At 39.2% G+C, this 144179-nt stretch overlaps 3 protein-coding genes across 3 annotated transcripts in view; 1 reads left to right on the forward strand and 2 right to left on the reverse strand.

Annotated features, from left to right (window-relative positions):
• Positions 1 to 15405: 15405 nt before the first annotated feature.
• Positions 15406 to 93050, reverse strand: LOC149260646 (uncharacterized). The gene is made up of 2 exons (XM_089460798.1): positions 92043 to 93050; positions 15406 to 15501 (listed from the first exon to the last, which is right to left on the reverse strand). Exons 1-2 carry the CDS (start codon positions 93048 to 93050, stop codon positions 15406 to 15408), a joined length of 1104 nt encoding a protein of 367 aa, XP_089316924.1.
• A 1079-nt stretch (positions 93051 to 94129) lies between these two features.
• LOC149260647 (uncharacterized) lies at positions 94130 to 95026 on the reverse strand. The gene has a single exon (XM_089460810.1). It carries the CDS (start codon positions 95024 to 95026, stop codon positions 94130 to 94132), a length of 897 nt encoding a protein of 298 aa, XP_089316936.1.
• A 46482-nt stretch (positions 95027 to 141508) lies between these two features.
• LOC149260648 (disease resistance protein Roq1-like) overlaps positions 141509 to 144179 on the forward strand; it is a 5287-nt gene continuing 2616 nt past the window's right edge. The window contains exons 1-2 of the mRNA XM_089420928.1: positions 141509 to 143194; positions 143288 to 144179. The exon at positions 143288 to 144179 is cut by the window's right edge and continues 198 nt beyond it. Of these exons, the coding sequence (XP_089277054.1) occupies positions 142593 to 143194; positions 143288 to 144179 (1494 nt within the window). The 5' untranslated portion in view covers positions 141509 to 142592. The remainder of the gene's footprint in view (positions 143195 to 143287) is intronic.

Raw genomic sequence — 144179 nt, forward strand, 5'->3', positions numbered from 1 at the left:
TTCATACCTTATTTCTCCAATTATATGCACTATCTATTTGGCATAAAATGCCAAATTTGAACATGTTGCCAACTCATTCAACCATAAGCCCGAAGTCCTTAACAAACCACCAAACATTAAATATGTTATTTGTTGGGCCCTTTGTGTTATAGCCCTGAGGACTTAACCAACCTTTACAAATTTCTACGTCTATGGTCACAACATATGCTTTGAACTATGTCTTGGTACTTAATATTTATCCCTCTACTTTATTTTCGGCATGCCTTTGCAAACACCTCTAGGGTATATGATCATGGGATTATGTGTCCCATACGTACCACTCTCTAGGTGCACTCTATCTATTGGTTCTCTATTTTCCTTGAGTATGTCCTCATGTCCCAGTGCCTCATCAACTCGAGGCTTCCTCTTTTACACCTTTTAAATTTCTTATAGGGGCAACTCCTCTGGGATGACATGTTCCTATGTGTGCCACCTTTGACATGCGAACCAATCTTATGCTTTTCCACATTGTCTATCACCTTGTCTTGGAGCCTTGTTAGCCTAGAGCTATCTGCATACACTCTCTTTTATTCTTCTGGGGTTGGGCCTTCAGGGTGATGTGGTTTTCTGGGGAACTTTGCGCTATAACATGCACCAATCACCACTCTCTTTGCCTGCAACATCACTTGCTCCACGTCCTCTTGGCATTATGTCATCCCAAGAATTCAAACTTGTGTGCACTTCTCTATCTTCCGGGGAACCTTTGTCAGGGTTATGTGGACTCCATGGAGACCATTATTATCCCTCTTGACCTTTTTATTGGTCCATGTCCTATATATACACCACCTCATCCTGCTAGTTGTGTAGTAACTATGCTTAGGGACCAAAAATTTGACTTTCATCTCCAAAAAATTAAACATAAATAACTTTTGATCCAGGAGGCCTTTTTTGAACTTGAATATACCATTAGAAATATATTTTTGAGCTTTGTCCATTTGATCTATTTCCAAGAGTTTTTAAGATGATTTTATATATCAGAAATGGCTCCAAATTCTCTACACCTTGAGCACTCTTCTTACACTGACCTATCTATCTCTGCCTTTTCCATAAATGACAATATTTTCCAACATTCTTCCCTTTGGAATTGATGGAAACACTTATAATCTAATAAATAAATAAAACCATAAAAGAAAAAGCAAAGTGTACTCCTTGCTTCTCCTTTTTCTTCCCCTATGGATGCTACTCTCCCTATGATGCACTTCACCTCCTTTGGTGTATTTTTTCCTTTAGTGTATTTTTGCTTTGTTGTGCTTCTCCAATTGTTCTTTTGTTTGAGGTACTTCTCCCCCTTTGACATAGATGGAAAAGAAACTAATGTGCTCCCCCCGCAAACAATATCCCCCTATCTTGTAGATCTCGTGGACCTGGAAATATTTAATTTGATATGTTGAGTGTTTTTTGGTTGCATTTCTTCCTCTTGAGGAAGATCTTAGTGGAGGGAGGTAAGAGGAACTACTCCCAATCTTTTCCTTAAATACTTAAATTGATCTCTTGGGATAGGTTTGGTGAATATATCCGCTACTTCCTCTTTTGTAGGTACATACTCCAGCTTGAGAATCTTATTTTCCACTTTCTCTTGGAGGAAATGGTACTTGATTGTAATACGCTTTGTCTTTAAATAAAAAACATGGTTCATGGACATGTTTAGTGCATGTGCAGTATCACAAATAATACATCCTATAAAGTCTACTTCATCCATAAGAGTTGTGTGTGACAAGAATTTGTTACTATATATTCTCCCTCAATGGTTGAGAGAGATATTGAGGCTTGCTTCTTGCTCAACCATGAAATTAGACATTCACCAATAAAGAAATCACTAACACTAGTTATCTTTTGATCATCTACATCACCTTCCCAATCAACACCAGTAAAAATAATTAGTGAAAAATATTTACCTCTGGGGTACCAAAGTCCATAGTTCATTATGGCTCTAAAATATCTAAGAATCCTCTAGGCTGCTAGAAGATAACTCTATCTAGGGGTTTCTTGAAATCTTCCAACAATATGTCCAACATTCTGCATGATGTTTGGCCTTGAGGCTATCAAATATAAGAGGATGCCAATAATACATCTGTATAAAGGTTGATCTGCCTTAGGTGACTCATCATTGTTGTTAAGCTTTCATCTAGTAACCATTGGATTCCTTACCAGAGAAGATTCCTCCATGCCAAATTTATTCAAAACTTCCATGAGATACTTGCTTTGTGAGATAAAAACTCCATTGGAGGAATATGTAATTTGTAAACCAAGGAAATAAGAAATTTCTCCAAGCATAGACATCTCAAATTCGACCTTCATTTAAGATGCAAACAAGCAAGTTAGTTGATCTAAATCACTAGAAAAAATAATATAATCAACATAGACAACCACTACTAACAATTTTCCATAATTATATTTCATGTACAAATTACTATAAGTCGTGCCTCTTTTAAAACCACACTTGAGAAAATAACTATCCAACTTGGAATACCAAGCCCTTGGAGCTTGCTTAAGACCATACAAGCCCGTCTACTTGCAAACATAATTAGGTTGATTTGATAGTTGAAGACCATCTGGCTACTCATTGTAAACTTATTCTTGCAACTCTTTATTCAAGAAGGAATAGTTGACATCCATCTAATATATTTTGAATTCCTTGAAACTAGAAAAGGTCGAAAACATTCAGATTGTCTCTAATAAAGAAATAGGAGAAAAGGTTTCATCAAAGTCCAAACCTTCAATTTGTGTATATCCTTTGCAAACTAATCTAGCCTTGTTTCTCACCACTTCACCATGCTCATTCAATTTGTTCCTAAACATCCACTTCATGCCAATAACATGCTTGTTTGTTGGTCTAGGAACAAGTTCCTAAGTATTATTTTTCTCGATCTAATCAAACTCTTCATGCATGGCTTTTAATTAGTTGTCATCTTGGTTGGCCTGAGAAAAATCCTTTGGTTCCATCATAGATAGCATAGCTACATGCACTTGAGTAGGGGGATTAAAAAAAAATCTTCTTTTCTATACACTTGTATTTAAATCACCAATAATTTTGTCAGTTGGGTTGTGGTTTTTCAGATACCTTGAAGGATCTTTGGATTGAGGGTTGAGAATTTCTTCATTATCTTCATCTAAAAGTGGCTCATCAACCTTCTCATCATTGTTGCCTAGATTATTGGATCTAATATTTACTGGTTGATAGACTTCACATTCAATGTGCTCATCCACTTTGACGTCAATGTTGTCAACTATCATTTTTGTATTCTTATTGTAGCATCTATAGCCCTTGCTTTATGAGAGTGTCAAACTTACCAAGCTTTTCATAATTCCTTTTGATGTAGCACTTATTTATGAACACTCTGAAATGATTAACTATCACAAGTCTTCCATACCAAATCTCATGTGGAGTCTTATCACTATTTGGTATGAAGGGTGGTTTGTGGAAGTCCCAAACCTAGTTGGATTTTGCATTCATTAATAAGAGTTCCTTCTTCTTGGTATTTAATGTGTAAATGTGTTGGTTTATATGTAGATTATATGGTTGTTGTATCCTTATTATTTCTGTTGTTTATATGTTGGTTATGATTTTATGACAATCATGATGTATGACTCTCCTCATGTTTTTATTTTTATATGAATGAACAATGAATATATGACCTAATAGATGATAATGCATCTAATTTGATAAGGAATAAATGCTTCCTAGCGATTCTCAAATAATTATGAGACCCCTATGCTCAGATTTTTTGTTATGACCCGTAGAATGCATATTTGAGACTCGTTTGATGAAATGTTTGTCATGGCTAGTAGGGGTCAAGTCAAGTATTTGTTCAAGTATTTGAAATTGTATCATTTTTTTTATGTTACTTTTCATTTCTGGAGGTTACATGGAGTTCTGGGCAGTGGCCTGAGTCTTGGCCTTGAAAAAGTGGCACAAAATCTGGGATCGCGAGCTTAGAACTAGCTGAAAAAGACCCTAGTCGCTTGCATTGCATTGCTATGAAAGAGACTGGAGGGTCCTAGTCACATGCATGTCCATTTCGTGGGAGAAACTAAGGCTCTAGGTTAGTAAAATGATAGTTTGTCTCAGGGTTTGATCACCTAGAAGGGTTGGTTGGCTCCTGAGGGTTCTGTAGCATGTGTAGAAGGTCAGATTGGTTGTGATGTGTCGGTTCCACTTCCTTAACTATACATGGGGAGTTGAATCAAATCATAGTAGCTTCTTGTCACATGTTTGCCCCAATGGACCGATTAACATGGGTAAATGTGGGATGAGGGTGTTACAGAGTGTTATCAGAGCATGGTTCACCCCTTATGCTAGATGGGCAGTGTGTTTTGGTCATGCATTCATGTTGGTTGCATATGTGTACCTTATACTTGTGGTCTATGTGTTTGTTTCATATGCATGGTGTTGTTCATGGTTGCAGTGATGTCATCATGTGAAAGTTGATGGTGTTGTTGTGGAATGTGTCATCATGAGAGTCTGATTGGTTATGCATTGTTTAGGCACATCGGTGTTTACATGTTGCTAAGCACACATTAATATGGTTGTAGTTTTCATGCATGAGCTCATGATGTGTAGTTGATATGGTCATGCATTGATGACTGGACTATGGTTCGGATGATATCTATATGTTATTATGATTATGTGTAGACATGTATTACACTGATTTGGTTGATCTTACAGATGAGATATCCTCCCCGAATTATACTGAGGTGCATTGGTTTGTTTATGATTTGGTTTGGATGACATAATATGCCTTGCAGGAAAGAGATCAAGAAGACTAACAAGATGGTAGACTACAGTTCACGAGATTCTCCTTATGGATCGAATGAGAAGCGTGTTGTTGGGAATTGTTCTGACTTAGCAGACACATTAAGAAGCTTGAAGGAAAAAATAAGAAGTTGTAAAGCAGACAATTACAAAATTGTGCAAGCACAAGAGAAATAAACACAGTTTAATGCAGTAATCCTTCAGAGTTTGTCATAATTGCATAGACGGGGACCACTTCAGATCGGTCATCGGTAGGAGGATAGGACTAATGGGGTATATGGAAATAGGTCTCATGGTGGTCACAGGTTGGATAGGGATGACATGTTAGAGATGGAAGGCTCTTAGATACTCTGGATATGAGAGGTGATGGACACATGTACTATTCTAGTTCTAGTTTTGACAGGCACTATGTTCATCATCGTTATCATCCTTATAGGAGGAGTGATAGGGGATACTTTCCATATGATTTTAAGAAAGATAACCAACCTACTTTTGATGAAGACCTGAAGAAGCCAGAAGATACAGAGGCTTGGTTTCTTGGGATGAATAAGTTCTTTGAGCTGCATGAGTACACAGAAAATATGAAGGCCAGAATAGATATCTTTAGACTCAAAGGGAAAGCAGACATCTGGTGGGAAAATGTGAAGTGGGTAAGAGACATCAAGATAGAGGATTTGAGTTGGCATGAATTCAAGAGGATTTTCAGGAAGAAGTACTTGTCAGAGAGGTACTATGATAATAAGTCTAAGAAATTTTATGAGCTAAAGATGGCATCGATAACAGATGACGAGTATACGACTAAGTTCCTAGAGATATTGAGGTATGTACCGTATCTTAAATATGAGAAGGCTAAAGTTCAGAGATTTGTTAGTGAATTCCATTATCATTTCGAGATAGGATTCAATATCATGAGCCTTGGTCACTTGAGGAAGTTATTGGGAAGCTAAAGCATTGCTATGAGCAGTTAAAGTGTAAGAATGAATCTCAATGAGCATGGAAAGGGAAATATAAAGGTAAAGGTAAATGATAGTTGAAAAGAAAAAGGCATTAGATTGTAGAAGAGAAAGAGAATGTTGCACCATACAAGAAGTTCAACGTAGCTACAGAGGGAAATGGGTCACAACAACAGAATAGAGGTGATGGTACAGGACGGTTGGAGTGTTGGACATGTGGTAAATAACATCTCAAGAGATATTGTCCACAGAATCAGGGTGGCAGGCGTCGGATCTATAGTGCACAAGAGGTGCAGACTGTTGGGGATGTTTGCTAGAGCATTCTTTGTATCTATGCAGTGTTGGATAACAAGTAGGAAGATCACTAGGCATCTATCATTGAGATGGACAGTAAGATTTGTGATCAAGTTGTCTCTATTTTGATTGTCCCTGGATCTAATTATAGTTATGTTAGTCCTGACCTGGGGGATGAGTGTGGTTTGAATAAAGAAGTGCATGCAGAATATTGGTTAGTGCAGTTGGTTACAGGTACAAAGAAAAGAATTCATCATTGGGTAAGATCTTGTGCATTTGATTTGAATGGCATGCCTACATGAGCACATTTGAACGTATTGTCGTTGGGATCGTATAGTATGATCTTGGGTATGGGATGGTTGTATCTTCACATGACTAAGGTGGATTTTTAGGAAAAATCCATTGAGTACTTGGATGAAAATGGAGAGAAGAGAATTTTGTAGGGTAAGAAGAATGAAACATCAGTTAGGATCATGACATATATGCAGGTAAAACGTAGTCACAGAAAAGGGTGTGTGCTATTTTCAGTGCATATTTCTAATGACAAAGGTAAGGAGGATGAGGATACATAGGTATTGAGTAGGTACCTGATCTTGCAGTAGTTTCAGGATGTTTCCAACAAATATTTCATAGTTTCCACCTCATAGAGAAGTGGACTTTTCTATTGAGTTGGTACCAGGGGTAGCGCTAACAACAAAGGCATATTACAAGATGATCACATTGGAGTTAGTAGAGTTAAAGTTGCAGTGGAAGGAAATGCTTGACAAGGGATACATTAGGCCAAGTGTATCACCTTGGCGTGCACCATTATCATTTGTGAAGAAGAAGGATGGTACTCTCAAGTTATGAATTTATTACAGGCAGTTGAACAAGGTGAACATCGAGAACAGGTATCCATTACTGAGAACTGATGACTTTTTCGATCAGTTGAAGGGAGTAGCAGTGTTCTTGAAGATTGATATGAGATCCAGATATCAGCAAGTATGCATTAAAGAAGAGGAAATTTACAAGACAACTTTCCAAACTAGATATGGGCATTATGAGTTTGTTGTAGTTCCATTTGATTTGACTAATGCTCCAACTACCTTTATGTGCTTGATGAATAGTGTGTTGCATCTATATCTGGAAAAGTTACTTATTGTATTCATTTATGACATATTGATATATTCTTAAAATGAGGAAGAGAATTTCGAACATTTAGCAGTAGTATTGAGATTGCTAAGAGTGCATTAGTTGTATGTTAAGTTCAGTAAATGTAGTTTCTTTCAGACAAAGTTGCATTACTTGGGGCATGTGGTCTCCAAGGAGGGCATAACAATGGATCCAAAGAAGATAAGAGCTATCATCGAGTGAGCAACTCCTAAAAATGTGGAAGAGGTAACATCATTTGTGGGGTTAGCGGGTTACTATAGGAGGTTCATTAGGAACTTCTCTCAGATTTCATATCCTATTATGTCACTGTAGAGACAATGTAATAAATTTGAATGGACAGAGGAATGTGTAGCAAGTTTTGAGCAGTTAAAGCAGTTGTTGACAAATGATCCAGTGTTAAAGATTGCAGATCCAAACAAGGATTTTGTGGTGTGTATAGATGCTTGCAAGAGAGGACTTGGTGGAGACCTAATGAAGGAAGGAAAGGTAGTGTGCTATGAGTCACAGAAACTAATGAGCATGTGAAGAATTATCCAACATGTGATCTTGAGCTAGTAGCGATCATCCATGCTTTGGAGATGTGGAGGAACTATCTTCTTGGTAGACAATTTGTACTGATGAGAGATCATAGTGAGTTGAGGTACCTATTTGACCACCTGAATCTGAATGCTAGGCAAGCTAGATGGTTGTCCATGATCAAGGAGTTTGACTTTAAGATTAGGTACATCAAAGGAAAAGAAAATAGGGTTGCAGATGCTCTTAGCAGGAGAGTCATATAGCAGTTATGAGTTATTATGGGACAGAATTATAGGATCGTATCTTACAAGTAGGTCAGCATGATGACAGGTACAGGGAGCTTATGCGCAGGTTATAGTAGGGTACAGGCAATTAGGATGTGGACTATTGTCTTACAATAGATGGTTTGGTCAAGTTTAGAGAAAGGATATATGTGCCAGACAATAGTGAGCTCAATAAGTTTATCTTGAGGTAGTTTCATGTGAATCCATAGTCAGGTCACCTAGGCTATCAGAAGACATTGACCGCAGAAAAGTAGTTCTATTATTAGATTAATTTGAATAAATAAGTGGCAAATTTTGTGGCTAGGTGCTTGGATTGTTAGCAGGTGAAGGCATGTAATCATTCAAGTCGATTACTATAGCCGATTCTGATTCCAAAGTGGAAATGGGAGGTCATTTCCATGGATTTCATCACAGGCTTTCCTAGGAAATCTAGACATCATGATTCCATCATGGTTGTGGTGGACAGGTTGACAAAGGTTGCACACTTCATTCTAGTGAAGTCCACTTATTTAGCTAGTGATGCAGAACAAGTCTTGATCATAGATGTAGTGAGGTTGCATGGTGTTCCAAAAAATATTGTGTCAAACAGGGATGCTAAGTTCACTTCCAAGTTTTGGAAGGAGTTGTTTGTAGGATTGGGGATAGAGTTGGCCTTCATCACAACTTATCATCCATAGACAGATGGAAAATTTGAAAGGGTCAACCAGATATTGGAGGACATGTTGAGGATGTATGTGATGCATTAGCATAGGATATGTGAGGAGTGCCTTCCATTGGTTGAGTTTGATTATAATAATGGGTACTAGGAGACTTTGAGGATGAGTTTGTTTGAGGCACTCTATGGGTGGAGTTGTAATACTCCCATCAGTTGGAGTGATCTGGTGAACAGGGTATTGATTGGACTGGGCATGTTGGTAGACATGGAGCAAGAAATGTAGCTAATAAAGAAGAATCTAAAGGTAGCACATGATAGGTAGAAAATATATATAGGTTTGGGAATAGGTGTACTTGCACATCAAAACAAAGAAGACCACCTTGCGGATTGGATCGTGTGCCAGCTAGCACCACAGTTTTGTGGACCTTTCAAGATTCTTGAAAGGTTTGGACTAGTAGCCTATTGAATTGCACTACCTCTGATAGTGAAAGTCCATGATGTTTTCCATGTGTCATTGCTTAAGAAGTATGTTAAGGATGTTGATCATGTGATTGATTGGTCTATATTGCATGTGGAGCCTGAAGGAGAATTCTAGTCGGAAATGCAGTGTATTTTGCGGAGAAAGATTCTCATGCTCTGAAACCAAGCAATTGAGCAAGTTAAAGTGCAGTGGAAGCACTTTGGGCCCAATGAAGCTACATGGGAAATGGCGGATCAGATGCGGGCTATGTATCTTCTTTATTCACTGGTTGATGAAATGTCCTTGATATATTTTGTTGTGATGTTTGGTATATGTATATATGTATATGGATGTAAATACTACCATGAGTTATATTATAAATCTACAATAAGCAGTATGGGTGTCATATCATTATAGTTATCATGTTGTTATTTTTGTCATGATTGTTTGATTCTCAGTAAGTTGATCATTGTAAATAATGCAAAGAGCTAAGTTATAAAGATCCATGGGAAGTATGTTGTGCTTACAACAGTCTTGTTGGTTATAGGTGTCATTGAACACCGAGGATAGTGTTCCCTCAAGGGGGAGGGTTCTGTAACATCCCTGGTAAAAATTCCATGTAATAAAAGTTAATAAAGGAAAAATAATAACCACGTTTATTGGACACTTATTCCAAGTTGAAAGTTGGGCAAGACATCCTAGTGTGACTGTTCATTTGGTTTATTATGGCTATGGAAATTGGCAAAGGCAATGAAAAAGGCTTTGGAAAGACAAAATGGAATTTTTGACAATTTATTTATGAAAATAATGGAAATTAGGAGAAGAGGAAGGTGAAAGGTCAAAAGTTGCATGTGAGGAGGAAAGTGAAGGAAAATAATGGAAAATTGAACAAAATAGAGGCCTCATTAATAAAAAGGCTTCTAAGGATCAATTGTTACCTTTTTGTCAGTTCAACTTTCAAGTTCTCTCTCTATTCTCTCTCTCACACACTCTTGGACACTTAGAGTTTTCTTGTAGCACTTTAGCATTGGATCAAGAAAAACAAAGAAGGCAAGAGGAAGTTAAGATCAAGTAAGGCAGATCAGGATCAAGCAGCTATGGGGGGATTCTTTGTAGGTATCAATTTGCATGTATGATTTCCTTGCTAGTTTTGGCATGCATGGGTATGCATGTGTGTTCTTGGTTCTCTTATTTTCATCGGCATAGGTTTTTCTAGGTGTGATAGTGTTTTTCATCCTTGCCTTTCCATTTCTGGATAGCCATGGTGTGTTGGGGTTTTCATGGTTTGGTTGAGTTGGATTGACGGATGGATTCAAAACTGAGTGAGTTGGTCTCTGAAAGGAAGAACACATGGCCTAGTGATCCCTGAATCAGATTGTGGATTGCAGTAAATCCTTGGCCAAGTGACCCTTGAACTAGACCGTGGGTTGCGGTAAAGCCAAATTTTTGTGTTACCTCGATGGGCCTAGGAATCCTTGACTGGTGAATGGCGAGATATATGGTAAATCCTATAGGTTTCTGCTTTCGATCAGACCTAGGAATCCTTGGTCGGTGAATGTCGGGATATACAATAAAGCCTAGAGGGTGGAGCCTTGATTAGGCCTAGGGATCCTTAACCGTTGTATGGTGTATGTTAAATCCTAGAGACTATGAGACAGGAAAATTCCTCATGGTGTAGGTGGAGAATTATGGTGGCATCTATGCTTGTTTAGGGCCTAGTGATCCAGTGTGGATTGTTATAAATCATGGTTCTATTGATGAGGGTGAGGTGTTTTAGCCTCAAGAAGCCCTGGTTGATTTGGGTTATGAGTCCCACATTCATGCTTGGAATATGGCATGGTGGTGATTGACTGAAAGAAATATTTGGTTCATCCAATATATGGTTGGGTGGTTCGTGGAAGTCCGAAACCTGGTTGGATTTTGCATTCATTAATAAGAGTTCCTTCTCTTTGGAATTTCATGTGTAAATGTATTGGTTTATATGTGGATTCTATGGTTGTTGTATCCTTATTATTTTTGTTGTTTATATGTTGGTTATGAGTATGTTTTATGACAGTGATGATGTATGGCTCTCATCATGTTTTAATTTGTAAATGAATTAACAATGAATATATGACCTAATAGATGATAATGCAGCTAATGTGATAAGGTATCAATGCTTCCTAATGATTATTAGATAAGTATGAGACCATTCAAGTATTTTTTCGAGTATTTTCAATTGTATCATTGTTTCGATGTTACTTTTTATTTTTGGAAGTTTCATGGAGTTTTGGGTAGTGGCATGAGCCCTCGCCCTGAAAAAGTGGCATATAATTCGGGGTCATAGGCTCCGAAATAGTTTAAAAAGACCCCAAATTCTTGCATGCTCTTGCTGCGAGAGAGATTGGAGGGTCTCGGTTGCATGCATGCCCATGTCACAGGAGTGACTGAGGCTCTACGGTAGTAAAATGCTAGGTTGTCTTCGGGGTTAATCACCTGGAAGGGTTGGTTGGCTCCTGAGGGTTTTGTAGCATGTGTAGAAGGCTAGATTGGTTGTGTTGTGTCGGTTCCACTTCCTTAACTGTACATGGATAGTTGAATAAGATCATAGTAGCCATTTTTCACATGTTTACCCCAGCAGACTGATTAACTTGGGTAGATGTGAGAGGAGGGTGTTACATCAAGCCTTTTGATTTCTAAGTCTACAATGTTATGCAACCAGCTCACAAAATAGAAGAAGAGATAGATCAATGACTTCAAAATAAGCCTCTTCGAGGGCGCAACCTCCTTTACATTACACAAATGAACAATTATTTGATGATACAAATGACAAGACCTCCTTTATATATATAGGAGTCTAAGGGGTCACAATATAATTAGAGCCAACATAACAATAATATTTTAAGGGCACAATAATAACAATAGTGGGCTTCTATGGAGCACAATAATAACAATATGGGGAATAAATGGGCACAACAATACAGTAAGGGGGTTGCACTAATAACAACAAGGGGCTACACTAGTAGTATAGGGACCTAATATGCCCCTCTCCTTCAAAAAGTGTTATCCTCAATGCTTGAGTAGTTTTGGATGCTTCTACATAAACTCTCATCCTCCCATATGAAATATTCAGCAAGTAAGTTCTTCCACTCAATGAGATACTCTGAAATTGATCGATTTTGTAGTTGTCTGGTTCTTGTTTCCGTGACTGCTTCAGGTTCCACTATTCTTTTTCCTTCCTCATCAAGTTCCGGCAATATTGTTCGAACTAGGAGCTTGTCACTTATAACCTTATTTAAGCATGAAACATGGAAAACTGGGTGCACTCGAAAAGATGCAGGAAGCTCCAATTTGTATGCCATATTACAAATCTTTTGCAACACCGTGTAAGGACCATAGAACTCACGGTGATAATTTATTATCCTTCTTAACTTGCTTGAAGGACATTTGTTTGTATGGTTGTAGCCGTAAAAATACCTAGTCGCCTACATCAAAACTTCTTTCGCTGTGATGTTGATATACTTGTTGTTTCATTTGATTCTGCGCCAAAGTGAGGTTATCCTTTAAGAGTTGGAGAACTTGTTGTTGATGCTTGATGTGATCTTCTATTGCTTGAACCTTGGAATTTTCTCTTAAATATGATGTGATGCATGGTCTATGATATCCATAAAGTGCCATAAATGGGGTCATTTTTCCTGAATCATTATACCACCATTCAACTAGAGGTAAGCACTTGACCAATTGTGTTTATTTATCAAATACAAAGCAACGAAGATACCCTTCCAAACAGTTGTTCACTATCTCCGTTTTTACATCTATATTTAGAGTTTGAGGAGTGGTAATTCCTGCCAATGCACTACAAGATATGATTAGATTATTTTCTTCTTTCTTTGGGGTTGGTTCTTGATGTATATCCTCTTCTTTTGATGTTTCTTGATCCTTTTCTTCCTCCTCTTCACAATCTATGTAAACTAATTTATTCTCAGCACACTTATGACCTTTAGAGTATTTTCTATCGCAACTGTAACAAATCCCTTTTGCTCCTTTTTCCTCCAACTATTGTAGTGTCAACCTTGTAGGTTGTGGAAGGCTAGGAGCAACAACACTTCCATATTTATAGTTTTGAGTGGTAGGATTCCTTGTTGCCATAATTTTCCTTTCATTTTTTCTTGCCAACCTGAATGCCTTCTCTGATGAATCAGGTTCCCAAAGATGAACCTCATGTTGAATTTTATCCTTTTAAGTCCCTATGAAGACATCACTCCTCTACTTCTCTAGAATATCATTTACCCTTATATTCAATTTTTGGAAGTCCTCAATGTGATTTGTCATTGAACCCTTTGTATCCTCATAATGTGCTATCATTTCCTCCGTGAAAATTGGCCAGGTGACAAGTGGTTTATGAGAACAAATCCCTCTATGGCATACAAACTGATTTGATTCTAAATATAAATATGCAATATGTACTTTTTGTAACAGTTTCACATCATGTAGATCAAAATATTGCTCCATCTGTAGTATCCAAATTACCAGATCCTTGCCATCAAACTTCCTCATATCTACCTTTGAAATATGGTGGTCTTCAAACCAAAATTAGATTCTATGAAATCATGATTAACATTTCTTTTGTTCTCATCATGAGTTTCCTCTACTACCTTTTTCGCTATTAGGAGGCCTTTCTTGTAGTAGCTTTGTCCCACCTTCCTTCAAACCTTCCATGTCTTTCTTAAAATATTCCATGCCTTTATTCAAATATGCTTCCATACCATTGATATTAGCTTCCATGGCATAGAAAAAACTATTTATCTTATCTTTAATCGCATTCTTCAAGACATCCATCCAATTTTGCTTACTAGGTGTTTCTATTTTCTTGATTCGAGTCATTCTTTTTCTTACTTTTAGGAGCTTGATATTGAAATGATTGTAACTTTGTAACTTCAGATCTCCAAGCTCTGAAATTTAGTCCTGTGGTAGCCCTCTAACTGTGAAAATTAGTAATCCTCAAGGAACCCCTATTGTAGCAAATTTGAATCTACTTCACCTACTTGATTTTAATTACATTCATCAAGTTATTCTTCTGAATACTAAAGAAAATTGCTTCTATAGCCTACACTACTTAAATTTGATTTGCATGAAACAGAAAACTGAGCAAAGAACAAGATATATTGGACACATTTATTTTTGGAAAAAATAGTCCCCAGAAAAACCCAGTGTGGGAAAATTGGTGCAACAGCTCTGAGGGTTTATTATTATGTAGGAGAAAATTCTGAATACAAATCTAGGATGCTCAACTAGCAATCCTTTACAGAGAAAATACTAGACAAAATACTAGTGAAACAATCTCACCCTGTCACTAGAGAATCAATGACCGTACCAAAGAAAGACATCATCCATAAATACTATACAACCCAATGGAATGAATGTCCTATTATAGGAGGCTCTGTGTCACCTTCTGATGGCCTTTGCTTGGGCAGCTTCTGTATCACCCCTCTTGGGTATTATGTTGCCTCTCTACTCTGGATCTTCTGTTGGATGAGAAATCGACTGTCCTGCCTCTAGTCTCACACCCTGGCTTCCGGCACCTGAAATTCGAATTCCCTCTGCAGAATCTCGACTTCCCCTCACTAAATACATTACCTCTATGTCAACACTGCGTAGGCCAGCGTCAGCCCTCCTCTGGACATCTTTTTTTCCTTTCTCTGCCTTGTATTCTCCAGAAAGTCCTTCTCCCAGAATTTCACTGCCCCTCTACTACAAGATCTCCCCAATCAATTTTCCTCCTAAGAACTTCTCACCTCAGAAAATTGATTTCCTCAATCTCTCTGTGTGTTTCTAAATGAACCCCAAACCTCCTTCTTATACTTTTCCTGTTGAGACTTCAACGACCGAGATCAAGTTTCTAATCAATGGCTAAGATTAAAACATGACTTGATCTGTCTTCTAGATCATTCTCACCCATATTTTGATCAATACCCATTAATATTTTAATTTCCCTAAGTTTAGACTTAGGAACCCCATTAAAATTATTAATTATTTTAATAAAATACAATCCAAGTGGAATTTCACCAAACGTTTTTTGGGTTCTTTAGAACTCATGTGCCTTATCCTCTCCACTAATTTTCAAAGCTAGATCACTTCTGATGCTACCAAACACTAACACTCCCTCTTAGCGAGGAAAGTGCTCTAGCAATAATGTCCACCTCCATGCTTCTCTGTCTCTAAAGCACCTCCTTTCTGCATTGTTGCTGCCATCAACATTGTGTTGTTGCTGCTACTGTACTTCTACTCATGACACTGCCACTTCCACTGCTGCATCTGTACTACAACTCCCTCTCAACTGTTGCATCTGCTATGCTTCTCTCACTACCACTTCTAACACTGCATTCATACTTCAACTCAGTTACTGAGAGAACCAACTGAAAAACATCCAAAATTAACTGAACTTAACTGTGTTTAGCATAATACCATGAATGTTGGAATCTAACTACTACTAGTCTCTGACCCTATGAATCTTATGTGTTGTTGTTGACTTATGAATTGTGCCATCTGCACTACTGCCAACCTTGCTCTACATTGATCAATCTCTGGTCTCCAGCTACTGCATCTATCCTCCAAACAATCCACTACATCATCTGACACTAAGTCCATCTCGCTACTGTTGAATCTTGAGCTCCCGTAGCATGGACTTGAACCAAGAGGTGGACTCATCAAGGATCCTACCCACGTGTAGTCCTCCTCAATACAGCTCAATATCACCCCATCTCCCTCCTAGAGATGGATGGGCACTCATGGAAAACTCATCTTTGTCAATATTTTCTAGAGTAGCCTTAGGATCATGTTTCTCATCCTTATCCTTTTGCTTCAAAGGATACTGGGATGCATAGTGGCCCTTGTTGCCACAACTGAAACATTTCACCTTCGAAATGTCCTTCTTCTACTTCTGCTTATGCTGTCCCTTTGATGCTAGAGTTGAGTTCTCCTCCTCCTCCTTGGTCTTCATGCCACTCCCACTGCTACCATTGAGGTTGACCTTGACTAGGTCCCTCCCTAATTCCTCCTATTGAAGAGTTGCCCACTTCTCCTCCCATGAAGGTAGTCTTTCCCTGCCCAATATGCTTTTGCCGAAAACTTGCCATTCATCTAAGACTCCATTCAGGGTTGTCCTTACCATCACAGTGGACTAAGGAGTGGATCCCACTGCAGCAAGTTGGTCTCTGGTATCCTGAAGACGTTGAAGATAGGAGTTAACCCCTTCTCCCTTTTGCATCAATGTCTATTGCAACTTTTGTTCTAGGTACATCTTCCATTGTTCGGAAGAACCTTCATACAGTGAAGACAAAGGTTCCCACAACTCTTGGGTTGTATCTTTTCCCTGCAAGTGTGAGACCACATGATATTGAACTCCATCGAGTATGTACCTCTTCGCCTTCCCTTGCTTGGGATTTTACTTCTTCTTTTGATCATTCTCAGCAAGAACAACAATAACACTCTTGATGTAAGCTTCAAGATCGTACTCCTCTAGAACAACTAAGGTTCTAATCTTCCATATGACATAGTTGGAAGCTCATTCCAACCTGTCTTGATCTCTGAGCCCATGTGATGCAATCTCACCCAACTGTCGAACTGACTCCTCTAGTTACTACTTAGCAAGTGAGAAATTTGAACCTTTTGGTAAAATGTTCTATGAGGAGAAAATTCTCCTTCTATGGGTCTTCGCTCTTTCTCTGACGGATTTATGCCCCGATAGAAAATATGCCCTTCAAGCACTAAGTTGAGGCTCTGTGTCACTCCCTCTACCGTTGCAAGCCCACGATTCAAAAATTGTACCTCTCTTTCAACTCTCTGAGAGAGATATTTCCTCGGAATCTCTGCTTCCCAACAAGGACTGCGCAATCCCTTCAAGAGGATTCGAATTGTTACCAAATGCAGCTATTGGCCTCTATGCTCAGCGCTAGATCTTCTCTTCCTATCTCAAAATCAATTCTTTGATACCATGTGGAAATTCCTAATCCTCAAGGAACCCCTAATGCAGCAAATTTGAATCTACTTCACCTACTTAATCTTAATTACATTCATCAAGTTATTCTTTTGAGTACTAAAACAAACTAATTCTGTAGCCTACACTACTTACATTTTATTGGCATGAAACGTAAAACTGAGCAAAGAATAAGATACATAGGACACAGTTATTTTTGGACAAAATAGTCCCCAGAAAAACCCAATGCGGGAAAACCGGCACAGCAACTCTAGGGGTTTATTATTATTTAGGAGAAAATTCTGAATACAAATCTAGGATGCTTAAATAGAAATCCTTTATAGAGAAAATATTGGAAAAAATACTGGTGAAACAATCTCACCCTGTCACTAGAGAATCAATGATTGATCCTCAGATTTGGGAGGCTCTATGTCACCTTCTGATGGTCTCTACGTCAAACTGCGTCACCCTGGGTAGCTTCTATGTCACGCCTCCTGGGTATTATGCTGCCTCCCTGCTTTGGATTTTTTGTTGGCTAAGAAATAAACTTCCCTTCCTCCAATATCACACCCTGGATTTTGACACCTAAACTTTGAATTCCCTCTGCAGAAACTCGACTTCCCCTCACTAATTGTGTTGCCTATGCATCAACACTGCGTAGGTCTGCGTCAGCCTTCCTCTGGATGTCTTTTTGTCCTCTCTCTACCTTGTATTCTTTGGATAGTCCTCCCAGAATCTCACTTCCCTTCTACTGCGAGATATCCCCAACCGATTTTCCTCCTAAGAACTTCTCACCTCAGAAAATCGATTTCCTCAATCTCTCTGTGTGTTTCTAAATGAACCCCAAGCCTCCTTCTTATACTTTTCCTGTTGAGACTTCAATGGTTGTGATTAAGTCTCTAATCAACGACTAAGAATAAAAGATGACTTGATCCACCTTCTAGATCATTCTCACCCATATTTTGATTAATACCCATTAATATTTTAATTTCCATAAGTTTAGACTTAGGAACCCCATTAAAAATATTAATTATTTTAATAAAATACAATTCGGGTGGAATTTCACCAAACGGTTTCTAGGTTCTTTAGAAATCATGTGCCTTAGCCTCTCCACCAATTTTCAATGCTAGATAACTTCCAATGCTACCAAAAACCAGCATTGATTCCTCTTTCCAATCCAACAGGTCTGATCGAGATTGGATTCTTCAAGAAATAGTTATGCCCAATCTCCCATGATGACTTGATTATAGACTGGTGCAGTAGAGTGAACTTGTAAGAAGTTACACATGCCACTTTTTTGACCTTCGGCCCTAAAAACAATATCCAAAAAACTAAAGTTTGTTCTCTTTATATCAATTTTTACGAAATTTGAATCTGATTCTCAGAGAGAACATTATGACGATTTTCCCAAGGTCACCCGTTTGAGATTGAATTCGGGAGCCTGCAAAAACCCTAACTTACATGGATCCTATCTCCGAAAATATTGTGAACCGAGATATGAAATTTGTACACCAATTTCAACATGATTTCATCTCAAATGGGTTTAAATTTCAGCTTCTGAATTTTCGTTGAAAAAACGTTATAGCGAAAATGTCACGATGACCTGTTTGAGATGGAATTATGGAGCTTGCAAAAACCCTAACTTGCTCAGCTCATATCTCCGACAATATAGAGAGATAAGATCTGAAACTCAGGCATGAGGTTCATCAAGATTGCAGATAAAATGGGTTTTAATTTTAGATTCTGAAAATTAGTAGAAAAATATATATATTGAAAATGCCATGATGACATGTTCGAAGTAGCGAAACCCTAGAATCCAAAGCTTTGATACCAAATTTCATTCAACCAACTCACAAAATAGAAGAAGAGATAGATCAACGACTTCAAAATCAGCCTCTTTGAGGGGTAAACCTCCTTTAAATTACACAAATGAATAATTATTTGATGATACAAATGATAAGAGTTCCTTTCTATATATAGGAGTCTAAGGGGTCATAATATAATTAGAGCCGACATAACAATAATATTGTAAGGGCGCAATAATAACAATAGTGGGCTTCTATGGGGCACAATAATAACAATATGGGGACTACAAAGGTACAACAATACAATAAGGGGTTGCACTAATAACAGTAAGGAGCTACACTAGTAGTATAGGGACCTAACATACAAATTGTTGCTTTATGCCCAAAATTTTGATAGGATTAACATTGAATCAAATTGTTCAGAGTAAATGGATTGTTGTACTTGAGTCTACTCATCCGTTTCCTAATATATTGATTAATTGGCTAATAATTTCTTCTTAGTGGCATGAGTTTTCTATAAGACAATTTCACCCTAGAATTTGTTACCTTGCACTTATAATTTGTGCATGTGAAACAATGTCCTGGAAATATATCCTCATACCTGGGATAAAATTGATATCTGAAATCCTACTTGGGTGCCCTTTAGTAAATTTGATTTTCCTCTCCAACATTTATCTTCCCTTGTTGTGCATAATTTGACCTGTTGTTCAAATTTCCCTTCTCATTTTGTTGCTTTTAATTTGTATTTTGCTGCAAATTGGGTTGTGTACTTGCTATTTCACTCAATTGTTGCATTGACTCGCGCTATCTCCAGTTTTTGCTACTTACACAAATTTAATCACTCTCTTTCCCTTTAAATTATATGTTGAGCTTGAATTGGGCTGAAATCCAAGACCCGCTCTGTTATTGGAGACTCTTTGTGCTTCAAGAAGCTCATTTAAAATTTTAGCCCCCTTTCCAAAATTCTGATTAAAGCTGATCAGTTGGGTTTTTACCTTTTCCAACTCTTTCCTTAGCAAAACAATTTCTCCTTCAAGCCTTTCACATGCTTGATTTTTTTCGATGAGCTTCTTATTCAAAGTTTCTTGAATATTCTTACCTTCTTCAATTTGCGAGAGCATAGCTTCAATAGCTTCAACTTTGTGTTTAATCAACAATTCTTTCTAATCTTTATTTTTCTTTCTCATCCTTTGTATCTCATCAAGAGAACTAACCAACTCTCTTTATAAATCCACTTCAACCTCTTCTTCATCATAATTGATAGCTTCTATTTCCATATTGTCTATAGCCATGAGCATAAATTCTTTTGAGCTTTCATTTTCTCTATACTCATCTGAAGATCAGTTGCCTTCACTTTCATAGGAAGTGGCATATTGAGTGTATAATCTCTTCTTCTTAGCCTTATTTCTATCCTTTTGCACTTTCCTAAACTTCTCTCTAGGACCATATTATTTCTTTTTATTTACAGGACACTTGGAGGCATAATGACCAACTTCACCATAGTTAAAGCACTTAAAATGTAACTTACCTTTGTACTTACCTAAGACTCTCTTAAGCATCCTCACAAACTTAGCTTCCTCTTCATTTTATTCGTAACATGAATCATCATTCTCTTCCTTGGGCTTATTATCTACTTTGAAAGTTGACTCCTTTGTTGTAGGCTTGCCATTATAAATTCTTATCTCATAAGCAGTAAGAGTGTCAAGTATTTGATCCAAAGTGAGATTAAATATCCCTAATGGCTGAAAAATTAGGATTAAATATCTCAGGGAGAGATCTTAACACTTTTTGAATGACAATTGGTTCTTCTAATTTTTCATCAAGACCTCTTATAGTATTCACAACCGCATCAAGTCTCAGAAAATATTTAGCAATATCTTCATCATCGTGCATCTTCAAAGACCCAAATTGCATTCTAAAATATTTAATTTTAGCTTTCTTTACCTTTCTATCACCTTCATAGCAACTACTCATCTTCTACCAAATAGCCTTTGCAGTAGAGCAGTCCATTTCCTTGACTAGTTTTGATTCAAGTAGGCTAGCAAGCAGGGAATTCATAGTTTTAGTGTTACATGTATTCCATCTTCTGATATCTAGTAATCAAGGTTGGAGGATTTTGATGTTTTTGAGTCTATTTCATCCCATACATCAGCTCCAAGTGATTGAAGATAGGTCTTCATCCTTACTTTCCAAAACACATAGTTTGTTCCATTACATCGGTGCCGTATTGGTGTATCCTCCTCCTTGGTTTGTCATGGTCCTTGATCTTACTTCATACTATTAAAATGATCGTAATGTAACCAATGTTCTGATACCAATTGTTAGAAACAAGGACAATACTAGGATGGGGGGATGAATTAGTATTGTAGAAATTTTAAAAAATTCTTTCATTAGTAAAGATAATTAGGAAACAAATAAATACTTTAGCAATTAATTCATATCAACACCATAAGAGTAAATCATTAGAGGCACAAATAAACACATAATTTCTTCAAACGCTCCTTAAATTTACTTCACAAAGGAAGGTTTATACTTGTTGTTACAAAGTTATCTAGCTACAACCAGAAGGAAGCTATTACTTCATGATTTATCAGCTACAACTGAAAGGAGTTACAACCCATATTTTATAAGCTACCACTAAAAGGATCTCTGGTTCCTTACTATTTACTAGCTACTAGTGAAAGAGTAACTGAAAGGAGCTACAACCCCTTATCTTCAAGCTACCACTTTCCTGAACTCAATGATTCATCTTTCATGCAATTTTCAAACTTGAATCATGAAGGCCAATACCTTTCATATAAAAAATAAATTCTTCACCTCAATCACTCGCCACACACACCATAAAATCACCTTCAATAGTCTCTTATAACTAATCAAAAACCACCATCCACACCAGCAACATCAATCCATGAATTCATTATCAACACCAATCTTTCACAATTGGTTATGCTTATAAAGAATCTTGACTATTAATTTTAGTTCTTTAAGCTTTATTCATCTTGCACTTGAATTTCACTTATCAGAGGTTTTGATCTCATTAACTTCTTGTTTTCTATTTTTGGAATGTCCTCTTGATGTGCACAATAAGTCTTCAAACTATACTTACATATCTCTATAAGAAAAACTGACTTAAACTACTCAATTTTCCTATTCTAGAATTTTGACAAGATTTAACAGTGTTCCTTCTAAATTTGGCTAACTCCAAATTTAGCCAATACTACTAAATTTTCCTCTAAACGGTCCACGCCGCAATCAAAGCTACCAACTCATTCATATCTTATTTTTTGAATTATATGCGTTGTTTGTTTGGCATAAAATTCCAAATTTTAACATGTCAACTCATTCATCCATAAGCCCAAAGTGCTTAACAAACCACCAAACTACTAAATATGTTCTCAGTTGGGCCCTTTGTGCTATAACCTTGAGGGCTTAACCAACCTTTACAAATTGTTATGCTTGTGGTCACACACACATTCATAACGACACCCTGGTCCTTAATATTTAGCCCCCGACTTTATTTCCATATGTGCCTTTGCAAACACTTCTAGGGTATAAGTCTCAGGATTAGGTGCCTTGGAGGGATCACTCTCCATGTGCACTCTATATATTGGTCCTATGTTTCCATTGTGTATGTCGTCATTTCCTAGTGCCTCATCATCCCGGAGCTTCCTCGTTTTCACCTTTTAAATTTCTTTCGGGGTGATCCCTCCAGGATGACATGTTCCTATGTGTGCCACCTCTGACATGCGAACCAATCATATGCTTGCTACAGTGAGATGTCATTCCACATTGTCTACCATCTTGTCCTAGAGCCTTGTCAACTCGAAGCTATATGCATGCACAAACTTTTATTATTTTAGCATTAAGAACCTAGGGTGATGTGGTTGTGGGTACCTCCATGCTACAATGCACCAATCACCACTCCTTCCACATGCTACGTCACTTGTTCCATGTCCTCCCAAGGTTACATCATCCTGAGAGTTCAAACTTGTTCATTCTTCTCTATCTTTTGAGGAACCTCCGCTGGGGTTACATGGATTCCATGGGGACCACTACTATCCCTCATGAGATTTTTATTGGTTCACTTCCTATACCTGCACCACCTCATCCTTCCAATTGTGTGTTGATTGTGCTTAGGGACTCAAACTTTGACTTTCACCTCCAAAAATTTGATTGTCAATCACTTTTGATCCAAGAGGCATTTTTCAAACTTCATTATACATTCGAAATATATTCCTGAGCTTTATCCATATGATTAGTTACCAAGTGCTTCTGATATTATCTTTTATACAAAAAATGGCTCTAAATTATCTACACCTTGATCATTTTTCTTGCACCCACTTATCTATCTTTGTCTTTTCCATCATCATTCTTTGACTTTTCAATCAATGACAACATTTTATAACAAAGAATCATAGAATATATTAAAAGTTATTCAATCAGTGAGAGCCATAATGGTTAGGCCTTATAGGAGTACTAATTATGATAAATTCGTTCCTCTCTGCTCTCCCAATCTTTCAATGTTTTTCCATGATAGCTTTTGTGGGAATAATACAAAAAATTGGGTATGAAATAAGGAGGTCTTGTGGTAGGGAGAAAAATCCAACTCAATGAAATTTCACCTAATAATTTCAAAGGTTTTTAGAGCTCCTAAAGATATAGGAGGCACAGGGGTCAAAGATCCATACTTTATGAAGATTTCAATGGGAGCTAAGTTTTTCTGGAGATTAACCATATACATAATAGACTAGTGGAAAAAAAATATGGTAAAGAGATACGTCAGGGGAAATAGAAAAATATGCATAAAATACATAGAGAATAACATAAGACAATTCCACATCTAGAAAATATATAAATCTATTGTTCCATCAATTTACTCCAAGCTTACTTGGATTCCAAGAAATGGAAAGGAAATATCCATTAGGAAAATTTTGAGGTAAAAAATGTGCCTCAAAGAAAAAAAATGTAATATCAAAATAAACATGAAAAGAATCAATAGGATTCAAGACGATGATGTCAACAATAAGGGTAAATATTTGGGAGGGAAAGGAAGAATACTTTTTTAAATTTTATTTTCAACTTATATCCCTATACATTTTCTCAATGTTCTGTTCATGCATTTTAAAGTTATATCATTGTGGGTTTGTCAAAAGTATGCATAGTGGGCACTCATTGAATGTGAAATTCAATTACGCGTCCAAGGAGTGCCTACTCTTGAAATCTCAGTAAATGTATAAGGATACAAGATGAAAATACAATTTGAAAAGGTAGTTTTCTTCCTTTTCATCCAAATAAATCCATCCTTATGTGTTACAGGTCATTTTGTCACATCCAATCAAATGGCCTTGATGTCAGATAAATCATCATCCTTTCCCTCTTTTCAATCATCCTCTACAAATCCAAACACGTCTCCTTTCTAGAAGTTCCAAGAATCCTAGATTAAATTGGCTAAAAACCTTATTTTCGGACCAATTCACTTTCCTAATTCAGTAAGTGTGATGGCATAGGTTGCATCAAAAGAAAAATCAGTGGTCTTGAAAGATTGCTTTCACTATAAGTGTGAAGATCCTTGAAATAAGGAAAAAATTAAATATAATTTTTAAGTTTCGCTTCTATAGGCTCTATCATGGAGGTTTCCATTCTTTGTTAAAGATGTCCTTGAATTCCTACAAATGAGGTATTATCACTTACCCCATGGAGCTTATCCCATTTTATTGTGAATCTTACCCTATTTTAATGGATCTAGAAACCTCCTCATTTCTAATATAAATTAATTACCTACTATTAGGATTGGGTTGGATTTTGGAGACTCTTAGTTATGCCCTCACACTGTTGGTTTGTTCCTAGAGGTCCATAATCCATCCATGTGCTTGAGGTGTGATTGAAGGATCACTATTGTGGCAAAGGAAGGACAATATAGATGGGAGAGGTCTACAAGGTCAAGGCCTACACTTTTTTTAATCTTCTCCTACTTTTATCAATACAAAAATGCCTTGTTTTTCTATACATTATGTCTCATTTATGCATATGTAGAACAATGAATCCTTGGCTTCTTATTTGGAGTTATTTGTATATTTTATTTGTATGTTTTGGTTCTTTTAATTGTTTTTGATGTTTTTCAGGTTCCAATTTTAGCAATTGGAGTTGGAGTTTAAACTTTCATTAGATTCTAAGTACGTATTCTTCCCAAATTTCAAACTTCTCTAAGGAAAGCGTAGTTGTTTTATTTTGGTTGTTTCTAGATCAAGCCACTAGGTCTAGGGAGATTACTTTTGTCTACAGAAGGAATTTATCCACACAAAAAATTGGCAACTGTAATGGGGAATAGGATGTTCTTTAGTGGTTTCCTTTTTCTAGCCTTTTAGGACCCCTGAAATCGACTCATTTTGACTTGTTCAGACAGCTCTTGGACCTAGGAAAGCATAATTTTGAGCTTGGATAGGGTTTGATTTATGTGTTTACAGAAAAAATAGCCCCATCACACTTTTTTTTTTAGATTGGGTGTCCCAATGCACTTGTCCCTCTTTGTAAGTGTGATGACTCACATTGGTTGCTATACATCACCTGCAATGATCTTGTAAGTGAAAAAAAAAATCAATTTTCTTGCCTTTCTCTAAGTCTATTTTGTTTGCAGTGTCTTCCTAAATCTCTAGTTTGTTTAAGGTCTTTGTAAAGCCAACATTTTGTTTGGATTTGAGTTTGATTTCCTTTTTATGAGAGTTTGTTTCTTCTTTTAAATCAGGTTTAGTTATTGATTTGTTAAAATACTTTCATGTTACAGTTTTGATCTGTGTGAATGTTTTTTATTCAATAATCTAGTCATTTTTAATTTTTTTATTACACTAAAAATTGAAAAGGAAAAAGGAAAAATTTGTTTCTTCATGCATTAGGGCTTTGAATCTTTGCATTGGAATAGTGAAAGTTGAAGATCTTGTTTGGAAGTTCTTATTTTCTGCATTATTATTTGGAAAATTTTCCCTTCTTTAAATAGATATTCATCGAATGAAAAAGGGTTCTTTCTCATGCTAGTTGCATTTTAGGAGTTCAAAAGAATTTGTTTCGAGTTGTGAAACTGAAACTTTAATCAAGATCAACATTAAAATTTATCAGTCAACCTAAAGAGAATTTGGAACATTACCTACACATTTAGTGGTCTAGGCTAGAACATGCGTTCCAACGTCGTTAAACGTAGGAGCTGTAATTACTTTTCAGCGTTACATTCCAGGGATTGTTGTTATATTTCCACATACACTGGAGTATATCAGAACGTTCTTCCATGTACCTTTTGGTATATATGTTATGAAACCAGCTTACAAAGAGATAGAAAAGGTAGATCAACGACTTAGAAATAACCCTCTTCGAGGGGGCAACCTCCTTTACATTACACAAATGAACAATTCTTAGATGATTCAAATGACACAACCTCCTTTCTATATATAGGAGTCTAAGGGGTCACAATATAATCAGAGCCAACATAACAATAACAATGTAAGGGAACCGCAATAACAATAGTGGGCTTCTATGGGGCACAACAATAACAGTAAGGGGGCTACACTAATAATGATGTGGGAATACACTTGTATTATAGGGACCTAACATGCCCCTCTCCTTAAAAAAAAGTGTTGTCCTCAATGCTTGAGTAGTTCTGGATGCGTTTGTATAAAATTCTCATCCTCCCATGTGGAATCTTCCGTGGGTAAGTTCTTCCACTTGATGAGATACTCTGAAATTGATCGATTTTGATAATTGTCGAGTTCTTGTTTCCATGACTTATTCAGGTTCCAATATGATTTTTCCTTCCTCATCAAGTTCTGGCAATATTGTTTGAACTGGAAGCTTGTCACCTATAACCTTCTTTAAGCATGAAACATGCAAAACTAGGTGCACTCTGGTAGATGTAGGAAGCTCCAATTTGTATGCCATAGTACCAATTTTTTGCAACACCTTGTAAGGACCATAATACTTTGGTGCTAATTTATTATCTTTATTAGCTTGTTTGAGGGACATTTGTTTGTATGGTTGTAACCGTAAAAATACCCAGTTGCCTACATCAAAATTTTTTTCACTGTGATGTTGATTCACTTGTTGTTTCATTCTATTATGTGCCAAAGTGAGGTTATCCTTTAAGAGTTGGAGAACTTGTTGTTGATACTCTATGTGATCTTCCACTGCTTGAACCTTAGAATTTTCTCTTAAAGATGACGTGATGGATGGTGGATGATATCCATAAAGTGCTATAAATGGGGTCATTTTTGCTGCAGTATGGAAGGAAGTGTTATACCACCATTCAGTCAGAGGTAGCGATTTGACTCATTGTGTTTGTTTCTCACATACAAAGAAATGCATATATCCTTCCAAACATTTGTTTACTATCTTAGTTTTCCCATCTGATTGAGAATGATAAGATGAGCTATGAGCTAATTAAGTACTCAGACAAGAAAATAATTCCATCCAAAAATTTCCAGTGAAAATAGGATCTTTGTCGCTTACAATAATCTTTGGGTTTCCATTTAGTGTTTGAATTGTTTCCATAAATGCAATAGCAACTGTACTGGCTTTGAATGGAAGAGATAATGCACAAAAATGTGCATACTTAGTAAGTCTATCAACTACCACCATGATGACACTCTTTCCTTCAGACTTGGGTAAAGCTATGATAAAATCGATTGAAACCTCCTCCCAACATTGACTTGGAATGGATAAAGTTTGTAACAGACCCGGGGTCTTAATTGTCTCAACTTTATTTTTTTGGCAAACCAAGCATTCCGCCACAAACTTTTGAACATTAGCTTTAAGGCCATCCCAAAAAAATTCCTTCTTAATCTTGTGGTAAGTTTTTAAAAATCCTGAGTGCCCTCCTAAGGAAGAGGTGTGCAATTCCAGAAGAATCTTTTGTTTGAGTTGGGAATTGTTACAAAGGTATAAGCGATCTTTGTACCATAATGCATCATTTTTCCAGCTAAATATATCAGATGTACTAGGATCTTGTTGTAACTTTTGAATGATTGCCCACACTTAGTCATCCTTCCATTCATCCCTCGCTTCGGCTATCCAATCTAGTTGGATAATAGAAATGGCACAAAGCAATGCTTCCAAATCCTCATCCTTTCTTGAGAGTGCATCTGCAACAACATTTTGCTTCCCTTTTTTGTAGATGATTTCAAAGTCATAAACCAACATCTTTGTGATCCATTTTTTTTGTTCCTCTGAAGATAATCTTTTTTCTAAAAATTATTTAAGACTATCATGACATGTTTTTACCTTGAAGTGCCTTCCCATTAGGTAAGTTTGCCATTTCTTAACTGCATGTAGTATTTCCAACATTTCATTCTCATAAATAGCTTTGTATAAATAATTTCCTTTGATTGGACGACTTTCAAAAGCAATGGGTCTTCCTTCTTGCATTAAAACAACACCAATTCCATTTCCCTAGGCATCACATTCCACAATAAAGGTTTTTTTTTTAACTCTGGCGTAGCTAAGACCGTTGCTTGGCACATTGCCTCTTTAAGATGCTCAAAGGCCTTAGTTTCTTCTGGAGTCCAAGAAAATGCATCTTTCTTCAGTAATGTTGTTAGAGGTGCTGCTATTCTCCCATAATTCTTAACAAACTTGCGATAATATCCTATCAACCCAAGAAATCCTCATAGATGCTTTATGGATGTGGGAATTTTCCATTCCTTAATGGCTTTAATTTTGTTAGGGTCTACCTTAACACCCTCATGAGATACAATATGACCCATATATTCCACCTCTTGTACTCCAAAGAAACATTTGGAGGTTTTTCATATAATTGTTTCACCTCTAATAGCTTGAGCACCTTGTCAACATGGTCAACATGATCCTTCCAAGACTTGTTGTATATTAGTATATCATCAAAAAATACTAACAAAATTTTTCTAAGGGTGGGTTTGAAAATGGAATTCATCAAAACTTGAAATGTAGAAGGTGCATTGGTAAGGCCAAAAGGCATGACCAAAAATTCATAATGACCTTCATGAGTTCTAAATGCTATTTTCGGAACGTCTTCAGTCTTTATTCTTATTTGATGATATCTTGAACGAAGATCCAACTTGGTGAAGTAAATTGCTCCATGTAATTAATCCAATAATTCATCAATGACAGGAATGAGAAATTTATCTTTAATAGTGAGCTTGTTGAGCTCCCTATAATCTGGACACATGCGCCATGATCCATCCTTCTTGTGCACCAGTACTACTGGAGTAGAGAAAGAACTTTGACTAGGTTGAATTATACCCGCCTCTAGCATTTCCCCAACCATATGTTCAAATTCACTCTTTTGGGCATAGGGATATCTGTAAGGCCTGATGTTTGGAGGAATACTTCCTAGAACCAAATGAATGGCATGATCATGATCACGAATAGGTGGGAGGCCTTTGGGAGTCTCAAATACCTTGGAATGATTGTCCAAGACTTTTTGGAGGTCTGGAGAAATAGATGATTTCGATGTTTGAACCTCTAGAGAACATAATTGTGTAATTACGCCCTGTTATTCTTTCTTTAGAAGCTTTTTCATGCTATTAGAGCTGATTATATTTCCTGGTTTCCTTGTGATACTGATCCAGGTGGATATTGGTGGCCACCCGCCAAGTCCACTTGGACCCCCACCATTGTTTCTTTTAGCTTTTTAGTTTCATTAATTGTAGCATAGTTTACTATTTTTAGCAGTTTTTCGGGTCCTAAACTTCCAGAGACATTTTGAGGCCCTAAACGACATTTTTTCTCTTCCCAAAGTAGTAGTTCTCAGATAGATCTTTCTAACTAGATATTGCGTGTGTCAAACGGAGATCATATGCCAAAGTTATGACCCCAGGAAGTTGATGTACCAATTTACCCAAATGGGGCCCACAATTTGGTGTTTCATCTTCTAGGGTTGTTTTTGGATGTTTAGGGTTTTCCATTGTTTTTCAACAATAAATAGGCCTTGAAGCCTCATTGTAACACAGTTCAGAGGCATGTAGCTGCCACATCTCTTCTCAGAGATAAGCTACCATTGTCCTAGCTGGTTTATTTCCATTTCTATTTGTATGCATATTTCAGTATTTCACATTAATGAAATGAAGTATTATTTCTTCTGCATCTTTGTGTTTATGGTTATCTCTGTAATTTGTTGCGTTCCTGTTTAAATCTAGATCAGTGGTATCAGAGCGGTCTGATTTTTATCTATTTTTCTTTGCATGTCCCCAATGAGGTCGGGATATAAGGAGTTAGGGCTTGAACTGGTCGAACCTTTGCAAGACCAACCTCACAAATCTCGATGGCCTCCCATGGCGGATGAAAAGAAAGATGAGGGGGTAGGAGATCCTATCAAAATCTTGCTCAAAGAAGCCCTTGACTGACAAAGGAATGCGATGATGGACAGCTTTTCCCAGATCCTTCAGCGTCTACCCAGGGGTGACGAATTGACTTCCAATAGCTACTTTGGAAACGCCACACCGTTTAAGGTACAAGTTAATTTTGAAATCCCCATATTCGAGGGTCAAATAGACACATATGCCATTGATAAATGGTTAAATCTTCTAGAGGGTTATTTTTCTATTCATGATTTTTCTAGTTGCAAAAAGATTATTTTCGCTCTTCTCAAAGCAGCCCCCCACTCAAGGACTGGTGGGAAACGTACTACGAGTAGAAGGCTGAAAGTACAGGCTCACTATTTTCAGCCACACCCACTTGGAATTCATTCCAGGATGCCATCAAGGAGAAGTACTACCCTGTCGGAAGCTATGAGGATCAATACATAAAGTGGACCACGCTGCGACAGGGAAGGGACCAAGATGTGCCAGAGTTTATCAATATTTTCCATACCCTTCGCATAAAGTTGGGTATCAAGGATTCAGAGCAACATTTGGTACTCAAATACTGTAGCTGCCTGCACAAGTACATCCCGAAAGAAATAGAATTCCTGAACATCTCCTCTCTTGGCATGGCATACCGATATGCCGTCAAGGTCGAGCAAAAGTTTAAACAGAAGAAGCGAGACTTTGGATCTGCGAATCTGAAGCAAGGGAAAGGTGCCCCCAAACCACAGAACAAAGGAAAAAGCCAAGGCGAGGCGACCCAAGACAACCTGCCAAAGTTGCAACCAAATAACAACACCGTGAAGCCGAAAAAGGACACGGGAAAGTGGTGTGAGTTCCATAAGAGCTCCACTCACAACACAAGTGAGTGTCGGGCCAAGCAGTCACTAGTGGCCAAGCTTAAGGTTTCATAATTAGATGCATGTTCTGATTCTAAGTCAGAACCTAATAAGGGGAATGACAAGGGGAAGCAGATTATCGATATGGAGCCCAACGCCACCGTTGCCACCATGAAGATCCAAAAGGAGGAACCCGAAGATCCAGAGGAGAAGGAGCATCTCTTCCACTCCCAAATGTGGGTTAAGGGCTCCCCGCTATAGTTCATTGTCAACAGCGAGAGCCAAAAGAACCTCATTTCAGCAGAGGTCGTGAAGCGACTGGGCATACCGACCACAGCACATCCACAACCGTACACCATCGGGTGGCTTCACCAAGGATGGGATCTTTGCGTGAGCCAGAAGTGTCGTCTTCCATACAACATCAACCCCTTCATGGATGAGGAATTGTGTGACATTGCTCCCCTTGAAGTTTGTGATGTATTATTAGGACAACCATACTTGTGGAAGTGACATGTTGTGTATGAATCAAGGCCCCGTGCTGTTATTGTTACTTTGGGAAATAATTTGTACAGGATACCGGAGGTAGCACCACCTACCGCCATCTCTTTGGTTACTACAAAACAATGCAGTAAGCTCATTTCCAAAACCGGGAAATTTGTTTTCCTGATGATACGCCCTCAAGGAAATAAGAAGACGGTGGCAACAACCTCCAGACAGGGCCCCTCCGCACGACAACTATAGATGGACAAGGTCGTGGAGGAGTACAAGGACATCTTCACCTCTGCCACAGGGGTTCTTCCGCACTGTCAGGTCAAGCACTCCATCGATCTGACCCCAGGTGCACCGCTGCTCAATGGACCAATCTATTGGCACTCCGTGCTGGAGAACAATGAAATCAAGAGGCAGATTCAAGAGTTGCTGCAGAAAGGTCACATTCGTCCGAGTTCATCGCCCTGTGGGAGCATGATCGTGTTGGTACAGAAGAAGGATGGGACTTGGAGACTCTGTATTGACTATTGGGCACTGAACAAGATCACTGTCCGTAATAGGTACCCGATCCCATGGATTGATGACCTCCTGGACCAACTGAAGGGGGAAAAATATTTCAGCGAGATCGATTTGTAGTTAGGATATCACCAGGTACCAATCGAACCCTCTGATGTGTGGAAGACTGCCTTCAAAGCCAAGGAGAGCCGTTTCGAATGGTTGGTTATGCCTTTCGGATTGACAAATGCTCCTGCAACCTTCATGAGGCTAATGGATGACATCTTGCGACCATTCACCACCTCATTTGTAGTTGTATACTTGGATGACATTCTGATCTTCATCCAGAGTTGGGAAGAGCACCTCCACCACATCCAACAGGTTCTCCAAACACTGCGGCAACACAAGTTATGTGCCAATTTGGAGAAATGCACTTTTGGCATGACCCAAGTTCAGTATCTGGGATACATTATTGATGAACAGGGGGTGCATGTGGATCCATCCAAGATCCAAGTCATTCGGGATTGGCCATCTCCAACCACTCTAACAGAGCTCCACAGCTTTCTAGGTCTTGCCAACTTCTACCGCAGGTTCATGTTGGGATTTTCTCATATCACTTGGCCCTTGAGTCAAGTCACCAAGGGAGGAGCGAAAGCAAAATTCTTTTGGTCTGAATCTCAACAGAAGGCATTCACAGAGTTGAAAGATTGCCTCTACTCAGAACCAGTTCTCGCATTACCAGACTTGCAACAACCATTTGAGGTCGAGACAGATGCCTCTAACTATGCTATTAGGGTAGTCCTTACTCAACACAGGCATCCATCGGCATATCACAGTGAGACACTTTATAACACAGTGCGGAAGTATCCCACTTATGACAAAGAGATGTATTCCATTGTGCAGGTCTGTCGATAATGGAAGCATTACATTTTGGGGAAGGAAACAGTCATCCACACAGACCACTGATCCATGCAGTTCATACAGACCCAAGGGAAATTGCAGAATGATCGCCATCAGAAGTGGTCCACATACCTGCAACAGTTCCATTTGAATATCAAGTATAAGAAGGGCAGCACCAATAATGTTGCAGATTGCCTCAGTCGACCACCGATCATGGCATTAACCATCGTGCTCAACTCTTGTGGGCATCAGACTTTTGATTGGCCACTTCTCTACAAAAGCGACTCAGAATTCGGCCACACATACCAGACACTCTTGGAGGCTCAGCATGTTCCAGATTTTCACCTCCATGATGCCTTGTTATGCCACCTGGGTCACCTTTGTGTTCTGTCAAGCGAGTGTGCCAAGATGATTTTGGAAGCACACTACTGTCGGGTTGCTGGGTATTTCGGGGTTGAGAAAACGGTGGCAGTACTACAGAAGTATTTCTATTGGCCGAATCTTCGACAGGATGTCGGGAAGTACATCAGATCATGCACTACCTGCCCCATTGCCAAACTGACCATCAAGAAGCAAGGCCTCTATACCCCACTACCTTCCCCTAGTCGACCTTATGAATCCATCTCCATGGATTACATGACAGGCCTTCCTTCCACTAAGCATGGAAACGACTGCGTTTTTGTGGTCGTCGACAGGTTCTCAAAGATGGCCATTATGGCAACCTGAAAGAAGAATATCACAGCAGATGCCATTGCTAAACTCTTCTTTGAAAGAGTGTGGGTATATGTTTGGATCCCATAGTCTATCATCTTAGATCGGGATAGCAGGTTCCTCAGTACATTTTGGTCTAGTCTCTGGTCGATGTTGGACACCAAACTCACTAAGTCCACAGCCTTCCATCCTCAAACTGATGGCCAGATAGAGGTTGTCAACAGGATGATCGTACACATTTTGCACATGTACAACTCAAAGCATCCACGCACATGGGATGAGAGCCTCCCCTATGTTCAGCACAGCTACAACCGGGCTCTCCACAGCTCGACTGGCCACAACCCTTTTCAGGTGGGCTTGGGATTCCAGCCACTATGTCCCATTGATGTGGCCATGCCATTTGCAGCTACTCATGCAGATTCGGCTCATGTCCAGTCCAAAACAGATAAGGTGAACAACTTCATTGAGCACATCCAACATATTCGCCAGCAGGTCCATGACATTCTCGAGAAATAAAATTCCAAGTAGAAGTAGCGACATGATCAACATCGGGTGCCACACAAGTTTCAGGTGGGCGAAAAAGTATGGTTGCATTTGCAAAAGGAACGCCTTACTGGAGCCTATCAGAAACTAAAACCACTCTGTATGGTCCTTACACCATTACCAAGGCTATGGGAGACAATGCATTTGAGCTCAGAATTCCCCCATTCCTTGGTCTGCACCCAATGTTTATTGTGGACCGCCTTCGGCCATACTTTCCACCATTACTAGACACATCCAACATTGCAGAACAACTGACACCCACAGAGTTAAATCCAGATTGCATGGAACAAGATGCAACTGATCGGATCATGGACGCACAGATCAAGCTCACTCGCCAGCAAAATATCCAACTGTATCGAGTTGTCAAAGTAGGCCAACTCCTTCGCCAGGGCAAGTGGCTCACCAGGGACCAAGTTCAGTAGAAGTTCCCTCATCTCATGGAGGAACTCAACACAATGGGGACCATTGCTTCCTAAGGGGGAGGAATGATCTAGGTGGATATTGGTGGCCACCCACCAAGTCCACTTGGACCCCCACCATTGTTTCTTTCAGCTTTTCAGTTTCCTTAATTACAGCACAATTTACTATTTTTAGCAGTCTTTCGGGTCCTGAACTTCCAGAGCCGTTTTGAGGCCCTAAATGATGTTTTTTCTCTTCCCAAAGTTGTATTTCTCGGATAGATCTTTCTAACGAGATGTTGTGCACGTCAAACAAAGATCATATGCCAAAGTTACGACCCCGAGAAGTTGATGTACCAATTTACCCAAACGGGGCCCACAGTTTGGCGTTTCATCTTCTAGGGTTAGGTTTTTGGATATTTAGGGTTTTCCATTGTTTCTCAACAATAAATAGGCCTTCGAGCCTCATTGTAACACAATTCAGAGGCATGTAGCCGCCACATATCTTCTCAGAGATAAGCTACCATCGCCCTAGCTGGTTTATTTCCATTTCTGTTTGTAAGCATATTTCAGTATTTCACATTAATGAAATGAAGTATTATTTCTGCTACATCTCTGTGTTTATGGTTATCTCTGTAATTTGTTGTGTTCCTGTTTAAATCTTGATCAGATACCCCTTAATTCAACTTCATTTCCTTCCCAAAAAAATTTCAAGAAAAGATCTTGAAAATTAAAAGTTATCATACCCAAAGATTGTAACCATTGGACTCCTAGTACAACATCAGCACCACCCATTATAATGGAAAGCATTAAACTATTCAATAGATATTATCCCATGGATAGCTTGATATTATGGAACTTTCTCGAGAAATTTATGGTTCCTTCATTTGCAACCATCACTTGACACTTTGGTACTGGATATAGGAAGCAATTTAATTCCTTTTCTATCTTACAATAAATAAAATTATGGGTACTACCTGAATCATTCAACACTATTACCTTTTTCTTCTTGATATGTCCTTCTATCTTGATATGTCGGATTCATTTCTTCTTTCTCTGGGGTTGATTCCTGGTGTATATCCTCCTCTTTTGATGTTTCTTGTTCATTTTCTTCCTCCTCTTTAAAATCTATGTAGAATAATTCCTTCTCATCACACTTATGACCTTTAGTGCATTTTTTATCACAACTGTAACAAATCCCTTTTGATCTTTTTTCCTCCAATTTTTGTAGTGTCAACCTTTTAGGTTGTGGAAGACTAGGACCACGAACACTTCCATCTTTGTAGTTGTGATTGGTAGACTACCTTGTTGCCATAATTTTTCTTTCAACTTTTCTTGCCACCCTGAATGCCTTCTCCAAGGAATAAGGTTCCCAAAGGCGAACCTCATGTTGGATGTTATCTCTTAAAGTCCCTATGAATACATCAATCATATGCTTCTTAGGAATATTGGTTACCCTAATATTCAATTTTTGGAAGTCTTTAATGTGCTCTGCCATTGAACCCTTTTGTTTGAGATTTATCAATTGGCTAACGAAGGTGTTGCTCCTTGTATCTTCATAATGTGCTATCATTTCTTCCATAAAAATTGACCAGGTGACAAGTAGTTTACAAGAACAAAGCCATCTACACCATACAAACTGATTGGGTTCTAAATATAAAGATGCAATACATACCTTTTGTGAGGGTTGCACATCCTGTAGATCAAAATATTGCTTCATCTGTATTATCCAAGTTACTAGATCCTTGCCATCAAACTTCCTCATCTCTATCTTTGGAATGTGGTGTTTTTTAAACCCCACATGGGAGTCTCTAAAATCATGATTGATATTTTTTTGTCTTCATCATGATTTTCATGGATTTCCTTGTCACCAATGGGATGCCTTTCTTCCATCAACTTTGCCAAACTTTCTTTCAATCCTTCTATCTTGACATTCATCATTGATTCCATGTCTGATTTTAAACCATCATTCAAAACTACCATTTCCCTTTTTATACCATCTATCTTAACATTCATCATGGCTTCCAATTCATTTTTTGTTACTTTTTGCAAGAGCGAAATTTGTTGCATTTGGTCTTGCAATTTTGATCTATCATGTTGCATTTCTTCCTCTTCTTCATGTGTCATAGTGGAGCTTGTGGGATGCTTACTAGTTGTTTCCATTTTCTTTCTTCAGGACATAAATTAATGATTTCCCTTTTGAATCACTTCAAACTAATTTTTCAAACCAAACTTATGTAAATTTTTAAAAGGGCTACACACCTTCTTCTTTTTTGCTTCGTAGGAGCTCGATATTAAATCTATTGTATCTCTGCAATTTTGAATCTCCAAGGTCTGAAATTTCATCCTATGGTATCCCTCTGAAACCTCTTTCCATCCCCACGATTCTAATCAAGATTGGAGTCTTCAAGAAATAGTTAGGCCAAATCTCCCACACTGACCTTCTTATAGACTTCTTCAGTGGAGCAGACTTGTATGAAGTGCCACGTATCATTTTTTCCACATTCGGACCTGAAAAGGCTACATCGAAAAACTACAGTCCATCCTCTTTTTGTAACTTCTTACAAACTTTTAATATGATACTCAGAGAGAACGTTATGACGATTTTCCCAAGGTCACCTGTTTGGGATGTAAATCGGGATCCTACAAAAACCCTAACTTCCTTGGATCATATCTCCGTCAATATTGCGATACAAGGTCTAAAATTTGGAACAAAGCTTCACCAACAGTTTTTCTGAAATGGGTTTTAATTTCAAAGTCTGAACCTTCGTAGAAAACAAATTATAGCGAAAATTCCACAATGACCTGCTTGGAGTAGCGAAACCCTAGAATCCAAAGCTCTGATACCAAATGTTATGAAACCAGCTCACAAAAAGATAGAAAAGATAAATCAACGACTTAGAAATGAGCCTCTTCAAGGGGGAAACTTCATTTACATTACACAAATGAACAATTCTTGGATGAATCAAATAACACAACCTCCTTTTTATATATAGGAGTCTAAGGAGTCACAATATAATCAGAGCCGACATAACAATAATAATGTAAGGGCACCACAATAATAATAGTGGGCTTCTATGGGTCACAACAATAACAATAAGGGGCTACACTAATAACAATGTGGGAATACACTAGTATTATAGGGACCTAACAATATAGGGTGGTGCTCCATGTACAACGAGTATATTGAAATGCCCCATTGTATAGTTACACTTTAAACAAAACTACTACAGACAACGCCTCCACATACTTCTGGCTATATTTTGGAAGTCCCCACTAGGCTGCAAACCTGCCATGGGTAACTGAGTCAGCTGCCTTGTTAACTGTCATACACCAAACACAACATTCAGGGATATTGTCTACACGTACTTAACCATATATTTCAGTTCAAAATGACTTGGTAATCCTTATACACCTAGTTACACCTCTTTATTTTTATTTGTGTTTTTACTTTTCAAAATCACTTAATTAACTCACTTTCTACTCCTTAGGTTGAGTCTCATGGAAATAAGTACAGAGTCTAACAGTCAAGGAAACCCTTTTGATGGTAATCCTAGTCCTTTTCCCTCTTTCGGAAGTACTGGTTCTCCTTATATGGCTACGTTGTCCCTTCCTAGATTTACCACGGGTTTACCGGTTTGGTTGTTTTCAACCTCTTTGGTTCCAAACATCCAAACTACTTCACAAATAAGCCCTCCACCTGAAAAACATCAACCTCAAGTTGACCCTTTTCCTTCTTCGCCCAATGTCTCTTCCTCCCTTTCTTCTTCCTCACTTGGTGAAAGTATTAATGCTAGTAACCAGAAATCTAAGAAGAAGAAGAAATAGAATAAGAAAGGGTACAACCAAGCAACCATTTCTACAAATGTAGCTAATGTTGAGAAACCTTCCACCAAGCCCCATAAATTTAAACTCTCTTGCATGCATTGTAAGGGTGATCACTTTCTTAGATATTTCTTTGGTATTCCAAAAGTATTATAAGTGTGGTCTACAAGCTCACATCAGCCCTTTTCATCAGCGTCTAGAGATCATTCTGGTGAAAAACCATCAACTAGTGATAATAAGGGTCCCACGAAGAAGGGTAAAGTTAAGTTTCCCTATAGGTTATGTAAAGGGAATCATCAAATTTACCTTTTCCCTTATATGGATGAAGCATCCAAAGCATTTGAAAACCTTATTTCTTCTCAGCAGCAACTTCCAACTGACTACCAAAAGCTTTCCTCCAATCCTTCACTGGTTGATGAAGTGATTGATCCCATTTCATCTTCAACCAATCCCATTCTCTCTAAACATGAATCCCATGATTCTGTTCCTAGCCAACCATTGGTTGATAAAGTATTTGGCTTGATTCCACCTTCAGTTGATCTCACTTTTCTCGTAGAGAGTGAGGTTCATACTTCTCAATTTCTTCTTGTTTCTTCAGATTGTATCGAACAAGATGGAATTTATCTCGTTCCTACAAAACCCCCTCTAAGTAATCATATAATTTCTTTTAGTTGGAATCAATTAGCAAAGCCTCATCTCCCTTCTTATATGCATTTTCAAGCCATGGTGAAGCCTTGTGATAAGAACTTATATAGCACTAGTATAGATGAGGGAGCTTATGCTAATATTATATCCTTAACTAATTGGAAAGCTTTAGGTTCCCATTAGCTTATGTCTATTACCCACAATATGTTGCCTTCTAACAAAAGAATCAATCAACCTTTAGGGATTCTTCCTCAACTTCCTATTACCTTAGAAGGAAAATTTGTATGTGTTGACATTATGGTAGTCTTAGGCCCCTTGGATGTCAATTTACTCCTTGGGCATGGCTATGTTTATGCCATGAACATTGTCATGTCCACACTTTTTCAATTTATTTCTTTCCTGCATGATGGAAAAATTGTGACTATTGATCAACTTTCATTCATTGATCCTAATTTAACTGCCAAACATCCAACTTCCCTAAATGTTCCAAATATTCTAGTGGTATCTCCTCCAACACAGGTTAATTTTGTGGAACCCTATCCCATGTGATGAAGAAGAGACTTTCCCTATTTACGCAACTTATTTTGACCTGGATCTAGTAGGTGATATGGTGAATCATTTACTAGTGGCATTGGAGCCTAATCTTTCCATTGGATTCCTTGATATGTCTTCCTTTCACAACGTTTTTCTTCCATCTTATGAAAACCTCTTAGAAGCCATGGCCTCTTGGGGGGTATGATCAAGGTAAATAAACCATGAGCATAGTTCCTTTTATTCTGTCAAGCTCATTAAAAAGTGAAACAAGGCCCTATGAGAAAAGTTCATTTTCTTGTGTCAAGCTTATAAATAAAAACAAGGTACTTTGAGCATGGTTCTTTTGTTGTGTCAAGCTCATTAAAAAATGAAACAGATCCCCCTCTAATTGATTTGAGTCTTTGAATAGGTCTCATAAATTTCAAGTCGAGTCTTTCACCCGATCTCATAACTGAACCTTCATTTCATCTGTCCATAAGATGAGTTGGTGGATGAAACAAATTTGGGGGGGTATGCATCTACCCTTATGTTGGGGGAAATGTATTTATCTCAAACATTGTTTTTCTTTGTTTTAAGCTTGCATAAAAATGAAACCACACACATTCTCAATCATAGTTTTTCCTTTGTTTCAATATCGTATAACAATGAAACCTATTCTCATGATTTCCATTTTTTTATCAGCCTATCTCTGCATGATGTGCCTTGGTTTTCTCGTTCCATCGTCACCTTATGCTAGGCAAATGATTCATTTTTACTTGGTTTTTTACCCTTTCCTGAGGAACCACTGCAATCATTGGTCTTATTAGCCTACCTCTTGACCTCTACATGTTTTGAGCAATTCCATCATGATCAGAATCAATTGCTACCCCTTATACCACTCATTCCTCTAGGAGGAGTCTTCCTTAAGCTTTTTTCAGAATCCCAAAATATGAAAAGATTCTTGAGTAATTGTCTCTTTCAAACTCGTTAAAGTAAATAAAAGGATGTCTGCCCAGTATAAATTTAACCCTTTTCCAAACTAGATGGACTAATTATGAAAAACGAATACTTTAGTCAAACATGGCTAAAAGGTTCTCTTGGGTATTGTTTTATGCCTTTTTGGACCTAGGGGACTAAATTTATGAAAAGGAACCTCTCATAGTTTTCTTTTTTGCCTCTTTTTCAAACTCTCTAAATATGAAAAAGAAGTCAAGTTATACCTTCACTGCACTCGCAAAACTATAAACAACTTAGGACTTGTCAAGCATGATGAGACCAAACCACTCCAACTTCTTAGGGTTCACTTTAAATACTCAGAAGGATTCATCTGCAGGATGAACTTATAAGCCAAGAATATGTTATCCTCCTCAATATTGTAAGAAAATAAATAGGTATTGGCTAGAAATGGTTTGGAAATTGGGGAAACAAGGCATAAAACCTAATTATGGAAGCGATTTTCCCTTGAACATGACACTCTCTCACCTCTATGACTATTTTGGGTTGGGGAATCCACTTGCCTCTTTGTTGATCACACCTTAATGAAAGCCTTCATAATGGGTCTTTTAGTCAATTCTACCAACTCCATAAAGTGTCACTAATATGTTCAAGAGAATTATACCCTCAGTTGACATATGCTACAATACCTTCAGCTTTATTTCATGTCTTTTGTCCCTGAACCAGCTCTGCATCATTATTTTGTCTTAAATATTGATACCCATTTCATGTCGTTGATGGGGGATACATTAAGGCCCTCCTACGACATTTCACTTCCTATTGACATCAGCACATTATCTAGGAAGTTGACTTAGAAACTCCCTTCAGTGTCTTGGAGCTTGCATACCTAAATGGAAAGTTTCCTCACTTTCAGCAATAGGTTTTTATCATTGGCCTTCGACCGAAAGATTCTATGTGGTGTTCAACTTTATCTTATTCATTCAAACCTCATAGACTACGTTTAGTACCTTTAGGTCCATTATCATTATTAGTGGTTACTCTCACATATGTTAACTATTTTAATCATTGGTCGGTAATCAGATGGTGTCTACCATGTTCAACTTCAACACATTTATTCACATGGCTAGACTCGTACTATCGAGTGACAAGGTAAAAGACCCAAGACCCTAAATCTAGTTCCATCCATCCAGGCTATGATTTCAGGTTTCATACAAGATTTCAAAGTATGATGTCTATGATCATACAAAAAGTCATCCAAGCATCGGTCCACAATCTATCATCAATGGACATGACAATCATTTTGATTATTGTACATGTAAATTGGCTTGTATGTTGAGTATGGGTATGCCTACCTCAACAAAAATATCATGATGTTAATATTGTAATAGACAATAGATGATCTCAACCAGTCTATTATTGATTTATACTTTTCACACGGTAGAGCACTTTAGTCTTGAGACACTGCTTCTGACTTTCTACTTTAGGGGGGAATATTTTATAAGTCATTTTGTCACATCCAATCAAATGGCCTTGAAAATGGATCAACCATTATCCTTTCACACTTGGAAATCATCCACTACATATCCAAAAGCATCTGCTTTCCAGAAGTTCCAAGAATCCTAGATTACATTAGCTAAAAACCTTATTTTTCTGGATTAGTGCACATTCCTAATTCAATAAGTGCAATGGCACAGGTTGCATCAAAATAAAAAGTGTTGGTCAATGCAGACTACTTTCACTACAAGTGTGATGACCCTTGAAATGAGGAAAAAATTAAATATAATTTCGAAGCTTTTGCTTCTAGAGGCTTCTATCATGGAAGTTTCCATTCTTTGTTAAAGATGTCCTCGAATTCCTACAAATGAGGTCTTATCACTTATCCCATGGAGCTTATCCCCTTCTAAAGTGGATCTTACCCTAGTTTAATGGATCTACAACCTCCTCATTTCTCCTATAAATGCATTACCTGCTATTAGGACTGGGTTGGCTTTTAGAGACTCTTAGTTATGCCCTCATGCTACTGATTTGTGTCTAGAGGTCCATAATCCATCCATGTGCTTGAGGTGTGATTGAAGGCTTGATATTGTGGCAAAGGAAGGACAATATAGTTGGGTGATATCTACAACTTCCAGGCATACAAGGGTTGTAATCTTCTCCTACTTTTATTAATACAAAAATGCCTTGTTTTCCTATGCATTATGTCTCATTTATGCATATGTAGAATAATGAATCCTTAGCTTCTTGTTTAGAGTTGTTTGTATATCCTATTTGTATTTTTTGGTTCTCTTGCTTGTTTTGGATGTTTTTCAAGTTCCACTTTTAGCAATTGGAGTTGGATATTAAGCTTGCAAGTAAGGAGAAGGAGGATACTTGCATTGGGTTCCAAGTATGTATTCTTCCCATATTTCAAACTTCTGTAAGGAAAGCATAGCAGTTTTGTTTTGGTTGTTTCTAGATCAAGCCACTAGGTCTAGGGAGATTTCTTTTGTCTGCAAAAGGAATTTATCCACAAAACATTATGGTTAACATCATCATATTTAATCCTATTCATTCTTCTAAGGTTGATTTGAATCATAGATATTTTTTTTCTTTTAGGCCCTTTCTTGACCTCAAAATTCCCTTGATGGATATGTATTTTCCTTTCTCTAGAATCCATGTAAGCTTGGAGAGAATTACTGAGACAATAGATTTCAATAGTTTCAAGATGTGGGACCCTTTTTGGTGCTCCTCCATGTATTTCAAGAAGCATGTTTTTTATCATGAATTTTGGATTTATACCACTATGGATTTATCCAAAGTATGTGAAGTGTGTTCTTGTTGGAAACATAATTTAATTATGCATCCAATGAGTGCATACACTTGAAATTTGAGTCAACCTATACATATATAAGTTGAAATATGACTAAAAACTACTTTTTATTTCTTTCGCTTTGAAAAATCATAACTCTTATTTTATTCTTTTAACTATTATTTTATTATTTTCCTGAGGAGGCCCATTTTAGACTTCAAATTCCCCCTAGTGTATCTACGATGATGATGAATTTATGGATAAAGCGACTTTAACTCACATTGAAAATTTACTCCCATTAAAAATTTGGTTGGATGGAGAGAATCTAAAATACTTATTTGATATATCATGGTGGTTAGAGAGATAAGGTCATTTTTTGGGTTGGAATATAAAGGATCCTCCAATGCTACTCCATCTCTTAGTTCCAAAGCTTACTCAACCTCTAAGTCAATGTACCCCAAGGGATCCCCAAGTCAAGGATTACAGAGCTTAGGAGATACAATTTATAGAATAAAGGATGGATATCCATCACAAATCTCTTCCCTCCCTCTTGCATAGTAGTCCCCAATTTGTAATCAAATTTTGGAAAATGATGGGCTCCCAAAGGTAATCATATTCTATTGTATCATGAAACAAGGAAATATATTAACAATTGATGACCTACATAAGAGAGGAATTCAATGTCCTTCCAAGTGTGGCCTATGCATGTCAGTTGAAGAAACAATCCATCATTTGTTTTTTGAATGTAGTTATTTAAGGAAGTTATGGTCCTATGCCTTCCTTGGAATAAGCACCATGTAAGTTGGTCTACCTCCTAGAGAGAAATGTTCATCCTTTTCAATAAAAACTATCGAGGATTCCTTGAAAACAAAAATTCAATGAAAGGGTTTGGAATAGTCTTCCTAAATGCATACGTTGTAGGATTTGGTTGGCCTATAATAATGCAACATTCAACCAAAATTTTCACAAGATAATTATGGTATGTACCAAAGCCAAAGGGCTTCTGTAAAAAAACCTTAGTGTTAGGATTGGATTCAATATGAAATCCTTGGAAAAGGATGAGAAAATATGGTTTAATAACTTTAAAATCTAGAATAGAGACTCTCTCCCGCATATTCTAATTCCATTATTCATCCCCTTAGAAAATTCAGATGGGGGCTCAAGAATTTATTTAATGGAAAAATAAACAAAGATCATATTTATTATTCATTAATCGTGCATCACGAAGAGATGCAAGGGTGGCAGGATTTGGGGGGAATCTTCATGTTATTGGAGGAACAATGATAACTACATTCGCTTTGGGACTTGGTAAATTGTTGTAGCGGGTACAACCACCCTCCAAAATTTTGGCCTACACCAATTTCGGAGCCTCCCTTGAAGAGTTCACTTGATGAGTGCACACACACGGGTTCACTCCGTGAGCTCACGTGAGTCCTTAAATCCGCCTTGCTTGTTCATTGCATTCAAGTCTCTGCATGTTGATGTCTAAGTCATGCTTGCAACCATGTTCTGGTTATGCTTAAAATCTTTGCTTCATATGTATTTATCGTATTCACTATGAAAACATCTATCGCACTCACACACGGAGTCACATTCACTGTTACGCAAGCATAGTCTCGATCAATGAACAAGCAATCATGAGTGTTGCACTTGTCGCTTACACCGTCGGTCAGTCTTGTTGAACATATGTGTTTGGATGGTTTGGTCGTTTCGTCGTCAAGTCATGTGAGTGTGTGTTGTATAATCACCTATGTATCTTTCAATTGTTCACGCACTTAGCCATTTTTGTTGAAGGTTTTGATGACCTGACTCCCCTCTGACAGTCAGACCATCACCCTGCCATCGACTCGATCGATTATCAACCAGAACAACGCAGAAGCACCAAGATAGTCTTTGCAAGCTTCATTTACCGCAGGCAATCCTATCAACTCTCATGTTGGTCACCTGGACAGTCGAACCCGGCAGTCACCCCGGGACTAACACCCCTCAAAAATTGCGCAAAGGCCACTAACCTCACCCGCTCAACTAGCTAAGGAAATTGCGTAGACAGGTTGGACAGACACCAAGTTCCCATCCTTGTCTCCCTTAGAAAATTATGCAGTTTTCCCAGTCAGTCATCCCGATAGTGAACCAACTATTCATCTCAGAAATTGCGTAGTGTTCATGAGCAGGCCTTCCACTACCCATCAGTCATCTCAACTTAGCAATTGCACAGAGATGATCAGAAGTTTGGCCTTCCGACTTCAGTGCAGTTTTCCTTCCCAATAGCCCCAAGTAGTAGACTTCCAGTTCCCTCTGGGAATTACGCAATTTCTACTGCCAGTCTCTCGAACAGCCAACTGGCAGTTCCATCTAGAAATTGTGTAGTTCTGACTGCCAGTGACCCCAGCAGCCAAGTAGCAGTTCCCTCTGGGAATTGCACAGTTCTGGCGGCCAGTGACCTGGGCAGTTCCCTAAAGAAACTGCTCAATCCCTGCTTGATGACCCTTCATGTAGCCCGGCCCGTTCCTCTAGAAAATTGCGTAAATTTGGTTGTCTAGCCCCACTGCCCGTTCATTCTGAAAAATGCGTAGAGTATGCCTGCCTTGCCTTTCAACAGCCCAGACTATTCCTCCCAAAATTTGCGCAATTTTGCCTCCCAGCTGAGCCAGACCTTGCAAATAGTCACTGTCGACTCAGATCGTCTGTCTCCATCTCTTAGTGACTCTTACACAGTTTTCATCAGTAGTTGCCCGGAGCCATCATCTTGCATCATAGCCCTACTACCTCTCTCGGTCACCTGCATCCGAATGATCATGTGTCATGGTAGACTAGGAGGTTTTTGATTTGATGTCGTCTCATCCTGAGTCATTGCAGGTACAAATACACCAACCAACATGGCAAGATGATGAACAGGATGAACGAAGGGGGAACATGCAGAAAGATAGGTTCACCAACGGACGAATGAACGAAGCATGTGAAGTGGACAAACATGACAAACATGCACCTTCACAAAGAGATGAGCTTGTCAAGCCTTCCAGCATGCAAGCAAGGAACAACATGCTAAAGCTTCATCAAGCGAACCAAGTACCATCGAAGTCTCCGCTCACTTCTCCATGCGGAGGTGAGGCTATGATGCACCATGAAGACATCCATCACTCAATAGCATTGTAGCTCGACATGCACTCCAGCAGCAGCAATAGTGTACCAGCATTGTCATGTCAAGTCATGTTGAGTCACGTCATGAGTCATGTTGCCCACATCCTCACTATGTGCTTGTTTTCAATCAATGTGATGTAACTTGGAAGTCCAAGAGACCCACTAGTTGAACAAAGAGTCATGTAAGTTGAAGAGTCATGGAAGTCAAACAGTCATGAGGGTAGTTGAAAAACAACAAGGGTTAGTTTCACCTTTGGCTATAAATACCCCCTCATTTGTACATGAAAGGAATTTTCACCTCAGCTCCTCCCACATAGCTAAGAGCGTTTGTAATCTTTTCTTTGAGGAGTAAGTAGTGGCTCCAACGCCCCACTGATAGGGTTAGTGATGTATGGTGTAACGATGTGTCTTGGAACTTTCACTTCATTCAGAAACCTGTTAATAGGCCAACATGTTTTCACACATGTATTGTATTTGTTGTAAGACCGATCTTTAACATTTGTAATGCATGTTGCTTTAACATGTGCTCTACATATAAACTGATTCATTTGTTGTAATGCATAATCTATTAATGGAAATGTGTTGTATATGTTGTTAATGTTGTCCCGTCCATGTTGACTGCTCTGTCGGGCATCAAACAAACCTTTCACATGAACCTTGTTGTAACAACCATTGCACTTGTTCAGACTGTTCTATGAGTTTCGTACGTATTCTTTTACCTTGTATGTTGTGACTGCCGCATCCGGGTGGACTACTCCACCGGAAGCTGTGTATGTCCTTTTGTGTTGTGTGTTCCTAGCTGAGTTGGCACTAGTCCCTTTGAACCTGGAACTCATTTTCACATTCTTCCCCTCACAATAGAAGAAGCATTGATATAAGTACATTTACACTCACCAGGCACGCGAACCTCACTTCTTAAAGACAAAGCGAACCACTCTCCTGTGCTGACAAGCAAGAGTTAAGAAAAATCCTTAAGACAATGGCAACTGATCCATCATACTGGATGGGACTCCCACACCAAATGATGTGAGGTCTAGTTGGTACTTCATACCAAGGTGATCCCCTGAATGTTGACGGGTCTATTACCTTCAACATTTCTGGCACTAGAAGGAGGGAAGCCAGTTGTACATGGCTGAAATTACCCTCACACTCACTCATCAACCATCTGGTCAAGGCAGCAACTCGCAACCCCTCTCTCATGACTCTGCAGTTAGTTACTCCTCACCTCCCAGAATTGAACACGAGATTTCATATCAACACCTTCGCTCCATCCGTCCCATCACTCGCTAGTTCGCGAAAGCAGTTGGACTGATCTCAGGCATATAGCATCTTCCACATACATCTAAGAAGCCAAAAGCTACTCCCACAGGAGTTGTTGTACCATCGGTGGAATAAGCAGTCCTTGCTACTCTTGAAGGTTTGGAAGAAGCTATTGAAGACGGAGAGGAACCTCCAATATTCTTTGAAGATGAACAAGGCACTCTTGTTGTCTTGGGATCGAACTCTGGTATAGGAGGTGGAGGGGAAGGCAGCAGAGGAGGTGGAGGTGGAGACGAACCGATAGACTTAGATTCGGAACCATCAGATTCTGAAGGAGAGGAAAAAGACGAAGAGATGGCTGACCCAAATCTTGAATGTATAACTCCGGGACCATTGGCTCTCCCGGCTATTCTACACAAGATGTCGAAGAAAGCAGCGATAATGAACATCAAGTTTAACCCTAACAGCGCGGTGAAGGTAGAAGACCACTTAGACAACTTCTACCTACAACTGCAGACCCTCGAGGTACGTTATGATGATGTAGCATGTAGATTATTTCCATGTACCTTAGATGATCATGCAACTTCTTGATATCATAGCCTTCCACCCAACTCCATATAGAACTGGGGTTCTTTCAAATGGATGTTCCTTGAAAAGTTTGTTGATGACAAGACCCCAGCCATGCTACTCAAATAATTGGGAAGCCTCAAGATGGAGGGAAAAGAGAAAGTGAAAGACTTCAATCAGAGGTTTATGCGTATTTTGAACAAGTTTGTAGTAGACACCAAACCTCATGACTCCATCACTGTCAACTATTACACGTCTGCACTGCCAACCACCATTGCGCAGTTCGTCAAGCGAGCTGTGAAGCCAACACTTTTAGAATGTTGTGAAGAGGCTATTGTTGTTGAGAAAGACTTGCGCACCATTGGAGTCATCAAGGATGATGAATCAATGAAAGACTCCAAGGATGCGAGCAGAAAGCCCCAAGCAACGGTGAGCAAGGGCAGAGACAAGGAAGCAGCTGATATTGAGACCCTCACTCGCCTTGTCAAGAACTTGCCCAGCAAAATGTCCAAACTCAAGTAACGGAAGAGAGACACATTCACAAGGAGTCAGCCACCCAGACACAGATAGATAAGCAGTTCATCAACCGTCTCATCAAGCAACAACCGGTTCAGTTCCAAATTTGCACAGAAGCCTGTGTTTCAACTCGATTAGTGTGCTGATCCTAATTTCTGTTCCTTCCACGAAGAATTTCATCCCGAGAATTTTTGTTCAGATTGGAAGCGAGTTGTTACCTCTATCTGTAGGCATACACTCGATGCAGAAGACAACATGTCGGAGCAGTCGAAAGACACTGATGATAAATAAGAGGTTGCACCTAACGAAGAACCAAGTTCTGGGCATGTGGTGAATGTATATCAATGCTCGCAAGTAATATCGAAGATGAACACCAAGAAGCAGCCCCAAAAACAAAATTATCGTTACAATCTTAGAAGTAAAGGGGCTCCCCCTACACTTGCCGAAATGCAAGAGAAAGTGAGATAGGTGATAAATAAGGTTGATCCACCAGTTGCCTCCAAGCAACAAATATAAAGCAAGTCCGGGAAGACAGCGGCGGATAAGAATACATTAGTGAGCAGCAAGTTACAGAACATTCCACTAGACAGCACGAACATCTGTTCCACCCCGAACACCTCAGTGAGTCTACCACCTTTGGATTACAACATAGTCGATGACATGAAGAAAACTCAAGCGAACATCAGTTTGTTCGAGTTAGCCAAAGTCCAGAGTCAACGAGATATCCTGCTGCACACATTGGGACAAACAGCAATAGACAAGATGACCTCCACTAGCAAGGGAGCAAGTACACCTATCGAATCACTAACTACCATGCTCAATACACTCTGGATGGAAGAAGAAAACTCAGGTTTCCCCCCATTCCTTCTTTCATTCGAAGTTTTCAACCACAAAGTTCACAACTGCTTGTTTTATTTTTGCACGACAACCAACGTCATGCCGCTCTCCATTGCTTAGAAGATCAGTGCACGATGGAGTGAAACATCCATGAGAATTATCCAACTTGACAAAACATTAGTACCAACCATTAGTGAACTTCGAGATGTGATCATCCGATTATCTCATGATAGTCGAGTTCATCAATGCATCAACTTAGTTGTTGTGGGCATACCTGAAGCATATGGCCTACTACTCAGTAGAGACTGGTCTAGCAAGCTAGATGGATATGTTTCTACGGACTGGTACACATGTGGCTTCTGTACAAGGGAATATGCAACCAAATCTGGGTGTTATCCAAGAGGTATATGAAACATAATGTCACTCCCCTTAACAGCGAGAATGAACCATTGGCCTTCGCAGAACTCATGTTTGGCAACTGCCTCCTAGAAAAGACATTGGAGTGTTATCTTGCATGGCCAGCTCCAACCTCATCAAAAAAATAGTTGGGACTCCTTCCTCGCCCAACTGATGATAATGAAACTTGTACAGTTTGTTTTTCCGATAGTAGTAGTAGTAGCAACAATGGTAGTAGCAACAGTACCAGCACACAAAATGGTCCACGTACAAACAAGCTGTGGGCCATGAGTTTTGACAAATCTAGAACACATGATGGCTCAAGGACCGAGTGTATCTCAGTCATCCAAAACAATGAAAAATGCATGATTTCAAGCTTTTTGAAGTTCAAAGTCACAAACAATGATGCTGAAGCACTCATGCTGAACACATGAAGGACTAACACTATGAACGAACAGAGCAACCTGGGAATCCACCATGATCCAAAGATGACCAACCTCGGTACAAGTTACACACTGTAGCAGCGACCAATCGTTGACCGCTTGATCGAACGGTACTTTGATGGGTCTGAACGAGTAGATGATGACCTGAGTACCCACTGCATGTTAGAAATCCAACATGAGATTCCAGGTAAAGGAAGAGACAAGCCTTTGCAGCAAAGAACAAGTAACACATACATGTTGTTTGTACTCCTTTCACTGAAAATATTGACTAGCATTTTAAGTGTTTGGATTACTTGCAAATTTCATCATCTTATTTGGTTTTCTAATTTAAATCCTACACGTAAGAAATATGGGAAGATTCGCTTACGCATTGACTTCAGAAACTTGAACCCTTCCCGGAATAAAAACAACTACCCTGTTCCATCATCCGATCCCCTGTTGCACACAACACTTGAAACAATGGTGTTGTCTTCACTTGAATGTCTTCTGGAATGCCACCAGGTTCTGTTAGCGGAGCCCAGTGAACCAGCATTGGTCCACGAGAAACTTGGCTCACACATGTATCATTTGCAATCACTTGACGGGAGGATTGATAATCTTCCTATCAATGGCCAAGTCCTCAAACATTAGTTTAAGAGGGTCGTGTCGCGCCCATGCCATGTACATAGCCTGCTTGCTGCTTGTTGTTTCATTTGGTTTGTTTTGCTTATTATCTTCGTTTTCTCTTTGTTTGATTCTGCTTACTATTTTTGTTCACGTTCATTTTGTTTGTTTGATATATTACTATTTTTGTTTCTGGAAATAAGTGCTACCAACTACTACGTCCTGGATTTTGAATAGAGTATGTAGCTGAAATCTGAGGAAACTTGTGACACTGCAGCACTTGGCCAATCTTGTGTCCACCTTCTCTGTGCTTGGTTGTAACTTTTGGCTGATAAAGTCTTGACGGAAAATACGAACCGTCTGCAAGGGAAGTTTTGGTCCAACTGTGAACCTATGTCCACACTAGGAAGCCCCATGCCTGTACTGAGCCTTTTGTTATGTGTGTTCAAGCTCATCTAACTAGTAGAAACGGAGAAGGGGAAAATCTAAACAAGTAAACCTATGTCAGAGGTCTTACATGCTTCTCTAAAGGAACAACCTCTTCTACTCTCCATAAGTCAGGATCCCTCTTCCACCCCAAAAATAAATAAGGGCCTATGCACAGTCCTCTTGAAAAATACAAAGCCGAAAGAAGAGAAAGGCTTCTTGCGCACAGAGGTGAAGCATGCAACTCCACCAGGGTAATGACCAGGCTCGCTGGTAGTGGAGCAATGTGTGTGTTCCTACGTGACTTCGTCGGGGTACTGTCCAAGCCTGCTGGTAGCAGAGCAACACCAAAGATGAAAACTTATACTCTGAAAATCTTCAACTCGCAAGCTAAACTACCCTTCCTGGATTCGAAACACTGAGATATAAGTTGAACTTTTTATTGTGTTTAATTGAGTCGACAAAGGGTGAACCACGTATGTCCATGGGGTAAGTGGGAAAATTGAAGTAACCTGCACAGTGATTCAATCCTCCCTAAAATATCAAGGCCCTGTGCTAGCAATGAACCGGAACAGAGAAGCTGGAGTTTTACCAGTGTGTCGCCAAGTGTTGTAGTAGCTACAAGCACCCTCCAAAATTTTGGTCTGCACCAATTTCGGAGCCTCCCTTGAAGAGTTCACTTGATGACTGCACACACTTGGGTTCACTCTGTGAGCTCGCGTGAGTCCTTACATCCGCCTTTCTTGTTCATTGCATTCAAGTCTCTGCATGCTGATGTCTAAGTTATGCTTGCGACCATGTTTTGGTTATGCTTAAAGTCTTTGCTTCATATGTGCTTGTCGTATTCACTATGAAAGCATATGTCGCACTCACACACAGAGTCACATTCATTGTTGCGCAAGCATCATCTCGATCAATGAACGAGCAATCATGAGTGGCGTGCTTGTCGCTTACACCATCGGTCAGTCTTGTTGAACATATGCGTCTAGATGGTTTGGTCGTTTCATCATCACGTCATGTGAGTGTTTGTCATATAATCACCTATGCATATTTCAATTTTTCACACAATTAGCCATTTTTGCTGAAGGTTCTAACAACTTGACTCCCCTCTAACAGCCGGATCATCACCTTGCCATCGACTTGATCGACTGTCAATGGGCAGAAGCACCAGGCTAGTCTTTTCAAGTTGCATTGCTCATAGGCAATCCTATCAACTCTCATGTTGGTCATGTGGATAGTCGGACCCGACAGTCACCCTGAGACTGACTCCCCTCAAAAATTGCACTAAGGCCACTAACCTCACCCACTCAACTGACTAAGGAAATTACGCAGATAGGCCGGACAAACACCAAGTGCCTGTCCCTATCTCCCTAAGAAAATTGTGCAGTTTTCCTAGTTAGTCATCTCGATAGTCGACCAACTGTTCATCTCAGAAATTGCGCAGTGTTCATGAATTGGCCTTCCGCTACCCATCAGTCAGCTGAAGTCAAAAATTGCGTAGAGATGATCAGCACACCGGCCTTCCGGCCTCAATGTAGTTTTCCTTCCCAGCGGCCCCAAGCAGTAGACTGTCAGTCTCCTAGACAGCTAACTGGCAATTCCCTCTGGAAATTCCGCAATTTTGGCTGCCAATGACCCCAGCAGCCAACTAGCAATTCCCTCTGGGAATTGTGCAGTTCTAGATGCCAGTGACCTGGGCAGTTCCCCAGAGAAACTATGCAATCCCTACTTGCTGACCCTTCATGCAGCCCAGCCTGTTCCTCTGGAAAATGGCGCAAATCTGGTTGTCCAGCCCCACTGCCCGTTCATTCTGAAAAATGTGTAGAGCATGCCTTCCTTGCCTTTCAGCAGCTCAAACTATTCCTCCCAAAATTTGTGCAATTTTGCCTCCCAGCCTAGCCAGACCTTGCAAATAGTCATTGTCGACTCAGATCACATGTCTCCATCTCGCAGTGACTTTTGCACAGTTTTCATCAGCAGTTGCCCATAGCCATCATCCCACATCACAACCCTGCTACCTCTCCCGGTCACCTGCATCCGAATGATCATGTGTCATGGTAGACTAGGAGGTTTTGGATTTGATGTCGTCTCGTCATGAATGATTGTACGTATAGGTACACAACCAACATGGCAAGATGACGAACGGGATGAATGAAGGGAGCACATGCAGAGGGACATGTTCACCAATGGACGAATGAATGAAGCATACGAAGCGGATGAACGTGACAAACATGCACCTTCGCAAACAGATGAGCTTGTCAAACCTTCCAGCATGCAAGCAAGGAAAAACATGTTAGACCTTCATCAAGCGAACCAAGTACCATCGAAGTCTTCGTGCACTTCATCATGCGGAGGTGAAGCTATGATACACCATGAAGACATCCATCACTCAATAGCATTGTAGCTCGATATGCACTCCAGCAGCAGCACCAGTGTACCATCATTTTCATGTCAAGTCACGTCATGAGTCATGTCGCCTACATCCTCACTATGAGCTTGTTGTCAATCAATGTGATGTAATGTGGAAGTCCAAGAGACCCATTTGTTGAAAAAAGAGTCATGTAAGTCGAAGAGTCATGAAAGTCAAACGGTCATGAGGGTAGTCGAACAGCCACAAGGGTCAGTTTCACCTTTGGCTATAAACACCCCTTCATTTGTACATGAAAGGACTTTTCACCTCAGCTCCTCCCACATAGCGAAGAGAGTCTATAATATTTTCTTTCAGGAGTAAGTAGTGGCTCCAACGCCCCACTGACGGGGTTAGTGATGTATGGTGTAACGATTTGTCTTGCAACTTTCGCTTAATTCAGTTTCCTGTTAACAGGCAAGCACTTTTTCACACATGTATTGTATTTGTTGTAAGACTGATCTTTAACATTTGTAATGCATGTTGCTTTAACCTGTGTTCTACATTTTAACTGATTCATTTGTTGTAATGCATAATCTATTAATGGAAATGTGTTGTATATGTTGTTAATGTTGTCCCGTCCATGTCAACTGCTCTACTGGACATGAGACAGACCATTCACATGAACCTTGTTATAACAATCGTTGCACTCGTTTGGACTGTTTCGTGAGTGTTGTATGTGTTATCTTACCTTGTATGTTGTGACTGCCACATCCGAGTGGACTACTCTGCTGGAAGCTGTGTATGCCTTTTGTGTTGTGTGTTCCTAGCTGAGTTGGGACTAATCCCTTTCAACCTGTAACTCACTTTCACCTTCCTCTTCTTACAGTGAAAGAAGCATTGACACAAGTACACTTACACTCACCAGGCACGTGAACCTCACTTCTCGAAGACAAAGCGAACCACTCTCATGTGCTAACAAGCAAGAGTTGAGGCAAATCCTTAAGACAATGGCAACTGGGCCATCATATCGGATGGGACTCCCACACCAAACAGTGTGAGGTCTAGTTGGGACCTCATACTGGGGTGATCCCCTAAATGTTGGCGGGTCCAGCACCATCAACATAAATATAAAAACATATAGGCATAATCTTATGGACTATTGCATGGTATCCTCCAAAGCAAAGAAGCCAATGTCAAATCATTATTAGTCATTGGATAATTATTGGTAGTCAATAGGGAACTACTTGTGAAATCCTCCCCTCTAGGTAACAACTATAAATCATTATTGCACAATCAAATAAGCATGCAAGTTTCTTTTCTAAAATATCATACTTCCATGTCAAGTGAGATATAAATGTTGAATTGCACCATTGGAATAAAAAAATCATCTAATATTAGCCAGGAAGTTCATTTAGAACTGGGGTGTACATTATGGGCCAAAGAATTACAACACCAATGTTAAGCTTCCTTAGTTACCACTTTTGATTGTCATCCTAAGGTTTCTATAAAATTAAGAAGTACAGTGCGCTATATGTGCAAACTTCATACATGCACCTATTTAAAAAGGAGGATCCATGTTCAATGTCCTAAGGTTGTAAGGATTACTACATCAAAGTAAAGGACTAATAAGAACTTTAATACTACTCAATGGAAAGATGTAATTTAACTATATGAATGCTACAACATAAATTGGAAAGACCCTGTGAACCAAAGGATGAATCTTGCTCATCCTAATTTTAAATAAAGCTTGAAAGAAATTTTGCAAATATAAGTGAGACAGATTTAAGTCATTGAATCAAAATACATAAATACTTTAATTTGTTGAAAATATAATTGAATCTGATTAAGTTAACCTACTTAAAACAAAGTTAACCCGTAAAAGAATTAACATACTGCAAAATTGAATTAAAGCATGATAAAACAAATTTAATCATTTTTTAATTATCCTACTATAAAGTTGAAGTGATACAGGGTTAAATGGTTGTCCTTGTCAATGAAAAAAATACCATGAAACTACATGAAATAGCATGTTGGAATCTACTATAAGAGATAAAGACGAAGTGCGAAAATTGATGGATAACATGAAATGTATGCACGATGAACCAAACACAACTAAAAGCAAATGCATGAGACAACAACACTAAGGTTACTTCTTTAGCCTTGAGCAAGCCTCAGTCAAGGCTTCTTCAAGGAATATAAAAACTAGGAAAGACAATAAATATGGAATTAAACTTTTTAAAATAACACATTAATTCATAACAACAATACATCTTAAAGGAGTTTGAATTTTTTAGCTTTAGTGTTCCTAATGCTCAACAAAATGACTAAGACCTATGATGTTATCCCATTAGGGTAATTTTGAGGTCTAAAATGGGCCTCCTAAGAAGAATGTACAACCAAAATAAACTTTATAAGAACCAATAGGATTCAATATGATGATGTCAACCATGGGGGATGATTCACCATTTTTGGAGTAAAAAATTTAAAAAATAATAAAATAATAAAACTATTTTTTCAACACATATTTTAAATTTATCTGCCTAAGATTTTACTCAAATTTCAAGCAGGAGTATTCATTGGATGCAAAAATTTAATTCCTCATCCAAGGAGTACCCATGTTTCATATTTTTGATGGACCCTTCTACAAAAAATGAGAAATACATGAAAAAACATGATTGCAATCACGTTTTTCATGTATTTCTCATTTTTTGTGTAGCAGGGCCCATCGAAAGTATGCAACATGGGTACTCCTTAGATGAGGAATCAAATTCTGCATCCAATGATTGTTGTCACTTGGAATTTGTGTAAACCAATAGGGATATAAATTGAAAATAAGAGTTGAAAAATAGTTTTATATTTTTTCCCCCTAAATTTGATGATGTAATCTAATCTTATTTTATTATTTCCACTATTATTTTATAATTTCTTTAGGAGGCCCATTTTAGACCTCAAAAATCCCCTAATGCCCTAAATGTAATTGATAATATAAGATTACATCAATAAACCCTTCAATTAGTCCTTGATTGAAAGGATTATGTCTCTAGGATCCTTATAACCAAGGACCTATGTTCTAGGCATCAAATCCCTTCCTAGATTTTCCTCACTTACTTAGAAATTTGAATTAATCATGTTTGGTTTAGTGTCCTGCATGATTAAAGGATTAACGAGAATTTGAAGGTTGGTGAGGGGAGAAAATCCCCATTTATTCTCATGAAATGTTGGAGTAGGCCCTCCTTAAACTCAACTTGCTTGAATTTGTAGGTTTTAACCCAGTACAGAAATCACCTACAAACAATTTCTTAAAATAGAAAAATATACAATGGCGAGAACGTAAAATATACACTGATATTTTCACCTAGAACCCAAACCAGGAAAACCAGATTGATTTTTCATTATATTCCTTTAAATGTTACAATATATCTATATACATGTTGAAGTATTCATAAACCCCAATCCATTAACCTTGGATTAGGACATAAAAGTAGTCCCCTTGACCGTATTTACAAAATACCATAGGAAAAAACCTTCATGCTGAAAACCATGCGCAAAAAAACATGCACAAAACCATGGGTAGGTCTACCCACCATCCTTGGGTCTACCCCCCATCCTTGGCTTTGCCCAACTATTATTAGGTCTACATGGGGCTAGCAATGGAAATAATATAACATACCCAACATTCTCCCACTTGTTTCTTTCTTTCCACATAGGAGTGCATAATCATTGGTTGAGGCCTGCAACACCCATTATTTCTCTACACCAATAAAACTTTTCATTTCTCATAGACTTCGTTAATTCATTTGCAACATTCTTCAAAGTGCCCACCTTTACCAACAACACCTTTTTGTCTCCAACCATATCCCTCACAAAGTGGTACTGAACATCAATGTGCTTTATCTTCAAATGATAAGCAGGGTTCTTTGCCAAGAAAATTGCACTTTAGCTATCACAGTCTATCCTTATAACTTGTTGTACCAGCCCCATACTTGAACACAATCTCTGGAACCAAATTGATTCCTTGCTTTCATGAGTGGTTGCCATGTATTCAACCTCTGTAGTTGAAAGTGCCACCACTAACTATCTCTTGCCCATCCAACTGATTGTTCCTCAAAATAGGTTAAACACATACCCACTTGTAGATCTTCTTTGATCCAGATATCCATATTAGTCTCCATCAACAAAGTCATGTATGTCCAAAACTTTGTCTAATAATGGTCTTCCTTCATAGTATAGACCATAATCACTAGTACCACACAAATACCAAAAAAATCGATTCATTGTTATCCAATGATCCTTCCCTAATTTTTACATAAAACTACTCAATACTCCCACTTCATGTGCAATGTTTGGTCTTGTACAGACCATTGCATACATCAGGACACTAACTACACTCGCATATGGAACAAGGGACATTTCATCTTCCTCTTCCCATGTCTTGGGATATTTTTCAATAGATAACTTTGTACCTACAGGAATAGGAATCTTCACTAGTTTACTATCCTGCATATTAAACCTATGCAATATTGTCTCGACATACTTCCTCTAGTTTAACCAGAACTTCCTCTTTGCCCAATCTCGTTTAATTTCCATGCCGAAAATATAGTTTGTAGCACCAAGATCCTTCATGTCAAATTTAGAGGACAATTGGGTCTTCAAATATTGGATAATTTCTTTGCCATTTCCAATCAATAACATATCATCCACATATAAGCCCAAGTAAATAACATAGTCACCAATTAATTTAAAATACACATAGTGATCCACTTTTCTCCTTGTGAAGCCAAGTCCCCATATATATGTGTCAAATTTTTGAAATCACATCCTTGGTGACTGCGTTAACCCATACAAATATTTTTTTAACCTGCATACCAGTTCTTTCTTACCCTTCACTGCAAAACCTTCTAGTTGCTTCATGTAGATCTCTTCTTCTAGATCCCCATGAAGAAATGTTGTCTTCACATCCATTTGTTCTACCTCAAAATCAAAAGCAACAACAATATATAAAAGAAATCTAATAGAGGCTAACTTGGAAACATGAGAAAAAATAGCACCAAAATCAATACCTGACACCTAGGAATAACCTTTTACTACTAACCAAGATTTGTATTTCTCCACCTTCTCTTCTGCATTCATCTTCTTCTTAAACACCCATTTGTTGCCAATGGGTTTCCTTCCAACTGGAAAATCCGCTAGATATTAAGCCTCATTTTTGTCTAAGGCTTCCATTTCTTCAACCATGGCATTTTTCCAAAGTTTTTCATCTTATGAAGTCAATTTCTCCATGAAAATTCTAGGATCATCATTAGTAATAGATAAAGAAAAATTTGAATAGAAATCAGATGGACTATACCTCTCTGATTGTCTTCTCTCTCGAAATCATCTCCTCAAAATTGTAGTTTGTGGCTCTTCCTCTTTTGGTTCTTTTTCTATTGTAGAGTCTAGTTCTTCCTCCCTCAATTCAAACTCTATCTTCTTTCGTTCCTTTTCCTTTGGTAGTACTTCATGTTTAATAAAAAATTTCACCTCTCTACAAACCACATCTAGATTGTATACAACCTTTCTTTTTTTCTTGGTTCCAAAGCTTATAACCTTTTAAACCATCCTAATACCAAATAAATATGCACCTTTCATATTTACTATCCCACTTTGTTCTTTTCTCCTTTGGAATGTGTACATATGCATCACAACCAAATACCCTAAGATGTGAGAGAGATGGTTTTTTACCAATCTATACCTCATGTGGAGTCTTATCCTCCAATGTTGATGGAGATGATATATTAAACATGTAATATGCAATATCCATTGCCTCTGCCCCTAATTCTTGGCCTACCTAACACCTCTGAGCATGCTTCTTTCCTTTTCCATCAACGCCATGTTCATTATTTGTATAACTCCATTTTGTTTAGGTGTGTATGGAGAAATCTTCTTCCATGATATATCACACTTCTTACACAACTCTTCAAATTCCTTCTTGCAGAACTCTCCATCATTATCAGTCTTCAACACCTTAATCTTCTTCTCTGTCTGATTTTCCATCAAAGCCTTAAATTCTCTAAACCTTTCGAAGACTTTACATTTCTGTTGGGTTGTGTTATATTCTTTCCACGACTAGCCTATGTAGTGAACAGGGGGGTTAGAGGGGGGGTGGAGCCCCCCCTTCGTTGCGTCGATTGAGTAGCGGGGGGGTCATAGGGGGGGTGGCAGCCCCCCTCTGTCCAGGGGGTTTACAGGGGGTGGGTAACCCCCCTCTACGAGGTGCAGGGCAGCACCTTGGGAAATTTTGTTTGGGACCCTATATTAGGTTGGGTGGACCTACCTATGGTTTTCGGTCCATGGTTTTGGACACGACGGTTTTCGGTACATGGTTTTGGACACGATGGTTTTTCAGTGCATGGTATTGGATTCTTCGGCATGTATAAATATGTATTGTAACATTGAAAGGAACATAATGAAAAATCAAGTTGGTAGTCCCAGTTTTGGGATCCAGGGGAAAATCTCTATGTATATGTGTTTTATGTGTTATGCTCTCGCATTGTTTATTTTATGTGTTTTAGAATTCATATGCAGGTAGTTTCTGTACAGGGTTAAAACCTACATTTGGTATCAGAGTTGTTTTCACTTCAAGGGGATGCCTTTGTTGCTGAGTGGTTTCGCTCGGGCTTGTCGTAGACCCTGTTCAGTGGGAGATCTACGGGATCGATTCTGGTGGTGAAAGAAGATGTTGAGCAGTGGAAAGATAGATATCAACAAATTTAATGGTCAGAGATTTGAGTTGTGGAAACTCAAGATGGAGGATCTGTTGGTGGATAAAGATCAGTGGATCGCGGTAGATCTGGGTACTAAACCAACGGGAGTGTCTAAAGAAGAATGGAAGAAGTTGGATCAGAAGGCAAAGAGCACAATACAATTGTGTGTCTCAGATTCAGTATTACTGAATGTATCAGGGGAAGCTATGGCTAAGGCTTTGTGGGACAAGTTAGGGACTTTGTACCAATCTAAGTCTCTGGTGAATAAACTGTTCCTACAGAAAAAGCTGTATAACCTGAGGATGAAAGATGGAGACTCGGTGACAGAGCATCTGAACGCATTTAATACTGTGGTAAGTCAGTGATTATCTGTTGATATTAAAATTTCGGGTGAAGATAAATGCATCAGTTTGTTGTGTTCTCTACCAGATTCGTGGGATAGTCCGGTTATTGCAATAGGTAGCAATGCAACTGCCTTACAGTTTGATGAAATAGTCTCATCCTTGTTGACGAAGGAGATGAGACGGAAAGATATGGAGAGCCAGAATAGTGATGCCTTGTCTGTACAAAGATGGTCCAAGAACAGAAACAAAAATAAGTCATCGAGTGGGAAATCTAAATCTCCAGGAAAACCTGTAAAGGTGGTTTGTTGGAAATGCGGAAAGGAAGGGCACTACAAAAGGGACTGTAAATCTAAAGCTCTTGACAAAGAAAAGGGATTTGATGATGCTCCTTATGCAGAGGCGGAAACCACCTCAGATGAAGGTGGGGATGTGTACTTGGCTTCTTCAAGTACACATGTAGATCATGAGGCATGGTTGATTGACTCAGGTGCATCCTTTCACTTCACTCCCAATAGAGAATCGTTCTGCAAGTATGAGAAATACGATGGTGGCGATGTCTTCTTAGGGGATTATAGGAAGGCTAGAATCGTTGGTCACAGAAAAGTAAAGTTGAAGTTGCAAGGTGGAAGGGTTAGAACACTTCCGGATGTTCTGCATATTCCTGCATTGGCCAGAAATCTGATTTCTATAAGCAAGCTGGATGATGCAGGTGTAAAAACAGTGTTCGAGAAGGATACCTGTAAGACAGTTCGGGGAGCACTGGTATTGATGCGGGGAGTTTGGACTGGAACTCTGTACAAGCTGCAAGGTAGCACAGTTATTGATGGGTGCAATAGTTCTGTAGTTATTTAAAGTGGAGCAGAAAATCTAGTGGTCTCTGGAGAGAAGACCATGCTGTGGCATCAAAGGCTTGGACATATTGGAGAGAAGGGCCTTCGAATACTTCATGGTAAAGGTATGGTAGAAGGTATGAGTAATAGCTCTCTGGATTTTGATTTCTGTGAAAATTGTGTATATGGGAAGCAGAATCGGGTGAGTTTCCCCTCTGGTGGTAAGAGGGCGAAACAGATCTTAGAGCTCGTGCACAATGATGTGTTTGGACCTATGAAGGTTCCATCACTGGGTAAGTCTTTGTACTATGTATCATTTATAGATGACTTCTCAAGGAATACATGGATGTATTTCCTTAAGAAGAAATCTGAAGTCTTTGACAGGTTTAAATAATTTAAGGCTCTGGTGGAAAACCAGACAGAGGAGAAGATAAAGGTGTTGAGGACAGATAACGGTGGAGAGTTTTGCAGTAAGAAATTTGAAGAATTCTGTAAGAAGTGTGGTATAGCACGGCAGAATACTACTCCATACACACCTGAGCAAAATGGAGTTGCAGAAAGAATGAACAAGACGTTGATGGAAAGGGCAAGAAGCATGCTCAGTGGTGCCGAGTTAGGACAAGAATTCTGCGTAGAGTTGGTGGAGATAGCACGTTACCTGGTCAACAGATCACCTTCATCAGCGTTGGAGGATAAGACTCCACAAGATGTATGGATTGGTAAGAAGCCCTCTCTTTCACATCTAAGGGTATTTGGATGTGATGCATATGTACATGTTCCAAAGGAGAAAAGAACCAAGTTGGATATTAAATCTGAAAAGTGCATCTTTATTGGGTATAAGGATGGTTTAAAGGGGTATAAGCTTTGGAACCTAGTAACAAGGAAGGTTGTGTACAGCCGAGATGTGGTGTTCAGAGAGGTGAAAGATGTTATTAAACTTGAAGTCCAACCAAAGGAACCTGAGAAGATAGAGCTTGAGCTTAAGGAGAAAGAATCAGACTCTATAGCAGAAGAGAAATCGGAAGATGAAGAGCCACAAACTCCCAGTGTGAGAAGATCAATTCAAGAAAGAAGGCAGCCAGAAAGGTATAGTCCATCTACTTTCTATTCAAATTTTTCTTTATCTATTACTGATGATGATCCCATAATTGTGAAGGAAGCAGTAGATTCAGAGGATGGAAAACTCTGGAAAGAGGCCATGGTTGATGAAATGGCATCTTTGCACAAAAATGAGGCTTGGGATCCGGTGGAGTTGTTGGCTGGAAGGAAACCCATTGGCAGCAAATGGGTGTTCAAGAAGAAGACAAATCCAGAAGGAAAGGTGGAGAAATGCAAAGCTCGGTTGGTAGCAAAAGGTTATTCCCAGGTGTCAGGAATTGATTTTGGTGATATTTTTTCTCCTGTTGTCAATGTAGCTTCTATTAGATTAATTTTATCTGTTGCTACTACTTTTGATTTTGAGGTAGAATAGATGGATGTGAAGACAGCATTTCTTCATGAGGATTTGGAAGAGGAGATCTACATGAAGAAACCTGAAGGCTTTGCAGTGAAGGGTAAGAAAGAATTGGTATGCAAGTTAAAGAAGTCTCTGTATGGGTTAAAATAGTCACCAAGGATGTGGTATCAGAAATTTGATACATTTATACGGGGACTTGGCTTCACTGGAAGCAAAGCAGATCAATGTGTGTATTTTAAATTAATTGGTGATCGTGTTATTTATCTGGTCTTGTATGTGGATGATATGTTGTTGGTTGGAAATGACAAAGAAATTATCCAAGATTTGAAGACCCAATTGTCCTCCAAATTCGACATGAAAGATCTTGGTGCTTCAAACTATATTTTGTGCATGGAAATTAAAAGAGATTGGGCAAAGAGGAAGCTCTGGTTAAACCAGAGGAAGTATGTCGAGACAATACTATAGAGGTTTAATATGAAGGATAATAAACCGGTGAAAGTTCCTATTCCTGTAGGTGTCAAGTTATCTACTGAACAGTGTCCCAAGACACAAGAAGAGGAAGAGGACATGTCTCGTGTTCCATATGCAAGTGGAGTCAGTAGCCTGATGTATGCAATGGTCTGTACTAGACCAGACATTACACATGCAGTGGGGGTATTGAGCATGTTTATGTCAAAAACCAGGAAAGGGCCATTGGACAGTAGTGAAGTGGGTTTTCAGATATTTGTGTGGCACTAGTGATTATGGTTTGTGCTACCAAGGAAGACCAGGATTGGACAGAGTTTTGGATATCCATGGCTTTGTTGATGCAGACTGGGCTAGAGATCTGGATCAGAGAAGATCTACAAGTGGGTATGTGTTTAACCTATTTGGAGGTGCAGTCAGCTAGATGAGTAAGAAACAGTCTGTAGTGGCATTATCAACTACAGAGGCAGAATACATGGCAACCACTCATGCAAGCAAGGAAGAAGTTTGGTTGCAGAGATTGTGTTCAAGTATGGGGTTAGTACAAGGAGCTATAAGGATAGACTGTGATAGCCAAAGTGCAATTTTCTTGGCAAAGAACCCTACTTATCATTCAAAGACAAAGCACATTGATTTTCAGTATCACTTTGTGAGGGATATGATAGAAGACAAAAGGTGTTGTTGGTAAAGGTGGACACTTCGAAGAATACTGCAGATGCATTGACAAAATATGTGAGCTCTGAGAAGTTCTCTTGGTGTAGAGAAACAATGGGCGTTTCAGGACTGGATAAATGACTAAGCTCTCCTGTGGCCCCCTATGGAAAGAAAACAACAAGTGGGAGAATGTTGGGTTGTGTTATATTCTTTCCACGACTAGCCTACATAGTGAACCAGGGGGTTAGAGGGGGGCCGAAGCCCCCCTTTCATTGCATCGATTGCGCAGCAGGGGGCAGGTAGCCCCCCTCTATGGGGTGCAGGGCAGCGCTCCAGGAAGAAAAATTTGGACCCTATATTAGGTTGGGCGGACCTACCTATGTTTTTTGGTCCATGGTTTTGGACACGATGGTTTTCAGTCCATGGTTTTGGATGCGATGGTTTTTCGGTCCATGGTATTGGATGCTTCGGCATCTATAAATATGTATTGTAACATTAAAAGGAACATAATGAAAAATCAAGCTAGTAGTCCCAGTTTTGGGATCCAGGGGAAAATCTCTGTGTATATGTGTTTTATGTGTTATGCTCTCGCATTGTTTATTTTCTATGTTTTAGAATTCGTATGCAGGTAATTTCAGTACAGGGTTAAAACCTATAATTTCTTCTTGAGAAAATATATCCATGTATTCCTCGAGAAGTCATCTATAAATGAGACATATCACATAGACATACCCAATGGTGGAACTGACACAGGTCCAAACACATCATTGTGCACAAGCTCTAATATCCATTTCGCCCTTTTAGCATTAGAGGGGAAACTCAACTGATTCTTCTTTCCATATAAACAATGTTCACAAAAATCAAAATCTAGAAAGAAATTAGACATAAATTCTACCATATCATTTCCATGTAGTATTTAAAGGCCCTTCTCTTCAATATGTCCAAGTATTTAATGCCACAACATAATCTTTTCTTCAGAGACCACTTGAGTTTTTGCTCCACTTTCAGAAACCACAAAATGGTTGCACCCATCAATAACATTGCTACCTAGAAGCTTATACAGAGTTCCAATCTGAAATCCTTGAATCAATACCATTTTTCTCCAAACCATCTTGCAATTATATTTATTAAACACTATTTGTACACCTACATCATCCATCTTTCTTACAGATCTCATATTTTTAGCCAATGCAGGAATATGCATAGCACTAGGAAGTGTTCTATTCCTTCCACCTTGCAAATTCAACATGATTTTTCCACGTCCTATTATTCTAGCCTTCCTGTCATCCCCTAGGAAGACATCACCACCATTATATTTCTCGTACTTCCAAAACCACTCCCTATTGGGAGTGAAGTGAAAGGATGCACCTGAGTTAATCAACCATGCCTCATGATCTATGTGTTTACTTGAAGAAGAAGCCAAGTACACATCCCCACCTTCATATGAGGTGGTTTTTGCCTCTGCAGAATGAGCATCATCAAATCCCTTTCATTTCTCAGTAGTTTTAGATCTACGATCCTTTTTGTAGTGCCCTTCTTTTCCACATTTCCAGCATACCCTTATGGATTTTACAGGAGATTTAGATCTCCCTCTAGATTTAGATCTCCTTCTAGATTTATATCTCCCACTTGAGGACATATTTACGTTTATATTTTAGGACCGTCCTCTTACAGACAAGGTATCTCCACTTTGGCTCTCCATATTTTTCCATCTCATCTCCTTCAACAACAAGGATGAGACTATTTCATCAAACTTTAAGGTAGTTATATTGCTACCTATAGCAACAACCAAACTATCCCACGTGTCTGGTAGAGAACACAACATACATGAACTTATCTTCATCTTAAATTTTAATATCAGCAGATAACAACTGACTTACCACAATATTGAAGGCATTTAAATTCTTTGTTACCAATTTTCCATCCTTCATCCTCAGGTTATACAACGTTTTCCTTAGGAACAATTTGTTCACGAGACTTAGATTGATACAAAGTCCCTAACTTATCCCACAAAGCCTTTGTCGTAGCTTCCCCTAATACATTCAATAATACTGAATCTGAGAGACACAATCATATTGTCCTCTTCGCCTTTCAACCTAATGTTTCCCAGTCTTTTTTCAACATTCTTGTTCGTGTTGTACCTAGGTCTACAATGATCCATTGATCTCTTCCTACCATCAAGTCCTCCATCTTGAGCTTCCACAACTCAAAACTCTGTCAATTGAATTTCTCAATCTCTATCTTTCCATTATTCACCATCTTCTTTCACCACAAGAATTTATCCCACAAATCTCCCAGTGTAACAGGTTCTACCATAGGCCCATGAAAAACCCCTTAGCAACAAAGGCATCCACTTGAATCCAAAACAACTTTGATACCAGATGTAGGTTTTAACCCTATACAGAAATATCTTGCAAACAAATTCTTAAAATAGAAAAATATACAATGTTGAGTACATAAAATATACACAAATATTTTATTCTAGAACCCAAACTGGGAAATCCATATTTATCATTCATTATATTCCTTTCAAATTTACAATACATATATATAGATGTCAAATAATTCATAACCCCAATCCATTAACCCTGGATTAGAAAATAATTATGGTTCCCTTGACCAGATTTACAAAATACCATGGGAAAAAGCCATCATTCCAAAAACATGTGCTAAAAACCATGCACAAAACCATGGGTAGGTCCACCCACCATCTTTGGGTCTGCCCCCCATCCTAGTCATGGAAATAATTTAGCACAACCAACAAAATCATGGATTAGTGTAGCCTTGGACATGCATAAAATTATGGAAATAATAGCTAAACTAGGACACAAGACACATGCAATCATTCAGTTCATTACATAATCAATTAGTTGCACAAAACCCAACATAATTATATTCATCAAGGTCTATCATAGGTTTGTAGAGTACAAATGTGCTCAAAATATCTCAAAATTGGGCCTCATGATGCTACAATTAGGATCTCCATTAGGGAAATTTTAGGGTAAAAAATGGGCCTCAAAACAAAAAATGTACTAAGAAAATTAACTTAATAAGAACCAATAGGATTCAAGATGATGTTGTCATCCCCAAGGTTAACTTTTTTGGAGGGAAAAGAAGAAAACCATTTTTTAATTGTATTTTCGGCATATCTCCTTATATGTTTACTCAAATATCAAGTGTAGACACCTGTTGGATGCATAATTAAATTCCAGCCAATGACTACACACTCTACATACTTTTGAGTAGACCTACATCAAGAAAAATTAAAAATACATGAAAAAATCATGTTGAACACACATTTTGTGTGTATTTAAAAAAATAAAAAAATCTATGCGGGTTCACTCAAAAGAATGTAGAGTGGTTACTTGTTAGATACAAAATTTAATTCCTCATCCAATGGGTTTCTATTCTTGAAATTTGAATAAATTTATAAAGAGATAAGCTAAAAATACAATTAAAAAGTAGCTTCCTTTCTTTTTCTTTAAAAATCACAATTATTATTTTAGTAGTTTAATAATATTTTACAATTTTCCTTAGGAGGCCCATTTTAGACCTCAAAATCCCCCTAATGCATCATCACCCCCCAACTTAGAATTTTGCATACCCTCATGCAAACAAAAAATGTTGATACAGTTGCTAGTGTTGTCCTCCTTTGTTGATCTAGTACTATTGGTCTTGTTGAAAAATGTGTAACTAGGTTCGGTCTTCATAAGTATGAAATATATATTTTGTAAATTATGAAATTAAAATAAATTATTATTATTATTGGAGCATGGATTTCATGCTCAAGTTCTTTTATTTTATAGTTCAAGCATCCATTGTGTGCTTCTAGGGTTTGTCTTAGGTTTAGAATTCAAAAGAGTCATTGTCATAGATTGAAGACCCCATTGGGCACATTGTATCTTGTAAAGAAAAAATATTTTTTGTTTTAAAGTGTCAGAATACCCTCCAAGATCAAGTTGGCCTGGAAGTTGTCAAGTCAGCCTAATTGAAGAGCCACGTATACCCGTTGAAGAAGCCTATATAAGGAGAGGAACTTGTCCTCCAAAGAAGCACTCATTCATCTCTCATTCTATGTGAATAAGAGGACAAAGAAGAGGTCGAAGAAGGAGGACAAAGAAGAAGTCCAAGAAGAAGGACGAAGAAGAGGTCAAAGAAGGACGAGTGCTAGAGGAAGCTAGGGTTTTTGCACAAGAGTCTCATCTAGTTCGATCTAGGAACGAAGGAAGGGAAGAAGGCAAGCGAAGGTTACTAAGGGTATCTCTCTAGCCCTAAGTCACAAGGAAAGGAAAGCGAAGGATAGAAGAAGGCTCTAGGAAGAGGATCGAAGTTCCCACGTGTGGCAGCAACAGTTGTTGGGGAGTCGAAATTTCGAATCTGCAGTAGGAGGTTGAAGTTCTTGCAGCAGGAGGTCGAGTTGGTGCAATTGGAAGAGATTTACCTGGGTTTGGAAAGTACAAATTTTTTACATTATCTCAAGATTTTGATCTTGATCTTGGAGGGTATTATTTTGAGTCCTTAGGTCATGGTATTCGTCAATTGAAATATTTGTAAGAAGAGAAGATATTTAAGGGTTTTCCCCTCAAGAGGAGGGTTTTTGGCCCTAGCTTGCAGCCTATGCACTGTGTCACTATTCTTATTGTTTTGGTGGTTGTTTTATGTTTCTCACATTATAATAATTAGGTTCAAAACTAATAAGTAAAAATATAACACAAACAACTATCAAGTTTAAGAGAATTAACATATTCATTTCCCTATTGAATTCTCAATATGGTATCGTCACTAAGGTTAGCTAAGGGCATCATGAAGATCTCCTCCACAGTGAAGAAGTTCATCAAGAAGTGTTCCAAGATAGCAAGCCATCTCAAGAAAGGTAACAAGGAAGCATGGAGTCTCTTATTTTCTTCAAAGAAAGTATCCATAAAGGAAAAGGATGAAGTTCTCTTCTTGGCTCTCTCTGGAACATTCCAAGATGAAAACATTTGGGTAGTTAATAGTGGTACATCAAGGCACATGATTGGCGGTCCCAAACAATTGAAGACCTTATCAAAAGGTAAATCCACTTCTTTAGTGGAACTTGGACATAACAAGAGATATCCCGTAAGGGGTATTTTATCGACCTCAATAAAGCTACAGAATGGAAGCAACATCCACCTCAACAACATTCTATTTGTTACAAGTTTGCATAAGAACTTACTTTCCATTTCAAGATTAGAAGATAAGGGTGATAGAGTAGCTTTCGTTGATGGAAAGGTTGTTGTATGGAGTAAAGACTCAAGTATAGAACAAGCTAAAGTCATTGGAATTCGAGAAGGAAGACTTTACAGACTAATATATGATTTATCCCAAGCCCTAGTTCACATTGAAATTAGACCATGTGAACTCTCGCATAGAATATTAGTCATTTACATTTCAAAATCCTTCCAACTATAAGCTCCATAGTAGATGGAATACCTGAACTAAAAGAATATCATAAAGGAGTATGTAAGGGATGTGCATTGGGTAAGAATACTAAGAGACCATTTGGAAGCAGTGCTTCATGGTCAAAAGAAATATCAAATCTCATTTGCTCTAATGTATGTGGTCTTATGACTCCTAAATCACTTGAAGGTCACCTATATTATGTCACATTTATAGATGATCATTCAAGAAATATCTAGGTTTACTTAATTAAAATAAAGTATGAAGTATTTACAAAATTTCAAGAATTCAAAGTTGAAGTGGAGAAACTTACAGAAAGAGGAATCAAGATACTAAGATCTGATAATGGAGGATAATATACATCCAAGGATATTATATCATTCTATAAGGATTCTGGGATTAAGAGGGAGATGATAGTCCCATATTATCCTGAGAAAAATGGAGTTGCAAAACGGAAGAATAGATCCATTGAAGAAAGTGTAAAATAAGTGTTACATGATCAAGATCTACCTAAGTTTTTGTGAGGAGAAGCCATGAAGACAATTGTTTACATTCATAATTGAAATCCCCATAGGTCCCTAGAAAACAAAACTCTGGAGGAAGTTTTCACTGGAAATAATCCATTTGTAGACCATCTTTGGATCTTTGGGTGTCCTATATATATCCATATACCAAAGGACAAAAGAAAGAAGTTAGATCAATCGGGCATGAAGGGAACCTTTGTTGGGTATACTAACTCATTTAAGGCCTATAGGATCTACATAAAAGAAGGACATCACATGGAAGTCAGTCAAGATGTCATATTTGATGAAAGTATAACATTCAATAAATCAAAGAAACTTCCCATAGACTTTGATGATGAAGAACTTTCAGTATTTGAGGAAGATGTTGACAAGGAAGGAGAAGAATCTCACCATGAAGAAGAAGGTCCTAGTGAACCCATTCAACCCACCGTCATCCCAGAAACAAGGAAAAGGCATAATTCATTTAAATATACATTACTTGATGCAGAAAGTCATGGGGCAGCCAAAGGCTCATTTAGAGAAAGCAATAAATCGTAAATATATTTTGGGTATGTTGCATACATGACAAAACTAAAAGGAGAAGAAGCATCCACTTTTGAAGAGGTTGTTAATCATTAGGAATGGAAAGATTCCATGAATGAATAATATTAATCTAAAATGAAGAATGGAGTATGGGAGGCCATACCTAGGCCCGAAGACAAATCTATGGTAACTTCTAAGTGGATCTATAAGATCAAACGTGCGACAGATGGAAGTATAGATAAGTATGAGGCAAGATTTATGCCTAGGAGTTTCTCTCAAAAAGAGGGCATTGACTACAAAGAGACATTTTATCCAATAATAAGATATACGATGATTCATTCATTAGTCTCTCTGACTGCATCGATGGGATGGAACATCCATCAAATGGATGTCAAGACTGCATTTATGAATGGCACAATAGGTGAAGAATTATATATAGAAAAACCCTTGGGATTTGAAGTTAAAGATAGGAAGACATATGTTTGCAGATTGAAGAAAGAATTATATGGCCTCAAGCAAGCATAAATGGCATGGTATGCTAGAATGGATGCATACCTACAAAGAATAGGCTTCACAAAAAATTATGATGATCTAAACCTTTATATCAAGGTTGTAGATGGAGAACCTATAATCATTATTCTATATGTAGATGATCTTCTCTTCATAGGTGTAGAAGGTTGAATTGAAGAATGTAAGAAGAAACTAGCCGCAAAATTTGACATGAAGGATCTTGGGTTGATACATTACTATTTGGGACTAGACATCTGGCAGGGACCTAACGAAGTTTATTTGGGTCAAGTAAAGTACTTGATAAAGATGTTGAAGAGGTTTGACATGATGGACTGCAAAATTATGATTGCTTCGATTATCACAAACTTGAATATACTAAGGAGTTTCATAACAAACCTTGTGGATCCTTCCAAGTATAGACAACTAATTGGCTCACTAATGTACTTGGTGAATACTCAACCAGACATATGTTTTGCAGTAAATATTCTCAATCAATTCCAAGTGGAGCCAAGGCATGATCATTGGATAGCAGCAAAGCATATTTTGAGATATCTATGAGGAACCATTCATTACTGCCTGAAGTATGACAGAAGAAATAATGTCCACTTGATGGGATATACAAATTCTGACTGGGGAGGTAGTGAACAAGATGGAAGGAGCACTACTAGAGGATGTTTCAGTTTGGGATCCTCCATGATCTCATGGATGAGCAGGAAACAAGACACAGTTGCGTTGAGTAGTGTTGAGGTTGAATATGTTGCAACCTATGAAGTAAGCAAAGAAGCGGTCTGGTTGAGGAAGTTGTTATCCGACCTGTTTGAAGGACTGATGAACCCTACAGTGATACTTTGTGATAACACTAGTTGTATACGTTTGTCTGAAGACCTAGTATTTCAAGGAAAGGCAAATAATATAAATAAAAAGTATCACTATATTCGAGAGCTAGTACAAAATGGTGTGTTGCAACTACAATATATCTCCACTGATGAGTAGGTAGTTGACATATTAAAAAAATATCTTCCTAACAAGAAGCTTGTATACTTGAGAGACAAGCTTGGATTAGTTGATATATCCTCCCTAATTGAGAGGGAGAGATAGACACTACATTCTTGTATTCACTTGAGAATAAATAATGGAGGATTGGGTAACCATCTGGAATTTGACACTCTTTGAGAATGTGGTAGGGAATTCAAGACAAGAGTAGTCATGGACCGATATTATTTGAGGATTGGCTATCCAAGATAATAATAATCCAAAGAAGGTCATACTCAATGAACACCTGAGTGGAGTATGTACCTTGAGAGACAATGATGATGGTGTTTATAAAGCATTGGTCTCGCCATCACTGTGCTCTGATCTTGTGGAGACATAGAGTTGTTAGTCAAGGCCTTGCTATGTGATAATGCTAGTTAACATGATGCTAGACAGATGGGTTACCAATTTTATGAGATCTCTTCAGATTGAGAATGACCATGTACCTCTTATGAATACCTCCCTAGTTAAGAGGGATTGTTGAAAAATGTGTAACTAGGTTCGGTCTTCATAAGTATGAAATATATCTTTTGTAAATTATAAAATGAAAAGAATTATTATTATTATTATTGGAGCATGGGTTTCATGCTCAAGTTCTTTTATTTTATAGGTCAAGCACCCATTGAGTGCTTCTAGGGTTTGTCCTAGGTCTAGAAGTCAAAAGAGTCATTGTCATATATTTAAGACCCCATTGGGAACATTGTATCTTGTAAAGAAAAATAATTTTGTCTTTAAAGTGTCAGAATACCCTCCAAGATCAAGTTGACCTAGAAGTTGTCAAGTCGGCCTAATTGAAGAGCCACGTCTACCCCTTGAAGAAGCCTATATAAGGAGAGGAACTCGTCCTCCAAAGAATAACTCACTCATCTCTCATTCTATGTGAAGAAGAGGACGAAGAAGAGGTCGAAGAAGGAGGATGAAGAAGAAGTCAAAGAAGAAGGATGAAGAAGAGGTCAAAGAAGGACGAGTGCTAGAGGAAGCTAGGGTTTCTACGCAAGGGTCTCATCTAGTTTTTTCTAGGAACGAAGGAAGGGAAGAAGGAAAGCGAAGGCTACTAAGCGTATCTCACTAGCCCTAAGTCACAAGGAAAGGAAATTGAAGGACAGAAGAAGGCTCTAGGAAGAGGGTCGAAGTTCCCACGTGTGGTAGCAGCAATTGCAACAGTTGATGGGGAGTCAAAATTTTGGATTTGTAGTAGGAGGTCAAAGTTCTTGTAGCAGGAGGCCGAGTTGGTGCAATTGGAAGATATTTACCTGGGTTTGGCAAGTACAAAGTTTTCACATTATCTCAAGAGGTTGATCTTGATCTTGGAGGGTATTGGTTTGATTCATTAGGTCATGGTATTCATCAATTGAAATATCTATAACAATAGAAGATATTTAAGGGTTTTCCCCTCAAGAGGAGGGGTTTTGGCCTTGGCTTGCAGCCTATACATCGTGTCACTGTTCTTATTGTTTTGGTAGTTGTTTGATGTTTCTCACATTATAATAATCAGGATAAAATCTAATAAGTAAAAAAATAACACAAACAATTATCAAGTTGAAGAGAATTAACATATTCATTTCCCTATTGAATTCTCAACAGGTCTTTACAAGGCTACCTCAAATCACATGTCACATTTTAGGTGATGGTTACCATAGCATCAAGCATATTTCTTCACATCCTTCCTTGAATCCCTCTCCTTCTCCTCATTTAATGATTCTTGTAGCGAAGGGAGTTAAAGGAGAGGTGGGTTGAACCTAATCTACTTTAGCTCAAGCTTTCTCTATGAATGTTTACATAGCTAGGACCTAAATAAGGTACTTACAAGTTATTGGGTGATTGAGGTTCAATCTTCCTGAGATCATATATAAATGCATACCATCTTCTTTGGCATGCTTGGGTTACCTCTTCTCCTGAAAGGTTATTGGTATCCTTATCCTCTAAGATAGGAGCAAGTTGTGAATAATATGTGAGGGTCACATGATTGGTAGTGAGATCTTTAGGGTTGCAAACTTCATATCTAATCTAGAAGGGGTTGTTTTGTTCTTATTCCATGTACTTTTGTAGCTTAGTTTCCCTCAATTCCTCATGATGGATCCAAAAAGTAAAAAAAAAAATCCATTTAAATCATTTAGGACTATTGTATCAAAATCGACATATATCTTTACCTCAATATCTAGTTATAAAATTTAAATAGTCCAAGGAGTGTATTAAAGAGAGTATCTAAGAGGCATCACATAACTATGATTTTTGAAAATGAAAAATCAATACTTATAGATTAGAACTACTACTTGGCTAAGTTGTTATGGATCCAAAAATACTTTCAAATGCACAGTCTGCTTCTATTGGGGATCCTTTCAAAAAAGATAAAATGACTTATTAAACTATTTTACCTTCTTTTGTTTTGTGAGATGTGTCCTTTTATACACATTTGAATCTCCTCTTTAATGCAAACATACATTCAATTTCCATTTTTAATCTCATTTATTGAATGGAAAACTATTGGTTATGATGAACACAATATTCTAATATGTATGTTTCTCATCCTTGACCAAATCTAAAGATAAAAAAAATTGTGATCATGTCTTTCTGTTCTTCACTCATTGCATAGTTTTTGAACAGGTGGAATATAAAAATTAATTGAATACTCTCAATAAGTAGAACCTTAGAGCATGTGAATAGTAAAATTCATTGATCATCCTTATGATGAAAATTAACTTTATTTCGTATTACATGTAATTGTCATGGGTATCAATAATGATCATGTCAACTTTATGGGATTAGAACTTGGGCCACTATTGACACAAATTGTTCATGCTTTCCATATGCATCTAAACTAACACTACTTACTCTACCGGTCATGTTTGAAGGATTCTATTCATGTTGTGAAATTGATGAGGTGCACAATATTAATAGAGGAGCAAAAAAACATGTACTTACCTCAGTCTAAAATATCCTATTATCTTAAATTCCTTAAATTCCATAAAGTTTCTTTTACTTGTGAAGTGCCTAAGGTAAATTCCTTCCATTATAAGGATAACATCATAATGATGGCCAACTTAGGGGATATTGTGTCTTAGCATATTCATTCTCAATAAGACATCCATTCCAAGCAAGCAATATACTTTTATCTTCATCATGGAAATCCAACTTGTTATTGCTTTGAACTCCAAACTCATAACATTGAATGCAAAGTGAGCAATATTTCGATTTTTGTTTTCATTTTTTTTAAGTTTATAATTCTATTTCTATTGCTTACATTAACACATAAGCCATCATGTACTTAAAGGGGTATTCATTACTTAAAAATTAATATGTGCAACAATTGTGATCTATGCCCATATAGTTCAACAGGCACTACATTATTCCTTGATGTATAACTTATGCAATCAAATTAAATCTGTATATTCTTATAGCTATTAACTACACTATGTTTATAGGTAGTGGATAATGGAAAACATTGTTTTGGAGAATAGATTTGTACCTTCCTCACCCTCATTCTTCAAGTAAGCCATCTTTCTTTTAATTTTTGTTTCTCTTTTTATTTTCCTTTTATTAATTAGAACATTATTTTATGTGTCAATGGTAGTAGCCAATAAGGTATTCTATCGCTCTATCAAAATTCTATTCATGTAGAAATCTTATGATTACGTTTCCATTACCTTTCATTTGGAACAACTAGAAAGGTTGTATTGGTTGCACCTTTGACATATTCCTTCATCTCGGAAGAAAATTTATAAGTCTTTGTTATCACATGGTTCTTTCCTTGATCTCTAGGGTATTTCTATTATGAAGTTGTTGAATTATGGTTACAAATTTCTTGTTAGCATAAACTCCATTATCATATTATTCATCTCATGCTCGGGTGTCAATTGGACCTCCTTGTTTTAACTTAGCTACTTTTGTTGGTTGTATGCACTAGTCCCTTTGATCTATTTTGGTCTTTAGTGGACAATGATACAAATTTCAAACTTTCATCCTAATATATTTTCTATCTATTTTCAAAGCAATGAATAATTAAATTAACTCATTTGGCTAACTACCTATATGTGATGGATAATATTTGACTCATGGACTCATGTAATTAAGCTAAGTTGCAGTATGGCTTAATGAGTGATGACGATGTTGTCTAAATATATTGTATGAGAATGGTGTCACATGATTTATATAATTTGCATAAATTTAGTCGTAATTGTTTTATCATTTTCAATGATGTTATGCTATTGGTAGTGGTGATTTGAGATAACAAATTGTATCATCCTTAGAGAGGAGAAATGTTGATTTCTGTTGTTGGTAACAACATCATGTACATAAAAATACTTAACGAAAATAACTAGATACAATTGCATCCATGAAAAATCTATCATGTAAAATCAGATCAGACATATGTTCATGTTCAATTATAAAAATAAATGATAGTTTATAGGTCGAGGCCATGAAGATTGACATCATTTAGTTCATAAGGTGTAATTTCATAAATGATAGTGGCATGGACATATCGAATAGTATCCCAAAGTACACCTTTGAACTTATATGATATGTAGCATGTCATGAGTCATGAATCATAAGTTAATGTTTGGGATTGGGAACCGAAACATACCTCACCCTATAATGGTGTTGTCGGCTGGATAAATCGTTCTTGCGCACAAGACCGATCTCCCTAGTATCAATAGATATCTAGCGACAAGCAGAACAAGCAAATCTACCTTTCTCTAAATATATTGCGATTTATAATAAAAACCAAGAGGTGTTTTAGACCCTACCTTAAGTCCAACGCTAGTTTGTGGCAGCCACGCTTCGACCGTCCAAATGAGTTTCCTTTTAAGAACCTGCAAACACAAACAAGCACACATCAAATAACACCTGCATAGCCAATATAATAAATCATATTCATTGTGGTGATCAAGGAATCCATGAAATAAACCATAGAAGACAGCTTATTGAGAAAAATAAACTTGATTGTATTAACTTTAAACAAAGAAGAACTTTACAACCTTGGTGCCTTGATGTTGTACAAGCTCCTGCGAGGGTCCAAGCAAGAATCTCCTCTACTTTGACAAGCTTCACACTCTTCCCAGTGAGATCAAAAGGTATGTGATCTCTCCTCTCAAGCTCAATTAGGAAGTCTAAATTCCAACAGCATTTACCCTAAAAAATATTCAGCTTTCAACCTCCCAAGTAACTAGCCCAATGTCTCATTTTATAGTGCAGAGGAAGGAAGTTACAAGGGCCACCAATGAAGGGATAGAGTCCTCATTCAATGGGATAAGCTCCTCACATCAAGGGGTTAGCTCCTTTCATAATGGGATGAATGAACCACCAAGGAGCGAACTTGCCACCTCAAGATTCCCTCTAGAAGCTTCCAGAAATTACTCAAAGTGAGTTTTTAAGAATAAACTTCCGCCTTTTTTACTTTTACAGGGGTCCGCACCCATTCCTTTAGAGACAGAGCGGGCAGGTCCGCAGGGGACATGACCAGCGGGTGCGGGACCGCAGGTAAGGCTAAGAGAAAGTGTGGGCCCTGATTTTTAGAGATTTTTAAGGGCTTTCTCTCATTTTCAAGGCTTGACATGAAGAACTGAGGCTTAAGACTTGAAAAGGAGGTAAGTATGAGTGGTGATAGACTCACACAGATTGCAGAAAGTCATGGTGACAATTTTTTGTGCAACAGATTGCCCCCTAAAGTGCGAAGTTTGTAATAGATGAGGATAGTATTTATCATCTAAGAAGAGTGAAGTACTTTATCATTTCGAGGATCATCTTGTGGAGAGCCTGGTTGGAACCTGTAAAAACATTCAATACAAAATATATATATATGTAATCATATCATCGCTGAGGTAGGCATTCCCATACTCAGATTAAAACTGACTAGAAAACTAAACTGCTCTGATACAGGAATGATTTTGTAATACATCACAAGTAGAAACATATGTAGACACAGTATGGGCGCAGCCATCTGTTTATGAATAGTCCACTGTATAATGAATAACAAAATTCCTCGCAGCCTGGATGGTAGAAACTAGATCCAAGGTCTTGATTTTTGCTTCCCGAACTAGTACGATTCTATCCATGTGAATGAATGTGTCGAAGTCGAACATGGTAGAAACCACTTGATTACCAGTCAATGATGTAAACTGTTAACAAGTGTGAGAGAAACCACCAGTAATGTCAATGGCTCTCAAAGTACTCAGTACAATCCATGAAATGTGAATAGATGAGTCGATGTCGAACATGTCACGGAATCCTTTGATCGAAGGTCAATGATGCAACCTGTCGTCGAAGGCGAGAAACCTGCCATTGAGGCATGCAGATTCCAAGGTACTGACGATTTCTAGATCATCTTTCTAGATAATGAGATGAAGTCGATAGAAATCGATCCGTCGTAGGCAAGCCCACAACACGAAATCATAGATCAAGTTTGAAGAAATATGTTTGCAAGGACTAACTCAGGGATGGTCAAGATGGATGACAAATATTTTGCAGATGAATGGTTTATTTGCACTGACCTCTTGAACACATAATGACACTGCAGATGGTTTGGTGACAATTGACCCAAAGCTAATACCCAGAAACCAGCTGAAGACTTTCAATATGGTTTGATTAACTGTTAGGCAAAGGATTTCCCAACCCAGGTGAACAAAAAGTGTCGTGTTCAAGAGTGGTTGAATGCTTTTCTGAGACACAAAGTATGACAAACAGGTTCATTTTTCTCTCTTTTCCCCCACCATTTCTGGCAAGTACCTCTTTATTTTTGACAAACTTGAGGAGGATAACATTTGCTTGATTATAAGCTCATCCTTCGGATGAGTCCAACTTAGTTTAAATTCGGACCCTAAGAAGGAGTGGTCCGTTCTTGTTTGTAATTGAACAGGTCCTTTACTGTGAAATTTTAATGAGTCCAGTATAGGAGAAACTCGGTGTTTTTCAATTTTAGGGAGTCAGAAGAAAAACTTAAGAAAACTCCATGGTTGTCCTTTTTCGTAAATTTGTGTCTCCCAAGCCTGAAAAAGTATAAAATAATACTTGAGAGAACTGCTTGACCATTACGATCAAGGAGTACTTTTCATATTTAGTGCCTTTGATCTGAAAAGGTAAAAAAGCGATCAATGACACGTCGTTTTATTACCAATATCGAACTTGAAACGACAAAAGTCTGGCAATCTTTTCACGTTTATACGGTCAGAAAAGAGCCGTAAGTGGACCATCTTTTTAATTCCGTTTTAACGAGTTTAAAAAGAGAAAACTCGGCAATATTTTCATATTTTAGGAGTCAGAAAAGAGCTTAAAGATGACTCTAATGTTTTTTGTTGAAAATGATCAATTTTTCCTGAAAAATCCGAAATTCTGCACAAAAACTCAAACATTACTCATACCTGTTTAAAATAAATAAAAATGCATCAAAAATTTACCTTTTCAAAGTGGAAAATAAACAAATTAAAAATTCATTTATTCAAAAAAGCTTATAAAAAGGGCTTTTGTAAATTCATTTTTACCGTTTGACTTTGGAGTGAGAAAAAAGAGCTTTTGGGTAAGAAACTTCCTGTGAAGATTGCGGAAAATCCGTCCGTTGGAAACGAAAACCGTCACCTCCAGGTAATCCACATCACTTTAATCTTGCATTTCAACCGTTTGAATTTTGTTTTTAGGTTTCTATTTTGATTTTTTAGAGAGAAATTAGGTTAAAAGACCGCTCGCGGGGGTCCGCAGGCGCAGCATGCGAAACCTGCGGACCCCGACTTTTTCCCATAGAGGAAAAAGCCAAGGGCCCACACCTGCTGTTTAGGCAGAGTGTGGACCTACGCACTGTCTCTAACTTAGAGAGTGCGGACCCCGCGACATAGGTTTTGCAACCTCAATTTTTCAATTTCCGCCCAAAAACTTTGAACTAAGATGTTGTAATCTGCTTTTTCTTTCAATGTAGGATATACACAATGCTCATTTGGTGGGAACGGGAGCATGAAGATGTGGATGAAGCCGCAATAAATCATCAACCCTCAATAGATGCATTGAGGGCATGCGGGCTATTTAAATTCTGGGCCATACCTGGCATGAGGGCCCAAGTAGACTTTCTACAGTGGCTGGTGGACAGATGGAATATACAGGACCAATGTTTCATTATTGGTGGTAACCGGCTCGAAATGGAGCTAGAGGACATTTACTTCTTAACTGGTTTTCCCAAGAGAGGTGAACAATTGTCTCTATTCGGGACTAGGCCAGGTGGCCAGTCTGTCGATAGTCTCCGACTAGAGTTTTGTAATGACCAAACAAAGGACAAAGGGATTGATATCAAAACTATCTCCCATCCTGAACTCAAAGTGATTGCATTTACTGTCACCAGACTCTGCGGAAGCGCAGCACTGCATGTAGCTACCGGATCCCAAATGCGTATGGCAGTAGACTGTTATCGAGGCACCATCTTCAACTGGTGTGAAGCTGTGTTGGCTAATGTAAAAGGCCAACTGACTAGAGCAAAGAACGGACAACTAAAAAACTTTGGATATGGTTTCTTAGTTGTGAGCTTTGGTCTAGAGAGGGTCCCGATGTTGGTCCCACAGCATCTTTTCGTTGAAGCTGGACTTCCCCGAGAGCCCAAGTTGATGCGTTGGGTTGCAATTATGGCCCATCATCCTGAGGAGGGTTCAGAGGTTGTTCAATTTCCTCCTGAGTATTTTCGTTGGTTGGAGAACCAACTTTTCGCGATTTGTGGAAGCCACGCTTCAACTGTCCAAATGAGTTTCCTTTTAATAACCTGCAAACACAAACAAGCACACATCAAATAACACCTGCATAGCCAATATAATAAATCATATTCATCGTGGTGATCAAGGAATCCATGAAATAAACCATAGAAGACAGCTTATTGAGAAAAATAAACTTGATTGTATTAACTTTAAACAAAGAAGAACTTTACAACCTTGGTGCCTTGATGTTGTACAAGCTCCTCCCAAGGTCCAAGAAAGAATCTCCTCTACTTTGACAAGCTTAACACTCTTCCTAATGAGATCAAAAGGTATGTGATCTCTCCTCTCAAGCTCAATTAGGAAGTCTAAATTCCAACAGCATTTACCCTAAAAAATATTCAGCTTTCAACCTCCCAAGTAACCAGCCCAATGCCTCATTTTATAGTGTAGAGGAAGGAAGTTACAAGGGCCACCAATGAAGGGATAGAGTCCTCCTTCAATGGGATAAGCTCCTCACATCAAGGGGTTAGCTCCTTTCATAATGGGATGAATGAACCACCAAGGAGCGAACTTGCCACCTCAAGATTCCCTCTAGAAGCTTCCAAAAATTACTCAAAGTGAGTTTTTAAGAATAAACTTCCGCCTTTTTTACTTTTACAGGGGTCCGCACCCATTCCTTTAGAGACAGAGCGGGCAGGTCCGCAGGGGACATGACTAGCGGGTGCGGGACCGCAGGCAAGGCTAAGAGAAAGTGCGGGCCCTGAGTTTTAGAGATTTTTAAGGGCTTTCTCTCATTTTCAAGGCTTGACATGAAGAATTGAGGCTTAAGACTTGCAAAGGAGGTAAGTATGAGTGGTGATAGACTCACACAGATTGCAGAAAGTCATGGTGATGATGATTGTAACGAATGAACACTAAATAATGTCATTGTCTTTGTGCCAACTTATAACCCCTATTTGCATATATCTCTATGAGCATGTCAAAATTATGACCACAACTAGAAGCACTAAATGTTTGGCTCAAAACATGGATAGAAAGTTTCCAGAAATTGGGAGTTGAACTGCAAAGTCCTCACACTGCAAAGTTATCATATTTTAGAAATTAATAATGAAAATGGATAATAATTTATAAGAAATTAATTAAGGTTTACATGGACGAGATGGTCACCATGTTCATGAACTAGGTTCAAACCCTGATAGGCATATAGCCATGATTATTAAGTTTTTGAACATGTTTTCATGGTGTTTCATATGCAACATTCAATTAAAAAAATAAATGAAAGAGTGTATATGAACTATATCAAAATGCAATTTAGAATATAGGGAAAGTAAAGCTACCTAGTAAGACATTTTCTTGTGCATGGGTTCTAAATAACAACTAAATAAAGGATCCACATTCTTTTATTTGTTATCCACTAATGGAAAAAATATTGTACTTTCACATATGGGAACCTTCTCCCATGCATTAAAAGAGACATTTTATAATAATTGAATATGTGAAGGATTTATTATAAAAAATTGTTAGGTTCAATTGGTACTCAACTACATGCAAAGGTCTATTTAGTCAAAGATACCAATATTTTGGCCAACTTAATTCCTTGGTTCAATCCATAGTGTTATATGTCTAGACTACAATGTATTTAATATGTATCTATATCTCCAATCTTCAATAGTCTAACTAATGGCTTTGAAACTCAAATAACCTCACTAATATTCACATTCTAGAAAAGGATCATTTAATACGAATGCTACAATATTAATTTAATATAGTCTTTTACTCCACTTTGATAAAATATTTTTTGTTGAAAAACATTAGTGTTCCACTAGAATACTGATCCTTCCTTAATGGGGCAAATAAATAGGCGAGGATTGTTGAAATTCAAATGTAATGTTGAATTTTTAATCGTGATAATTACTTGTAACTATTATATATGTTTTCTTTTAGCATTCACTTCATTCATTTAGGTCATCAAGTAGTTATACATTTAATTATGCAAATACAATGCACAAAAAGACAAGAGACACCATATTAGGCCAGTGGCCAGGGCAAAACCCACAAGGGGAAAACCCAACAATCCTTTCCTTATAGAATCTTTGTTAAGAAGAGAAATCCAATTCACATCTAGCCTCACTAGTAGACTAATTATCCAAGTGCCAAGTCATCCCTCCACCAAGAAACAATTTTCCACATGTAGTCTTTCATAAGTTAGCAAGATTTTCATCCTTCAAGTATTCAGTCAGCCTTCTAAGAAATCTCAATGATAGTCCACATGAAGTTTGCCACAAGATAGTCCATAATTATGTTCATAAGATGCCATCAATATAGTTTCAATAGGGATAAAATTTGACTTATATTCACCTCGGTCCATAGATGTTATGTGCCTTAGATAGCTTCAGACACCACAAAAAGTAATGCCTCAAATTCTCCCATACCACAAAACATAAGTGCCTCAAATAACTTGCATACCACAAAAGATAAATACCTCAAATAGATCTGAATTTTTTCCTCCACGAAAGAGATGTGAATTGGTTCCAAATGGTAGAGTAAAGGTGCTAATATATAGTTGTTTCCTCATCCAAAAAGGTGCCTCTAAATGTTGAGACAACTTGACTTCTGGAGGGATGACTTGGTCAACTTGGAGACATAAAATCATACTTAAAAACTTAGTTTTCTTTATTTTAAATGACCAAATGGGACATGATAAAAATAACGTTTTCCTTTAACTAAAATACATTCTTTTTTACTCTTTACAAGATCATAATTATGAAGATCGAACCTAGTTACAAATTCAAGACTCCCTCTTAATTAGGGATGTATTCATAATGAACCATTGGGATATTCTCATGTTGAAAGATTTTATAAGGAAGGATCATCAAGATTAAGATAAGAATAATCATCAATATCATCACCAACATCAACCTCATTTCCATAACCCAGTTAGTACCCTTGCCTTATGGCACATATGCATCATTTGGTAAACAATTTCACTCTAGAAAGAGATCAGAGCATGATGCCAAAACAAGAACACTCAAATCAAATCATGATCCTGGGAGGCTACAAACTCTAGGACCATTCTCTCTAATCTAGGTCAAAGTAACACAGGGATAACATCCCTAATTAGGTCACTATACAATGACACAGAGAGTGGTTGTCCTCTGTTGGACCATTTTTCTATACAGGTCAAAATGACATAGAGACTACAACCCTAATCAGGTCACTATACAATGAAACAGGAAAATGTTTGTCCACATGACCATTCTTCCTAATTCAGGTCACAGTGACACAGGTACTATAGCCCTAATCAAGTCACTACAATGACACATGAATAATGTCATTCCACTAGACCATTCTTCCTAATCAGGCATATGTACTTGAAACAAGGATAACCTCTCTAATTAGGTCAAAGTACATGACATAGGAAGAGTGTCAGTCCCTGATGTTATCCAATATTTCAAACCATTCTCCCTAATTCTGATCAATTTAATTGACACAGGGATAACATTCCAAATTCCAGACAAAGTACATGACACAGGGAGAAACCATATTCAGGATGTAATCATTTGTCCCTCTCAATCAGAGAGGAATTCTCCACAAGCCCAAGCTTGTCATAGAAGTACGCAAACTTCCTTTTAGAAGGAGGTTCTGACAAAATATTAACTATCAACTAATCAATGGAGATATACTCGAGCTATAGTGCATATTTCATCACCATGTTTGTCATCATACAATCCAACAAGTAGTCTCTGAAGCCATACTACTTCTCAACTTGTGAATCCAACTACAATATACTTGACATTTTCCATACAGGGTGACTTAGTCATTTAAGAAATTATAACTAAGCCCAAAATGAGAAAATAATCTAAAATTGAACGTGGGAATCCTTGTAGCTTCATAGGATTCATCATCGCAGATGCTTATAGTCCATCATCCAGGAATCTAAGGTCAACTTTCTCCAAGGTTATAACACAGTTTTTTGATTGCTCCCTCTGGAGACAATACTCTCTCTAGAGCCGCTACCTTTGGCACATGAGTCCTTCGGCTTTCACCGCGGATAAATAATATAGAATCATTATTGATTCATTCAATTAAGCCCAAAGTATAAAGTCTTCTTCAATCATGAGGCTTCTTTTCATGCTTTTCAAAAACCTGAGGCAAATTTTACAACTTGAGGAAAACTTCTTGACATGATCCTCTCCCTCTTTCTGGGAGAACCTTCTAGCGTCCATGTTGTTATCAGTTGCATGCTTGACTTCTCTTAGATACAAACAACTAAGTCATATAACTTAAATTGTTTGCTCCCTCTGAACTTGGTTCTTCTTCTAGTACATATCGGGAAAGTCTTTTTGACACACACTTTTGCTTCATTCTTCCACTTCTTCCATCTGCAACTTTCACTATGTATCTGCAATCCTCACTAGGAGGCCATGGAAGAACAATTATCACCAAGAAAACAATATAAATAAGAGACTATCTACTAGTAAAATAACAATAATAACAATAATCAAACCAGAAAGATAAAATACTTATATTTTGAGAAGAGAATTAGCTCCCTCTTAATTACATCCATTACCACTTTAACATCCTCATCCTCATCATGATGTCTTTCCCTCCTTGCTATGGTTAGGGTTTCTTCTTTCAACAGAAACATACAATCCTAGGGTTTTTTACATAAACCCTATGGCTTTCTTATCTAAGCATTTTTGCTTGCTAGGGTTTTGAAACAATAATCGAGAATGCTTTATTCAATGTTTTATCCTTGGTTCCTACAAACCAATATAGTAGAAATAGTTTTTTCCTTGGGAACTTTACCTTTACTTCAATATGCAAGGGGTATACTTGATCATTTTCAACATTCAAATATCCATAGCAGTGCAACACTAAATCAAAATTCAATTCAACATGTACTCATGATAGATTCACATTATATTTTCTTCTGTATTTCTAGCAATGATATTCTTAAACATAAATTTTGACATTTTCCAACTCAAGGGTTTGTCTTTCATCATAGCAGTAGACACATGAGGTTTCATATTTATTGAGAATACTTTTTTTTTCAAAATTTGAACGAAGTCTTTTCTCTTTTATTGTAAGTTTTGTCATGTCCAACAAATAATGAGTAATGCATTTGTCATGACTTTCATCAAACCTTAGACAAATGGTTTTTCTCATATACGTATTGCATAACTCGTCACTGGTAGATCCTTAAGAAGAACACTTCAAGCTTTCCATCCATCCAATATTTTAGGATTGAAGGTAGAGTTCATGCAAGAGATGATTATGATGGCTTGATTTTGGAAAGGGATATTTTTCAAGCTTTCATCTTCCTGAAAATCCTCGACCTAAGGCATAGAAGCTTAGATCTTACTATGCAAGATGCATTCCATCATAGCTTTTAATGTCAAGGCTTCTCAAAACGTGACCTAGAGTTACACAAAAATAACTGCCATTTTTATTAGTAATGACATTTGTTTAAGACCATGTCTTAAGTTACTCAACCCTCTACCAATAGGTTTGAGGCCTTTCGACCATCTACAATAAAATTTGGTTTTATTTCAGCTTATGTCTGAGACTCAGGTTAAGTTTTCTTAGACGTCATCCTACTTATATATTTTTTCCTTTCCTGCAATCAATTCTGAGAAATTTTACTCTTTCTACAATTTTTATGATGTCTACAAACTCAAAGACCTTCACATCTTATTTCTTGTATATAGAAGACAATTTTTTTCTCCTTTTTGTTACTAGAATAAATCCTAGTTAGGGCATGAGTTACACAATGATGTTTCTTCCTAGATTTGGCTAGAAAAAAGAGAGATAAACTTCCAGTGCTAATTCAACTTCATTGACATGTGATTCTAGTGCTTGTTGATAAATCAAGCCCTAAGGAATTGCTTGAAACAAAGATGGTTTCCTCTTAGGGTTTCTCTTACACCATAAGATGTGATACCATGTTGAATTTATGATCATGATAATTACATATGACTATTATATATGTTTTCTTTTAGCATTCACTTCATTCAATTAGGTCATTAAGCAAATATACATTCAATTATGCAAGTACAGTGCACAAAAAGGAAAGAGACACTACAAATTATGTTAGTGGCTAGGGAAAAACTCATTAGGGGAAACCCAACAATCCTATCCTTATAGAATTTGTATCAACAAGCGAAATCCAAGTCACATCTAACTTGACCAGTAGACCAATTATCCAAGTGCCAAGTCAGCCCTCCACCAAGAATCAATTGTCCACATGCAGTATGTCATAAGTTAGCAAGATATTCATCCTTCAAGTGGTCAGTCGACCTTCTACGAAATATCAATGATAGTCCACATGAAGTCTTCCACAAGATAGTCCATAAGTGTGTTCATAAGATGCCATCATTTTTTCTTCAGTAGGGCCGAAACTAGCTTATATCCCAACCTTAGTCCACAAGAGTTATGTGTCTCAGATAGCTTCGTACGCAACAGAAGATAGTGCCTCAAATAACTTGCATGCAATAGAAGATAAGTGCCTCAAATAACTCACATACCACATAAGATAAGCACCTCAAACAAATCTGAATTTTTTCTTCCATAGAAGAGATGTGAATTGGTTTCAAATGGTGGAGTAATGGTTCCAATATATAGTTGTTTCCTTATCTGAAAAGGTGCCTCTAAAGGTTGAGTCAACTTAAATATTGGAGGGATGACTTGCTCAACTTGGAGAGATAAAATCATACTTAAAAAATAAATTTTCTTTCTTTTAAATGTCCAAATGGGACATGATAAAAATAACCTTTTCATTTTACTCAAATACATTCTTTTTTACTCTTTACAAGATCATAATTATGAAGACCAAACCTAGTTACAACTTCAACCCTTGCCTCCATTCCTGAAATGTAGGGGATGGATTGGGGGTGTCCTTGAGCCATACCTAGCCTAAAGGGGACATATTTGGGATGTCCCTTTTCATACGGAATTCTTAGAAATCTATCAATCCCCATTGGGTATTTTCATCCTCGATCATGGTGGTTGGTTGTGAAGTAACAAAATAATAGTCAACCCACTTTTTCTTTTTTTTTGTAAGTGTAGGTAGTGCCTTTCTTTTCTATTTATGATAAACAAGGAGACCAGATACATCGTTTTGGTGGCCTCAACCTGCCCCGAAGGGAAACCAGGTTTGTTGGCCACCTTATTTTGTTATAAGCATTCCAAAAACAAAATTTAACGAGCCTTTCCATACTGGCTATATGCACTATACAACTGAAACTACCTATTAAGCTACTAACATGCATAAGACTGTGAAAATAAAAGGTTCAAAAACCGCATAAGAGACTCAAGAGGATCATTCCTTTCTGGTGCCTGTATTCTGGTCCATGTCCATGGGAGTATCCATTTGTTCCTCCTGACTTGGGTTAGTACGAACCATCTGGGACAGTAGCTGATACATCTCTTCCAGTTTGTTGTTTTGTCTAATCATTATGACCTGGAAGTTTTTCATTTCTTTCAGCAAATTTGGCATACCGTTTGTGATTTCCGCCATTTCCTTCGCTACCTGTTCCAGTGCCTTTTCCAAGAGGCGTTTAAGAACCCAGTAGATATGAAGAGACTGCCTATACAGAGTCAGCCTTCCCCGCGTATTCCCTGGGTCTCAAATCATTTCAGCCCATTCTTCCGTCGCGGATTCTGACTACTCCTCCAACACACTGGTTTCCATGTCTTGGATAATTTGGCGGATGTCTTCACTCGTGCCTTCCCGATATGCTCTTGCCGCTTCTTGAACTGTTGTCAGGGTAGACCTTCTCCCTCTGCTCTGGTTGCTTGGGGCTTCTGTTGGCCGGCTTTCCTAGTTCCCTTGCCTTGGTCGTCCTCTGCTGCGACCCGGGCGTGCCATCCTGTTTTCTATCCTCTCCCAGAATTGCTAACCTCCCTGATGGCTCCTCCCAGCTACACTGCGCTCTGTTCCTCTTTCGTCCCGCTTAGATTACCCCTTCCTTTACACTCTGCCACCTTCATATAATGTCTCTTTACCAACCTTCTCACTCTTCCATTACCACCGCCACTTCTACTAATCACCTGCATTCCACCTCCCCCACTCCAATTTCTTGGGACTTGCACTGACCTGCTACTCATTTTCTTGGCTAGAAGGGCGGCTTCATACCTATGGTTACGTTTGGTTGTCCTTTCGTGATCATAATCACTCCTGCCACCCTCACCTACCTTATTCCACATCCCGATCGGGAGCCATCTGTCCCTATTGCCTTTGGATCATGTCTTCATGATTATCCTCATTGAGAATCGTTCTTAGTTGTTCTAATTCTAAGTCTTCTGAATGCATAGTCCATAGATTATCCATTTTCCTTCCCTGTTCCTGGCAACCCTAGTTCGCAAGAAAATCTGCTGCTCTGTTAGCCTCTCTTCTAACATGCTTAATTATCATATATTCAAATCTTCTAAGGATACTTTTCAGTTCTTGGATTAGACTGGCCGTTCTCCAGCTCTGCGTAACTTTGTCCCATGAGGTCCCATTGTTAAGTTTTTTGAGTACTTGTATGACCATTTGGGAATCCCCTTCCACTTCCAGGTTATTATATCCATTTCTGATTGCTATCTTTAATCCTTGATGCACTGCCATCAATTCAGCCTCATTGTTACTCATAATGCCTCCATTGTCTGAGTAGATCCATTTTGTTCTTCCTCGATCATCCCTAGAAAGACTTCCAATCCCTGTTGGGCCTAGATTCCCTTTAGAGGCTCCGTCGAAGTTTAACTTTATGAATCCAGCCGTGGGGTGGGAGAAATGCATGGTGCCGTTATATCCTATCCTGGGTTCTTTCCACATCTGTGGAGCCACCATCCCTTGATGTAGGTTTAGCTTCTTTAAAATTTTCTCTTCTTCCGACGTCGTTTCCCAGTCTTCTCCGTTCCAAGTATCCGCAAGTATTGTCTCACGAATATGACTCAAGGTTTTTCCCCAAACTTGGTCTTTTGTCATCTCTTTGTTTTGGAAAGTTCTTCTGTTTCTTTCTTTCCAAATCATCCACATATTCATCCCTACTGCTAGGCTCCAAGCTCGTCTAACCACCGGGCTCGTAAATTGTCCACCTCCCCAAATTTTAATAGTGTTTTTAATGCTCTATTGATCTCTATGGGTTTTTCCAAAGAGCTTCCTGATCTCTTCCCACTGTTGCTGAGCTTCTTTACATGAGTTAAGGAGGTGTTCTTGCGTTTCCTGTTCTTGTTTGCAGAGAATACATCTAGGGGGGCCGTGTATACCTCTCTTTTGTAGTTGATCCCAGGTCAAGATACAACCTTTGCTAACCAACCATATGAAATGTGCCACTTTCAGCCACCAATTGCTATTCCATATTTGTTTCCAAGTGACTATCGTATCCTCTGGTTCTCTAGGAATTAAAATATGGTAAGCTTCTTTAATTGAAAAGTTTCCTTTTATTGTGTGTCCCCATCTCAGAATGTCTGGTCCAGATCTTATAGGTATTCTCCTTGTCTGCATTTCGTTTTGATATAACTCTTTTTGTTCTTCAACAATTTGATCCATCCATTCTTCCGGATTCTTCCAGATTCTCCATACTTCATCTTGGCTCTCCATCTTCCAGAAGTCCCTTACAAAATTCATTCCCTTCTCCGCTACTTTTTGGCCTATATCCATTAGGGCTTGTAGTTCATTTAGTCTTTCTCTTTTCTGCCAGGCCTCCTCCCAAAACCTGGTTGAGCTACCATTCCTGATTTCCCAAAAAGCATGCCTAGTTATTATTTCTTTGTTTAGACTGGCTAGATTCCATATTAACGATCCTTTCGGTGTATCCCTTATTCTTAATATTTCCTCTAGTTTTGTAGGCATATTGTATTTTTTTGTCCATATTCTTTTCCAGAGGTCGTTTCCTCCATTCAACCAGCGCCACCACAGCTTAGCACCCATTGCATGATTCAGGATATAGGGATCTCTAAGGCCTAATCCTCCCTCCATCTTGCTTTTCACCAAATCCTTCCAAGATACTAAAGACCATTTTCTTTGATCCTTCTGACCTCCCCATATAAATTTTTTGAAGATCTCTATCATCTTTGCACACGCTCCTTTTGGGGCTGCCATTGTCGATAGTTGATATATTGGGATCGATTGAAGGACTGCCTTAACTAAAACAGTTCTGCCCGCAAAATTCAGAGTTCTGAAAGACCAATTAGCTAGTTTTCTAGCAATTTTCTCAATGGTTTGTTGCCAATTTGACATCCTCAGGGGGTTCAGGGCTAACGGTGTTCCGAGATATCTTGTTGGGAGTTCTCATGAACGAAATCCCAGAGTTCTTGTTAAATTTTTTTTGATATTTCCAGCACTGTTAAAAAAATAAGTGCAAGATTTGTCGTTGTTAATTTGTGTGCCAGAAGCTGTCATAAAAAGGTCTAAAATTGCTTTGATTCTGCGGGCTTCTCTGAGGGACACATTACAAAACAACATAATGTCATCTACAAATTGCTGGTGAGTAATGGGAAGGTTGTTACCCCATATTTGGATTCCCTTGAGCTTTCTTTCTCTTACTTCTTTTTTGATGTATCTTCCTAGGCCTTCTACAACTATGATGAACAGGAAAGGAGACAAAGGATCCCCCTGTCGGAGTCCTCTAGACGCTTTAAAAGGCTAGGAGGGGGTTCCATTCACAAGGATGGAGAAGTTGGTTGAAGAGATCATGGTCGAAATCCATTCAATCCATTTATTACAGAAGCCAAAAGCCCTTAAAACTTCTTTCAGATACTTCCAATTTAGACGGTCATAAGCTTTTGAGAGGTCAAGTTTAATCATCATACCTGCTTCCTTTTTAACTTTTAATGAGTGCACTACTTCTTGGGAGACCACCAATCCATCCAGGATTTTTCGACCTTCAACGAAGCCTGTTTGTTCCGGAGAAATAATGCTAGATAAGATAGGCTTGAGTCTTTTAGCCATTAAGGTAGCTATTATCTTATATATCACATTACAGAGGGCAATAGGTCTAAAGCCCTGGGGGACTTCAGACTTAGTTTCTTTAGGAATTAGAGATAAGAGAGTTGAGTTTAGGCTTGTACTTACCTTTTGGTTCCTTCTTGATTCTTCCACTATGTCCAATATGTCTTGGCCCAAGAAGTCCCATCCTGCTTGATAGAATTCCGCCGTGAATTCGTCAGGGCCTGGGGCTTTATTATTTTTCATCCCTTTCACTATCTCCTCTACTTCTTCCAAGGTAGCTGCCCTCATCAGGGCTAGGTTTTGTTCTCTAGTTATCTTGCTCGGGATCTCTTTACAGATTCTTTCAATAGCTTCTCCACGTACTACATTGGGTTTCGTGAGGAGGTCCTTGAAATGCTTCACCAAGACTTGTTCTATTTCCTCATGTTGTGTAACTCTTGTCCCTGCTTCATCTTTAATAGAAAAAATTCTATTTCTTTGCCTTCTTTGGATCATTTCTTGGTGGAAGAACTTTGTATTCCGTTCCCCTTCTCTTAACCAATCTACCCTAGATTTTTGCCTCCACAAGATTTCTTCTTGTTTTCTTCTCTCTTCCAATTGTCCTATCAGGATCCCTTCCTCTCTGGCCAAGTCTTCGCTTCTACCTGTATTTATTATTTCTTGTTGTATTTGCTTCATCTTTTGGTCTAGAAGCTGCTGATCTTTGAGTATATGTCCAAATTCCTCCTTATTCCATTTCTTGATGTTTCCTTTTAGTTCTTTTAGTTTCATCTGGAATGTCTGCATTCTGTTTCTTCCTCTCTGACTACTTTGTTTCCACCATTCTTCTACTTTCTTCATAAAAATTTTATCTCTGAGCCAGAAGGCTTCGAACCTAAAGGGATTTCTCTTAGGGCTAGCTTTAATGTCCAGTTCTGCTTTAATCGGCCAATGATCCGATCCCATTCCAGGAAGAATCACAGCTTCAATGAAAATATCCCAATTTATGATTTGTTCTGACATTAGGAAGCGATCTAGTCTGGAGGCGATCTGGTGTCTGCCTCCCCTCCTGTTATTCCATGTATGGATTCTGTTTGTTGTCTGTATGTCTACAAGCCTTTGTTCTACTATCCAATCTCCGAAGGCTTCCATGTCTGCCTCTGTTCTTCTGAGCCCACCCTTTTTTTCGTTTAATGATTTTATCATATTGAAATCCCCTCCCACTATCCAAGGTGAAGCTAGATATAGGGATCGCATGAATACCAGGTTCTGAAGGAGAACCCTGTGTTCACTCTGTATATGGGGTCCATATACATTAGATAGGAGGATCCATTCTTGAGAGCCTAGAATTCTGAATCTACCTGAGAGGATGCGTGGTATGCTGGTCTAGTCTTCAAATTGAACTTCCTCTAGGTTCCAGAGGATTGCTACTCCTCCTGCACTACCTGTTGCATCTTGACCAATGACCTCATAATGCGGCTTGAAATTGCTCATCACTTCTTTTAGTTTGCTTTCTCATAATTTTGTTTCTTGGATTAGAATTATATTTGGTTTATCTCTTTTGAGCCTCTCTTTCAGATATCTTTGTTTTCCCTTACTGTTCAGCCCTCTGATATTCCAGGTTATAATAATCATTTCAATAGTTTGAGGGGTTGTTGGAAAACCTCCGACAGTGGTACAACTTTTCCTGAATTCACCAACATATCTCCTACCATTTGGATGGTCTCACTCATAGGTCTCCTTCCTCTTTTCCTTCCACCCTTCCCTGTGATTCCTATTTCTGTGTTCTGATCTCCTTGTGATCCAAGTTGCTTTGGTTGCTTTGCTATCTATCTCCCTCATTTTTCTTTGTATCTTTGGAACATGTCTTTATAGAGTTGTTTCTAGTCATCTGGTATGAACCGTTCATCCAGATGCTTCCATTCCTGTAGAAGTTTTCTCATGACCTATTCCTCCTCTCCTTCTTGTTCCTGTTGAGGATCTATTTCCATTTGGATCTATTCTTGCTCCCTATCTCCCTTCTCTCCCTCTTTTTCCAGTTCTATATTGTTCAGTTCCTTATTTTCCTTTTTATTTTCTTTCTGGATTTCCCCTCTTTCTTCTTCCTCTTCTTCACCTTCCACTTCCATTTCTAAATCTCATAGGACCTCGAACTGGTTCTGGCTTTTCTGATTCCCTTCTGAATAAGAAGGATTTAGTTTGGTTTTTCCTTTTTGGGGTCTCCTTCTTCTCTATACTTCTGTAAACCCTATCCTGTTTCCTTTGCTCGTCTTCCTCTCCTGCTCTGTACTTCTCTTTTCATCCCCCTGATTTATAGGAATGTTGACTTCATTCATCGGGCACTGTTTAAACAAATGGCCATACTCATGGCACCATCTGCACCTGAACAGAATGTGTTCATAATCGACTGGCTGTTGCCAAACTTCATCATGATATTCTATTTCAATATGATCCGGCAGTGGTTCTGTGATATTCATATAGACACAGATCCTAGCGTATGATGTATGTCTGCCTCTCTTGGTGGTTTCTGCTACATTCACAAAGGTCCTGATTGAGTTCGCAATTCCTTCTAAAATCTCTGGATCCCAGAATTCAATCGGAAGCCCAAATAGTTTGACCCAAACTAGTGCTGCTAACATTTTTTCTTTTTCCGGATTGTAACACTCTTCCCATTGCCTCATGAATAGTCCTGCGTTATTGAAGAAGTATGGAACCTCTTCAAATATCCTCTCCTTATCCTCCAGATTTGCAAATATTACCATGAAAAACCCCTTTGCCCCTAATTTAAGATCTATATGCCCTTTGGGTTTCCACTTCTGTTGTATCCATTTCATCAAATCTTTCTCAGACGGCCATGTTCCTACAAACTTGCAGATAAGTGCATGGTCTTTCATATATCCTCTGTACTCCTCTAATTTATTATTAGGAACTACGAACCTGGGATTTTTGGTTACCCTCGGTAGACATTTGTTCCCTGTCCTCGCTTGCCATACTGCTCCCATCACCAACGCATCCTTGCCGCGATTCCCAGGCCTGCCATTTGCACCGATTCGACTTGATTCCCCTGCTGTGATCTCCTTGTAGGAGGGGATCTCTCCTCCCCCCCCCCCCCCGCTTGCTTCAGTCATTCCTCATAGTCTATTCTGATCTCAGTGGCTTCTTCTCTTATTTTTCGTGACGGTGTATTGATGCGTGATTCCGTAGGTGGGTACGGGATCCCCTACACCTTCCTGGGAGCAGGTCCACCTGGGGTTTACCTATTCCCAAACCCTAACCCTAGTTTCCCATCGCTTTTCTCAACTCTGCTCCCCCAAATCGCCTCCAGTGCAACCAATAGTTAACCCACTTTTTCAAGTTTTGTTTCTAATTTTATTTTTCCTTGCTCTTTATAGAGTGGCTATTAGTGAAACCTCCGAAATAATTAAGAGCTTAAAATAATCCATCGAATGTATTTATGATGATGAAACTAGACTTTCTACAGTAAAATATGTCCTATATAATACACCCGGGTACAAAATAATACTTGACTTAATAACCATAAGCCTATCACCCAATTGGTATCCAAATATACCATCATTTACTATTACAAAAGACCAAGTTTCTAAAAATAGAAATTTTGAAACCCAATGATTGAAGAATATGAAAGTGCTCATATATTTTTCCTCCATCTCAAATGCATGCTCCAAAATATGCATGTAAATATAACCCATGGGGGAAACTACTGAAAAATGAATTTTGGAAAACTTAACCGAAAAAACCTATCCTATAACTAGAAATTTACATCCCCGGATTCGGGTGATTAGAAACGCATTCAGTGTGATGGGACTGGGGTGGGCGAAGCCGCGACGCCACCTGCCAGCCATGAACATAGGACTAAAAGCCATGTGGGAGGAGGATCGCCCGCAGGTGGGTGTCATTGCGTGTAAGGGAATGTCTGAGGCCAGCATTAATATGCCGTCCCTCTTCGCATGCGATGATTGTTATCAGCCCTCGGCTCCCATGAATGCCATAGTTATGGCGGGAGGGTATCGAGGTGGAGGAAACTGTTTATTAGCCAGCTTCAGCCATGGCTATACGCTGCTATTTTTCATGTTGTTTTGGATGGTTGCGGGTTCTGCCGGTGCAAGGGATTCGTGGGGGTTGGGCTCTGGCTCTTATCCACAGCCCTCTGTTGTGGTTGTGGGCTCACGACCGCAAGCCTGTGTGCTCTATTCGCGTGGTATCTCCCCTGTTGTTCGTGTTGTTTACATTCACGCTGTTGTCATGCCGAGGCCCCGCCAGAGGATGCTCAGCCGCAGAGGCTCAGGGCGGGGCGCCCCTTCACGCCCGTCCTCCGGGACTATCGCCTCGAGTCAGGATCCTCGACCTCGTAGTGGAAGTGGGAGCACTCTGAGGCCCAGCCAATTCCTCGAACCCAGCTCTCCAAGCTCTTCGTCTTCGCCCTCCTTCGGTTCTGCTATCTTTACATTCAATTGCTCCCTTAATCGCCCTCGGATCACTGCACATGTCTCTGTCCTCTTTTTAGAGGAAGCCCAAGAAGAGGGCGGTCCCAGTGCTCCAATGCCAATCACAGAGGATGAACATGAAGAGGGCGAACCCAATACCCCGATGCCAACTGTAGATTTGCAGCGCGGGATGGTACTGCCGGCCAGCACTGTCAATGTCAATCCAATGGCGCCTGCTCCTCCAGACACGCGAGAAGATGCAGCGGCCCAAGCTCAGGACCTGGTTGAAGGGGGTTGGTGCAGGATCGTGGAGGAGTTACCAGATGTGTAATCAAGCTTTGCAGTTGCTTAACAGGTTTTGCGGCCCAGTTGAAAGGGTTTTTTGGCTCAATGTGTCAAATTCTGTCTCTGCTACCGTGTCGAGATCAATTTCTAGTTTCTGTTGTGTTAGCTTGTTGTTTTTGTTCTTCTGGATCCCCTGCGTGGGAAATCTCATCCAATTTCTCAGTTTTGGACAATGTCTGGCTCAAACGGCCTTCCTCTCAGGCTAGTTGGTTCACCATGCTCAGCTTGTTGTAATTTTACTCTTTTACTGTGAATAATAGTATAGACTTACCTAGAAAAAAAAAAAAAAACTAGAAATTTACATAAAATTAGTCTAATGCATTCCTTGATGATCCTTTTTTAATGTGATCACTCTACTCATAAAAGTCTCAAATGTGGTTTGAGTCATCATGCCATTGCTTAACACATAAGATCAATAATAAAAGTCTCAAATATAATCTAAGTCATCATGCCTATTATTTCCTTGGGATTGAGAGGACCTTCAATAAGATGTTGAAGACGTTGTTTTGAAGAAACATATTGTATAAATTGTGATTCCATATCTCCTTCATGTCATCCCAATTTCTAACAATATTGTTCTTAATAAGATATTTCAATGTAACAATACCCTTTTTTTATAACTAAGCTTAATTACTCAAATACGAATCTATGTTACGTGAAAACAACTCAATGATTCCATATCAACAAACATTAATGTGGATGATTACTCTTAGAATATATAACCCTATAAAACAAAACTTAACCACTCCAATAAACAAATTTCCTTAGCATTAACCATATCCTAATTAGCTTATGTGGTATAAGTATCAATTGTGTCCCCCAAATTCTTCTCACTATAATGAAATTGTATTTTTAATCAATGTTATGTGCAAGCCAAAGAAGGAAGACTTCAAACAACTTTTTGAGTTTTAGTTTTAAAGAAAATAACATATGAGATTTTGATCATAGATAAGCCTACCCTTATTCTATCGGGTTGTAATCATATTGAAATTTAGATCATACACCTATCTAGGAATTAAAGGTAATGGAATATTGTTGATTTCCAAATAGATAGAGGTATACGAAAATATTGTTACTTGATCTTGAGAAGGCAGTCTTATACTATTTATTTGATTTGATTAGTTGTTGTTAATTCTTCATTTAGATCTTTGGATCAAAGAAAGTGTCACAAAAGTGGTCCAAATAAGAATAACAAGTTTAGATAACAAATTGTAAAGGCTTATTTGAGTTTTTACCTCTTTCTTTTACCCATATCAACCAAATAATTAGTTCCCTTAGAAGTTCCCTTGTAATTTTGACCTTTAACCAAGTTACTAATGTTTAGAAACATTACATGAATGTGATTCCTTGTTGGGAGAGTTGTTTTGGCCTTTATGTTGTTATTTAACAAGTCTCAAGTTCAATCCCTATCTTGGACATTATGGACATGTTGACTAGCCAAAATTGTTCCGCCAATGGTAAGGGGATCTCCCTAGTGCAAAGTCCCAATTAGAACTTACACTGTTTGGGATAGGAATCCCATCTGGTATGTGGGGATAACTGCCACCATGTTGTTTTGTAGTTTGTTTTGGACAAGATGAGTGATGTGTGAGAAAACCAATATAACTTCTAATAAAACACAAGTTAAAATAGCTCTATGAAATACTATACAAGTAAGATACAAAATACATAACAACAACTAAAGAAAGTAACATAAATCTTTAAAGGAAGAATGTGAGAATACTTTGATTAAGATGCATAGATGAAAGAAATAATACATTTATCACTTGTGAATTAGATCACAATTGACAATGAAAATGAAAGCATGAATAACATACAACTTCAAGTAAGATATGTATTTTTAAATTAGAAAAAGAGTTTGTTAACTTAACATGTGGAAAGAACAATCACATACCATCGAATCATCATGAGATAAGTCACAAAATATTCAACAATACATGGATGAAATTGTTGCCTTAAATCAATGAGTTTCTAAATATTATGCTAAAATGTATAATGCACCATTACATGAAGCATCCATGAAATCCAATAGTGGAAGTACTAAGCTATAGCTTGATTTCTCAAAAGGATGTACAAGCTTTCCTAAACAAGGGGCTCAAATGGAGTCCAAAACTAAAAGTACATTCTAACTAGCCATGAGGGTATATTTATACAAAATGAGGTGACTCTTCACCTCCCATGACCTTTCAACTTCCCTAATGACTTTTCATTTTCCACATTACTTTTCATTTTCTCCCTATTTTATTTCTACTCTATTTATAATTACATTATACTTTATTTACAAATTACAATATTAATGACAAACTTCCTTTATGGGACCAACTTCATGATTTCCATGTTAGGAGCTTTCACTTGTAATTATCTTGTGAGATACGTATGCCAAGAATTATATTCAAAAGCAACAACTATGACCTTCTTTGACAACACTCTCTCAAACCTAATCTTTCACTCAAGGGCATCTAGAAGCAACATCTTTACCTTTGTTTGTATCTGTGTTGGCACAAAAGAGTCATCAGGCAGAAAATACCCTAGGTTTAGGCGCAGAGGGCCAACAATGATCCATTGTAGTCTAGGACAATGCCGACATTTTCACCTTACCCAAAGGGTAAGGAGTCTCACCCGAGGCGTGCCGTGACCAAAAGAAAGAAAGGTTCATCATGGAGTCCAACGAGCATCGACCGAAGCATCATCCGATAACAAATATATATATATATATATATATATATCTATATCTATATCTATATCTATATCTATATCTATATCTATATGTATATGTATATGTATATATATATATATATATATATATATATATATATATATATATATATATATATATATATATATATATATCTATATCTATATCTATATCTATATCTATATCTATATATATATATATATACATTACACACATAATAGAAATAAAAACATAATAACTATTACACAAGAACTACTAAATACATGCATTTGATGGGACATTCAAAATTTTTAAAGAGTCATCACACCATAGCACCCATACATATCATATTCCGCAACTAATCTAGCCTTTCTTTTCTATTAACTTAACAATAAAACAATACAGTATATCTTCAACGTTCGCCACAAGCAAATACAAGGAATACTCGATTTAGACTCACGAGCTCGGTCTCAGCCTCAAGGGCCCTGCTCATCCAGGCTCTAGCCTTTTGATATCGGTCTGCCGCAACCAGATGTCCTCTTGCCAAATCCCATAGCCTTGCCAACCAACTAACCAATCCCTCTTCTTTACTGGAACTCTCCTTTTATATTCATTTTTGCCGCCTGGATTGCCAGTTCCTACTCAGCTGCTCTCTCCCTCAGTTGCTCTTGCACCTTCCTGCCCGCTCGACTACCTTTGTCTTCCGCTACCACCTTGCCACAACTCTTCCACAATTGCATTTTCCTACCCTGCAGTCCAGCTTACTCCTCCGCAATCTAACCGTTGTCGCCACCTATTTCCTTCTTGTCCTTCGGTTAGCCAAAATTGATCAAAACCTTTTCAAAATTAAACGAAGGCCCCAATAGGCCCCGACCACAATTCTTTGACTCGTCCCCGAATCAATTCATTTCAACCTTGATCGATCCTGCTAGTATTTCCATGGGCTCTACGGGTGGTGGCTACATTGTCAACTACGTTGGTTCTACTGACGACTGGACTGGTGCTTGTTTTGCCTTAGTCATTGCTCACGAAGTGGCATATGTTTCAATTGCACTTTCCTCCCTTTGAGGCTCCCTTGTTCCAAATGAAGGCTCCAACTCCAGAACATCGGCCATGGTTTCCTGCCTAAATTCCTGGTAACTTTGAATGGAAGTGTCCCATCCATCGAGGATTGTGTCAGTGCATTGAGTGAATGCCTCGACCGAATTTGACGTTAACTATGGTGGTCGCTAGCTTTGCAGGTCGCTCAATAGTTGTCCACTGGAGTCACACACCTCCTTCATAGTTAGAACCTGCATCTGAACTAGTGGCTACAGATCTCTGATCACCTTCTTCATCGTTGCGGACTCTTCCTCAATTTGATCAACTTGTGATCCGAATAGAAAATGGCATCAACCCATGGTATTCATCCACCCATGGAATTTACCCATGGTATTGTGAGTGGCATCCACCCATGGTATTGTAAGTGACATCCACCCATGGTATTCATTCACCCATGGTATTTTCCCTTGGTATTGTGAAATCCACCCATGGTATTCATTCACCCATGGTATTTTCCCTTGGTATTGTGAAATCCACCCATGGTATTCATTTACCCATGGAATTGACCCGTGGTATTGTAATTGAAAAATACTATAATTAACAAGTCACATTTTGTAAAAGGACAGTTTGTCCGCCACAATGTAACTTTTACAGTTATTCTCTGTTTTAATAAAAAAATATCTTTCTGGTTTTGTTTATTGGAAATTCTCCTCTTTTTCTTCTGGCGATTCAATTTTTCATATATTGGGGGCCTCTCCCCAAAAATCCATTTCAATATTTTAGACCTTGGGGGCCTCCCCCTAAGATCTGGATCAATGGTATCATAGCAAGTTATGATTCCATGGGAATGAGGGTTTGATGCATATTTCAGTTTAAAATTTTGTAGCAATATTCAACAAACTTCAGGCATGTGCTATGTTATGAAACCAGCTCACAAAAAGATAGAAAAGACAGATAAACGCCTTAGAATTCAGCCTCTTCAAGGGGGCAACCTCCTTTACATTACACAAATGAACAATTCTTGGATGATACAAATGACAAGACCTCCTTTCTATATATAGGAGTCTAAGGGGTCATAATATAATCAGAGCCAACATAACAATAATAATGTAAGGGCACAATAATAACAATAGTGGGCTTCTATGGGGCACAATAGTAACAATATAGGGACTACACGGGTACAACAATATAATAAGGGGGTTGTACTAATAACAATAAGGGGTTACACTAGTAGTATAGGGGCCTAACATGCCCTTCTCCTTCAAAAAGTGTTGTCCTCAACGCTTGAGTAGTTCTTGATGCTTATGTATAAAATTCTTGTCCTCCCATGTGGAATCTTCAGCAGGTAAGTTCTTCCACTTGATGAGATACTCTGAAATTGATCGATTTCATAGCTGTCGGGTTCTTGTTTCTGTGACTGCTCCAGGTTCCAATATGATTTTTCCTTCCTCTTCAAGTTCTGGCCATATTGTTTGAATTGGGATCTTTTGCAAATTTTGAATGAGTGGCCACACTTCTTCGTCCTTCTTCCATTCATCCCTTGTTTCGTTTATCCAATCTAGTTGGATAATAGAAATGGCGCACAAAAATGCTTCCATATCCTCATCCTTTCTTGAGAGTGCATCTGCCATGACATTTTTCTTCCCTTTTTTGTAGATGATTTCAAAGTCATAACCCAACATCTTTGTGACCCATTTTTGTTTCTCTTCAGAGGATAATCTTTGTTCTAAAAAGTATTTAATACTATCATGATCTGTTTTTACCTTGAAGTGTCTTCCCATTAGGTAAGGTCGCCATTTGTGAAGTGCATGTAGTATTGCCAACATTTCCTTCTCATAAATAGCTTTCTTGAGGGACATTTGTTTGTATGTATGTAACCATAAAAATACCCAATCGCTTACATCAAAACTTCTTTCATTGCAATGTTGATCTACCTGTTGTTTCATTTGATTTTGCACCAAAGTGGCATTATCGTTTAAAAGTTGGAGAACTTGTTGTTGATGCTCGATGTGATCTTTCACTGCTTGAACCTTTTTCTTCATGATATGTCCTTCTATCTTGAGAGTTTGAGGAGTGGTAATTTCTTCCAATGCTTTACAAGATATGGTCAGATTCATTTCTTGATGCTCAATGTGATCTTTCACTTCTTGAACATTTTTCTTCTTGATATGTCCTTCTATCTTGATAGTTTGAGGAGTAGTAATTTCGGCCAATGCATTACAAGATATGGTTGGATTCATTTCTTTTTTCTTGATGTGATATTTCACTTCCTGAACCTTTTTCTTCTTGATATGTCCTTCTATCTTGAGTGTTTGAGTGGTAATTCTTGCCAATGCTTTACAAGATATGGTTGGATTCATTTCTTCTTTCTCTGGGGTTAGGTCCTGGTGTATATCATCTTCTTTTGATGTTTCTTGATCCTTTTCTTCCTCTTCTTCATACTCTATGTAAAATAACTTCTTCTCAGCACACTTATGACCTTTAGTTCATTTTCTATCACAACTGTAACAAAGCCCTTTTTCTCTTTTTTCTTCCAATTGTTGTGGTGTAAGCCTTGTAGGTTGTGGAAGGCTAGGAGAGGAAACACTTCTATAATTATAGTCATGAGTGGTGGGATTCCTTGTTTCCATAATTTCTCTTTCAATTTTTCTTGCCAACCCGAATGCCTCCTCCAATGAATTAGGTTCCCAAAAACGAACCTCATGTTGAACGTTATCCTTTAAAGTCCCTATGAAGACATCAATCCTTTGCTTCTTTGGAATATAATTTACCCTTCTATTCAATTCTTGAAAGTCCTCAATGTTCTCTTCCATTGAACCCTTTTGTTTGAGATTTATCAATTGGCTAAAGAAGGAGTTTCTCTTTGTATACTCATAATGTGCTATCATTTCCTCCGTGAAAATTGACCACATAACAAGTGGTTTACGAGAACAAAGCCCTTTATACCATAAAAATTGATCCGGTTCTAAATATGAAGATGCAATACTAACCTTTTGTAATGGTTACACCTCATGTAGATCGAAATATTGCTCCATCTGTAGTATCCAATTGACTGGATCATTTCCATCAAACTTCCTCATATCGCCTTTTCTTGATTTCAGGAGCTCGATCTTGAAATGATTGTAACTCTGTACTTTCAGACCTCAAAGTTCTGAAATTGTCTCCTGAAGTAGCCCTCTGAGTCCTCTTTCTAACCCCGCAAGCAGAATTTGATTCTCCAAGAAAGAGTTATGGCCAATCTCCTAAGATGACCTAATTATATAATGTTTCAGTAGAGCGAACTTGTACAACGTGTCATGCATCACTATTTCAACCTTCAGATTTGAAAACTATGCACAGAAAACTATAGTCCGTACTCTTTGTGCAACTTCTTACGAAATTTCAATCTGATGCTCAAAACAAAAGTTATGATGAGTTTCCCCAGGTCACCTGTTTGGAATGTAATTTGGGAGTCTGCAAAAAGGCAACTTCCTCAGATCATATCTCCACAAATATAGTGCGCAAATCTATGAAATTCGGACCCGAGGTTCAGCGCGATTTCTTCTCAAATGGGTTGTTTCTTTTTCTTCTGAAATGTCACATAAAGAAAGTTATAGCTAAAATGGCACGATGACCTATTTGGAGCAGCGAAACCCTAAAATCCAAAGCTATGATACCAAATGTTATGAAACTAGCTCACAAAAAGATAGAAAAGAGAGATAAACGCCTTAGAATTCAGCCTCTTCGAGGGGGCAACCTCCTTTACATTACATAAATGAACAATTCTTGAATGATACAAATGACAAGACCTCCTTTCTATATATAGGAGTCTAAGGGGTCATAATATAATCAGAGTCGACATAACAATAATAATGTAAGGGCACAATAATAACAATAGTGGGCTTCTATGGGGCACAATAATAACAATATGGGGACTACATGGGTACAAAAATATAATAAGGGGGTTGTACTAATAACAATAAGGGGTTACACTAGTAGTATAGGGGCCTAACATGCTACGTCCTCCATAGAGCATTTTCTTGGGCCAAGTGGGAAGAATTTTTCATTTTTCATTTTTTTTGCAGGAATGTTTTTGGGCGACGAGTTTGCAGATCAGGTCTAAAATTTTGGGTGAAAATTTTACAAAACCAAATAATATATCTGTATTCCTTGCGAAAAAATACCCAAATTCAAAAAACAAATCGACCGAATCGGAGTCCGGATGAGGGAGATATCACTTATTTAAAATTAGCTATGTTGTAGAGTTTTTTTTTACGACAACTGGTGGATGGCGACTCTCTTATCATGTTTTGCAGTTTTAGTGCAGAATTTTAGAACAATGATTGCAGATCTGAGTTCCTCTCGAAAAATCACCAAATTTCAAAAAAAAAAAAGGGTTGAATCGGAGTTTGAATGTGGAAGATATCGTTGATTTAAAATCAGTTATTTTTCAGAACTTTTGTGACGACGGAACAGTTGCATCGCAAATCTGAGATTCCAGAGTGTCCAGATAAGGATTTCCAACACATGGGAAGATGCAAAATGGTCATTCTATTTCCAAAAATAGGTTATAATAACAATTCTGAGTTTTATTAACCGAGTTATGTCCATTTTAATTATGGAGCAGCATTCGGAGCGGGTTCCCTTTGGGGATGTGCCCTCCCACCCCACTTTAGTAGGCACCTGCTTCACATTCATCAGTTTCAGCATAGAAGCATTCGTCTTTGGTTCTTTGGAGACATACCCTCCCACCCCAGGCTATGTAGGTACCTGCTACTTCATCAACAACCAACATCATGGTTATGGTTCAACCGCACAAAATCCTTGTCATCTAAGTCCATTTTCTAGGCCGCACATTGTTAGTATCACAATTGGTCACAAGCATTACAAGGTATCTCTATCCTCGGATCTTCGTTCATCATGGTTATGGGTCATCCACAAACCAACAGTTCATCGAAGTCCATTTTCTAGGTCACACATTGTCAGTATCACAGTTGGTCACAAGCATTACAAGGTATCTCTATCCTCGGATCTTCGTTCATCATGGTTATGGGTTAACCACATAAAACCCTTCTCTTCAATGGCTCTTCATATTCAACAAAGACTTTGCAAGAGGGAACTTCACGCAATGGGGAACATTGCTTCTTAAGGAGGGAAGAATGATCCGAATAGAAAATGGCATCAACCCATGGTATTCATCCACCCATGGAATTTACCCATGGTATTGTAAGTGGCATCCACACATGGTATTGTAAGTGACATCCACCCATGGTATTTTCCCTTGGTATTGTGACGTCCACCCATGGTATTCATTCACCCATGAAATTGACCCGTGGTATTGTAACTAAAAATTTTTATAAGTAACAAGTCATATTTTGTAAAAGGACAGTTTGTCCGCCACAATGTAACTTTTACAGTTATTCTTCGTTTTAATAAAAAAAAATCTTTGTGGTTTTCTTTATTGGGCAATCTCCTCTTTTTCTTCTGGCATTTCAATTTTTCAGATCTTAGGGGCCTCTCCCCTAAAATCCATTTCAATCTTTTAGATCTTGGGGACCTCCCCCCAAGATCTGGATCAACTTGGGCCTGGATGGCATCAATCTAGTTGTTGATCTACTACAGTTGGGTAGGGTCTGTATAGTCCTTTGTGCTGGTGAATAAGGTCTGTATTCGCTCTCTCATCGGGTAGACCGAGTGATTTTTTAGCGCCAGGCTTCCTGGCCAGTCATGGACTTTGTTCATCAGAGCGTAGCCATCGGTGAGGGCGTCTACTAAGGCTTGTTTCTTTTCTTCCACTTCGGCGATTTTTCCCTCGACTGTCCTCGTGTAGATCTCCACTAGGTCCAACAGTGCTGATCTCACCATCTCCAGCTTCCTCTTCATGTCGGCATTGGTAGCTACCAGGTTCAAGCATGCCACCTGGATGTGGTCGCAACATTTTACCAGCGTGTAGGTCGTGATGTCCGTCGGCGCCTCTATGTTTGCATCAATGATTGCTGGCCATAATGACCTGAATCGCTGCGTGATTTGATCAACCTGGGCTTGCAAATCTGTATTTTCTCGCCACAGGTGATCATGCTCTTTTGTTACTTCCTGCAACCGCCTTGCTTGCTGCTCATGTTCCTTGGCCAGATCCTCATGGATCCTTTCGGCCCTATGCATTGCTTGTTGTATAAATGTAAATAATTGGGCTGATGACCAGTGCTGGAGTGTGTTAGCCTGCATTGTACTGGGTTCAGGGAACTGTTGTTGTATGGGTAGGCCGTTGGCGATGGATTTTTTAGAGTGGGATGCGAGCGAATGAGCTTGTTGTGACTGCGAAGTGAATTGTGGAGTGGGTGGAATGATGCTAGGGTTCGGGACCACTGTGAGCTTTATAGGGAAAAGTGGCCAGTACAGCTCAATCCTTTCTCCCTACAGAATAGTGTCTAGGCTTCCTCCTTGTGGTGGGTCCGACCCAAGCATTGGTGATACAAGTGATGTTTGTTGTGTATCATTGGAAGAAGTGGTGCCCTTTTCCTGCCTGGCTGACTCAACTTCTGTTTCCACAGTCATTCTTCGTCAGCCTGACAGGAAGGTCTCTGACAGGGTCGTGGAGGTGGAGGCTATGTGCAGGGATGACTCTCGCAACTGATGTAAAATGGTGGAAGTGGTGGTGGGAATCTCTTCAACTATGGGGGCTGCGGAGATCGAATGCTCGACCTCGTCAGTAAGGTTGACAACCAAGGGTGGTGGAGCAGTTTTCGGATTTTTGACGGCCAAACTATGAACAACTCGTTTCTTCTTCGGCTTGGGGACCGTTGGCTGAGAGGGAGACTGGGCTACTCCCGTGGGGAGTTTCATGGCCAGCGGGGTTGTGATAATAGGAGAGAACATGGTAGAGCCTTGAAATTGGGCAGGATAATTGCTCTCACCTGATTGTCCTTCGAAACTAGCAATTGTTTGTCTTAGCTCGAACATCTTCTCCTCCATCTGAAGCACCATTGGGTGGAGGTCATCTTCAGCTGGCCACTTCCTGTTGCTCTCTGCCACATCTCCCCCTTGCGCCTACTACTTCAAGGCTCCGAATAGATAGTTGTATTTCCCATCCGTGATTTCGCAAGCCACTCCTGGCCATGATCCCACCTCCTTGTGTAGCACTGCTGCCGTTAGAACGAACCTCTGCGGCCTCATCTTAAAGGTCTCTGGATGGACACACCATGGTCTAAGATAGGTGTGTGCGTGTGAGGCTCCGAACCATATCTCTTCTGAGAATTTGTCTAGCAGAGCCTTTGGTATCCTCTTTGTTGACCTGATGGTGGCTAACATCTGCTCATACCAATCCTTGAAAGCTATCTCATTTATCTCTTTTGTGTTGGGGTCTCCCGATGCCCTCCATGGGTCATAGCAGAGTGCTATTGGTTGTCCTTCAACAATGGTCGTCATTTCCCTTTCCTTCGATGGCCTCCACTTCCACATTTCCAAAGACATCAAAATGTACCCGAACACGAAACTGGTTCCCCGCCTGTACACATCTTCACAAGCTTCAAATAGCTCGTTAAGAACAAACGTGGACCAGTTAAGTATCTCTCCCTGGAAGCAATGTTCTGCAACCGAAATTGCGTCTAGTGTGCATTTGTTCTTCGTGTAATGTCTCATGGTTTTTCCCGCTATGATGTAGCAGGAAAATCTGATGTTGACCTTGTTGATCATATCAAGCTTCGCTCCTCTTCCACCCCGCTCAGTCCCATATCTTGCATAGATGTTATCTTCAGTCTGCTTCTTAGCTCTCTTAGCCCCTGACTGAAATGTTGTGCTCACTGCCTTCCCCCCTGCTGACAACCCTGTTAGACGATTAATATCATCCACATGAATGGGATACTCCTTGTCCAACCACAGTGATCCTCCGTGCATCCTGCTCGCCAAAATTTTGGTACACTACATTGCGGCGAATTGAGTATCGAACACAGGTAAGCTTCTCAAATGGAGTAACATCAACCTTTGTATCCCTTTGAAATTTTCCCTGACCCTGGAGGTCTTGGTGTCGTCCTCCTTCTAGATATCCTCTGCATAAACTTCCCTTTTCAGAGTTGGGAACTGGAAACAGTCTGTAAGATCATTGTCGACCAGATTCGCCTTGTCATATTTTCCATATAAATTGTCGACCACCTCAATTCTTTCATCTAATGTGTCCTGTGGGACTGATACAATTCCTTTCACCATCTCCCTTCACCTTTGGTAAACAATCTTCACCTGAGGTTTCTCACTTCTGCGTCTCTACAACTATTCTTCAGAGCGGACCTATAATTCTCCTGCTATCTGCAATTGAAGTTCTGGAATTCCCTTCATTATCCTGCGAGTTAAGTAGCTGAACCTAACATGATGTTTCCTGACTAACTGGACCTTAGCAACTAATTACTCCGACAACTTTCCCATGTGTTCTAGCTATACCTTGCCGCCGTTAGCCGACCTGGACATGACAACCATGACGTGGACTGGGAAAGTACAGAGTGGGCTGCATGGCGTATTTATTTTTCCGTGATGGGGTTATTTATTAACTAAATTCGTGCTTAATGGGAAAAGATTTTGCGGCTCCTACTTTAATAGTTGCATTATTATTTACTTAATATGGAAATGACTACCAGTATAACGGAAAGTATAGGTACAGCATGTGATCATAAAGACTACAAAAAGCGCTTGCCTACATGTACCTTGCTGACTAGGACTACATGTGTGACTACTAATTCTACTTTTCTTTCCCCTCCCCCGACCACAAATGGGTTGTGGTGTGCTGAAGTTGTTGCCGCAACCTTATTGACCTTCTTCTTATTCTCTGAAAAAAACCCATGACTCTACCTAGTAGCTTATTATAACTGACAGATTTTTTTTGTTTTTTTTTACTTGCAGGCTCGTTTCCAAGACCCTCTTTTATCTTGATTTATGTCTTGTGGAAGGGCTTCAAGCGAGCACCATTCACCCATCCATGCAACATGACTCCATCCAGTTGTGCGAGTCTCACTGCTCTAGATTCTCTGATTTCTGTGACTATAAATGGGCCCAACTAGTGCATCTGCAGTTTCCCTGGGAACTTCTGGAACTTGCTGTCGTATAGTAGTACCTGTTCCCCTACTTCAAAAGACTTCCTCCTGATGTGCCTATCGTGCCAAGCTTTCTACCTTCTCTGCTCCACTAACTGATGAAACTCGGCCAAGAACCGGGTTTCGTCAAGTTCCAACAGCTGACTCAGTCTGTCCCGTAAGGCCATGTTGTCCATCATTCTCGTGGCTTCAGATATGAACATGCTTGGTAATATAAATTCTACTGGTACCATTGCTTCCCTTCCATATACTAGCTAAAATAGAGTTTTCTTATGAAGTCTCTTTACTGTTGTCATGTATGCCCATAGAGTTGCGGGTATTATTTCATCCCAGTCATCCCTGTTGGCTGATACGACCTTTGTTAGCCCTTTCTCCAGGATTTTGTTGAATGCTTCAACTGCGTCGTTGGCCTATGGGTGATACGGGCTACTCTTGTTATGCTGAATCATGAAGGTCTTCAACAGAGTCTCAATGGTTTCATTCAGAAAGTGTGTTCCTTGGTCGCTTGTGAGGCTCCTCAGGCATCCAAACCTTGAGATTATGTTCTCGAAAATAAACCTTGCAGCTGTTTCTATTGTACAGTCCTTGACAGGTGTTGCTTCTGCCCACCTGGTGAGGTATTCTGTTGCAGTTATTATGTATCTCGCGTGTGAATTCCTTGTCGATGGTGTAATGGGTCCAATGAAGTCTATTTCCCATTTGTCAAATATTTTCACTGTGTGAATGGGGTTTAGAGGCAGCTCATCCCATCGCGAAGGCTTTCCAACCCTTTGACAGATGTCGCAGCTCTTGGAAAATTCTTTAGAATCTTTATGAATAGTTGGCCACCAAAGTCTTGCTTGTAGTATCTTTCTTGCGGTGGCTTTACCTCCCACATGGCCTCCTGCGACTCCCGCATGGCATTCCCACAACACATCACTTCTTTCATGCTGAAGGACGCAGCATCTCAATATTTGATCCAAGCCCATCTTGTAGAGGTGTCCTATGATCAGCTGGTAATCTGCTGCCCTTACTACCAAGTGGCATCTTTGTGTTGCCATATATCCTTCTGGGAAATGACCTATTGTTAATAATGTGGCAATCTCTTCTAGGTGATCTAGGATTGCCTCTATTCTGAATAAGTCGGCGTCAGGCAATCGATCATCCACTACTCCTTCATTCTCCCATGTCTCTAGTCACGACAAGTGGTCTGGCCCCACATTCAGTCTGCCGGGTTTTATGACCACCTCGAAAGTAAATTCTTGGAACAACAACAACCATCGACATATTCTACCTTCCAGTACTGGTTTGTTTACCAAGTATTTCAGTGCGGAATGGTCTGTAAATAATTTGAATGGCGTGCCCAACAAGTAATGCCTGAATTTTTGGAGAGAATAAACCATGGCCAAGGCTTCTCTCTCGGTTGTTGTATAGTTTCTTTCCGCAGTTGACAACTTTCTGCTAGCATAATACACCAGGTGGTCCATATTTTTCTCCCTTGGATGCACTAAGACTGCTCCCAGCGCTATCCCTGATGCATCGATGTGCACATGGAACATTTTGTTCCAATCTGGATAGACAAGGATACGGGCACTTACCAGCCTTTCCTTCAACTTATTCAGTGTTGTTTGACCATCACAGTCCAAACGAATTCTTCTGTACTTTTCAGTAGCTTTTCCATTGGGGCTGTGATTGATGCATCATTCCTGATGAAGCGTCAGTAATACCCCGTATGTCCCATAGTTGACCTTAGTTGCTTTACGTTCTGCAGTGGTTCCATGTTGACAATTGACGCTACCTTTGTTGGGTCTACGAATACTCCATCCTTGCAGACGGTATGGCCTAGTAGTGTTCCAAATGGGACTGCGAAGATACATTTCTTGAGGTTCAAAGAAATCTGCAGTTGTCTGCACCTTTCAAACATTACTCTTAATAAGCTGGTGTGTTTTTTTAACAGACTATACACTGTCTAGTCATCCATGTACACCTCTAGAAATCTGTGAATATAGTCTCGGAATGTAGCTATGACAATCCTTGAGAAGACTGCTAGTGCATTCTTTAGTCCAAATGGCATCACATTGTATGCATATGACCCCCACTCAGTAGTGAATGTTGTTTTTCTTTTATCCTCCTCAGCTATTCGAACTTGGTGGTAGCCCGAAAATCCGTCCGTAAACGAATATGCTTCATTCCCCACCACATTGTCTAGGACCTCATCGCTGAAAGGTGTCGGGAATGGGTCATGCACACATGCATTGTTGAGGCTTCTGTAATCAACACATACTTTGATTTCAGTTGCATCCTTCTTGTTTTGTATGACTATCGGGCTTATCCACTCAGCTTCATCTACTGGAAATATAATTCCTACTTCCAACATTTTGTCAATTTCCTTCTTAACTTTCTCCTTCACCCTTGGGTTCAATCTATATGGTCTGTGCTTTACCAGCTAGGCATCCAGTCTCAAAACAATCTTCATTTCCCCTATATCTCCTTTTATCCCCTTCAGCTCTGCTACTAAAGCTAGGAACAGGTCCTGATATTCCTGTAGTAGGTCAAAAATTTCTTTTGTGGTCTGTTCGTCCCAGTAGTCTCCCACAAATGCTATTTTGGGCTTATCCTCCGTCCCAACATTTTGTTTTCTTAGTTTCAATGGTAGAATGTGGGCAACTTCTTTCGAGGGGCTCTCCCAGATGTCTCTTTCTCCTTCTGTTTCTTCGAAGGTCAGGTGTCTCAATCCATATAACCCATCCTCCTCTGGTTCTGCAGAAAACTTTCTTCCGGACATCCTTCAACCAACTATCCTGGGGAAAATAGAACCCCTTTTATCACTTGGAGTGTCTCCATCATGCGTTCCTCTTTACTTATATATGAAAATTTGCTAAAAAACTATACCTCCAAAACATCCCAATCCTCCGTCTGTCGACGGAGCTCCTCCTGTACATACCAAGCTTGGGGGACAGTTCCTAGGGTATGTATAAATGCATGTACCCATCGATCCTTTAGCATTCCCTGGTTATTCCAATTGGTTATGCAATCTTCGATGTGCCTCTCGGGACTTGAATCCCCCATGTATCTTTCCTTATGTGTGCCTTATCCTGTGGTTGGTCTTCCTCCTAGGCGAATATTTCCTTCATGGATTACTTGATGCTCACCTAGTCTCTTAGTGCACTGCGGTGCGTCTTCCACCATCTTGTTGGTGTTTCCATGAGAGCGATATCAAGAAAGGGAATATTTTGATCCTCTATCATTTCTTGGTCTACCCTGTTCAAGAAGGTGTCCACCGGTTGAAGGCCATAATATTTGGGATAGTCACCTACTTCCGTTCCTATCCAATTTACTCGGGTTATCATTGCACAACATCTATTGTTTAGTTCATACCCGCCTTGCTGCCATGCATCCCAGGCAGCTTCCAAGCTGACCTCTAAGCTTTGGATACTTCTCCAGCTGATGGAGCCTCTTACCATGGGATTTATGTAATCTTCCCTCTTTCCCACTGTAAGCGTGTATAGTTGGTCTAGCATTCTTGGTTCATCCCTGTCATCTACTAGTTCTGTGAACCTAGGTCCTTGATAGGGGTCCAGGGGTTGGATCACCCTTAGTCCTTTTGCTTCGAAAATCATCAGTTCTTTCTTTAGGTCTATGACAACATAGTTCTCATAGGCCTAATTGATCCCAAGGAGCACCGGGTATGGGTCCTTATCCCCCATGATGTCAATCACCTCGAATTCGGTGTGCATCTTCACCCCTGCTACATCGACTTCCACATTCTCTAACCTTCCAATGGGTAGTATACAATACTGGTTTGCCATTCTTAGTTGAATTGGCGATTATTTCAATTGCAACTTCCCCATTGCCTCCCATGTTTTTCTAGGTAGGATGTTTAAATCTGACCCCAAGGCTAACATTGTGTCCCTTATCTGGAACCCTACAACCTGCACGTTGATTCATAATTCCTTGTCGCTTCTCCTCTTGTTTCATTTCACTCATCTGGAACTCTTTTCTGGCAAGTCGACAAGTGATCACTCCACTTCCCCTTCTTCTATGGATAACGCAGCCTTCAAACTTTTCGCACCTCCTTCAACATGCGTTCATCCTCAACAATCTTCAGGAATAGTTTAAACAACTCTTCAATCGGCTAGTCGTGATCAAGCACGTCATCTTACGGTTTCTGGTTGTCTCTCTTCTCAGTCATCCCCTCGAACAACTTAGTTTCCTCATGATAATACTTCTTTTGGCATTTGGTCTTATATACTTTCTATGGAGATGTTTCTTTAACAATCAAGGGTGGGTCCGTTGTGCTACAATCCTCCCCCATCTGCTTTCCTCCTCAGGTGACTATATTAATATTGGTTGTGGAAATATTGTCATCGGTACGAGGTTCAGCATTAAACAGGTTAGCCCCCCTCTGTCTGGTCCTTTCTTCCCACTTTGCAATGAGTTCCGGACAATCCTCTGTGGCGTGGGTATTAATCCTACACTGTGAGCACCAAGGTCTCCTCGGGAGCGGGAATTCCCTGGCGACATGCCCTTCCTGGTCACAGTTGTAACACCTTACAGGGCCTCTTCCTCCCATCCTCCCTCCTCGCCCATTTCCTCCTCGTCCTCCTCGGTTTGACTCATTGACTCTGAATGTAGATATCTGTCCAGCCATTCTGCTAGAGCATCCAGTCATCGGCACTATTCAGTGTGATGTGTTGTAGATGCATAGAACTCACAGTAGTTGTTATTGGGGACGTTGGAGTATTTCTATAGAAACGAGCACATCAGTGGCAAGTGTCCAAACATTCTACAGATCTTGAAAAATTCTTGGCTATTCCTTCCCGGAAAAGCTCCTTGCGCTCCTATTGCTGCAACTCCTACGGTTGATGGGGCCCCTGACGACCCCGTGACCCCCCTGGATGATTAATTCCTTGCAACCTGGGGCACTTTGTCACAACATTCCCTTCCACCATGTAATGCGTGCATCATACGTTGGGTCTGGCTGGTCTGTTATAGACATTTTTGGGCACTGCAACCCCAAGCATAAAATTTCCATAAACCAAGGGCTCCTAAGTCCCTAAAAGTGTTGTTCCAACCCCTAAAGGAACAAGGTCAACTGATTACAGCTTCTCCCAGAAGTTCTCCATGAAAAAATACTCAGAACTAGTCAAAACAGGATCATTTCACCTACTCCATAGGCAAAGGGCGCTGCATCTCACCTAAGTACACTCAGTAGGTGTGTTGCATTTCAAAAATCCCTTCTATGGGGTGTGATGGGCGAGAAGAGACAAATGGCAGTGTCAATCCGCGAGGTGGAAAAGCATGGAATCTTCCAGAAGCTTCTCCTGTGACACTTGCCTCTCTGAATTTGACCAAGGATGAGTAAGAGATCATCAGTCTCCAAGTGGAAACAAGAACTATCAGAGGGAAGACACTAATCAAATCACAAGCTGACTCATCTCCATTACAGATATCTATATATGGATCCCTCATCCCAGAGATCCAGAGGCTGGAATTTTGCATCTTGTAAGGAATTGCTGTTGGTTTCTTGAGGCAACTTCATAGTGTTTAGTGATCTAAGCTTTGCATGAGGTGAAGAAGGGCTTACTTGCTGAGAGGATGATGTTGGGTCAGAACAACTAGTTGTAACTCTCTTGGCTCTTTCTTGATTATCAATAAAGCTATTCAAGTTTTCCTCCATACTCTTGTGTAATCTATGTTTTGTGCATCTGTATGGTCAATTTACATCTGATCCTAGATTGTTTATGATAATAGATCCATGTTCTTGTATAGTTTTATGCTGCTTTGATTCTACAGGTACTCTGTGAAGCTGGGTATACAAGGAAGCTAGTGGCAAAGGACTATCAGAAGAGAGAGGAATCGAACAAGGAACCAAGCGCAAGACAGAGGTTGGTCTCCTTTATTCTTCTCTTATCTATCTTTCATAAAGGAAAAACGAAAGTAGTTTTACTTTGTTTGTTTCTAAGGTAGCTACCACACCTTAGTGGGATAAGCAATTCTGCATAGACACTTTTCCCTGTAACAAAATGGCGACTCCACTGGGGAGCGACTAGATTGATTGTTTATCTACATTTGTTTATTTTATAAACTTACAGACGGAGCCTGAAGTCGAGCCAGGTAGCTTTCGAACTGCATTTGCTCTGCAAATGCAAAGTAGATAAATGCCGCTTCAGTCAATCTCCGGGTTTTGTTTATGAATTAAACAACTGATTTACAAACTCTCTAATTGCCCTTGTGGTGGCTCTAGTAACCTCCTTAGATCTACCCCTGTTGTTGATTTACTGATTACCACTTGCTCGGCCAAAATCCTTGAACTGAACTGCAAACTGTGACCCGGAACCCAAGCAAAGTCTCGTCCCTGGTCCAGCGCACTGTCTGTTCTGTGAATCTCAAATTCAGCGCACTTCCCGAGTGTAGAAGGTGCGTTGCATTTCAGATTCACTGTGTTACAGGTGCGCTGAACAGACAAGGCCTTGTTCATAAATTTTGGTTTCTGAATTCATTCTTTTCAGTTCTATTCATGAGTTTTGCTGCCTGTAGTCAGTATACCTCTATTTGAAACTCCTTTCCTTGCTGTTATTCCGCCTCCATTGTGCAAAGAACTGTAAATGTTTTTGTGTATTTGTTGAGTCATTTTCAGTTCTCCTTTGCAAAAAAGTAACGTAATTGTACTGTCGTTTCTTGATTTGAAAGTGTCTCAAGTGTCGTTTTCAGTCATAGAAGAGAGTCTGATTGCTCTTAATAGTCGATTACCCTGTTACTATTGTATTTGATCTGAATTGGTAGTTTTCCTAGTGTCGAAAACAAGTTTTCATTTCTAAATCGCAAAGTGTTGTCATTGTCTCCATTTTGATTTTGAAAAGAAACTTGTTAGTAATTGTCGCTTTGAAAATAATTCAGATTTGCGCATTAGCTTTCTTTTTATCATTCACATATTAAGAAGGTTGAAAACAAATACATGCATGTGCATTTGCATTTGCATTTAGACTGTTTGATTGGTTTGATTTAGGACAGTGCATATAGTGTGTGCTCTTTGCTCTTTGTGAAAGAATATTGTCTCTCTTTCCTTAGTAGCTAGGATTTTCATTTCACAAAGAAGATAAAAAGACTGTTTATCATCTTAGATTGCATTTTAGGAATTGTGTATATACATCACGCGGTGAACCTGAAAGGCAAATTTCTTAAGCGAGATCAACTTAAAATAAATTTAATGAATCTAACAACGCTTTGGAACCTAACGCACAACATCTAGAAGTCTAGGCTAGAGACATATTCCGGCGTCGTAAAGCCTGGTAACTGTTGTTCTCACTGTTGGTTGGGTGATTCCTCCACTTTGAGGTGATAAGTGCCAGTACGGACTTGTGCTCCCACGTACCGTCGAGTATATTTTGGGAGACCACAATAGGCTTAATCCTTTATCCATAGGAAGCCGTGTCTGCCACCCTATCGATCGCAATGCACTGAACACAGCATTTGGGAAGATTGACTGCCGTACCGTAAAAAGTATTCTGCAGTTTTGCGATTGGTTTGGTAATCCCTCTACCTAGATTTCCAGAGCAGTCCCTTTCGTTCCTTTTCAGACTCCTTAACGGAAAAGGTCCATCTGAGCACTTGTCACTTCAGGCTCATTAAAAATTGAAGGCGACTAGATTCATCTTTTGTTTTTTCTCGACTCTTTAAAATTGAAAAAACAAGTTGTGTCAAAGCGTCTAAAATTTATTTAAACGGAATAATCATCACCTTTCCTACGTTGGTCTTAGGTTGAGAGAATGGAGTCCACCAACCAAGGAGTTCCCCTTAGTGGAAATCCTAGTCCCTTCTCCTCTTGGGGAGATGTTGGTGCACCCCATATGGCCACATTGTCACTTCCAGGATTGACAATCGGGTTGCCCGTATGGCTCTTCTCAACCTCTGTCGTTTAGAACATCGCAATTCCTGAACAATCGAGTCAGCAACTAGACGATTCCAAAGTTACCCCCCAACCTTCTACTTCATCCAAATCTTCCTCTCCTCCTTCTTCTTCGCTTGATGAGGCTGGTAAAGCCAAAAATCAAGTACCTGAGAAGAAGAAGGAAAAGAAGAAGAAAGAGAAGAAGAAGAAGGAGCCAAAGGCGAAAAGGAGTAACCAAGTGTCGTCTAGAGAAAATCCACACACTGTACTGACCAAGCCTAAATCGCCATGTATCATTTGCAAAGGAGACCACTTTCATCGAGATTGTCCTTGCATCCCTCGGATACTAAGGGACTGGTATTCTCGTTTGCACAACCCGGTGTCGTCAACCTCTGATGATCATGTTGAAAACACACCATCGACTAGTGAAAGTGAAGCCCCTGGACAAAAAGGAAAATATAGATTTCCTTGTAAACTATGCGAAGGTGATCATACCGTCCACCGTTGTCCCTTCTTAGACGAGGCTAAAAGAGTTTTGGACGATCGTCCGGTTTCACCGTTACGACTTCCTCCTGGATATAAGAAACTCTTGCCGAGTCCGTCACTAGTTGAAAATCCGGCTGACCCGCCCAAGTGGTCAGCCGAAGTTTCTATCATCGAAGAAGAACCATCTGAACCCATACCAGACGAAAGTCAAAAGGTCGAGACAGCAGTTGACCCGGTCTTGCCTTCAGAGGTTCCTTCTTCAGATGATACGGTCACCGAAGAGAACAGGGATGACACCGTCCAAATTCTTTTCGTAAGCACAGACTCCGATGAACATGGGGGCAATTTACCCATTCCTTTACCACAGGAAGGAAGTTCGTCAGAGTCGTACCCGGCCGTTTATTCGGTCCCACCTCCAAGTAACCTAGTTGTTTCCTTCGATTGGAATCAACTAGGCAGACCCCGTTTACCGGCTGGTATACCATTTCGAATCATTGTTCAAATATATAGAATGGTTATGGCCGGTACCATCATAGATGAAGGGGTTTCTGTGAGTATCCTTTCCTCGACTGCTTGGAAAGCGCTTGGTTCGCCATCGCTTTTGCCTAAGATGAGAAATCTAACAGGCTTTGACAAAGGAACCAGTCGACCGTTAGGGATCCTTCCCAATGTGCCCATAACATTGAGAGGGAAAACCGTTCAAATGAACGTAATGGTAGTCCAAGGACCCCTGGATTATAATCTACTCCTTGGGCGAGACTATATTTATTGCATGGGAGTGATTGTCTCCTCACTCTTTAGAGTAATGTGTTTTCCGCACGAAGGAAGAGTGGTCAAACTCGTAGACCAGCTTTCATTTCCCGGTTCACACATAGCAAATAGTCGCACACCATCCCTAAATGGTATTTTCACGCAAGGAATGTCTCATCAATCCCCAGTCCGTCCGCCCGATGAGTGCGAGTGATTCGGGGGCGGGACTGAAACCCAGGGGGCATGCACCCTGGTCTGCTTCGGCAGGAAAACTTCGGGTATAAGGTAGGTTTCCGCGAGAGATATATGACTAGTCGGTACTCCCGTCCGTGATTGGAAAAGGGGGTTGGACTGGAACAAGATTCCCTCGTCAAAGTTATGTGAGTGGTGGCGTCTGTGCCATTTGCCTTTGTCTATTTCGGTAGACATCGCCGAAGAAGTGTTTTGTTTGCGCTGTGAGTAGAACAATCTTTGGTAACCTGAAAGAGGTAGACCTTTCCTGATAAAACAAATGTTTTGTCGGCTCGAATAAAAGGTGACCTTGAAACTCTGTTTTATACCTGGGGGCATGCAAACCTTTTGGCATGCAAGCGAAGAGCGATCATTTATTTTTTAAATTTGTAGGTCCTCTAACCCTTTAAACTCGTAGGATTGGTCGTTTCCTAACTTGCATAAAGAAAGGATGTGGGGCAAAGATTTGAAAAATTATCGTTTTTATATATGAGACATTCTTATTATACAACTAGATTTATCGAGCAGTTTTAGGACATAGTTCAAGCTCGTTAAAAAATAGACATAAGTCATGAGCAAATGTTTCCCCCCAGTGTTTAAGCTCAATCAAAAAAAATGAACCAATTTCCGGTAAATAACCATCGTGAATGTAGTACTTCAGCCTTTAAAGCCTTGGTCGTGTTCTCATCATCACCTCCACTTTGTATTGGCCGATCATTCACCTCCATTTTATTGTTTACCCCTTTTGAGGAATAGCTGCGAAGAGTGATCTTGTTAGCCATCCTTGTGACACTGCCGTGATTGGAAAATTCCAAACCTTACCTGGAATCAGCTGCTAGCCAAATTTATCACTCGTTCCTCAAAGACGAGTCTCCTTTAAGCTCTTTTGAACTGACTCGTAAAATATGAAAAGATTGCCGAGCCATTGGCCTCTCCAGCTCGTTAAACGGATCGGAAGTGCTATCCCTCCTTTAGATTTTAATCTTTTTGGACCTGAGGGATTATTACACAAAAAGATCGAGCGCTTGTTTTGTTCGGCTCGTTAAAAGTATCGAAAATTCATCCCTTCTGCATTGTTTTATACTTTTTTGGACTTAAGGGATTAGATTACGAAAAGGGATTTTTGGAGTTGACTTTACGTTCCTTTTCAGACTCTCTAAAATTGAAAAGGACCGAGTTATCTTTGTCGTTAAACTCGTTAAAACCTAATAGCGACAAACTTGTCTATAGACGAGAACGAGTTTCACTATCGCTAGGCTCGTTAAAACATAGCGATGGGTTTGCCCGAAGGGAAAATTATAGAACAAGCATATGTTATCCTCCTCAAGCTTGACAAAAATAAAGAGCTATTGGTCAGCAATGACTTGGGAAAAATTGGGAAGAAAACTTGAAGAAACTTTGTTGGTAGCAAGTCGCTCTTGAACATGACACTTTCACTCCGCATCCAAGTCGGGTTGGGTTGTTTCATTCACCGGTCACATCACCATGGTCACATCACACCATCCACATTTGGGGTTAATGCTACCAATCCATCATGTCAGTGTCGCCGGTATGTTCAAGAGAAGTCACTCAGAGAATTCACCTGTGTCTCACCTGCTACAATACATTTACGCTCCATTCTTTCATGACCGCCACCCTGAACCTTATATCACCAGATCGTTTTCACCTCCATTAAAATCATTTGCTCCGTTCTGTGTCATTGATGTGGGATTCATTAAGGCCCTCCTATGATGGATCGTTTCTTGTCGACATCAGCTCATTATCCAAGAAGTCGATCTAGGAATACCCCTTTCAGTACTTTGAAGCTTGCATGCCTCAATGGCAAGTTTCTCACTTCCGGCGACAAGTTTACATCAATGGCCTTCGACCGAAAGATTTTGCGTGGTGTTCGACGCCAAGTCCTTTATTCACACCACGTGAATTGTACTGCAGTACCTTGAGGGTCATTATCATTATCGGTGATTCCTCTCGCGCCTGTTAACAGCTTACATCATTGGCTGGTAATCAGGCGATGTCTTTCCATGTTCGACTCCAGAACATCTCTCACATGGATCGACTTGTACTTTGAGTGAAGATCGAACGAGATTGAAGACCCCGGATCTAGTTTCATCCATCCGGGCTGCGATATATATTCAGGAAAATAAAGACATCAAATGTACATCATTGCTGCACAGATAATCATCCAATCTATGGGATGATGGCTCTACCAGAATCATCAGTCTACACTCAGACGATTGTCTATCCTATGTACATGAAAATGAATTTATAAAGCTGAGCATGGGAATGCCCGCCTCAGCTAGATCATGAAAATATTATGAACATAATGTATTGTATTGTATCTTATTACAGGTCTCCTCCCAGCTTGAAAGAACTTCAGATCCTCATGATAAAGCATTTCACCCGACATCAAAAAAGATTAACAACCTCATGCTTTAGGGGGCAACTGTTATAGACATTTTTGGGCACTGCAACCCCAAGCATAAAATGTCCATAAACCAAGGGCTCCTAAGTCCCTAAAAGTGTTGTTCCAACCCCTAAAGGAACAAGGTCAACTGATTACAGCTTCTCCCAGAAGTTCTCCATGAAAAAATACTCAGAACTGGTCAAAACAGGATCATTTAACCTGCTCCATAGGAAAAGTGCGCTGCATCTCACCTAAGTACACTCAGTAGGTGCGTTGCATTTCAAAAATCCCTTTTATGGGGTGCGATGGGCGAGAAGAGACAAATGGCAGTGTTAATCCGCGAGGTGGAAAAGCATGGAATCTTCCAGAAGCTTCTCCTGTGACACTTGCCTCTCTAAATTCGACCAAGGATGAGTAAGAGATCATCAGTCTCCAAGTGGAAGCAAGAACTATCAGAGGGAAGACACTAATCAAATCACAAGCTGACTCATCTCTATTACAGATATCTATATATGGATCCCTCATCCCAGGGATCCAGAGGCTGGAATTTTGCATCTTGTAAGGAATTGTTGTTGGTTTCTTGAGGCAACTTCATAGTGTTGGGTGATCTAAGCTTTGCATGAGGTGAAGAAGGGCTTACTTGCTGAGAGGATGATGTTGGGTCAGAACAACTGGTTGTAACTCTCTTGGCTCTTTCTTGATTATCAATAAAGTTATTCAAGTTTTCCTCCATACTCTTGTGTAATCTATGTTTTGTGCATCTGTATGGTCAATTTACATCTGATCCTAGATTGTTTATGATAATAGATCCATGTTCTTGTATAGTTTTATGCTGCTTTGATTCTACAGGTACTCTGTGAAGCTGGGTATACAAGGAAGCTAGTGGCAAAGGACTATCAGAAGAGAGAGGAATCGAACAAGGAACCAAGAGCAAGACAGAGGTTGGTCTCCTTTATTCTTCTCTTATCTATCTTTCATAAAGGAAAAATGAAAGTAGTTTTACTTTGTTTGTTTCTAAGGTAGCTACCACACCTTAGTGGGATAAGCAGTTCTGCATAGACACTTTTCCCTGTAACATGGTCGTACTGGGTGAAGATCCTTCAGCTTCTCCATTAAATTTGCGATCCGATTCTAGAGACCCATGATCGATGGGTCTTGCAAGCTCGTCCCTCCCCGGTATTCATGAGGATACCCAACCATGGCTTCTATTCAGGATGCTTGCTCCAAAGCATCTTGGAGGGTTCCGATTTTCTGTTGCGTCAGTGGCGTTCTGGTTAGGGGCAAGAGTGCCTTGATAAACAAGTCTCGCTGGTGATTCGGGTCTAGAGTGTAACTCAACTTAGAAATGGCATCCTTAAACCTTTGCATGAGCTCCCAGGCCATCTCACCCTCCTTCTGCTTGATTTCCCACAGCTCCGATAGCCCCTGCTGGTCCATTTGTGGTACTTTGAATTCCTGCACAAATCCTCTCTTGATATCATCTATCGTGGGGTTTTGGTTCTGCTCTGCCCATTTTATAAACCAACGCAGAGCCCTCTCCCTCAGCATGGTCTGAAATTCCACTGTCCTGACATTGTCTGGAGTCTGACGTGCTCTCCAAATAGCTTCACAGAGATACCAGTGTTGCTCCACATCCTCGTTTCCCCTTCCTGCAAACTCTGGATATCTGGTAAAAGATCCCGCCATACTGACTTGGGTATGAGCTAATAGCACAAACCCTTTGTTCCCTGGCTGTTGGGATCCCTGTAATCCTAAGTTACTAATACTATTGGTTCCTTTGTTGCTCCCAATATTAAAACTGGCTTTATATTTCTCACGCGCACTATATACCCATACTGCCTTGGCTAAGCTAATAAAAAATTCCTTCGGATTGTAATAAGGTACCAGGGGAAGATCGGGGGAGATGCCACCTGTGTCTCAGGGGTATTGCTGCTGACTCTTAATGGATGCTTCTCCTTCATTAAATAATCTCCTCATCACATCGCCCATGTCCTCTTCTCTTTCCTCTCCATACCCACTTGACCTTTTCTCTTGCGATCTCCCTTCTGCAACCTGTAGGGAAGGTCCCTCTTCATCCCTTTGGCTCTTATTTCTCCTGTCACCGATATTTCTCTGCTCAGTGTCTCCTCCCTCTTCGACTCGGGGTTTTCCCATCACCACTCCTACTTGGTGAGGGCCCATCCTTCTTTTCTTCAGAGTCTGAATCACTCTTGCCTGCCACTTATCTGCTAGCAGTGCCCTCCTCTATGCTCTAACATCTCTAGCTTTCTTCAATTCTTCTGCATCCATCCCTTCAGTAGTATCTCTATTCCCCAACTAGCAGCATTCCCCCCCTTAAGTACTTCCCCTGGTACTTGGGTTTTACGTTGCCATCTCAGTGGTGGGCGAGGTCAGTAATCCTTCTTCTACCATAAACATCTTAATCCATGCCAGTACTTCCCTCATCAACCTTCCTCTTAATCCGGATCCAAATACTGCTTCTTCCTTTGAGAAGGATTGATAACTCTTGGCAGTGAACTCGACTGTATATCTTTCCACTGTAGTGTTTATCCAAAAATCGACTACTCTGGTCAGGTCATTTTCCAACTGCTAAAGCAGTGCAAGATCGGATGGGGTCTAGTTGTGGCGACCTGTTGTCAACCCCCCTGACCAATTCTACCCTTTCAGACTTCTTAACCAATTGTATAGGTCTTCCAGAAACTTGCACCAGAATATCTCATATTGGTCATTGGTACCATTGGCATACAAAATCCCTTCACTCACCTTGTTGGTCAGTTGATTCTGATGGATAGCTTGCTCTATTACAAACTGATCTACTTTATGATTCCACCAATCCATGATCTCTCTCTTGAATATCCTCGACACCATGGTCCGAACCAATTCTCGTAACTTCAGGTCCTGACAACGGAACCATTTTTTGGCACAAAAGAGTCATCAGGGAGAAAAGACCCTGGGTTCAGGCACAGAGGGCCAACAATGATCTGTTGTAGTCTAGGACAACGCCGGCATTTTCACCTTACCCAAAGGGTAAGGAGTCTCACCTGAGGCGTGCTGCGACTGGAAGCAAGAAAGGTTCATCATGGAGTCCAAGGAGCACCGACTGAAGCATCATCCGATAACAAATATATATACATTACACACATAACAGAAATAACAACATAACAACTATTACACAGGAACTACTAAATACATGCATTTGATGGGACATTCAAAATTTTTAAAGAGTCATCACACCATAGCACCCATACATATCATATTCCGCAACCAGTCTAGCCTTTCTTTTCTATTAACTTAACAATAAAACAGTACAATATATCTTCAGCATTCGCCGCAAGCAAATACAAGGAATACCCAGTTTAGACTCACGGGCTCGGTCTCAGCCTCAAGGGCCCTGCTCATCTAGGCTCCAGCCTTCTGATATCGGTCTGCTGCAACCAAATGTCCTCTTGCCAAATCCCATAGCCTCACCAACCAACTAACCAACCCCTCTTCTTTACTGTCCCTCTCCTTTTATATTCCTTTCTGCTGCTTAGACTGCCAGTTCCTGCTTGACTATTCTCTCCCTTGGCTGCTCTTGCATCTTCCCACCCACTCGGCTTCCTTTGTCTTTCGCTGCCACCTTGCTGCAACTCTTCCGCAACTTCCTGTTCCTGCCCTGTTGTCCAGCTTACTCCTTCGCAATCTAACCGTTGTTGCCACTCATTTCCTTCTCGTCCTTCGGCCAGCCAAAATTGATCAAAACCTTTTCAAAATTAGATGAAGGCCCCAACAATCTGGCTCCAAAGCATTAACAACTTGGTGTGTAATTTCTTTGACTCCATAACATACTTTTCTATTGCATCTGTTATAGGCTCTAAGTATTTTTGTGTAGGAACTTGCTTTATTGCATCAAACATATCTTGTATTTCTCTTTAGATTTCTTATTCGAGCCTCATTTCTCCTGTAGCACCAATGGAAGGAATTTTATGCACTTTAACATGGGACTCTAACCCACTATGGAGTGTCTAATATGAATTAATCGTTCCAGCCATATCTCTACTCAAATTTTCATGGGATTGTACTGACATCTAAATTCTCCCTTTGTCTCTTTATGCATCCATTATATCTATTATTGTTAGGCCTATTGGTGCATCTAGATATTCGGTGCTCCATACATATATGTGATATGCAACTTTAAAGGCCTCCTTCACCAATGCTCCTCTTCCTTTAATCTCTTTCTGCAACTTTGATAGCTTTGATGCTTCTTTGTGGAGGACTTCTTTGTAAGAACTTGCACTTGACATGGTGGGGATCTTCGCTTGCAATCTTTCATTATGTTGTTGTGATGCTGCTATTTTTTTCTTTAAATCATTAAATTCTTTTGTTAGGTGCTCCACATTCTTTTCAGTCATAGCAACAAATTCACTTCCAACGAAGGCTGTCGTTAAAGTATTAGCATTGCTATCCATTACGATTTCTCTTTTAGTAGTAACAAATATAGTTTACATGGTTCTCTTACCAAGTATTTCCACCTTTCTTGCAAGATTATGTTCTTGTACTCATTGAACGTGAACCTTGAGAGATCTAATATTTTGTCCTCTTCTTCGAATGTGACTCCCATTTCATTAATTGGAAAGTGTCCTCTAGTGATAGGCATGGGAGGCTAGACATCCATAGGGGGAAAAAGTGCTTCTGTTTGCAAGTCATTCAACATGGCCTCTTTTGTTGCTTTATCAACTAGTTCTTTAGCAATTAATTATTCCTTGAGTTGTTTGGCCAACTCTTCATCTCTCTTCTTTGCTTCCTCTTTTTTTTATATCCCCTTTTCCTACTTCTTCTTCTCTTCTTCCTCTCTTTCTTTCTAGCTTCTTCCTCTTTCCTCTTCTTCGCTGCTTCTTGATTTTTATTTTTTAGTGCATATTTCTTTTTCCTTTCTTCCTCTTCCATTTTCTTCATCTCCTCTTCCTCTTTCCTTTTTATCGCCTCTTCTTCACCTTGCTTATTGTTGGCTTCCTCCTCGACTTGCTTTTTCTTAGCTGCCTCTTCAACTTATTTCTTAGCTTCCCATTCATCTCTTTTTTTCTTCAATCTTTCCTTCTTGGCACCCTAGTCATGTTTTCTCTTTAGCATAACTCTCTTTTCCTATGAATCCATGTTCTCTTGTGACTCTTTATCTGAGTGCTCAAGGTTATCTATAGGCTTGGAAGTACCTATCCCTTGAGCTGCTTCAACTTCCTTTACGAAATGAAATTCTTTACTTTCTCTTCACATACCCAAGTAACTAGATTATATGCCCAATTATATTTTATTTTCAAGAAATGTTGGGTGGTAATACCCTTGTAGAAATTCTACAAATCCAACTCTGTAGATCTGCTGCAGGTTAACCCGATAATGCAATATAACCAAAGAAAAATACTATAACCTACTTCTACTATCAACTTGCAGAAGCTTAAAATATTTGAGCAAGATCAAGCTGAACACATATAACCAAAAGAAGAATCAATGCACATGGAACACAGAAAATACTCAGGGGAAAGCCTCAGATAAAACCCCCACTATCTGTATTATCATACAAGGTGGAAATACATCAAAATAATACAAAGCCTTAGCTCTCACAGCTAGCCAGCTCTTAGTACAATCCTCACAGATGCTCACAGGAAAACTAGACCTCTCACAAGTCTTCTCCTCTGCCCACCAAGCTCCTATTTCCTTGCGCAGTTTCTCCTAGGTGATCCTCCTGTAACCAAGTGGAACACTGATCTCACACACTGCTTCAATGCACTGTCAAAACTGCGCAATCCTCAAGGAATGATGCCTTGACTACATGCATGGGTTTTCTTCATAAGAGAACACATGCAACTGATAGTACATTGTCTCTATATTTAATCTCAACTAGGTCTTTCTCAGAATAGACATGCATGAGTTACCGATGAGGGAATCTTCAGTTATCTGGAGTACACTAGTTGAGTGCATGCATGCATCAACTGACTGATAACTCACAATTAGTTCCTCAAACAGTTTGGAACTAATTTAACTAGACTTAACTCGGTAAACTGAGCTAACTAATTACAACTCAAATATAAAGTTTAAGAGAAATTTTTCGGCGTAAATCACAAGATAAATCATTTGTCGACGTGTTTTGAACCAACGAGTGTGGTTCATCGTTAGGACAAGTTGAAAAATCAGATCCATCTTTGCCTATTAAATAGTATGAGCAGAGCCTCCAACAGCTAACAAGGGTAACGATTAAATTTGACTAGGGACCTGGGTCAAACAAACCAAAAGATAAAATAAGGGACCTTACCTTTACCTAAATATATAATTTATAAGTATAAATTAATTTTAATTAAATTGGTTCATGAGTTAATAAATAGTTAAAAATATTGACTATTTTATAGATAAATGGAAGTTATAAATAATAGAATAGATTGTATAACTAAAAATATATAAAGGAATAACTAACTAATTAAAAATATGTATATAATTTATAAATGAGAGGTTAAGTTAGTTGAAAAAAAAAAAAATTAATTAATTAATTAAAATGGAAGATATTTAAAAACAAAAACAAAAAATAAGAATAAAAATAAAAATATTAGAATAAAATAATATTTAAATAATAATAATAATTAAATAATTAAAATGGAAGATACTTAAATAAAAAAATTAATTAAATAAATAAAAATAAAAATATTAGAATAAAATAATATTTATAAAAATAAAAAACCAGAAAAAATAATGGAATATATTCTAAAAATTTTAAAAGATCAGGAAGAAAGTGACTAGGAAGAGAGAGATGGGACCCAACACCTACTAATTTTCCAGCCATCCTCTCTATTGAGATTGCTCGGTCTCTTTTCAATCTCAAGAGCTTCTCTGAGTTTCCGATGATGGAATTGCGAAACTCTAGAAATGACACTAGCCTCCTCAATACAAACATGATGATTGGTTTTTTCCACATGCTCAGCTAAAGCGGAAGACTTTGATCTCCTATGCTTGAGGTCAGCTGCGTGTTCATTGATCCTTTGATTGATGGAGTGACCTGTCTCACCAATATAGGGGGTCCCACAGGAACAAGGGATAATATATACCCCTTTCATATCTTTAGGGTCGATAGGATCCTTTGTTGATCTGAGGGACATACGAATGGTGTTAAGGGGCCTAAAGGTTACAGGGACACTATGCATATTGAGAATCCTTGCAATCTTATCAGTGATCCCTTGAACAAACGGAAGATGGACACCTGGAATCCGCTCCTTCAGTTCCCTTTTAACAAGAGAATTCTTGGCAGCTTTTAGGAAAGCCTTCTGACCCATCTATCTACTATAACCATTCTCAACGAAGACATCAAGGAGATGGGATTTTTCCTTCTCAAAACTCTTTTTATCCGAGATCCTTAGGGCCCGAGTAGCAAGGGTATTGAGAACACCCATCTTCTGAGCTGGGAAATGGTGGGAATTAGCATGAAGATACTGCTCCATATGCGTTTTCTTTCGAACAACTTGGTGGGAGAGGGAACCATCACTATTCTTAGAAATAAGAATATCAAGGAAAGGGAGGAAACCATCAACTTCCTGTTCTTTAGTGAACTTAATAGCCAAGGATTGATTGTTGAGATGATCGAAGAAGAGATCTAATTCCTCTTAGCCGTGAGACCAGATAACATTGGTGTCATCCACATACCTTTTCCAAAGCTTAGGAAGGAGACGGGAAGAGTTTAGAGCCTTGGACTCAAAATCTTCCATAAAAAGATTCGCAACGACAGGGGATTAAATTTTGCCTTAGCCCCTAAGAAGATTCCTGTTGATGATCTCATTTGTGACATTGAGTTTGGGATCAGAGGTTTACCTGATAAGATCAAGGACACTATCAGGCAAGATTGTGTGGTTGTCTTGAGAAAGGCTAAGCCCCCTAAGAGCAATCTTAGCAAGGAGGAATCATTAGCCCTCAGATCCTTAAACCAGAACAAAGATATCGTTGTTCTTAAGGTAGACAAGGGTGGGGCTGCCGTTATTCTTAACAGGGTTGATTACCGTAATAAGATGTTGGATCATCTTCATAATAGTGGTAGCTATAAAAAGCTCCCAAAAAACCCATTAAAAAAGGTCGCTAGGAATGTGGCTCTTGCCATTAAATCCATTAGCTCAGTGAGTTCCCTGCACCATAAACTCATTGAGAGCAACCCTATCACTCCTAGGATCTATGGTCTCCCCAAGATTCATAAGGAAGGAGCTCCATTGAGGCCCATTGTCAACACCATTGGAGGTCCTACCTACCTTCTTGCTAAATTCCTCGCGTTAAGGCTCAAGCCCCTTGTTGGTCGTACAGAGTCCTTCGTAAAAGACTCTACTTTCTTTATTGAGGAACTCAAGGATATTAAGCTTGACCCTGGGGACATCCTGGTTAGTTTTGATGTGGTTTCCCTGTTCACCTGCATCCCTATTAATGAGGCCTTGGAGGTTATCAACCGCCTAACAGATCCTGACACCACTCGGTTAGTCGAGATCTACCTCACTTCCACCTTTTTCTGTTTTGAGGGAGAGTTCTTTGAGCAAACCTGTGGAGTTGCCATGGGCTCACCCCTATCCCCTGTCGTTGCGAATCTTTTTATGGAAGATTTTGAGTCCAAGGCTCTAAACTCTTCCCGTCTCCTTCCTAAGCTTTGGAAAAGGTATGTGGATGACACCAATGTTATCTGGTCTCACGGCCAAGAGGAATTAGATCTCTTCTTCGATCATCTCAACAATCAATCCTCGGCCATTAAGTTCACTAAAGAATAGGAAGTTGATGGTTGCCTCCCTTTCCTTGATATTCTTATTTCTAAGAATAGTGATGGTTCCCTCTCCCACCAAGTTTTTCGAAAGAAAACGCATACGGAGCAGTATCTTCATGCCAATTCCCACCATTTCCCAGCTCAGAAGATGGGTGTTCTCAATACCCTTGCTACTCGGGCCCTAAGGATCTCGGATAAAAAGAGTTTTGAGAAGGAAAAATCCCATCTCCTTGATGTCTTCGTTGAGAATGGTTATAGTAGATACATGGGTCAGAAGGCTTTCCTAAAAGCTGCCAAGAATTCTCTTGTTAAAAGGGAACCGAAGGAGCGGATTCCAGGTGTCCATCTTCCGTTTGTTCAAGGGACCACTGATAAGATTGCAAGGATTCTCAAGATGCATAGTGTCCCTGTAACCTTTAGGCCCCTTAACACCATTCGTATGTCCCTCAAATCAGCAAAGGATCCTATCGACCCTAAAGATATGAAAGGGGTATATATTATCCCTTGTCCCTGTGGGACCCCCTATATTGGTGAGACAGGTCGCTCCATCAATCAAAGGATTAGTGAACACGCAGCTGACCTCAAGCATAGGAGATCAAAGTCTTCCGCTTTAGCTGAGCATGCGGAAAAAACCAATCATCATGTTTGTATTGAGGAGGCTAGTGTCATTGCTAGAGTTTTGCAATTCCATCATCGGAAATTCAGAGAAGCTCTTGAGATTGAAAAGAGACCAAGCAATCTCAATAGAGAGGATGGCTGGAAAATTAGTAGGTGTTGGGTCCTAGCTCTCTCTTCCTAGTCGCTTTCTTCCTGATCTTTTAAAATTTTTAGAATATATTCCATTATTTTTTCTCGTTTGTTTTGTTTTGTTTTGTTTTTTTTTTTTTTTTTTTTTAAGTATCTTCCATTTTAATTATTTGTTTATTTATTTGTTTTAAAATATTATTTTATTCTAATATTTTTATTTTTATTCTTATTTTTTGTTTTTGTTTTTAAATATCTTCCATTTTAATTAATTAATTTTTTTAAACTAATTAATTAATTAATTTTTATTTATTTTTTTTATTTTTTTATTTTTATTTTTTTTCAACTAACTTAACCTCTCATTTAAAAATTATATACATATTTTTAATTAGTTAGTTATTCCTTTATATATTTTTAGTTATACGATCTATTCTATTATTTATAATTTCCATTTATCTATAAAATAGTCAATATTTTTAACTATTTATTAACTCATGAACCAATTTAATTAAAATTAATTTATACTTATAAATTATATATTTAGGTAAAGGTAAGGTCCCTTATTTTATCTTCTGGTTTGTTTGACCCGGGTCCCTAGTCAAATTTAACCGTTACCCTTGTTAGCCGTTGGAGGCTCTGCTCATACTATTTAACAGGCAAAGATGGATCTGATTTTTCAACTTGTCCTGACGATGAACCACACTCGTTGGTTAGAAACACGTCGACAAATGATTTATCTTGTGATTTACGCCAAAAAAATTCTCTTAAACTTGATATGGATCACAGAAGCCTCAATTCAACAACTCAAATATAACTCAATCTTATCTCCTTAACTAAGGGATAATCTCCTTAATTTAAGGGATAACTGTTGCATGACTTCAGAAGACTTTTAACTTGTATTTCTCCAACTAATTAATTCAAGTTGAATTAACTAATTATTTTCAAGTAGTTGGTGAGACTAAATTAAAATTTTAATTCACAATTTTAATTCAAGGACAAATTAAAATTGGAATATTCTTGTTGCCACATTTCAAAACTCCCTCTCAACAAGAAAGTGATTATCTGCCACCCTGATCCTGTCTCTATGGAACTCGAATTTACACTTTGACAATGCCCTTGTCAAATGTCAGCATCTTGCTCCTCTGTCGAAATATACTGTAGCAACATGATCCTCCTCGCTACACAGTCTCTGAGATGATGATACTGGATGTCAATGTGCTTGGACCTATCATGAAATACTAGATTCTCAGAGAGTTTGATACAAATCTGATTATCACAATAGATCACAGTTGGATCCATCCTCTGATCAAACAAACCAACTAAGATTTTCTGCATCCAGATGGCCTCACATGCTGCCTAACTTGCAGCCATGTATTCTGCCTCTGCCGTGCTGAGTGCAACCGACCTCTGTTTCCTGCTGTACCAAGAAATTGTAGCTGACCCAAGATTGAAAATCCCTCCTGATGTGCTCTTTTGATCTAATGGAATCCCTGCCCAATATGCATCAGTGAAGCCCTATAGCTTCACTCCCTCTGTCCATCTGTACCATAATCCATACTAATATGTGCCTCTGAGGTATCTCAATACATGCTTTTCCACCTTCCAAAACATCTTGGTAAGCTGAACCATCGCTTGACTCAGCTGGTTCACCGCATAGCACAAATCTAGTCGTGTGTTCACTAAGTACATCAGTGAACCCACAAGCTGCCTGTACACAATAGCCTCTACTACTTCTAATGAAGTAGCATTCTCCTTCCTCCATTTACCTGCTAGAGGAGTCTGCATGGGCTTGCACTTCTCCATGTGGAATCTCTTGAGTATCTCATTGGCATACTTTCCCTGAGACACAAACAACTCCCCATCCTTCTGCCACACTTCCATGCCAAGGAAGTAATGCATGAGACCCATGTCTTTCATCTCGAATTCTCTTGAAAGGTCCTCCTTGCAAGACATGATCAACTGATCATCACCTGTCAATATGAGATCATCAACATAAAGTACAATGATCAACGGCTTACCTTTCACCATTATGTGGTACAGGTTCGCATCCGCTTCACTCTTTGTGAAGCCCAACCCGGTGAAGTAGTTGTCAATCCTGGTGTACCAAGCACAAGGTGCTTGCTTCAGCCCATACAATGCTCTCTTGAGTCAGTACACATGCGACTCACGATCGAGGGTCTCAAAACATTCTAGCTACTCTATGTACACTTCTTCCTCAATATGGCCATTGAGGAATGCAGTCTTCACATCCATCTGATGGATCTTCCAACCCATATGTGCTGATAGTGCCAACATAGATCTGATAAATGTGTACCTTGCGACAGGAGCAAAAGTCTTATCATAGTCAATCCCCTCGACCTGTGAAAGGCCACGGGAAACAAATCTTGCCTTATGCTTCTCCACATTACCATCAGATTGCTTTACCTTGTAAAGCCAATGGGAACTCACAACTGACTTGTTCTTTGGTCTCGGAACCACGTCCCAAACACTGTTACGAACTATGGAGTCATACTCCTCCACCATAGCATCAACCCAAATCGGCTACTGCACTGCTTCCTCAAAGGAAGATGGCTCAATCTCAACACATTCCCCAACAAGGGCCATGTATCCAGTGTTCCTCTCAGGTGACCTCCTCTGTCTGCGCTGAGAAGATGGCTCTCTTGCATTCTCACTTGCATCCTTCAACAATCTGTCAGTTTCTCTTGTGCGCTTCCGTCCATCTCTGGAAGACTCTGCTTGAGTGGATGTCTCCACTCCTGAAACCTCTGCATGTGGTTGCTCCTCATCAGTCTGAGGCTCCTCCTCCTTAGGAACCAACAATTCCTCCACAGCCTGTAGTTGGAGCTCCCTCTTAAGGGAAACTTGCATGGCCTTCTGCTCATCAAACGTGAGATCTCTTTTGAACCACTGTCCTCCGACTGGTAGGCAGGTACACCCGATAGTTGTGAGGTGTATCAGTGTACCCCAAAAATATCCCCAACTCTGTTGTCGGCTCAAGCTTCTTCCATGCATCCTTTGTCACATGGCAATATACCGATGAGCCAAAGATCTTGAAGTGACCCACATCTGGTATCTTACCGGAGAAAGCTTCCTCTGGTGTCTTCATCCCAAGTATGCGATGCGGGCTTCTATTCTGCAAATAGACCGTTGTGTTGCATTCCTCAGCCCACAAGTGAAGTGGTAGGCCTTGGTCATGAAGCATCTCCCGTGTTGCCCCACAATTGTTCTGTTCTTCCTCTCAGCCACCCGATTCTGATGTGGGTTATGAGGTTCCGTCAACTCTTGTTTAATTCCTTCTGATGCACAGAAGTCCTTAAACTCTTGAGAGACATATTCTCCACCGTTGTCGCTTCTCAAGGCCTTGATCTTCTTCCCTAACTCTTTCTCGACCAAAGTTTTAAACTCACAAAACTTTGTGAAGGTTTGGTCCTTCTTCTACATGAAATAAATCCATCATTTATGAGAATAATCATCAATGAAAATCACATGATACCTTTGCTTCGTTGTGGATGCCGTCGAGAATGGTCCACACACATCAGTATGAACTCGCTCTAAGATAGCCTCTGCTCGACTGTCTCAATCATGAAAGGAAGACTTGGTGTACTTTCCCAAGGTACAACCTTTGCATGTGTCAACTTGCTCAAGTTTACCTTTGGGAAGTCCTGTAGATATCTGTTACATTATCTTCAAGGCCCCGTGATGCAAATGGCCCAACCGCCTATGCCAAAATTCGCCAATGTCTTGGCTTTGCACCAATTCTGCTTTCGTACTCAATGCTACACAATCATCTACCTCTACTTTATAAAGATTCTTCACCCGAATCCCAATCCTCTTGGTCTGGCCCGTGGCTATGTGTCTTAGGAATGCCTTTCCTTCACTTAAGACAACACCGTAGTCTTTGTCCTCCAACATCGCGGCCAATACCAAGTTCTTCTTCAGTCTAGGCACATACTTCGCATCTGTCAAGGTGAGAGAAGCTCGATTCTCCCTCTGAAAAGAAACCATGCCCACTCCTGAAACACTATACTTTTTGTCGTCACCCATCTCTATGTGCATCTTGAGGTCTTTCTCCTCCAAGGTACTGAATAAACTTTTATCACCGGTCATATGGAATGAGGCTCCACTGTCAAGATACCAAACACAACCCATCATCGATGACACCATGCATGCGATGAGGGTAAAGTCCATTTCGAACTGAGAGGCTAATGCCTCACCTTCTGATCCTTTCGAGGATACCTTCTTGGACTTCTTCGATGGGAAATTAGTCACATAATGTCCCATCCTGTGACAGTTAAAGCATCTCACTTTAGACTTGTCACCCTTCTTCCCTCCAAGAGAAGAATTTGATTTGGAATGAGAATCCTTCCCCTTCCCTTTCCTTGCCTTACTTGCTAAGGCTAGATTTTCTTCATCATCATTCTTTGATGAAGAACCATCTCGTGTGCTCCTCTTGATCTCCTCCTGCATCAAATCCAACCACAGTCGTTCCCAATCCGGCAGTTTCTCCCTTCCATTCACAGAGTCCTAGTAGCTATTCCAGCTCTTTGGAAGGCCAAGGAGAGAGAGGCTCACCATATCATCATTGGCAACAGTTATTCCCACAATGCCAAGCTCATCTCTGCAGGTTGTGATCTTGTTCAGATATGTGGAAATAGTATCGCCCTTATCCATCTTGATTTTTCGAAGCTTATCCTTGAGCGCCAATTTCCTATGGTCGCTACTATTCTAATAGAGGTCCTTCAATGTCTTCCACATTGAAAATGGAGTTTCCTTCCCATGGAGACTCGAGACAATATGGTCTCGAACTCCCTCTAGGATGATCCGTCTCGCCTTCGCCACACACTTCTTCCACTCAACCAACTCTTGTGCATTAGTTGTAGCTGGCTTGGGGATTTCTTGATCAATGAAATCCTTCAAACCATTGTCTTCTAATACAACCTCCATGCAATATTTCCATGCTATGTAATTCGAGCTGCCTTCAAAGGCATACTCGAGTCTCAAGCCATAGAACGCCATTGACCAACTTGAAGTATGATACAAATTCAATTTGCACCCGCAGCCCCAAACTTGAAACTTCGAATTCTCTTCTCAGTATACTGTTCACAGCTTCGATAACCTTTGCTCTGATACCATGTATAAATTCTACAAATCCAGCTCTGTAGATCTACTACAAGTTAACCCGATAATGAAATATAACCAAAGAAAAATACTATAACCTACTTCTATTATCAACTTGCGGAAGCTTAAAAGATTTGAGCAAGATCAAGTTGAACACATATAACCAGAAGAAGAATCAATGCACATGAAACACAGAAAATACTCAAGGGAAAGCCTCAGATAAAAACCCCACTATCTGTATTATCATACAAGGTGGAAATACATCAGAATAATACAAAGCCTTAGCTCTCACAGCTAGCCAGCTCTCAGTACAATCCTCACAGATGCTCACAGGCAAACTAGACCTCTCACAAATCTTCTCCTCTGCCCACCATGCTCCTATTTCCTTGCACAGTTTCTCCTAGGTGATCCTCCTGTAACCAAGTGGAACACTGATCTCACACACTGCTCCAACACACTGTCAGAAATGTGCAATCCTCAAGTAATGGTGCCTTGACTGCATGCATGGGTTTTCTTCATAAAAGAACACATGCAACTGATAGTACATTGTCCCTATCTTTAATCTCAACTGGGTCTTTCTCAGAATATACATGCATGAGTTACCGATGAGGGAATCTTTAGTTATCTGGAGCACGCGAGTTGAGTGCATGCATGCATCAGCTGACTGATAACTCACAATTAGTTCCTCAAACAGTTTGGAACTAATTTAACTGGACTTAACTCAGTAAACTGAGCTAACTAATTGCAACTCAAATATAACTCAATCTTATCTCCTTAACTAAGGGATAACCTCCTTAATTTAAGGGATAACTATTGCATGACTTCAGAAAGACTTCTAACTTGAATTTCTCCTACTAATTAATTCAAGATGAATCAATTAATTATTTTCAAGCAGCTGGTGAGACTAAATTCGAATTTTAATTCAAGGAAAAATTAAAATTGGAATATTCTTGTTGCCACATTTCAACAACCCTTTGAGTCATATCTATGGTACTCGAGCTCTCCAAACTTGAGGCACTCTAGCTTAGTTGCTTCAAAATTTTCTTCTTTAAATTTTTTTATACAGTATGCCCCTATACATAAAAGGAAGGTGGGTCAATGAGCTTTCTTTTCCTTTATCAATGAGTGAGTAAGCCCTGTAGTGAGATGATATGCTACTTCTTATAAAACCACCTTGTCTATGATGAATAGTGGCAACTAATGAGGGATACTATATGCACCAAATACCCTTATAAATGTACAATCTCTAGGGGTAAACCAATCAACTACTTAAGTAATGACATCCTTGCTCTATCAAACATGGAAGGTGACTCAATTTCAAATATATTTTGATATACCATTGAGATAAATTTCTTTATGATTTGGATGTACTTCCCTCTATACCTTGTTTCCCAAAATTGCTTGCAATAAATGTGTACAGGTAGGATATCATGGGAAAAATCCATCTCTACCCTAATTCTTCAAATTATAATTTAGCACATATGCCATCTAGCAAGTAGGAAGCCATATAAAATTTTGGTTGTTCCCCTTTTGTTAGTTGTCTCAGTCTCCTGACATTTGACTTGAGTGAAGATGCTAGGAGATCAAGCCAATTGAAAATGGTTCCTTGTGTGGCACATGTATGTATCATGGTAACCCAACTCTCCTCAAAGAATTATGTGTCTCCTCTCCCATATATTCTACAACACATTTCCATCAGCAACTGGTATACCCTCCTGAGCACTTTAGTCTTGTAGATTCCATCACTTTTCTTCCTGGATTTGCTAGGTTCTTGCCACCATGTCTTTAGAATCTCTTTAGTTGGTGTCTTGAATTTGCAATACCACTGTGGATTGAGATTCTCATGATGCTGAGACATCTTATAATATTCTACAATGTCATGTGGTGTGTATGATGCCAATGGTGTACCTTAGATGCTCTTGACTATCATGTTTTCATCATCAATACATTACAATATCCATTCAATGGTTTTTTCACATGGAAAAACATACATATGTGCAACTAGTTTGTGAAACCATGACTTCTTAATATTAATGTAAACATCACAATCCTCTTCATCTTTAGGAATATTTTTCCTAGAGAATGCTTGGTATATTACTAGCCATGTTAAAGGCGCTAATTTTTCCACATAACACATAAATGTCCTTGTAAGTAGGCACTCTGACTCTTGGATTTTCAACCACTCCTTCAACACTGCTTTCTACTATCTTTTTTCTAGGCATTCTTCTTGTCATTGGTCCCATATCTCTCGTAGATGATGATATGTTGAAGCACTTGAGATCAACAGTTCCTAACATTTGAAAGATATTCATGGAAACATACAATGTTACGAAAAAAACACAAAAGTATTCATTGTTCTAGCAAGTGGCACAACTTACAAAGATTGCAAAGGTAGATTGCAATTGGCTTAGTTGTAGACTAAAGAGGTAGATTGTGATAAAAGGAAATTTAGCCAAGGGTAATGCTTATCACATTTGGAAAAGGAAAATTGCGCTTTAGCACTATCGTGAGAAAGAGTTACAATATGCAATAGAGGGGGAAGCATGGATGTATGTTACATAGATGCAAATTGCAAAGGTAGGTTACGATTATGGGAATCAATAGTCAATCTTGGCACATTTGCAACTTGTGGAAGCAATATGCGATAAGGAAGGGATGAAAGTTAGTGGTGGCGGGAAAATTAGTTATATAGAGGGGAGGCATGTTGTCATATATTCTACCGATGCGATAAGGGGAAGGAGTATTACAATGACACATATAAAAAATGACTAAGTATGGAATGAGGGTAGGATTTGGCAACAAGGGAATGAAGAAGGGTGTAAAGGAAGGTCTTATACACACACACACACACACATAAATAAGGTTAAGTGGAATATGAGTCATTGGGGAGGTGAAACATTGCAGGAGAACAAAATGAAAAAGGCAAAAAAAAGACAAAATTAAAAACTAAAAGGGGAGAATGTGCTAACTTACCAAGATCTAAACGTTATTGTCGCAGTCATGAGTTGCAGGGGTAGTTCACAATTTGAGGAGGCTCTTTGCATTGTATACTCGAGAACTCATAAAAAATGAGGCAGTAGAAATGAAATGGGGGGGAGTGGTTGCCCCTTAATATAGGCTTTGGGCCACACATGTGAGGATAAGGCATGATAAATGCGTTCTCGCATGAAGAATCTCAAAGAACGGTATGTTAGTGCAAATGATTTTCATAGTCACAAACTAAAATGATAGAGTGTGATAGCACGATTTAGGCTATAAGGATGCCTCATTATTGTGGATCTGGAATGCATAGTTGCATTGTGACTAGTTGCAAAATTGAGAAGGTAAGCTGTGATAAATACTTTAGGAAGATTTTGATAATTGAAAAGAAACTTAGAGAAATCACAAGGTAAATAAACTTAGAAGAATCATGGCAATTTGTCCATTGGAAAGTTCAAGATAGGGGGACTCCAAATTTTGAGAATGTTGAAAATTTGGTGTTGTTGCAGCAGCCACAATAGGACACAAAGATGGGATTTCTAGACCCATGCAATTTTGTGGGTACCATAACATTCAATTACAATAACATATTTTTCACATCCATCTTGTGAGCCTTGGATCAACATCCTTATAGAAATTGAGTATTTCAGGCTTTAAGGTTGACACAAACATATCTTTGACATATTGTCACAAATATTGAATCCTTTTAATGTTCATCCTCCATTTCCATTGGAATGTTGTTGATGTTTTTGCCCAAGGTTATTAATAAAGTTGATGTATTTTCTATACTTTTCCAAAATTTTATATATCTTAATATTTAATCCCACCCACCTCCTCTTATAGTCTAAGTGTTTTTACACGTGTTTGTACATGCATGATGTTGTAATGGGAAAACTGACAAGTATATGCAAGAGAAGACATTTTGTAGTGTGGGAAAACTATGAAACATGTCAGTTAGTGAATGTCACTCACTAAAAAAAAAGGAATGGGATTAAGGGATCAGGGTTGTCATTGATGGTATATGCCACAAGGAACACATTGTGACCCACCATGTAATAATTTTATGCATAAGGCTCCTGTCTCTAATTTAACGCAATTCCATTCTCTCTTATCCTACCACCATTATCGAGTGGGATCATGCCATGTTCATAAATCTAGAGCATATTAAGGCCATTATGTTGTCACTCCTTTTGCAAATGAGCTTCACCACTATGACATCATCTTGAGCACAAAGAGAATATGAGAATTCTGCTAACGTTTATAAGGAAATGCATATTGGAAATTCATACCTTTATTACACCATGTGATGTTTGTAGATCGACAACTATGTCTAGACCTTTTAGATTCACTGACAACTCCTCCTCTCACTACCTTCCTCTGCTATGTGACTAGATCCTAACTAAAGCATTAGTGTCAAGTGTCTTAATATGACACATAATGTTTGATTTAATTATGTTAATTTACGAGTCTTCTTCTTACTTTTCAAATTGTTGTTTAAACCCATTAAAACATATAAAGGATCTTTTGCATTCAATTGTGAGAACCATTAAACATATGATATGTTGTTCATACAAAGAATATTGCTAGATTAGCTCTGAGGTATGAGTCTCCAATAACAAAAAAGCTCACTTGTAACAACACAAGCTCAATTAATATTTGAAAGAGATATAATGGCTTAGTTTGGTTTGGATCATAAATGGCAACATAGAGACAAGGATGATGGGTTAACATGTGCAGGCCATAGGCAATTTGTGGTGCAATATTGAGCCCAACTTCTCATGCTACTTTGTTGTGTTGTCTTCTTTGTTCCTCGATGGATAAGTTAGTGGGAATTAAAAGATTGGTGAAACTTATGTATAGTTTGTGTGTTATAGCCAATGCTTTTGATATAAAAAATTTCATTCCTTGTATAAGGAAGTTGGCTTTGTAGCAAATTGGAGGGCAAATCAAGAAAATGCACCAAAAAAAAAATTGATGCATTTAGGTGGAGATTATCAATGAACAAATTAATAAGAGGAAGCAAAATGAGTGGGGAAAATGACAATGATTTTGTGGACATGATTAATTGGGTTAAACTTTTTTCTAAAATATTTTGATGATTATGGCATCTAACAATGTGAACCGTCCATGTCAAAGTGTTTTGCGTGAAGAACGGGACAACCAAAAGTCTGGCCGCAATAGAAAGAAACGAATGGGATTCGATTACCACTTGCTAAGAAAAGTATGGACGGCAGAACCGTCCATGTCAAAGTGTTTTGCGTGAAGAACGGGACAGCCAAAAGTCTTTGCCGCAATGGAAAGAAACGAATGGGATTCGATTACCACTTGCTAAGAAAAGTCTGGACGGCAGACGCGTAAACTGCGGGACAGCTAACACCAAGAAATTCTGGGGCATGGGATTCGATTACCACTTGCTAAGACGTCCCACTTTCTAGTGATGGATGTCGACTTCCACTTCTTCACATGTCGTGGATACCGTCTGTTCTACATTAAAAGAGTTTATTTGGTCCCAATAAAGCAATCATATTTGTGGTAAAGACATATCCGTAGGTAGATCGAAGCATTTCTGCCAACTGTAAAGTGCCAATACTCAATAATGCAGTGACAGAAAAGGGCTAACGAGCCTGCTCTCGCGCATTAAATGTCCGTTTAGCTGCAAGCTCGATAGCCATATAAAACAGATGTGCGTGATGCTTTCCGAACACTCCGTCCCCACCGAAAGCTATATGGCTATCCAGCGTGTAGGTAAGCAGGCATTTAATGCCCGATAGCAAGCTCGTTAGACCTTGCCCTTTGAAACAAACACTTTGACATGGACGGTTCTGCCGTCCAGACTTTTATTGGCATCCTTCCATCTGTTAATAGTGTTGGACCGAAGCTGTTCGAATAGCCCCCTTCGATTTGAGCAGTCATGTTCTCTCCTTTTTGCAATTCTTGCTGGTCCAAAAATGCTGGCTTTAAGACGATAATAAATATCGCTGGCGAGACCTTTCTTCACATCAGGTCCGCGGTGATTAATGAAAACCTGATAGACATAGCTGTTGGTATTGTCATGTGAGTGGGATGTGGAGGAGGATGCGCAGGATGTAGCGTTAGGAGCTGGGGTCAAGCTAACGTGTGCCATTGGAACTAAGAAGCAGATCGAAGATGTTTTGCAGAGAAAGCGCGGTTCACTTCAATATTTTTGTGGGAATGATCGAGTGCAGCGTACCTACCAACTGTGAAGACCTCAAGAGTAATTAGCAAATGGATTGAAAGCAAATGGATTGAAAACAAAACAGCACTGAAATCTGGTGGGTTACTGAATTTATCTGGTAGGAATTAATGCCCTAATGTGAACGGAAAGCTAAGCGGGCATTTAATGCTCGATAGCAGGCTCGTTAGCCCTTTCAAAGTGTTTTACTTTTTGCGTGAAGAACGGGACAGCCAAAGTCTGGCCGCAATAGAAAGAAACGAATGGGATTCGATTACCAATTGCTAAGAAAAGTCTGGACGGCAGACGCGTAAAGACATATCCGTAGGGAGATCAAAGCATCTCTGCCAACTGTAAAATGCCAATACTCAATAATGCAGTGACAGAACTTCATACTTTCACCGTTCACATTAGGGCATTAGTTCCTACCAGATAAATTCAGTAACCCACCAGATTTCAGTGCTGTTTTGTTTTCAATCCATTTGCTAATTACTCTTGAGGTCTTGACAGTTGGTAGGTACTCTGCACTCTCTGAGATCATTCACACAAAAATATTGAAGTGAAGCGCGCTTTCTCTGCAAAACATCTTCGATCTGCTTCTTAGTTCCAATGGCACAAGTTAGCTTGACCCCAGCTCGTGACGCTACATCCTGCGCATCCTCCTCCACATCCCACTCACTCGACAATACCAACAGATATGTCTATCAGGTTTTCATTAATCACCGCGGACCTGATGTAAAGAAAGGTCTCGCCAGCCATATTTATCATCGTCTTAAAGCCCTTGGAGTAGCAGCATTTTTGGACCAGCAAGAATTGCAACAAGGAGAGAACATGACTCCTCAAATCGAAGGGGCTATTCGAACAGCCTCCGTCCATCTCGCCATATTATCTCCCAGATATGCCGAATCAAGCTGGTGCCTCAAGGAACTCGTATTGATGTTGGAGTCCGGCGCTAAGATTATCCCGATTTTCTATAATGTCAGCCCTGGGGAACTTCGGCGGACGCAGGCCAGAGATGGGGTGTATGCTCGACTCCTGAGCATCCTCCAGTGTATCTTTCTATGTGCGCGGGACGAAAGTGGAGGGTATGCTCGAGCCCTGCGGATGCTTGCAAAGAAGCCACGGCATGACTCCAACACTATTAAGAGATGGAAGGATGCCCTTTTCTCTGTCGCAGAAATAAGCGGTTTTGAGCTCAACGCGTGTAACGGGTAAGGGCGCCTCCAATTCTTAGTTTTTTATTTGCTGGATTAACAGCTATATCATACTTACTAGTCATTTTATTGTGAATTAATATTATTCAGTGCCGACGAGGGGCAGCTCGTGGAGGAGGTCGTCCAAAAAGTTTTGCAAGAGGTTCGCAGGCCCCCTCTGGATGTAGCTAAATATCCAACTGGCCTCGGCGAAAATGTTAAAGGCTTGGATGATGTCATTGCAGCCGCGAAGGGGGAGCCTCGCATTGTGGCAATTGTGGGTCTTGGGGGGATCGGAAAAACGACTGTCGCCAAAGAAATTTTCAACCGTGAAAGGGAAAAATTCAATCGATCTTGTTTTTTATTTGATATCAGATCCAAATCTTTAGATTCCCTGCAGAGTAGCCTTCTTGAGGATTTGGGTGTATCAAATGTAAAAATAAAGAATGTTGATGAAGGCAAATCCAAGATCAAAATGCATCTATCATCTTCTCAGCAGGCCCTTGTGGTTTTAGATGATGTGGATCATATTGATCAGCTGGATGCATTACTTTTTCCGCTTAAAGATGTCATTCATCCAAAGAGTTTGATTTTAGTTACGTCTCGCAATAAAGATGTGCTTAAAAGCTCGGGGATAATAGAGTCATCCATTTACACCATGCAAGGCCTCAGTCCAGAACACTCGGAAGAGCTCTTTTGCTTGCACGCTTTCGGTCAGCCCCATCCTGTAGTAGGATTTGTGGAAGTGGTTCAAAAGTTTTTGGAGGTATGCAATGGATTGCCATTATCTCTTAAAGTACTTGGGGCGCTTCTTCGTGGAAAAGATGATTTAGAGTACTGGAATGAACAATTGCACAAGACTTCCAAAATACTTCCCAGTGATATACAAAGAACACTTCAGATTAGTTATGATGCTCTGGATGAAGAGGAGAAGCAGATATTCTTAGACATCGCCTGTCTCTTCATAGGGGAAGATAAGGATACTGCCATAAGAGTATGGAAC

Source organism: Pinus tabuliformis, chromosome 6 (assembly GCF_031772625.1).
Source record: "Pinus tabuliformis cultivar Carrire ecotype Pingquan chromosome 6, CPIR1, whole genome shotgun sequence".
Lineage (NCBI taxonomy): Eukaryota > Viridiplantae > Streptophyta > Pinopsida > Pinales > Pinaceae > Pinus > Pinus tabuliformis.

What these genes read in the sequence shown, in the direction of transcription:
- LOC149260646 (XM_089460798.1), bottom strand. Translation starts at nt 93,050, where the DNA reads ATGGAAGCCTTCGGAGATTGGATAGTAGAACAAAGGCTTGTAGACATA. An exon ending in AATCAAGAAGGAACCAAAAG is followed by an intron (nt 15,502 to 92,042) that starts GTAAGTACAAGC and finishes GATGTTTTTCAG; the next exon opens with TTGGTTCTCTCAGTAACTGA.
- LOC149260647 (XM_089460810.1), bottom strand. Translation starts at nt 95,026, where the DNA reads ATGACTGAAGCAAGCGGGGGGGGGGGGGGAGGAGAGATCCCCTCCTAC.